The sequence below is a fragment of the Phocoena sinus genome, chromosome 6 (genome assembly GCF_008692025.1).
Source record: "Phocoena sinus isolate mPhoSin1 chromosome 6, mPhoSin1.pri, whole genome shotgun sequence".
Taxonomy (NCBI): domain Eukaryota; kingdom Metazoa; phylum Chordata; class Mammalia; order Artiodactyla; family Phocoenidae; genus Phocoena; species Phocoena sinus.
The window spans coordinates 101,250,104-101,394,282 of NC_045768.1; the positions used below are offsets into that span (position 1 = coordinate 101,250,104).

General features: G+C 44.9%; 1 protein-coding gene and 1 long non-coding RNA gene across 7 annotated transcripts; one reads left to right on the top strand and one right to left on the bottom strand.

Annotated features, from left to right (window-relative positions):
* Positions 1 to 4,910: 4,910 nt before the first annotated feature.
* Positions 4,911 to 43,012, bottom strand: LOC116755378. The gene is made up of 3 exons (XR_004350343.1): positions 42,850 to 43,012; positions 7,371 to 7,469; positions 4,911 to 5,452 (listed from the first exon to the last, which is right to left on the bottom strand). It is a non-coding gene; the product is annotated as an uncharacterized LOC116755378 (long non-coding RNA).
* SLC25A37 (solute carrier family 25 member 37) lies at positions 42,101 to 85,506 on the top strand. Of its 6 annotated transcripts, XM_032634770.1 has the most exons (6): positions 42,310 to 42,440; positions 65,675 to 65,741; positions 76,817 to 76,860; positions 77,590 to 77,818; positions 79,856 to 79,912; positions 81,758 to 85,506. In XM_032634770.1, exons 4-6 carry the CDS (start codon positions 77,596 to 77,598, stop codon positions 82,276 to 82,278), a joined length of 801 nt encoding a protein of 266 aa, XP_032490661.1. In that variant the 5' UTR covers positions 42,310 to 42,440; positions 65,675 to 65,741; positions 76,817 to 76,860; positions 77,590 to 77,595; the 3' UTR covers positions 82,279 to 85,506. The 6 variants fall into 6 exon arrangements, with proteins under 6 accessions (XP_032490659.1, XP_032490665.1, XP_032490664.1 ...); XM_032634774.1 differs by lacking the exon at positions 76,817 to 76,860 and having other exon boundaries at positions 42,146 to 42,440; positions 77,590 to 79,021; XM_032634773.1 differs by lacking the exon at positions 76,817 to 76,860 and having other exon boundaries at positions 42,147 to 42,440; positions 77,590 to 78,322.
* Positions 85,507 to 144,179: the final 58,673 nt, after the last annotated feature.

The following is a 144,179-nucleotide window of genomic DNA, read 5'->3' on the forward strand; positions in this document are numbered from 1 at the left end:
ACTCCCACTGGGATGGGGTCCTTCTCATGAATGTAGTGGCCTTTTAGCATCTGCTTTATTGTCATTTATAACAGTGAAGCATTGGGGGGAAATTCCCAATAGCCACCAATAAAATATAGACTATGATATAGACACAATAGGCTGTTTTGAAAAATGGGCCATTTTGTAGTAATTAAAAATTATGTTTTAGAAGGATTCTTAAAGATGTGAAGAAATAAGTGACAAATGCTATTTATATGTATAAAATGATCCCAGAACAATGTGGAAGGAAGCATATGAAATTGTCAAAAGAGGTTATTTTGGACGTTAGGATTATTAATTATTTTTTCCATTCACTTTACTTAGCTCTACATTTTAACATTTTTATATGAGTATACGTTACATATTCTGGAAGAATAAAACTAGAAAGCGTTTTGAGATACCTAATATATGCATAAAAAGTCATAAATGTTTATGCCCTTTAACGATATGGATTCCATTTTGGGTATTCAGTCTAAGGAAGTAATTTAAATTACAGAATATACTGCATACAAAGATGTTAACGTGATGTTTTTTATAATAGTGTAAAATTGGAAACAGTCTAACAATATAGGAATGATTAGTGAAGAACACATCATCTAACTGAAATCAAAGGCAGACTTTTTAAAATTGTGTGTATAAAGTCTATAATAACAAAAGATTATGAAGTAATGTTCAGCGAGACAGTAGAATAAAATTATATTCTTATTACAACTATATTATTTTTTACAAGGCCAAAAATAATGCACAGATTATCTAGAATACAGGAGGTGATTGTTGCCAGTGGTGAGACTCAGGGTAACTATAAATGTTTTTTTGACTTTTATACGCTTTCCAAATAGAAGCATTTATTATTTGTGTAAATAGTAAAAAAAAAAAAAAAGTATAATTATTTTAAAGTAAAAAGTAGCTGCTCTAGGGCAGGGAGACTGATGAGCTGAGCCTATCTCTTTCTGGGAGGCTCCCAGGGTTGGGTGGAGACAAGAATGATAATCTGCTGTCCTTATTCAAGGGCCCCAGGACTCCACCCCCAGAGCAGGGGCTCCCTGGCCCCAGTCGCTGGTTGTCAGATGGAACACACTCCCTCCCAGCCAGGCACAGCCTGGGCCCTGAAGGTCTAGCCCTGGACGTGGGTCTCTCCTGTGGCTGCTTGAAATGCTCAGAGAGATATGGAGGGGGCCTTCTATCACTCATTACCCGGCCTGCTCCAACCAGAAAAATCCTCACTTCCATCACTGTCACCCTCTCCTACTTCTACTCCATGGGGCACTTTTGGTAACGATGATGATGCTGGTGGATGATAATATCTTACCAAGTCCCTCCGACACACCAGTCCTATTATGTAGAGCCTTTCTGTGAATCCTTGCAATGAGGTCTGTACCACCTTGAGAGATACATACAGTTATCCTCACTTTACAGATCAGGAGATTTGGAGAGATTAAGCCATTTTCTCAAGCTCATACAACTACTAAATGGTAGATCCATTTAGTGTTGACTATTCCCAGTTCGTGCTCTTACCCACCGTCTTGATGTAGGTTGAATGCCCAGCCTGTGCTCTAAGCCATACTGTCTCCCATCCTCCTGCAGGGGCCACCCCACTATTTCAGCTGGCGATGGCTTTCCTTTTTGTGTGTGTTTGTTTTGTCTGACGCTCAATTCTTTTTTGAGTTTTTGGAGTTTCAAAGCAAAACCAAGTTGTACTTATTAAAAAACAAGTTTCCCAAACCACATAAATAAGTGATTCTAAAAGGAAATTTTTCAACCATTTATGACATTTGCCTTTACTCTGATTTTTTTTTTCTTTTGGCTTTCTTTTCTTATGTCCTTCTCCAAGCATCCTTCTTCCCCCAACTTCCTGAGATGTGAGGCAGTAATTTCAGTAACCTGTGTGTGTGTGTATCATAGGTTCCCATTAGTGCCCTCCCCCAGTGGCATTTATATGATGAAATTGAAGCTGTATAGATAAAAGTCATAAGGCTCCAGTGTACAACCAAAATATAAACTCCTGAAGTTGCATAGATTTGTGGTTGCCTATGTAGGTGTCGCATCGTGGGTAAGAATGTGCCTGGCTTTTCTCTGTATCAGCCTACAGTGCCCAGTACAGGGCCTGGCACCTCATGTGGCTCAATAAAAGCTCTCTGAATAAACGAATGAAGGAGAGAACAAATGAATGTTTCCCATTTTTTTTCACGGCTTGAGGGATCGTAGCTCCTGGACCAGGGATAAAACCCGTGCCCCCTACGGTGGAAGTGATGAATGCTAACCACTGGACCTCCAAGGAATTCCCAACAAATGGATGTTTTAATGACAGCACATACGGCTTCAGTTTCTTCATCTGTAAAACAATTACGATTTTATTCTCGTCTATGAGAATGAGAGGTCTGAAGCATGGGGAATAGACTGTATTCTAGCACCCAACAAACACACTGCCCGGCAGACAGGATATACGCAGTAAAGGTGAGTTGTCGGAAGTGAATTCCCCGAGACTCCTAGCAGGGGTGTGAGAATATGGCCGAAGCAAGGCCTAAACGTGCCCTGCCTATTTCTTAGAGAAGGACATTTTGCCGTTAAATGACTGAAATGGATTGTGTTATCCGCCACTTTTGCAGAGTCTGTGTGCAAATTATACGCCTGAGGCTCTAGGAAGTGGTCCCCAAGAGTTGGAAGCATTCGGTGTCCTAGGGTGGCCCCAGGCCAGGCCCTCAGGGAGCTATAAGGGAAACCAGGATCCTCTGCTCCGCCTGGGCTTCAAGACTATAAAACTCGGTCAGACCCAGACCCAGCTTCCTTTGGAGAACTGAGGCTGGAACCACCCTGGGATTCTGCTCCTCTTTACTGAGCACCTGCTAAGGGGGAGGAACTGGAATGGGCTGCTGCTGCTTTTCAGGCAAAAGCCCCTTTAATTGCTGTAAGGAATCCAGGAGGGTAAAAGGACTGGAGGGGTTCTGACACGGTTTCTCATTTCTCTGGGGGAAGACTCGCCTGCCTTCCCACCTGCCTGGAATCTACAGCTCTGAATAGTCTTTCAAAGAGCCTCCCTTTCCAGCGCTTTTCCCTCCTTCCCCTTCTCATTTTCCCTCCTCCTCCCTCTCTCCACAGCCTCCTTATCCACCGCAGAACCTACACAGAGTCCTCTCTCAAACAGCATCTTTGAATCAAAAACTGAATGAGCCCCCTCCTTGCCCTCCCCACCTCTCCCTGCCCCAAAGTCTCTCTCCCTCTCTCTCCTCCACACACACATTTCCCTTCTGCCACCTTCACCACCATCCAACACAGCAGCTTCCGGAAGCTAGTAGAGTCGTTATCTTATTTTGCTCCCATATCTGGGGATCCCTGAATGCTGCGGGCCGCCAGGTGGGAGGAGGGCCCCTGGAAAAAAGATGGGTCCTTGGAATGGGTCCTTCCTCAAAAGTGCCTTGCAACCAATCCATCTCTCTGCCACCGATTTTCCAGAGTGAGAGCGGAATTCCGCCCCCAGCTTTGTCAACATCCCTTCCATGTCCACCTAGTAGAGTGGCCCACCCAGCTGTGCTTGGCCTGTCTTGTTTCCATGGAGCCCAGCTGGGCCTCTGTGTGGCTCCCATTCTCCCAAGCATCTTGGTGGAGTTGGCAGCGAGTGACAGGCTGGGGTGCTGGAGGACCCAGCTGCCAGGGGAACATCCATCTCTAGGAGGGGAAATCCCGTTGAGTGGGACCCCCCTGCCCTGGGTTGCACCCCTCTGTTTGCAGGTGAAGCCAGGTCAACACAGGTCAGAGTTGTCTAGGAGGGTCATGGGCCGCTAAGGATGTGGGTGGAAGCAAGGAGGGGTGGCCCCACCCATTTTAGTGCTGGGGCTGGGGCTGCTCACAGATTAATTACAGGTGTATGAGCCTAAGGTCTTCTGAGCACTGGGACCTGGAGTTCTCTATCTCTCCCCACTCCCCTCCCTTCTCTATCTGACTCACCGGAGCTTTCTACAGTCCTGCCAGGCTCCCCAATCTCAGGAGCTGCAGCAAGGGACTGCTTTCCCTGGGCTTTGCCACGTCTTTCTATTACATTTGCATTGTTTCTGCACCTCCCCCCAGTGACCCTGCCTTTGCCCCTACCTAATTATGATGATAAGAACTGCAACAAAAATAAGCTAGTATCCCATGGCCGTTGAGCCTGCGCGTCCGGAGCCTGTGCTCCGCAACGGGAGAGGCCACAGCAGTGAGAGGCCCGCGTACTGCAAAAAAAAAAAAAAAAAGCTAGTATCTATTGAGTGTATCAAACTTATTAAACCTTATTAACTCTTCCAACCACGTGGAGTAAGAATTATCATCTGTATCTTCTGGTTGGAGGAATGGAGGCTTAGAAAAGTCAAGAAACTTGTCCACACTGTCACCCAGCTGGTGAGTGGCTCCCCAGAACTCGTGCCTCAGCCACTCCTGCCCACGAGGGCCAGCTTAGCAGTCTGGCTCCCTTTTGACAACTTCTCCCCAACCAGCCCTGTGTTCCATCCATCAGTCCTCCCAATCAGCAAGTGTCTACAAACCCCAGTCCGGGCCTGGGTCCCTGGAGGGGCTCAAAAGGCAGGAAAGCCATAGCCCCTGCCCTGGAGTTACTGAGGAGACAGGACAAAAACAGAGAAATTCACACACAACCCCTGGCTGACCCCTGCCAAGCCACTTCCCTTCTCTGAGCCTCGGTCTCCTTATCTGCAGAATGAGCGGGTTGCACCAGAGGGCTGCAAGGACGCAATCCTACTCATCTCTGATCACCTGAGTGCACCCCACTTAATTAGAAGGTGGGAACACTGAGGCCCAGGGATTAGGGCCATCCCAGAAAAAAGCTGGAGCAAAGTCAGAAAAGAAAATCACAAGATTTGACCCTTAGAAGAAAATGGCTTTGTTATTAAGAATAGGAGTAACACTCAAGAATGATCCCAGTGAGGGCCCAGAGAGGGGAGATGGGGGGCGCATCTACTGCTCCATCCTTTTGTATCTGACAAAGCCCGAGAGAGCGTCAGCCTGGTGTGGATTTCCCCTTAGTTCTTGGGCGCTCAAGGAAAAGTAAGCCGGTTGCTTCTGATCCTTTCATTTCCAGGGTACCGCAGGGTGCCCGGAGAGCAGAGAGGCTCCAAATGTGGCATTTCTAAGCCTTTTTCTTAGGAGCAAGAAATGGTGTTTGAGTGTGGAGGAGTGACCGGGATGAGGCACCTCCAGGTTTGGAGATGAGGGGACTGACCCAAACTGGAGGCTGCCTTTCCTTCAGGGCACCTGGGTAGGAACACACGCAGCTCGCAGCGTGGTTGCATCCCCCGCCATCCTACAGCAGCGGTGGCAGAGCGAGATTCAAGCTCATCTTTTCACTGCCGATCCAGCCCCGTCTTCAGTACCAGGGCATGACGCTCAGACTGCAATTATGGCTCCACAGTCAGAAGTCCATCTTTGTTCCACCTCTGAGAGAAGGTCCCTATAAATCACAGTATAGACAAAGTGAGATAAGGACTGTGGTAGGCTGAATAATGGCTCCCCAAAGAGATCCATGCCCTAATCCCTGGAACCTATGGTTGCTACTTTATAGGGGACTAGGGACTTGCAGGTGTGATCAGTGGAGGACCTTGAGATGGGGAGATTAGCCTGGATTATCCAGGTGGCCCTAAATATAATCCCAAGGGTCCTTAAAGACAGAGGCAAGAAGGCAAAAGGGGAAGCAGGAAATATGAGGATGGGAGCAAGAGGGTGTGTGTGTGGCGGGGGGAAGGGGTCAGGAGACGAACATGGGTAGCCTCCAGAAGCTCACCTGGAGGAAACATTCCAAAGCCTCCAGGACTCCTCCAGGTGAACATTTTGATTTTGGTCCAGTGAAACTGACTTGAGACTCCTGGTCTCCAGAACTCCAGTAAGAGAATCAATTTGGGTTGTTTTAAGTCACCAATATGTGGTAATTTGTTATAGCAGCTACAGGAAGCTTATACAAATGCTGTTTACCCACTTATGAGAATAAGCTAAAGCATTTAAAATGTATCTTTTCAGATGTAAATAATTTATGATAATTTATTGTAAGCAGAAACCATGATTGCTTCTCTTGGCTGGTTCTTGGATGTTTGGATTAAAAATCATTTTAAGTTAGTGGTTAAAGCCAAAACTATACCCTACCAGACTTGGCAAGGCCTAATTTTATATCGGTGATATGGAACTTTTGTTTACGTATTTGAAAGTAAGTTTTAAAATCTCTATATCAGACTTCTACTAATGCAGACTGCCCTCACCTCAATGCATCTAGGAAGGAAGTATACTTTAGTATATAGGACACAAAGACTAATATACTAAGCAAGGAGGAAAGAATTAGCAAGTTAATTGCCCTTACTTGTGTGTTCACTTCCATCCTGGTGAAGAATTATTTGTTCAGTTCTGTCTGGAATGGAGGTGTCTACTTAGAAATACGTATCTTTTTGGCAGTAATTTATCATATGCATGATATAACTAGCTGATAATTCTAGATCTTATAACAAGGCAAACGCACAAACCGTTAGCTTTGGGACCAGATGTGTAACTAAAAAGAAAATTCGTGGTTTGCTAATATTATTCTACGAGAAGGAGGTAGCATGTGGATTTCAGCTTTTCAGTATGTCTTGGATGTGTTTGTGCTTTTGTGTAATTGTTATTCACAAAGATGATGTTTATCACACGTATTATACGATTGGAATTATCACCGACTATACAGATTACTCTCTGGAATAATGACTGTGTTGACTGTAATCCTTTTGCTGGTGAACATGGGCTTGAACAAAAAAATACAAAAATCTAATCAACACAGGCTAAGGTGTAAGTCATGCCGTAACAGGGAAGAAATTTTGTATCCTTCTACAAGTTAATCAGTAAAGGAATGTTGCCTATAAGCTTACATTATGCATAATGGCCCGTCTCTGGGAACTCTGTCTCCCAGGTAATGAGCATTAAGCTAAAATACCTTTGTTTAGCTCACAGGAAACATCCTGACCAGACCCATCAGTGAATGACTACAAGAAAGAAGAAACTAGAACATTCCCACCAAAGTCTGGCTGGAACCAGGACTTTACCCCCTCCCCTTTTAGTAGAGAAGAAGCCTGAATTCTACTTCGGAGAAGGTAGTTCTTTGGGACACTAGTCCACCATCTTCTCCGTCTACTGGCTTTCCTAGTAAAGTCGCTATTCCTTGCCTGAACAACTTGTCTCTCAGTTTATTGTCCTATCCTGGAGTGCGTGGCACGAGCTTGGTCTCAGTAACAATGCTATCATTAGGTATTAACCCGCTTGCTTTCCAAAGCAGCTAGTAAGTATTCACTGGTGCTCACTGAATAGTGAGTTAAGGACAGGGACAATCATTAGATACTTAGAATGGTCTTTACCGTTATTTCCTGGTGACAGGATTGTCAGCTTTGTGGAGGCACTATGGTGGGGCTCAAAGAAATAGCATCTGCTCTACCCTCCAGAGCAAACGTAGCAACCTAAATATAAAACATGGAATATAAATCAACGACTCCTGTTCTAATAATTCTGACATGGAATTGGAAGAGCAGTTGGAGACGTCACTGAAGAGTAGATGTGAGGTTTGAACCAGACCTTAAAAGAGAGAAAAAAATGATCAAATGAGAGGTAGACATGTGGGGTGTACCTGAGGCCTGCAGTTGGATCCTGCCATAAACAGCTTGCATGCTGTTGAAGTAAATTTGGGGTCCCATTAAATATCTTCTTTTTTTTAAAATAAAATTTTAATTTTTATTTATTTTTGGCTGCGTTGGGTCTTTGTTGCTGCGTGCAGGCTTTCTCCAGTTGCGATGAGCGGGGGCTACTCTTCGTTGCGGTGCGCGGGCTTCTCATTGTGGTAGCTTCTCTTGTTGCGGAGCACGGGCTCTAGGTGTGCAGGCTTCAGTAGTTGTGGCGCATGGGCTCAGTAGTTGTGGTGCACAGGCTCAGTTGCTCCACAGCATGTGGGATCTTCCCAGACCAGGGCTCGAATCCGTGTCCACTGCATTGGCAGGTGGATTCTTAACCACTGCACCACCAGGAAAGCCCTAAATATCTTCTTTATGTTATCCTCAGGGTAAACTATGTATAAACACTACCAGATACTGTTTTTTAAAGGCCCAGCTGCTATTGCTTGTAGGTGGGCACTGATGTGCACACAGAATGCCCAGGTGTGGTGCTGAGTTGTCATCCCGCAACTCCTGCTTTCCAAGGCAGAGAAGCGCCACTACAGTGTGTTCTGTTACAGCCCAGACTGGTACTAACCTACAGGGGGTACATTTTAGGATTTGGTCTCTGTGTTTTGTTTGGGGTTTGTGGTGATTTGGGATGAGTGTCCTCATGGACTGTTTTACATGATATGGTTCAGAACCTGTTGTCTGACCTATCCTGGTCAGTTTCAGCCCAGGATGTGACTTTTGTCTCCCCCTCTAGATTGTGGACCCCAGGACCACATCTTACTCTTCTGCACATCCTCTTCCACACCTTGCCTGGTGCCAGGCCCAGAGGGATGCACCCTAAACCTGAATCAAATTGCAAAGCCAAACAGATGCCAGTGGAAGGATTTGGTGGGATTTAATAGCAACCTATGAACTTGGGAAGCTAGGGATTAAGGGAGAATGAGTCTTTCCTATTATTCAAATTGTCAGAGTTGCTTTCCTTCCGTATTCTTGTGTTGAAATCCCTGCTAGAAACCTTTCTTGTCTAAAACAGGTAAGTAACCACCTTCAAACAGCCAGGGGGTCTCTTTAAAGCTGCCAGGTCCATATGTAGAGTTTTAATGGCAATAGGCCACTGATACTTTTTTCTTCCATTCCACCTGGGGAAAAATCCCCCAAGCCCACTTTACTCTGAGGCCAATGGACAGAGATGCGAAGGTCCACCTGGCAGTGTGGGCTGCTGGAGGGAGGACGTGGCTACTGAGTGTCTCAGAGCTGACTGCACGGAAGACAGCCCAGGCCTGGCTCTCTCATCACACATAGGACCAGGACAGGTCTGCCCACCCAGCCTGAGCCTCCCTGTGTGGCATCGCCAAGCTGGGGGCTATTTCCTCCCCTGCAGACCTGGAAGCAGTGAGTCTGACAGTGACAGCAATCTGCCCTGACAATCGGGTATGAACACAGGTGGGAAGACCGAAACACTTGCCCCTTCCCGTGAGTACTGGGCCAGACGTGCAGCAGTGACGCCCCTTCCAGAAGCAAGGACACCTTCTCACCCCTTTGGTGACATTTGCCTCTTGTAGAAGGGGCACTGCCCTGGGAAGGGCACATGCCTTAGATCATATAGTCGCAGGCAGTGGGGGACTCTTGGTCTGTGACTCTAACCCACAGCTTTGCCCATTGGGCCACACCACCCCGCTACTGCCTGTCACCTGTGCTATCATCGGCTCCAACTGCTCTATCTAGAAAGTGCTTCTCTCTCATTCTCCCTTTTCTTTTTTTGTTCCCTGGGTCTATCTGTTTTTGTTTTTTTCTTGTTTATGTTGTTCCAGGCACACTTGTTGGGGAAGTAGACCAGGGAGCCCCCAGATACCTGGGCTGGGTGGACTGCTATCTCTGGTTGACACATCTGCCTGCAGGGCTCGCTCCTCCCTCACAGCTGGCAGCTGTCCACCGGGAGATGGCTGCGGCTGGGAATCTGCAGCGGCCCAGCTGAGGGCTGGCTCCCCGCCCCTGCAGATGGTGGAGATGACGCCTCTGGAGTGCCAAGCCTCCCCCGCGTCACCCCAGCACACGCAGGGCCCTACAGCCCATTTCTTCTCTCCTCCTGTGGTTTCTTCTTGCTGCTCTTTGGTCAAGAACAAGAGGAAAGACTCCGGGGCTGCACCCTGTTATTATGCGACAGTCATTTACATCCTCGAGCTCTAAGTCAGGGGTCAGTAATGAACCCAAAAGTAGGCATCGCTGGGGAGAACTGAGCACACCTGCTCTGGTTTGGGCAGGGCAGGCGGAGGTGGACGTGGAGCCCAAGACCCTTCCCGTCTGCCTCCCGTGCCTCAGTTTCCCCATCTGAACCATCTTCTCCAAAACAACTTACTGCTTTCAGAGCAGAAAAATTGGAAGAACCTGAAACATTTAAAGAAAAAAATCACCCACAATTCTGCCATTAGTATCTTGCTGTTTTCATCTATCTTTTTTATATAACTGAATCACCCTGCCTATGCAATTATGGATCCTGTTTTTAAACAACAACCTTTCCATAATGAACAAGTCATACATGTTCATTATAGAACATTCAGAAAATTCAAACACAAAGAAGGAAAATGACTTTTTGTTGCTTCCTTGAGAAATGACAAACAGTAATGTTTTGATGTTGTCTTTCTGGTCTTTTTAATAAGCATGATATACCAAAAGGAAAAATAACGCACAGTATTCATACTTTCCATACTTTGGGGCAACTTTTCCTTTTTCCCTTTATTATTCAGCATGCCTCATTTATGATGACAGAACATACAGATGTGCTATATTTTATTTAACCAATCTCTATTGTTAGTCCTTTGGCTTGGTTCCAATTTTTCCCCATCAATAACAGGGCTAATTGTAGCTAAATCTTTCCCCCAGTTCTGTATTAACACCTCTGGCACCCTCATAGACTATGGGGAGATCGTGCCTGATAACATGTCTGAAATTACTTTGAGAAATAGGTACATTGCTGCACATCTGTGAAGGGTTATTGTTTGTCAGTTGATTCAGGGAGTAGGTGGTGTTGGTGGAAATGGTGCATGTATTAAGCAAAGAATAATCATAAAATCAGACACTTAACATGGTACTTCCCGTGTGCCAGGTACTGTTCCAAGAGCTTCACATTATTTTTAACGTGTTTAATTCTTAAAACAACCCTGTGAGGTGAGTACTATTAATTGACCTACATTTAATTTTTTAATTTATTTTACTGAAGTATAGCTGGTTTACAATGCTGTGTTAATTTCTGCTGTACAGCAAAGTGATTCAGATATATACAGATATAGATATTCTTTTCCATTCTGGTTTATCACAGGATAAACAACTATTGGATATAGTTCCCCGTGCTATACAATAGGACCTTGTTGTTTATCCATCCTATATATAATAGCTTGCATCTGCTAATCCCAAACTCCCACTCCATCCCTCCCCCACCCCCACCCCCACCCCCACCCCCCGGCAACCACAAGTTTGTTCTCTATGTCTGTGAGTCTGTTTCTGTTTCACAGATAAGTTCATTTGTGTCATATTTTAGATTCCACATATAAGTGATATCATATGATATTTGTCTTTCTCTGTCTGACTTACTTTACTTAGTACGATAATCTCTAGGTCCATCCATGTTGCTGCAAATGGCATCATTTCATTCTTTTTATGGCTGAGTAGTATTCCATTGTATATATGTGTCACATCTTTATCCACTCATTGTCGATGGACATTTAGGCTGTTTCCACCTCCTGGCTATTGTGAACAGTGCTGCTACGAACATAGAGGTTCACGTATCTTTTTGAATTATAGTTTTGTCTGGATATATGCCCAGGAGTGGGGTTGTTGGATCATATGGCAACTCTATTTTTAGGTTTTTGTGGAAGCTCCATACTGTTCTCCACGGTGGCTGCATAAATTTACATTCCCACCAACAATGTAGGAAGATTCCTTTTTCTCCACACTCTCCCTAGCGTTTGTTATTCGTATTTTTTCATGATGGCCATTCTGACCAGTGTGGGGTGGTCCCTCATTATAGTTTTATTTTTCAAAATCTCTAATAATTAGAGATGTTGAGTATCTTTTCATGTGCCTGTTGGCCCTCTGTATGTCTTTGGAGAAATGTCTATTTAGGCCTTCTGCCCATTTTTCAATTGGGTTGTTTGTTTCTTTGTTGTTGAGTTGTATGAGCTTAATTAACTTGGCTTTTAGATGAGGAAATTGAGGCACAGAGAGGTTGAGTGTCTTGCCCAAGGTCACAGAACTAGGAAGTGGTGGAGCTGGGATTCTAAGGCAGTCTGGCTTCCAAGTCTCTGCATGTAACCCTCTCTTAAGAAGCCAGTCCCCTTGAGTGTGGGCAACTGGGAAATGGGGGGTAGTGGTAGGGTAGGTATGAACCATGATTTTAGTGCACCCATGGAGTCCCACGTGATGGTAATAGGCACCTGACCCAGCATACCTTAAGGGAGCTCACCAGCCTTCAGGCTCTGCCTCAAAGATCAGAGCACTTGGATAACAGCACAGAAGTGATTATTCAAAACGAGATGTTATCTTTTAAGGGACACTTTATATTTAGGAATAAAATGACGTGATGTGTTTTGTTTGCTTCGAAATAACGCTGGTTGGGGGCAGGGTGGGGGGTGCATAATGAACAGATGGAGTGTAAGTAATGCAAAATCAGCTGTGAGTTGAATTTGTTGATGCTGAGTGGTCTGACTGACTGGTGGATCTATGGGGGCTCTCTCTTCTCTTGTATTTGCCAGAAATTTGCCATGCTAAAACATTTAAAAAACATCTCAAGTCATTAGATAGTTCATGAATGATATTTGAGGGGATATTCCAACCCACAGTGTAAAGGTTCAGAGTAGAACATAAAGACAAAAACACCTCTTTATTGGGTTTCTTATTTATTATTCTTTTAAAATAAGTTTCTTTCTTTCTTTCTTCCTTCCTTCCTTCCTTCCTTCCTTCCTTCCTTCCTTCCTTCCTTCCTTCCTTCCTTTCTTTCTTTCTTTCTTTCTTTCTTTCTTTCTTTCTTTCTTTCTTTCTTTCTTTCTCTCTCTCTTTCTCTCTTTCTTTCTTCCTTTCTTTCCCCCAGTATTGATCAGTTTGCAGAAACATCCCCAAAGGGTCCAGCTCTTCACTGAGAATGTATGGAATGAGAGTTAGAGGTTTGTTCATTCATTCAAGAACTATATCTTCATCTTGAGCACAGGGATGAGCTGTGAGGGATACGACTGAGTTTGGGAGAAAAGATACACAAAGGAAATGTTAACCACACAAGGTAAGCATTCAGCAAATGTCTCAAACCTTAGCGGAGGCTAAGGGGGTAAGGGAGGAGGGTGTGGGTTGTGTCCCCCTGCCCAGGGCTTAGAGTTCCTGAGGGAGGGACAGCTGAGCCCGGATCCTGGAGAGCTCTCTTTTTCCTCACTCCCATCCTTCCCATCTGAGTGCCCTAGGACTCAGGACTGTACAAGGGGTCAGGACTCTACATTTTGCAAAGGGAGATTTAACTTTTCAGCTGGCTGAACCAAAGCAAGAAAGCACCTCTCTTTCAACACCATCTCTTATCCTTATATGGTGGCAAACTTTCTGACAAATCTGGCTGCTGTGTATTTTTTCAGTGACTTAATTTGCCAGGAGGGCTAGCAGTGTATGGTATGTACGTAATCTACTCCAAAATGGATTTTACATTATAAGAGATAGATCAATAGAGAACAAAGCCCCCCAAGAGGTGAGGTGGGCCGGGCCTACGGACAATGAACTAGTGGAAGAAACATCTGTGTGCTCCGGAAGATCCTAGGTCTCTTAGGATCCCATGCTCATCTTCTACCAATGAAAGCTCAATGAGGTTCCACCCTCCCCCACTCCCTCGTCCTGCCTTTCTCCCTTCCTTGAAAGAGAGTGTTTAGTTTCCGAATTAACGCACTATGGACTACGCCAGGATTTAGGGCAAAACAGAAAACTGAGATCCGGAGCTCTGTAATTAGGCCTCCGCGTGGATTTCAAGCAGGGCCGATCTGTGAACATGCCTGAATTTTCCGGTCTGGAGGCAGCAGGAGAGGGCTGATCAGACACGGCTAGTGAGGCCCCCAGTTTTCCTGATCTTCCCCCGCTGTTGCGGCGTATGACCACAGCTCAAGAGCTGGGTCACCGCAGTCTCCTGCCCATGCCTGCGCAGTTGGCCTGGGGGTGCTGACAGCACTGCTCCGTAGGGGAGGGAAAGGGAAAGGTGAGCCGGGAGGAGGGCATGCCAGACGTCAGGCTGTCTGTGGATTAGAGGAGCTGCCAGGAGGGCCCGTTGGAGGCAGAGCCCAAGGGTACTAGGTGCAGAGTAATTGGGGTCCTGCGGTCCTGAGTTAATTTCCATCTTTTCACAGACGGGCACACACGTTGGAATAGACAAGACAGAAATTTAAGCTGTCACTGCTGCCAACCAATCCTAAGAAGCAAGACTGAAAGGGGGCAAAAGCTCAATTTCTCAAAAGCTGTCTACCGGGGCAGAGACCTATGCCTGGAACAAGGCACCCCCCCAAAGTGATGCAGCCTGGGGTTTCTTCACTGATGGGCAGGCACTCACTTTTCCTGGGCACAGAAGTTTTCCTGGCACCCATGATTCCACTACCTGGATTCTTCCAGTTTTTACATGGAAAGGCCTTTTTCCCCCCTTATTCTTGGCTTTAAAGACTCCTCCCAAATTTCACCAGTCTGCTAGGAGTTTTTTTTTTTTTTTTTTTTTTTTTGCAGTACGCGGGCCTCTCACTGTTGTGGCCTCTCCCGTTGAGGAGCACCGGCTCCGGACGCACAGGCTCAGCGGTCATGGCTCACGGGCCCAGCTGCTCCGCGGCATGTGGGATCCTCCCGGACGGGGTCACAAACCCGTGTTCCCTGCATCGGCAGGCGGACTCTCAACCACTGCGCCACCAGGGAAGCCCTAGGAGTTCATTTTTACCGGTGAGATCTGTTCTCTTGCTTGCGTGAAAAGGACCAAAACTATTTCCTGATAACAAGGCCAAATAGCTGTAGCTTGAGTCTGTTATCTCAAACCTGAATGTAACCTGAGGTGCATTCATTTTAAAAAAATGCCAAGTAAGGAATGAGGTTCTCTCAACTTACTGCACTGGTCAGATGCAACCTGGAGAATTATGTTAACTTCTGCATTTCACCTTTAAGAGAAATGCTGGCTATTTTATAATACTTCCAGAGGAGAGATCAAGAACTATGTCCCAAAAGGACTGTTCAGGAATGACAAGTGTGTGGAAGATAAAACTGAAGGGGACAGGAGAACCAGCTCCAAAGCAGTGAAGGCCAGTGTTGGCTCAAAAAAGCAGAACCAGGGCAAAGGGTGGGGGAGGGATATGCTGGGAGACAGATTTTGACTTTATAGCAGCCAGAGCCTTCTAATAATTAGGCTATTTAAACATGGGAAGGGCTCAGGGAGGTAGTGAGTCAAGGCCTAGTCAGACAGTAGCCAAGCAGAGGCTGGACAGCCACTCCTAGGAGAAGTGCTACATGGGGACTCCTGCATTAGGCAGGAAAGGAGCTCTAAGATTCTGTTATTTTGTAACTCTCTGAAATGTAGGTCCTATACATCATAAATTAGATTAGGGGATAGACTACAAAATTTCAGTGGCTTCTTAAAAACATTTAGAGTTTTGTTTATAGAAATGAAGAATGAATGAAAGTAAAAAAATGAAAGCCATGGGTCATATTTGTAGGCTCCTTTCAGCATTTTGATTTCATGTGTCTTTGTGTTCCTCTTAATTTCAAATACTGCTTTCTTTTACTTCTACCTATATGTCCTTTTATTCTCTCTCTCTCTCTCCTTTTACACAGAAGATTTTCATTTATTCCATGGGTGGTGGGTCTTTGGATCATATTGGAGAAATTTAAGGTCTGGTTATTTGGAAATGATTAGAGTAAAAAGTCTATAATATCTTACCTAGCCTGGTGAGTGTTTCTTTGTACTTTTTCTCTCTTCTCCAACCACATTTTTTGGTCAAGACCACGTTTGGGTTTAAGAAAAATCATTAATGCTCATAATATTATGAGTAAAGGAAAATAAAGTAGAATTGCCAGAATGATTCCGGAGGAATACACATGCAAGTACAACCAAACTAATCTTGAAAAAGAAAAGAAAGAAATAATAAGGACTTTCCATGAAACTAGAAGTGCATACACCATAATTACAATAATTGACATAATGCTGGGAAAATGATGCTCATCGATTAAAACTGAAAAGTCCAGAAAGAGACTCAAATCAATATATAATGAAAGCCCCATTTAAAATCTGTAAGAAAAAAGCTGACTTTCATGAAATGATTAACTCTTTGGAAAAGAAGAAGGTCACCCCAAATTTCATAAATAAAACCATGGAAGACACCTGAAACATTGTAAATCAACTATACTTCAATAAAAAAATAATAAAAAATAACAAAACCATGGAAGTACTGGGGAAAAGTATAGGTGAACATTTATATATTCTTTGGGGAAAAGACTCTTAAAAATAAAAAACACCTAAGAAAGTATCTGAAATAAAAAATACTGATACATTTAATTGTAAAATGTCTGTGCATCAAAACCACAATAAACCATATAGGCAAATAGCAAAACAAAACGGAAAGTATTAACAACATACATGAATAAAAGTTAATGTCATAATATATAAAAAGCTCTTACTAATCAATAAGATTAGGAGCATTGTCTCAATGGAGGACAGAGCAAAGCATGAGAATATAAATCAACTCAGAAGAAACACAAGTGTCCGAACTGATGGCAAATTAAAGCTATGAGATGCTATTTTTTTTTTTTTTTTTTGTCTATCCATTGGACAACATACTTTTGTTTAATGTAAACATTTAGCATTGACTTCAGTTTGGGAAACAAGACATTCTCATATACTGATGTGTGTGAATTGATGCAACCTTTTGGGCAGCATACTTGGCAATATATCTCAGAAACCTTGAAGATATTCAGTCCTCTTTGACAAAGGAAGTCCACTTAGAAGAATTTTTTTCTAAAGAAATCACTAGGACTGTATGCTAAGGGTCAGCTGTAGGAATGTTTGTATTGAGCAGAAACTAGAACCAATCTAAATGTCTAATGGTCCAATAGTGACCATTTAATCAATGTTGATATGTCCTATGTAGCCATTAAAAATGTTGTAGAAGACAATAAGTGCTGGAGAGGGTGTGGAGAAAAGGGAACCCTCCTACACTGTTGGTGGTAATGTAAATTGGTGCAGCCACTATGGAGAATGGTATGGGGGTTCCTCAAAAAACTGAAACTAGAGTTGCCCTATGATCCAGCAATCCCAGTCCTGGGCATATATCCTGACAAAACTATAATTCAAAAAGATACATGCACCCTTATGTTCATAGCGGCACTATTCACAATAGCCAAGATATGGAAACAGCCTAAATGTCCAACGACAGATGAATGGATAAAGAAGATGTGGTATATATATACACAAAGGAATACTACTCAGCCATAAAAAAGAATGAAATAATGCCATTCGCAGCAACATGGATGGACCTAGAGATTATCATACTAAGTGAAGTAAGTCAGACAGAGAAAGACAAATATCATATGATATCAGTTATCTGCAGAATCTAAAACACAACACAAATGAATTTATCTATGAAACAGAAACACACAGGCGTAGACAACAAACTTGTGGTGGTCAAGGGGGAGGCGGCTGGGGGAGGGATGGAGTGGGAGTTTGGGATTAGCAGATGCAAACTATTATATATAGGATGGATAAACAACAAGGTCCTATTGTATAGCACGGGGAGCTATATTCAATATACTATGATAAGTCATAATGGGAAATAATATGAAAAAGAATGTATATATATATATATATATGTATAACTGAATCACTTTGCTGTAGAGCAGAAATTAATACAACATTGTAAATTAACTATACTTCAATAAAATTTTTTAAAAGTGCTGTAAAAGAACATGGAAAGATGTCCATAGTGTATGTTTCTGTATATTTCTGTTGCTGTTGTTGAAATAACTGTCATTTATTTATTTTGTTCAAGTTGGTTTGTTTTTTAAAAAATGGTGTACACTTTGAGCAAAAGAAGCGAGATTTAGTCTGGAAGCTTAAAGGACTGGAGCAGAATTGTGGCTGCAGGGTGCCTTGGGTCTCAAACCATCCTCCTGGATACAACCGCAAAGCACTCAGCCTCTGGCCTGGAGAACTTCTGGCCACGCACTGTGTTTTGCAAGCTCTGTGTTGGTGTTACATTGTGCACCAGGGGTGGAAGAATGGACTAAGGGTGAAGCGGAGCAGCTGGCAGCCCCCTTGGGAACTCCTCCCTGTCAGGTGGCTTTTGTTCCATGTCCTCCAAGCCTGGAGCCGTGCAAGGCCCTGGACGGTTAATCAAGTCAAATCCAAGAGCTGTCTCACCCTCTGGCTTATAGTAAACATGCCTTCAGGCACAAGTGCCCAAGAGCTGGACAGTGATGCCGGAGCAGGCACTGGGGAGCCAGCATCTTTTAGGAGAGACTCTTTGTTTTCCCCTCTCTTCCCCTTCCCTCCTCACCCCTCCCCTCCTTAGCCCTTTCCTCTTCTCCCCCTCTTCCCCCTCCCTTCCCATGGCCTTCTATATCCTCCTTTAGGGATAGGCCTGAGGCTAATACAATTTGGGAGAGGAGAACCTCTTTAAGAAAACAAGTACACAATAATGAAATCAAATACAAGTACAGGACCTTGAAAGGGTTCTGTCTAAGTGAGAGGGCTGAACTTAAGCTTCATAGGCTTCATGGTAAATCCACCTTTAATCCTGAATCTGGTTTTTATTGTTTGCATGGACTTCCTTTTAGCTTGTATTATGTATGTTTTCCTAAACTATGTTAAATATTGTTTTACATTTTTTTTTTTTTTTTTTTTGCGGTACGCGGGCCCCACACTGTCGTGGCCTCTCCCGTTGCGGAGCACAGGCTCCGGACGCGCAGGCTCAGCGGCCATGGCTCACGGGCCCAGACGCTCCGCGGCATGTGGAATCTTCCCGGACTGGGGCACGAACCCGCGTCCCCTGCATCGGCAGGCGGACTGTCAACCACTGCTCCACCAGGGAAGCCCTATAAATATTTTTAAAACATCTCAATGTACTAAATCTTATCCTGGTATACAAATGTAATATTCTTTCAATAAAAAGCTGTATATCTAAAACAATTCAAGTGCTCAGAATAAACTGTATGAAAACACGCAAGTTCACTAAAGATGACCCAAACCCTGTTGTACAGGGATAGAGATTTAAAGGTTATTTTATTGTAAAATACATTGAATTTTCTGTATTCCCTGGTTATCATACATTTTCTCCTTTAAAAAAAAATGATGTAAGTCTTAATTTTTATGCCATTTGTTAATTTATCCACTAGTTACCTTGTAAATGAGAAGTCACAATAGCACTGAACTTTAACTAGTTTTGATTTAAAAGTTTGGTACTGTGAGGCAACAACTTAAATTTTTCATTTTAGTCATTTAAAAGGCATTTAGAGCTTCAAGAATAATTTTGTACGCAATGTTGTTTTAAATTCTGACTAATCTCATAGAAATGCAATACTGTCACTATTAGAAATCCTGAAATTCTATTAGATGTTCTTTAAGACCACACACAGACTGGCTATTTGATCCCTTTTCACTTTGACTCTTTTTAAGAATAGGACCTGTTGTTTTGGATTACCACCTCAGAATTTCCTGGATTTACTCCTGGATGCAGGAGATAAGAAAACGTTTAATTCATAACTTTTATATTAACGAATGTAGTGCAAAAAATAAAGCTCACACAGAAACTAAGTTGCCTTTCCTTGAATGAATCCTGCTTGAATAAAACAATGAAAGAAAAAGAAAAAGAAAATGAATGGTATGTAGTCTAATTTGTAAATGAATGATTATTGAAATAATACACACTGTGGATATATTTTAAGACCTTATGTAGTTTTCATTGTTCTGCTTGTCCTGTGGTTATGTCTAAGACTATAGTGTATGATTCTCTTCAAAGTATATCAAGTATTGTGAATGCTTTGGTTCAGATGTGTCAAATTAACAGTAAAACAATAATATGCCACTCAAAAAAAAAAAAAAGAAGAAGAAACCAGTTATTCGTCAAGGATTGCTGGAAGTTCAAAAATTCTTAAAAAGTTAAGAATGTACCCTTATATTCTTTAAATATACCCTCCCTGTCCCACCCCCCAACTTAAATACATAGCACTGTGTTTGGGAAGAGTGGCAGATTTTATTGCAAAATTAGGTAATTCCCCAAAGTCTGGAAGTATAGAAAAAGGTTCTGGGAATCGTTTAGCTTGGTTCAGGGGGTTCTAGGCAAAGGGCTCTTGTTTTTTACTCACCGATGTTCCATTAACCAGGACACTCCAGGGACTTGACTTAAGATTTACTGACAATAAATATTTAACTACAGTTAAACTTAGCTACTTTCTGGGAATGAGTTTTCTCAGCTGGCTGGGAGTTTTCATCTCTTTTACATTTTTACATTGTAATGATTTGGAGTAGAAAAATTTCTAGAATGACTTACGTACTTTTCTGACTTCTTAAACAGAACACAGAGTATCTAGTTTCAGTTTTCCCAACTTTGCTCTTTCTAAAGGTTGCCACATGGCACACTTATCAGGATCTGTCTATAGCAACACCCTCTTTCCTGCTAATGGCTGTAGAAGTTAACTTCTTGGAATTGCTTGTAAAATAATCAGTGTGCGGTGCTCACACTAAGAGGATTCCCTAAGATAAAAGAACACACAAACTTTATGGCATTTGTTTTGGCTGTTTCACACACCCTCTTTTTTTCCCCTCTGCTTTCTGGTTTTCAGTAATGTTCTAAAGTGGTGGCCTCAAGTCTGGAAGGTGGTACAGGTAGAAAAGAAAGAACAGCATGATTTATTGCAAAACTGTGATCTCTATCAATGTCAAAGCTTTTGCTATTGGCACAGAGCTCTTGCCACAGAACTGAGTTGCCAATAGATGAAATGTGTGAATAACCCTAAATTAAGACAGAAACCGTAACCTTATAGCAGTTATACAGTATCTACTAGAAGATTTTGTGGTTTTACACAAGAATTTCCCAAGATACAGAAGGTGACTATTAATGAAGGCTTTGTAAGTAACAGCCTTATACATCTGAGAAAAATAGGGTTAGTATAGAGCTGGGTCTATAATCTCAGGCCTACTCTTTACAAAACCAGAAGGGGGAAGGGAAGGGAGGATATAAAACGTAGCCACATAGAGGGAACTTTCCTCAACATAATAAAGGCCATATATGACAAACCCACAGCCAACATCGTCCTCAATGGTGAAAAACTGAAAGCATTTCCACTAAGATCAGGAACGAGACGAGGTTGCCCACTCTCACCACTCTTATTCAACATAGTTTTGGAAGTTTTAGCCACAGCAATTAGAGAAGAAAAGGAAATAAAAGGAATCCAAATCGGAAAAGAAGAAGTAAAGCTGTCACTGTTTGCAGACGACATGATACTATACAAAGAGAATCCTAAAGATGCTACCAGAAAACTACGAGAGCTAATCAATGAATTTGGTAAAGTAGCAGGATACAAAATTAATGCACAGAAATCTCTGGCATTCCTATACACTAATGATGAAAAATCAGAAAGTGAAATCAAGAAAACACTCCCATTTACCATTGCAACAAAAAGAATAAAATATCTAGGAATAAATCTACCTAAGGAGACAAATGACCTGTATGCAGAAAATTATAAGCCACTGATGAAAGAAATTAAAGATGATACAAAGAGATGGAGAGATATACCATGTTCTTGGATTGGAAGAATCAACATTGTGAAAATGACTCTACTACCCAAAGCCATCTACAGATTCAATGCAATCCCTATCAATCTACCACTGGCATTTTTCACAGAACTAAAACAAAAAATTTCAGAATTTGTATGGAAACACAAAAGACCCCGAATAGCCAAAGCAATCTTGAGAACAAAAAACGGAGCTGGAGGAATCAGACTCCCTGACATCAGACTATACTACAAAGCTACAGTAATCAAGACAGTATGGTACTGGCACAAAAACAGAAAGATAGATCAATGGAACAGGATAGAAAGCCCAGAGATAAACCCACACACATATGGTCATCTTATCTTTGATAAAGGAGGCAGGAATGTACAGTGGAGAAAGGACAGCCTCTTCAATAAGTGGTGCTGGGAAAACTGAACAGATATATGTAAAAGTATGAGATTAGATCACTCCCTAACACCATACACAAAAGCAGGCTCAAAATGAATTAAAGACCTAAGTGTAAGGCCAGAAACTATCAAACTCTTAGAGGAAAACATAGGAAGAACACTCTATGACATAAATCACAGCAAGATCCTTTTTGACCCACCTCCTAGAGAAATGGAAATAAAAACAAAAAGAAACAAATGGGACCTAATGAAACTTCAAAGCTTTTGCAAAGCAAAGGAAACCATAAACAAGACCAAAAGACAACCCTCAGAATGGGAGAAAATATTTGCAAATGAAGCAACTGACAAAGGATTAATCTCCAAAATTTATAAGCAGCTCATGCAGCTCAATAACAAAAAAACAAACAACCCGAACCAAAAATGGGCAGAAGACCTAAATAGACATTTCTCCAAAGAAGATATGCAGATTTCCAACAAACACATGAAAGGATGCTCAACATCACTAATCATTAGAGAAATGCAAATCAAAACTACAATGAGATATCACCTCACACCAGTCAGAATGGCCATCATCAAAAAATCTAGAAACAATAAATGCTGGAGAGGGTGTGGAGAAAAGGGGACACTCTTGCACTGCTGGTGGGAATGTGAATTGGTACAGCCACTATGGAGAACAGTATGGAGGTTCCTTAAAAAACTACAAATAGAACTACCATATGACCCAGCAATACCACTACTGGGCATATACCCTGAGAAAACCATAATTCAAAAAGAGTCATGTACCAAAATGTTCATTGCAGCTCTATTTACAGTAGCCCGGAGTTGGAAACAACCTAAGTGTCCATCATCGGATGAATGGTTAAAGAAGATGTGTCACATATATACAATGGAATATTACTCAGCCATAAAAAGAAACGAAATTGAGCTATTTGTAATGAGGTGGATGGACCTAGAGTCTGTCATACAGAGTGAAGTAAGTCAGAAAGAGAAAGACAAATACCGTATGCTAACACATATATATGGAATTAAAAAAAAAATGTCATGAAGAACCTAGGGGTAAGACAGGAATAAAGACACAGACCTACTAGAGAATGGGCTTGAGGATATGGGGAGGGGGAAGGGTAAGCTGTGACAAAGTGAGAGAGAGGCATGGACATATATACAGTACCAAACGTAAGGTAGATAGCTAGTGGGAAGCAGCCACATAGCACAGGGAGATCAGCTCGGTGCTTTGTGACCACCTAGAGGGGTGGGATAGGGAGGGTGGGAGGGAGACACAAGAGGGAAGAGATATGGGGATATATGTATATGTATAACTGATTCACTTTGTTATAAAGCAGAAACTAACACACCATTGTAAACCAATTATACTCCAATAAAGATGTAAAAAAAACAGACGAAGCTCAAGTATCACAGATAAGGACTTTTCTTATGCATATGTCGCGTTCTTCATTTTTCTTCCTATTGCAATAACCAGGCAGCAACACAGAGCGGTGATGATTCACAACTACATTCCAAGGCTCTGAGTGCAGGAAGTTATGGCTCATTTGATGTTATCAGTTAGCTGGGGTGGGGGGTGAGCAGATCTAATAAAAAGACATAGAACAGAAGTTCTAAATTCCTTCCAGAAGGAGTGCTCTCACTCTAAGCATCGCAGGACCCGTGTGAATTGCTCCCGCAATGTGTCTATGTGAGATCAACTCACAGAAACACTGTAGGAGAGAGATGGCCTGTTCGTAAGTCAGCCGGGGCTACGACGTTCACCTCTAGCAGATGCAGAGCAGATGAGGGCTCCCAGTGAGCTGATGTTGTTGCAATGAAGATGCGAAGAGGATGGCGCCAAAAGCATAGGAGTCAGAGATAGACGGGCTGTCTCTTCGCTTCCCCACCTCTGTGTGCCTCAGTCTGTCTTCAATGAATGGGGAGGATCACCCTTTCCCCTGCCTTACAAAAGTCCAGCCTTAGAAGAGTCTAGCCTTAGAAATGGCAAATATAAATGATGCTCATGGAAATGCTTAGAGTTATTTGGGGAGGAAGGGGGTTGTGTTAGATTGAAGTATGGTATTGTCTCTCCTGAGAGGCCTAATCCTCATAAGGGAACAGGACAAAGCTCTGTGGTTTGTCAACTGATCCTCTTTAGGGTAAAGCTAAGTCTGAGGGTCGGTTCCCATTCTAGGAGATTTGGAACACCCATAGCCTTGGGAGGGCATTGTGAATGTGCCTGAACTCCTAGAATATTGGTCCTGGAAAGGGTCCGAAGATCACTTCCCTCATTCTATAGACACAGAAATGAAGGCCCAGAGAGGTAAAGGGGCTTTTCCGAGGTCACACAGCTACTCCCAAATCCAGGGCTTCAGTTGACAAGCCCAGAGCCCTTTTCACAGACCTTCTCAAAGTGGGGTCCTCTGAGATGGCATGTAGCAAAAGAGGACTGCAGAATCACCTGATGTGTATACAGGGGTGCCAGGGAGGTGGCGGTAGCGGTGAGGAGAGTTGTTCAAATGCAGATTCCTGGGTCCTACCCCAGACCTACTGAATCAGAATCTTTGGGATCAGTACCTGAGAATCTGTATTTTAGCATGAAGCTATTCTTACACAGCCCTGCTTTATTTCAACAACACCTTGAAGTGTTGCTTCTAAATGACCTATGTAGAGTGGCGACCCTTTATAAACAGTCTCCTAGAGAATGTGGAAAGAACATATGCTATTAGTTGCCACCAGACAATGCCATGCCCTCAATTAGCGACAATGTATGACAGTCAACCTCATGTCCTGTAGGCCACAGTCATACCCTTGAATGTTCTGAACAATCAAAACACATTTGGGAAACAAACACAACTCATGTGGTCCAGTCCCTTTAGAGCCTCTCTTCCCCTGGGTTCTGGAATGGGTGTGCTCTCCTCAGCAGGTCACTCCCACTTTATCTTACTGTCCCCGCCACCTCTCTGAGACATCTCCCTTCATACATGTGTCTCTAGCCTGAAAGCAGATGGTTTCTGATACAGGGCTGAACCCACCCCTCCCTTAATCAACCAAAAGTGCTCTGGCAAGTCCATGGGAGATAAATATAGCTGAGATCTTCCCTGTAGGAACCTCTTGGGAGGTTAAATATGGTGTGTGAACAAGTGATGGAATTGCTAGCAGCTTCCACTTAATGCCCATAAAGGGCCCTTTGCACAAAGACATCAGCTGTGCCGGGCACTTCCAAGCAGAGTTAATCTGAAAGGGAAAACCTCTGAACCCAGCTGGATCCCTGGTGACTCCATAACGGGTTGAAGCTTAGGGAGGATTTGTCTCTTGGGTGCCCATGCACCTGATTGCTCCCCGTCTGCCTCCCAACAGGTCCTCACCTGGCTCCAGATGGCTCTGCTGGGGTTAGAGCCTTTGCAGCGTCCTCCTCTGCCCAGGCAGCACCAGCAAAGATGGAGCCAGATTTCAAGAGGAGCCCCATCAGGGAGAACCACTCATTAAAAGACAACCTCCACGTCAGCAAAAACCCAAGGTGGAGCAAAAGAGGACGGCAGAGCTTTCCTTCGGTCTGCATTTATTTTTTTAAAAAGGTATTTTGGGGACTTCCCTGGTGGTGCAGTGGTTAAGAATCCACTTGCCAATGCAGGGGACACGGGTTCCAGCCCTGGTCCAGGAAGATCCCACACGCCTCAGAGCAACTAAGCCCATGCGCCACAACTACTGAGCCCGCGTTCCACAACTACTGAAGCCTGCACACCTAGAACCCGTGCTCCGCAACAAGAGAAGCCACCACAATGAGAAGCCCACGCACCGCAACGAAGCGTAGCCCCTGCTCAACGCAACTAGAGAAAGCCCGCGCGCAGCAACAAAGACCCAACACAGCCAAAAATAAATACATAGATAAATAAATGTAGTTTTTAAAAAAGGTAGTATTTAGGCTTAAAAGGAGAGGTAGGAAAGGACTGTTATTTGAATTTCTCTGAAATTTGCTTTAGAAAACAAAACCAGAGGCTCCAAGGAAGCAGGAGCCAGGTGTCCCCCAAACTCAGCTCAGCATCTAGCAGCTAAGACGGTGCTCAAAAATGATGTGTCAAATGAATAAGCCAGTATCTGGGTGCGACCACTGGCGGTACGGCCACTTCTTGCTGAGTGTCATTCATTGACACCATGGTGACTGTACCATGGTCCGGGGTAGACTTCTAGACTCAGAAACCCGCTTTTGTTGGCGCCTTGAGAGTATTTTGATTTCTCAGGGGCTGATTTGTATTTATCAGACTCCCAAGATTAATATGTGGAACTGGAATGCCAAGTTACCCAGGAATCACAGAGAGAAATAAATGTGCCGGGGCCTCACATGTCCCCTCTCTGTGCGGCAACCCTCCTGGAAACCACAGGTGACCAGATGGTGACCTGGTGGGCAGAGAGCCAGAACCAGGGGAACTAGGAGAATCAGACATTTCATGATATCAAGATAAGTAACAGGGCTTTATACAGCCATTCAGCCAAAGGCACAGAAATACAGCCCTGCCATCAGCACTCAGGGCCCCTCTGTGTCCTGGCATCAGGCAGGCTGTCATAGGAGGGGCCATCGAGGCTTTGCAGACGCTGCATCTTTCTTCATCTCTACACAGACAGGTGTCGCTGAGGTTTCCGTCCGTGACTCTCCTTTTACTTCCAGATTTCAAGACCACTTCTGACCAGCCCATTCTTTTCCCCCATCCCCCAGTTTTATGGAGATAGAATTGACATAAACACTGTATGAGTGTAAGGTGTACGCATAATGACGTACATATGTTGTGAGAAGGTTACCACAATAAGTTTAGTTAACATCCATCACCTCATACGGTTACAAAACTTTTTTTCCTCATGATGGGAACTTTTAGGATCTATCTCTTAGCAACTTTCTGGTTGAGAGTCCGCCTGCCGATGCAGGGGACACGGGTTCGTGCCCCGGTCCAGGAAGATTCTACATGCCGCGGAGCGGCTGGGCCCGTGGGCCATGGCCGCTGGGCCTGCGCGTCCGGAGCCTGTGCTCTGCAACGGGAGAGGCCACAGCAGTGAGAGGCCCACGTAACGAAAAAAAAAAAAAAAAAAAAAAAGCAACTTTCAAGTATACCACACAGCAGTGTGAACTGTCGTCGTCATGTTTTACATCACATACCCAGGACTTATTTATCTCATAACTGGAAGTTTGTACCTTTTGATCCCCTTCCTCCAATTCCCCTCTCCCCCACCTCCAGGAACCACAAATCTGTTCTCTTTTTCTATGAGTTAGGTTTTCTTAGATTCCACATCTAAATGAGATCATACCGCATTTGTCTTTTTCTGTCTATTTCACTTAGCAGAATGCCTTCAATGTCCACTCTTTGTTTTTCTTTAATTGAAATAGTGTTACTTTCAATCCATTATCAGTCAGATTTTAGGAACCTGGACGTCCTCTTCTCTCTTTCAGGTGACAGCCCGCCTCTGATGTACCGTGTGCAGACTTTTGACACACTCAGAAGAAAGCTAAATTTCCCTCATTGCCAAAGTGGTGAGGGTTATCGTTCTGTAGGCCCCCAAGTACTAACTGACAGCAATTATAAATCAGATTTCTAGATAGAAGATCAGTTTAGGGAGTTTTGTTTTACCTTTCTACCCCTACCCTCTCAGTGCCATGGGTATATTACAAAGAGCTTAGATGGATGATGGTGGAAACCTCCAATGTCAGCTAAGAAGGCCATTACTACTGAGGAATTCACTAGTGGGGACTGTCTGCACTGCCTGAGGAGCCTCTGGTTTCATTTAGGAATAGAAATTTTCAGCCTGTGAGATCCAGCACATGGCAACAATCAAAGCACCACCCAGAAGTCAAGAGGAACAGAAAACAGTAGAATCAGAGGGAAGTGACGGGGCTTCCCTGGTAGCGCAGTGCTTGAGAGTCCGCCTGCCGATGCAGGGGACACGGGTTCGTGCCCCGGTCCGGGAAGATCCCACATGCCGCGGAACGGCTGGGCCCGTGAGCCATGGCCGCTGAGCCTGTGCGTCCGGAGCCTGTGCTCCACAATGGGAGAGGCCACAACAGTGAGAGGCCCGCATACAGCAAAAAAAAAAAAAAAAGGAAGAAGGAAGTGACGATCAGAGAGCACATAGGACCATGGCCAGTGCTCACGGGCACTTGATGTTCGTTGACTGACAGCCTGACGGATTGAATGAATACCTAAATAATCCCACCACCTCATTACACAGAGGAGGAACCTGAAGCCACAGGCGAGGTTAATTTGCTGAGTCATACAGCTGAGCAATGGCACCTGGGCTTATAGGGGACCTGAGTCTCAGCTCTGTGCTCGTGTTATCACAATGATGGCAACTGGGTAAATCCAGGAGAGCTGGGGTGGAGAGGAGGAAATAGGGAATCATAAAAGAGTAAAATGATTTAAAATACAGGCATACCTCGCTTTACTGGACTTTGCTTTATTATGTTTCGCAGATAACTGCGTTTTTTACGAATCGAACGTTTGTGGCAACCCTGCATTGTCAGATGATGGTTAGCATGTTTTAGTAATAAAGTATTTTTAAATGAAAGTGTGTACTTTTTTTGGCCTAATACTATTGCGTACTTAATAGACTACAGCATAGTGGAAACATAACTTTTATTTTTTAATTTTTGTTAAATTTTTATTGGAGTCTAGTTGATTTACAATGTTGCGTTAGTTTCAGGTGTACAGCAAAGCGAATCAGTTATACATATACATATATCCACTCTTTTTTAGATTCTTTTCCCAAATAGGCCATTACAGAGTATTGAGTAGAGTTCCCCGTGCTATACAGTAGGTCCTTCTTGGTTATCTATCTTATATATAGTAGTGTGTATATGTTAATCCCAATCTCCCAATTTATCCCTCCCCCTGTGAACGTAACTTTTATATGCACTAGGAAACCAAAAAAATTCATGGGACTCGCTTTATTGCAATACTTGCGGTAATCTGGAACCAAATCTGCAGTATGTCCAAAGTATTCCTGTAATTATGGAAGAGGAACCCAACCAGCATCAACCTCAAAGTTTGCCCCTGTCCTGCCTTCACACTCTTTCCTCCTTCCTCCCTTCCATCCAGCGTCTTCCTGGACGCTTTTAACTTCCTCTTGCTTCCACCTTTAGGCTCTCCCCTCTATATCCCCTGGAGTCGACATGTATGCATCCCATACCAAATAAAACCCTCACTAGATCCAGCCCCCTTCAAAACATGGCCTTGTTTCTCTTTACTTTTTACCATCCAGCTCCTTAAACAAAAGAAACTAGACGTGCATCGTCCAGTGTGGTAGTCACTAGCTTCATGAAGCATTTGAAGCGTGGCTGGTCTAAACTGAGATGTGCCGTGAGTATAAAGCATGCACGGATTTCAAAGACAGTATGAAAGAAGAATGTAAAATATCTCATCATAATTATTTTGAATAAGTTGGAATAAACAAAATATATTATTAACATTAATTTTCCCCGTTTCTTTCAACATTTTTAATGTGGCAACCAGAAAATTGAAAACTACATTTGTGGCGTGGCTTGTATTTCTATTGGGCAGTGCTGGTCTAGACTCTGCTTCAAAGCATTTAAAGACCATCTCGAACACAAAGTGCAATGCTCATAAAATTAAAACGGGTGTTGAGTCTATGGAAGAGGTTGTGTTCTCAAACCATCATTTTCAATAACCTTTTAAGTGAGGAAACGCAGAGGTAGCATGTGACACGGGAAATCACGATGGAATTAACGTGGTGACCCGCTTGTTAATCAGGGAAATTGACCCTGAAAGGATAGTAATGATACAGCTAATGTTGGTTCAGGCTTTATACCTCTCATAGGACATCCTGGCCTTCTTAACATCCTCAGAAGCTGTTTGAGGATGTGCCTTCCTGAGGACAGCTTAGCACCTTCTGGGACCTAACAGGAATGCCCATGGGGGGCATTTGATGCCCCACGGTGGAGGAGGAAGAGTGCAGAGTCAGCATGGAGTTAGTGGAAGACCTGGGCGCAGATGCTAGCTGAGCATGACCTCGTAGAAGTCACCAACACTCTAGGTTTCCTCCTTGGTGCAATCTTTGTGCTGTAGCATAGTGCTTTCTCTGAAGTTCCCATCTTTCTGTTTTACACTTAGAACTGGGGAGGCCTTGAGGAAATGACTGGAGATCTTTAAGCCTCCACGTACTGTTTGTAAGATGGAGACTAGGACAGTGCTGTCTTACAGAGTGATGGAGAGTCAACGAGATAATCCATGCCTAGCGGATGCCCAATAAACGTGAAGAACAAATAAAAGCTTACAAACTGAAAGGGATCTTAAAGGTCACCCAGTTCAACTCCCACCCAAACTCAAGGATGCCCTTATATTTCCCCTGATATCTGGCCTCCCCTTGTTCACTGCCAATGGAGGGAACCTCACTGTCTCACAGGGCAGAACTTGCTTGTTTGTTTTTAAATTTTATTTTATTGTGATAAAATATACATAGCATAAATGTTACCATTTTAACCATTTTTAAGTGTACAGTTCTGTGGCATTAAGTACATTCGCTTGTTGTTGTATAAACTTCCCAGCTCCAGAACTTTTTCATTATCCCAAACAAAAACTGTACCTATTACACAATAACCCCCCATTTCCCTGTCTCCCCAGACCCTGGTAACCACTGTTCTTCCTGTCTCTATGAACTTGACGACTCTAGGTATCTCAAGTAAGTGGAATCCTACAGGATTTGTCCTTTTGTGTCTGGTTTATTTCATTTAGCATGATGTCTTCAGGAGTCATCCATATGGTAGCATGTGTCAGAGCTTCTTTCCTTTTAAAGGCTGTATAATATTCTATTGTACATGCACACAACCTTTTGTTTATCCATTTATCCACTGATGGATGGTTTTGAATGTCTCTAACCATCAGTTCCTCCACCAAGTGAGCTGAATCGTGCCTTCCTGTGACTTAAACCCATCTGCCCAGCTCTGCCCTTGGGCCAGAGCATCAGACTGGTCTCCTTCCCACAAGAATCCCGGGATGTGAACCACCAACTCCTCAAAGGCTAAGCAGTATTTCATAATTTCCAGACCCTTTGCCATTGTGGTTTAAATCTTTAGACCCACTTCAACTTGCTGATCTCCTGTTCAAAAGGAATCATTCTAAACTGAGCTGGTTTGTACTGGACCCTGGGACTAACCTCCCTTATCCTGACCCTACTCACACAGCTTAAGAATGCATTGCCTTTTCTTTTTGGCAGCCATATTTCACTGGTGCCTCTATCGAACACGTTTTATTGGGTGCCTCGTAAAGGTGAGGCAATTCAGCTAGCAGTTTAGGGCTTGAGCTCGGGGGCCAGACCTCCTAGGTCAGAATCTGAGATCCATCCCTTACTGTGTGCCATTGGGCCTCAACTTCTCAGGGCCTTGTTTCCTTATCTATAAAATAATAACAATGGTAGAACCTGCCTCATTGGATGGCTGTGGAGGTTACATGAATTAGTGCCCGTCAAACATGAGAAGAAGGCGTGGCAGTCAACAAATGTGCTATTTCTCTGCGCAGGGCACTGTGCCAGGTGCTGGGGGCAGGCAGGCAGCCAGGAAGACCAGCTATGGCTCTTTGTGGTTCCCAGTCTAGCGAAATGGTTGGACAAGCAAACCATTACATGACAACCAGAATTTATTCATGGGCAAACATGTAATTAAAAGATATGTTTTTAAGTAGAAAGAAACCCCAATTACACTACAGTGTATAAAGTCTTAGGAGGAGAGGATTGCAGAGAGAGATGGGGGCACAGCAGGGGGACACCTAACTTACCCTCACTTACTCACTCAGTCATTCATTAAAAATAAATTCATATTGGTGCAACCACTATGGAGAACAGTATGGAGCTTCCTCAAAAAACTAAAAATAGAGTTGCCATATGATCCAGCAATCCCATTCCTGGGCATTTATCTGGACAAAAGTATAATTTGGAAAGATACGTGCACCCCTCTGTTCATAGCAGCACTATTTACAATAGCCCAGACATGGAAGCAACCTAAATGTCCATTGACAGAGGAATGGATAAAGAAGACATAGTACATATGTACAACGGAATACTACTCAGCCATAGAAAAAGAATGAGATAACGCCATTTGCAGCAACATTGGATGCACCTAGAGATTATCATACTAAGTGAAGTAAGTCAGAAAGAGAAAGACAAATACGGTATGATATCACTTATATGTGGAATCTTAAACATGACACAAATGAACTTATTTACGAAACAGAAACAGACTCACAGACATAGAGAACAGACTGGTGGTTGCCAAGGGGGAGGGAGAGTGGGGGAGGGATGGATTGGGAGTTTGGGATTAGCAGACGCAAACTATTATATATATGTATGACAATCACTTTGCTGTACACCAGGAACTAACACAGCATTGTTGATTTACAGCATTGTAAATCAACTATACATCAATAAAATAAATTGATGGGCTTCCCTGGTGGTGCAGTGGTTGAGAGTCTGCCTGCCGATGCAGGGGACACGGGTTCGTGCCCCGGTCCGGGAAGATCCCACATGTCGCGGAGCGGCTGGGCCCGTGAGCCATGGCCGCTGAGCCTGTGCTCCGCAACGGGAGAGTCCACAGCAGTGAGAGGCTCGCGTACCGCAAAAGATAAATAAATAAAAGTTGTTTTTAAAAAGCAAAAATAAATACTTACTGGGTTCCTACCAGTGTTAGGTACTATTGTTGATTCTGGGAAGTAGCTGTGAACAAGACAAAGATCTCTCTCCTGGGGAGCTTACATTCTACTGGTGGGAGATGGACAAAAACATAATAAATACAAATAAATAATAAAAATTCGATTGTACATTAATAACTACAACTCTACTGTCTATTAGAGGCAGAGCTGGCATGATCCTTGATAGATCATATGTCCTATGTGAGCGACAATTAGCACTTCGGGATGAATCCAGGGGTTTTGGCTTGAACAACTAGAAGCAAACCCGTGAAGTCAGGATGCTTCCCAGAGGAAGTGGCATCTCACTGGGGACTGGAAGGACAAACAGTGGCCGTCCAAGTGAAGAGAGCCAGGAAAAACGTCCTGGGAGCTGGAGCTTGTCCCAAGCTGATGGGCAACTACAGCATCATGCGAAGTCCTACCAGTTCAAGAGGGCCTGTCCTGCCTTGCTTGTCCGTAAGGTTCAGGATTTAAGGGCACAATTTTATCAATATGTTTTTAGAGATTTAAAAAAACAACCTTGACTTTTAGCCTTCTGTAAAGCTACTCCTAGTATTGTGTCTTCCAAGAGGTTGATAAGTTTGCATTCCATGACTTTTTCCAGTCGTTAAAAAAAATAGTTGAATTGAACTTGGTCAAGGACAGGGTACTGTGTGACACCTCCCTTGCTGGTATTGGCCCCATTAATCAACCTCCTTGGGTAGTACAGCTTACAAATCAATCCAACCATAAAATAATATAACATGGCCTGCATTTCTCCATCTAACTCTGTAATAACAGCCCTAAGAATCAAATGAGATAAGATATGAGAAAGTGCTCGAAAACTTTCCAGAGTTCTACAAGTTGCCACTATTTAGTATGACTTGGCCACCAAACTTCTGGGAATGAAGAGACATGGAGATTAAGTTAGGACTCTGCTGTCATAGGACAGGTGATTAAAGGACAGAGCAGCCTCTCTGTATTTCCACCTGTATAAATGTGCTACATTGTAATAACCTCACACCTGGGCAAGTGCACAGCCTTTTAAAAGAAACATGCTTTACTTGCACCAAACTGATCAGTTTTGAGAGATGGCTATAGCTCTTGAAGTGACTTTTGTGAATGTGAAGCAAATGGTGAGAATGTGAATTGGTCCTTTTTATGATAATATGGAAAGGAAATCTGTTAATTGTAGCAAGTAGTGTTCATGTCCTGATTTTATATACTTGCATTTATCAAAACATTTTGATAAAAATGTTACAGACTTGCATTTTTGAAAAATAAAAAGAACACTTAAAAGGCAGAATCAACTGCTGATTAAGAGACAGAAAATCTTTGGTGAATGTCAGCGTGCTATGAAAAATGTCCATGGCTACTGTAAGAGCTAACAAACATTTGTCAAACACTAACGGGGAAATGACATTTCTGAATACATAAATACATATACATATATAGAGTGCTATATATATTTTCTTTTTTAATCCTATAATGTAGGAATTAATGTGCCCGTTTTATAATTGAGAAACTAGACTCAGAGATGCTAAGTAATTTTTCAAAGGACACACAGCTAGATAGTGAGTGGTAAGTCAGGACGTCTGAGTTCAAAGTTCATCTTTTCTGCTATGTTCTGCTTCCTCCTCAATCGATTAAACACATGCCTGTTGCTCTCCTGTTATGTGCAGGAATCTGTGCTAGGTTCTGGGCCTACAAAGGAGCATAAACCAGAGATTCGGCTCTCCCGGGCTTAGGGTCTAGATGGGGGACAAAGGTATGTTCTGAAACAAACTACAGTACAAGGAAGTAAATGGTAAATGTCATGTGGGTGAGGTAGTACACACATCCTAGAGAAGTTCAGTGGAGAAAGATGTGTGTGGGCTGTCTGGGTCAGGGAAGGCTTCCTGGAGGAGGGGACATTTTATTTATTCATTTGCATTTATTCATTCGTAGCCTACTCTGTGCCAGGCACGGTTCTAGGCACAGGGACAGCGCTGTGAAGATGTGACACCCAATGTCTGTTTCCTTGAAACTTACTCTGTGTGATAGCCAGAGACACACACACAGAGAGAGAGAGAGAGAGAGAGAGTGCAAGAGGAAGAACAAACAAACAAAAAAACAAACAAAGATAAATTAAGAAAGTAATGGGTGCTATACATTTTTTAAAAAAGTGATCGTGGTACTGGTTTAATTTGTTCTCTCTGAGGAAGTGACATTAAAGCTGGTACTTGAGAGACAAGAATCTATCCATAGACTTACATATACTACCAAATGTAAAATAGATAGCTAGTGGGAAGCAGCCACATAGCACAGGGAGATCAGCTCGGTGCTGTGTGACCACCTAGAGGGGTGGGATAGGGAGGGTGGGAGGGAGACACAAGAGGGAGGAGATATGGGGATATATGTATATGTATAGCGATTCACTTTGTTATAAAGCAGAAACGAACACACCATTTTAAAGCAATTATACTCCAATAAAGATGTTAAAAAAAAAAAAAAAAAAAGAATCTATCCATGGGAAGAGCGGGCACTGGACATTCCAGGCAGGGGGAGTATCATCTCCATTCTCCTAAAGAGCGCATCTGCTATGCTCAGCAATCTATCGAATGGTTGGAAATATGGCAGCTATGCTGCCTAGAGGATTGTGATCAACACGTTCTTAATGACGGTAAGGCTCAGGGTGAAACTCACCTGCGGAATCTGGCGAATGCGGGCGTGTGCTAATGTGCCATGTCAGGGGAACCCGGCCAGAGCAAGCATTGATGACTATTGGTTTTTACAGAGAAGGCATCTGAGATAAGACTAACGAGCGAGCTTTGATGACTATTGGTTTTTACAGAGAAGGCATCTGAGATAAGACTAACGAGCGAGCATTGATGACTATTGGTTTTTACAGAGAAGGCATCTGAGATAAGACTAACGAGCGCAATAAAGGAGTCTTATCAGCCTCTAGGATTATTTCAAAGGTGGGTGAATTGAAAAAGTACTGAATGGAACACCTGGGTTTTTATCCCAGTTCTTCCACTATCCACTTCTGTGTCTGTGGACAAGTTACTTTACCTCTTGGACCTCTTTGGTCACCTGTGAGATGGGATTATAGACTATATCATATTCTAGGTCTCTTCCACTTCTCAGGCTTTGCAACTCCATGCTCCCAAGAAAAGTAGCACCCCGTTTTAGCGTTTGTGACATGTATCAATACTTTGGAAAAAAAGAAAATGTCCCTTTTTTCTCTCTTCTCCACCGTCTGTGCTCAGAGCCTCAGGAGCTATGGTGCAACATGGTTTAATTTCCTGGAGATCATGAATGTCTGTAGCATTTTAACGTTATTGTATAGGAATATGGAGCTCCTTTGAAGGAAACTCTTACTACTGTGATAAATATTGATCATTTACTCAATTTACATCCTCAAAGAACTTGAGGCAACATAACTATAATAATAAATAGAAGGTTGGGAGAGCCAGGAAGGAGGCGTGAAAGAGTGACAGGGTTCAGTTCACTTCCTGAGGGTCAGAGAAGACTTCCTGGAAGGGGAGCCATCTGAGCTGAGAAATGAGTACCTGTGACAGGTGGGGCATAGAAGGCAAGGGTAGGCTATAAGTAGGACGACCATATCCTAGTTTCCCCAGGACGGTCTCAGTTTCTACCTCTGTCCTGGTGTAATTCTCACCAGTGTCCCTTGTCACTCTCAAAAAGCATCCCAGTTTGGATGACAAATTACACAGTCGCCGTAGCTATAAGTGACACTCTCTCAGAGGCCTGAATCTCCCCATGGCTGACAGGATCTGAGAGAAGAAGAGAGAAGCCAGGAATGACTGTAAACTTGCCAGTCGGTTGCCTGGTAAAACAGAGGTAAGAGACAGGAAAAAGTAGCCTGAGAAGGAGTTGTCAACTAGGAGGAAAGATTATGAATTCAGTTTTAGATTGGACGGATAGAGCTGGAACGGGATTGGCACATCACTGGGTCCAACTCTTCCTTTTGAAGATAAAGGGACGTGGGCAAAGGATATGAGTCAGGACTGGAACCCGGGCTTCTCCCCCGACAGCCGGCAGCTCTAGCCTCTCACCACCACCACCCACCCCCGCCTTGAGCGCAACAGTTTTCCTCCAACATTCATGTCTGCTCGGAACCTGTGCCCTTATTTAGAAATATCTTTGCAAATATAATCAAGCTAAGATGAAGTCATCCTGGCATAATCCAATGACAGGTGCCAAGGAACGTCGAGGATTGCAGGGGAGCCGCCAGAAGCTAGGAAGGGGCAAGGAAGGATCCTCCCTTAGAGCCTTTGGAGGGGGCATGGCCCTGCCAACACCTTGATCTTGAACTTCTAGCCTCCAGAGCCATGAGAGAATATACTGCTGTTGTTTCAAGCTGCCCGTTTGTGGTGTTTTGTGACGGCAGCCCTAGGACACTGATCTACCATCTGAGCTTCACATGAAGCGGTCTGAGAGACATGAGAAAATATGGGGCTGGAGTGCAGAGGAGTGGTCAGGATTGAAAACAGAGCCCGGGCTGGGAACGGGAACGTGGGAATGGAAGCGAGGACCAAAGGGAAGAGAAGAAAGGAGCTCTGAGGACAGGAGGAAGGAGAGGCCGAGGAGGCAGAGGGTGCTGCCTGAAGGGCAGGAAGAGAGCGGAAGTAAGGGAGGAATTCCTGAGGAGGCGGGCTTCAGAGGTTCCCGCCAGGAGAGGCGGGCTGATCCGGCAGTGAGGTCATTGGTGACCTTTTCAAGAGCTCCTTTCGAAAAGTGCGGGAGTGAAGAACCTAGGGGTAAGACGGGAATAAAGACACAGACCTACTAGAGAATGGACTTGAGGACGTGGGGAGGGGGAAGGGTAAGCTGTGACAAAGTGAGAGAGTGGCATGGACATATATACACTACCAAACGTAAAATAAATAGCTAGTGGGAAGCAGCCGCATAGCACAGGGAGATCAGCTAGGTGCTTTGTGACCACATAGAGGGCTGGGATAGGGAGGGTGGGAGGGAGGGAGATGCAAGAGGGAAGAGATATGGGGGTACTTGTACATGTATAGCTGAGTCACTTTGTTATAAAGCAGAAACTAACACACCATTGTAAACCAATTATACTCCAATAAAGATGTTAAAAAAAAAAAGTGCAGGAGTTAGAAACCACGAGGCTTCAGGAGTGAATCAGGAGTGAATGCCTTGTAAGGAAGGATGGCCAGGGGCGATCATTCTTTCTGGGGCTTCAGAATGGAGGAGATAAATAGGGCAATAGCTTAAGGCGTGGAACAGGGAAGAGGGATTTTATTAGGCTATGGAGGATTGAGTATATTTGTGGAAAAAGGTGAGGAAAGGGAAAGATGACAGATGCAAGCTCTTTTGGTGGGTGGCTACGGATGGCCCAAGGTCACCCATGCGAACACACAGATGTGGCACACCCTACCCTACAATTCAGCCACTGCTTGGCCTCCACTGGGGCCTCAGGGCTCCTCTGCTACCCATTCCGTCCACCTCTGGGGCCTTGAGACATCTGCTAGGTGATGGGTTCTTGAGTGAGAGTGGGAATGACTGCAGTGCAGAGACCCTGATGTGAGGAGGGTATGGCTGGCATCGTTGGGTCTCATCTGTGAAAGTGCAGGGGGCAGCTGCCATGGAGGATAGCACACGCATCCGCGGGACAGGAGTCAGGGTGGGGGGGTGGCTGTCGCACAGCAGGGGGGCCCAGCCCTATCACAGGGGACTCCGCCGCAGAGTCTACAGCAGTGTGAGCCCGGCAGGCTTCTGGGAGGCAGAGCTGGGCAACACTCCTCTCTCAACCGGCTGATTAAACTACCAGCTCGGACCCTCTCTTGTCACCACCTTTCATAAAAGGAAGGCCCATAAACTGAGGCAGCTCTGCCTTCTCTATACCTGGTGGCCCACCCCCCCATCCCTTCCTTATTTGATGGGGGGCCCTGGAGGGAGGCTAGCTTTTGGCCTCCATTTCTTCTGTCTCAAGGGGAGACTCATCCCTGAGGATGAATCACAGATAGAGCTTTTAGGGAACACAGTGCTGTCTTTAGGAAAGCAAGAGGTTCTGGGATTATAGGGTCAGATGTGTAAATGAGGGAGACACCCTGCATGTCTAGAGGCCCGCGCAGCCCTTCCAACGTATACACTTGACTTAAAGATAACGGAGATGTGGAGGAGTCCACACTGTGAAAAACAAAGGCAAAATGCACACCCCACCTGGTACCCAGCACATCACACCAGCTGCAGTCCCTCCATGGTCCGGGCCTCCCTTCTGTTAGAGGAATTCTGGGGTTCCAGGGGGAGACACAGCATTGGCTAAATTCTGGGTAGGGTGTTAATATATCTGTGTGTTGCATGGGTGGGCAGGTGGATGCCAGGGTTTAAGTAATTATTGTGAAAAAGGTAGGATTTTGGAGGAAGCCTGGACCTCTTAACTCTATACTCTTAACTCCTTTCTGTCCTCTTTCCTCCCAACACCCCCAAATTATACATACTTCACCACGAGCTTCTATTCTATTTTTTTCTGTATTTCATTCACCATGTGTTAAGTGGCAGTGCCCATGGTAAGCAGGTGAGGAAGCATGCCAACCAAAAGGGCCAGAGCCACATAGCTGCTAAATGGTGGAATCTGGGCTTGAACAGGTCCATGACTCCAACTCAAATGCTCTTCCCCCTACACCCTCTGTAACTTCCCGTTTCTAAGTGGAGCTTGACTCCCAGCTGGGCTAAAGCAGCATGATGGCATCTTCAGAACTTCAACATTCAGGAACTTTATGTAAGACTCGGCTGGTACCAGCAAGTCATTCTGAGTCTCCTGGTTTACCCCACAGGGCAGGATCTCCGCTCCGCTCCTGGGTCCTTCCAGTGCTGCCTCCTTGTTGGCAGTGTGGTCAAAGCACTGGGTTATGGTGTCTGGGATCTCACCCCTCCTTGCAAGCAGGCCTTCCTCAGATCTAAGACCACGTCTGGCTGCTGCATTCTGACATCTAGGGAAGCCTCCTTCATTAGGATGCCCATTTGCTACTATACAGAATATTGTTGGATGGGAAGGAAGAGCTGAAACCTAGGCGGGGACTCCAGAGATGATTCTCAGACCCACACCTCCAAATTGGCTTCCCAAGGGAACCTCCACCACATCCTCAAAGGTGAAGGCCACCTGTGGAAGCTATGGTGCTGCCACCATCCCTGCTGCCACTCCCACTGGCACAATTGCCTCTCAACATTCATGAACTTGGTGTCCAGACCCTGAAATGCTATTGTAACAGGCAAGCCACTGCCCACCCCAACTTCTCCTAACCCAAGAGTCTATGATTTCACTAGGCAGCGTATAACTTCAAAGCAGCAGGAAGGTGGTCTCTATCTGCTTTCCACTTCCCAGATCTCCCTAGTTCAGAATATAAATTATATCTAGACTCCTAGTTGCAAAGGAGTCTGAGAAATGTGGTTTACAATTTTCTGGTCACTACGGTACAAGGAGAAGTTTAAGATGGATGCTGAGGGCCAAACCACCATATATATTGGTGAGAAAAAATATTGAATATTCAAAATAAATATTCCAAAGAGTTTCTAAATGCTTCTGGCTTAACGTTTGTTTAATGAAATTTAAAAAAAATCTTAGGTATCTGAAGATTATGGGCATGTTCACAAGTGCCAAGGGTCCTCTTAACCATCCACAAGCTTACTCTTCTCCACCAATATCACCATTGCAGAGTTCAGGGGGTTTCTCATCCGTTGGGAGATTAGATCCTAAAAAGAATGATCCATTTTCATTCTTTCCATTTTTTCAATTATAGAAACAATACAAGCATTGTTTGTCTGAAAAAAAAGAGTAAAAATACCTCTAATCCTATGTCACTATCACAATGACCACTTCACTCTTTTCCTATGCATATTTACATCTTTGTGAATGTAATGTTCATAGAATTTTGTTTTGTTTTTTCACATAACATTGCATCCTAATTATTTCCCATGTCGTTGCGTAGCCACAATTTTAATGGCCCCATAATATTTCATGAATACAAGTATCATAATTTGCTCAGCCAATGTTCTCTAGTTGAACATTTTGGTTGTTTCCAATTATTTATTACTATGAATAATGCTTTGAAGAGCGTCACGCATATTCAGACAGTTGTGTCACATTCCCTGAAGTGGGACGATGAGTTAATATGTACTGGTTAAAGGGTATCCATTTTTACACGAGTATCAACAGGTTTTGACCAACATTTCTTCAAAATCACCTCTGGCAAAAGCAATTACTAAATTGTTCTCCAGCAATTACTAAATACAGAGCGTGTTTCTACCTAGCCCATCCTTAGCACCCGTCTCGGGAGCAACTTTTGGCAGCTACCAAAATTGGGGAAATGGTGCCCTTGGCCGTGAAGACTCTATTGACATCACTCACATCACTGAATCTCAAATCCCAGAGAGCTGCCTGGGTTGTTATGACCCAAATCTTGGGACCAGGGTGAGGCCAAAGAGGGTGTGCAGCATCTTCAGGGTCTCCTGCACCTTTTCATATCTCAAGGCACAGCTTTTCGGACCAGAGAAGCCTTCTTTGGATAAGGTGCAGTAAAAGTTGATCAGCTCCAGCCAAATCTTAAGCCCAGAACACGCACATTTACATGTGCAGATGCCATGCTTTCAGGGAGCCTTAGATAAACAGGCAGGTTACTCCCCTACTTTTTGATTACTCCCCCTTCTCCCAGATGGAGAAAGACAATATTATTTAGGTTAAAATAAAACAGTCTGGGTTACACTTTAAGAAGATAGCTTGGGATGAGTTTAAGATCTAGAAGACCAGAGTCTTTAAAGATAGGCAGATGCAATACTGCACGATTTCACTCTCTTGGCCACTTTGCACCCTACTGTGAGACCAGGCTTCTAAAGCCCCTCCAGCCCCAGGAAAACGTGCTGAAGGCGCCTACTCGGAAGGGCTCCATCCTGGTGACTACTTATTGCTCAGTCCCCGGCAGGGTGGATTTAGCCTCTTGGTGAGAATAAGGAGGCACAAGTTTTGCTCTATGTATTATGTGTTTTCAGTGAGACAGAAAAATTCGAGTAAGTGGCCGTTCTCCTCAACGAAGCAGCCTGGCACAGCATCTTGACTTTTCACTTTGTTCCCTCCATGGGACGTGCTCTCGAGCTGCACAAAAGGAGGTGCACCCCTCATATCGCGCAGTGGGTCCTCAATTCTAGAACTCCACTCCACCTCCACGTGTGCCTCCACCCCTCCCCTCCTCCAGCCACCATAACTGCTCCATAAATGACGTTCGCAGCAACTTCCCCCCTCCAGGCCTGAGGAATGCCAAAGCTTGCTGAGCAATACTGTTTGCAAAATCCCCGGCTCTGGGGGCAGATTTTCCGCTGCTCCGAGTCTCCCTCCAGCCTCAAGCATTGCCCAACCCCTACGGTCCGTCTGACCCTCCCCCGCGACTACCCCCTGGTCTGCCCCAAACCAGGCAGCACCACCCCAACAGGAGGTAAGACAACTTCCCGGGACACCCCAACGCCTCCTTTCGCCCCCATCCGGTAGCTTGGAAATTTGCACTGGGCAGTGACGTCACACTGGGAGGCGGGTCCCCACTGTCCCGCACACCAATGGTGCGGCCGCGGCCGGCCTCTCCTTTCCCAGTGATTGGTGCCCCTCTGCTCCACCCCAGCCCGCCATGGCGTCAGGCGCCGCAGCACCCGGGAGGTGGTTCCCACTTTAAAGAAGTGAAGTTTTTCGCCCCCTCCCCCTCCCCGCCCGCCTCCTGCAGCCTCCCGCGCCCAGCGGAGCCGGCGGATGGAGCTACGCTGCGGCGGCGTAGGGACCCAGGCTGGAGGGCGCAGGATGGATGGGGACAGCCGAGATGGCGGCGGCGGCGGCTGCAAGGACGCCGGGTCGGAGGACTATGAGAACCTGCCGACCAGCGTCTCCTTATCCATCCACATGACAGCCGGAGCGATGGCCGGGATCCTGGAGCACTCGGTCATGTACCCGGTAGACTCAGTGAAGGTGAGGCGCGAGGGGACTTTAGGGACGGAGCGAGCGGAGAGGAGAGCGCGCGCGCGTGCGTTTGCATCCCGCGCAGGAGCAGCCTGGATGCAGCTCTCCGAAACCGCGCTCTCCTCGGGGCCGCGGCGCCCCGGGTCTCCTGGGTCTCACCGGGAGTTGGCGCGCGTAGCCGGGGCGCCGAGGAGCGCGCTGCGCAGCTCCTTCCGCTGTGCGCCTGGGCCCTGGGGGCACCCCCCGCGCCCACGAGGGTGCCCCAGCCGGCGCCCCGCTCCGCCGCTCCCGCCGAGTTCCCGGCCCGGGCTGCTGGCGGCGCTGCGGCCGGCGAGGAGGAGTGGCGAGCGCCGCTGGCCTCGGTGGTGGCGGCGGGGTTCCCGAGGGAGGCGGCCAGTGCACCTTTGCACAGTCTTACCACTGTCTGGCCACGCTGTCGGAGAGTTTGCGGTCCCGGGTCGTTGCGGCTCCAGCTGGCGCTCCCGGTGTCCGAGCCGTGGCGAGCGGTGTCCGCCGGCCGGTGCCGGGTGGCCGAGGCTGCCCACACGTGCGCTGTCCCGGAGGGACCCGCCGCCGGGAGCGCTAACCACGCTCGCGCCGAGGAACGTGTCCCCGGTCCGGCCGGCCCGGCCACCCGCCCTCCGGCTGTCGAGCCGCTGAGAGGCAGTAAGACTTGCAATGACATTTGCCTTCTCATTTTGTTGCAGGGAGGCGGGCAGGTAGGGAGAGCGTGTGCTATACAGCCGTTCTTACGGTTTGTGTAATAGACGTTCAGTTGGCCCGGTACTTCCCGGGTGGTTTTAAATGCATTTCTGTAAGGAGGCAGTTTTAGCCAGGCGGATTTTGCCTGAGTTGCCCTCAGTCAGCCTGTTCAGGATACCGAATGGCTAGGGGATAGAGTGCTGAGGGGGAGTAATACTAGTACTGACACATCGCACTTTTGTGGGCAGAACTCATCTAAAACATACAGCAACCCTGGGGATTAACCGATGAAGAAACCGTGGCACAGAGAGGTGAACAGATTAGCCTGCCCGGGCTCATGAGCCACCTGTATCCTCCGACTCCAGCCTCAGTGTGCTTTGGGAGATTTGGGGACCTCTCCGGGTGGCAGTTATCTTGGAAGGCAGGCCCAGCAGAGTTCCCCAGTTAGCATCTGTATCTTGTTGCTGATGCTGGCCCCATGTGAGTGGCGTGAAGGCCAGGATGTCTAATGCGGAGGGTTTTCCCTGCCCTGGGCAGCTCTCAGAGCTGGCAGTCGGTGGCTGGACAGACACGGGTCCAGAGAGAAGACCATGGGCATTGGCAGTAAGGTGAGCCCAAGTCTATATCATGCTGCTGGGACTGAGCCATCACCCCTTCTCTCCCTCTGGCATCCCAGTGGGGAATTAAGGGAATGGTCCTTGCCTGCCAGGGTTACAGAGGCCACAGGGAGATCTTGTCTTTTAGGTTTCCAAAGCTGCTCCAGGAGAGACCCTGGACAGATACCAGGTGGCATTTGTGTAGGAAAGAATCCTTCACATGTAATAAAATTCCCCATGTTTGAAGTTGTTGTCTCAGGTGCCTTGGACAGAGTGTGGGAACGTTGGGAGCAGGGAGATGTTATTTGAGCAGGCACCAGACCCACTGGGTTGTGGAGATGAATGTTCCATCAAGGACCTGTACCACTTCTGAGGCCCTTGGCCTCTGCTGTGAGTTTGGTTCAGGGCATCATTTTAGCTTATCTTTAGGATTAGGAATAGTCAGTCATGCCTTTTGAGCTCCACGTGACACTCTGAAGAGGCATTAATCTCACGTGTTTAAATTTTGTGATCTGTGTTTAGTTTCCTCCCTGCCCCTCCTTCTGCCCCATGGATGCTGGTCTGTTTTGATCCATTTGTCACTGTGTACTTAGTATTACTTTCCGTAGCGGTTTTCACCTGTGACCAGGTTAACGTGGTGTGTATGATCGAAGGAGCTGGTCTTACCATCCTAGGCAAGTCATTCTGTGGGGCTTGACTGTAAGATGAAGGCTTGGGTTAACTAACCAGGAAGGTTTTCTAGGTTCTGCGATTATAATCCTAGCTCTGAATAACGACCCTTAGGGGTTCTTCTGGTTTTGAGCATGCAGGTTTGGCTTTAAAGCCCCTCTTGTTTTTTGGCTACAACTTTCTTGGATTACTCTTTTCACTTTGCAGCAGGGATGAAAGGCACAGAGTTAAGTGGTATGAGCCCCGCTGTGTGACCCCAGTGAGGCTGTGGCAGAGTGCCAACGTGTGCCAAGACCAGCATGGTTGTCACGTGTCCAACATGAGATATGCTTCAGTCACGGAAATGCTCTACTTGGGGAGACCTTCACTGTGTTCTTCTTAAATATTTGGGAAGATGAAGACTGTGAGTAATTGAATCAGGAGCCCTGGGCTGGGGTTCAAGCCCGGCCCCTAACTTGTTTCATGCCTTAGGCAGTGTTCTGTGTCTTAGTTTTGTCACTAGTAAAACGGAGGCTGTGGACCAGTTCAGTATTTCCCATTTTTAACCTGTCCCCCTTTCTATGAACACAGAACACTCGTCCTCTTTTTTTTTTTTTTTTTTGTGGGCCTCTCACTGTTGTGGCCTCTCCCATTGCGGAGCACAGGCTCCGGACGCACAGCCTCAGCGGCCACGGCTCACGGACCCAGCCGCTCCACGGCATGTGGGATCTTCCAACACTTGGGCACGAACCCGCGTCCCCTGCATCGGCAGACGGACTCTCAACCACTGCATCACCAGCGAAGCCCCCACTCGTCCTCTTTATGTTCTTGAAATTTCAAAAAGTTATTACACCTGAAGCCAAATCAATGTAAGTTGTATCTTGAAAGGGAAAAAAAAAGTTTTCTTTAATTTTATAAGGCACACAGTTTTAACCTGTTCTTATAAAGTTCAGTGAGAGTGTTGGATGGGCCTGCTTTTTCCAGTTTTTCTCTCCTAGATAGTGTGAACCATGGTGCTCAGGGGTGGTCACTTTCATTTCTGAGCCCAGCGAGCTGTTAGGTTGGGTCATTGAGTGCAAATAGGTCAGCCTTGCTAATGCTTCCCACTGTAACATTACATACATTTTCCCATAAAGTCCCATCCCCCCCACCATGTCACCTTAATGATCTGCATTTTTCAAACTGGGTGGTGACCCATCAGTGGGAGCAACATTTTTTAAAAATTAATTAATTAATTAATTTTGGGCTGTATTGGGTCTTCGTTGCTGCGTGTGGGCTTTCTCTAGTTGCTGTGAGCGGGGGCTACTCTTCGTTGAGGTACGCAGGCTCCTCGTTGCGGTGGCTTCTCTTGTTGCAGAGCGTGGGCTCTAGGCGTGCGGGCTTCAGTCGTTGCGGCACATGGGCTTCAGTAGTTGTGGCTCGCGGGCTCAGTAGTTGTGGCTCGCGGGCTCTAGAGCGCAGGCTCAGTAGTTGTGGCGCACGGGCTTAGTTGCTCTGAGGCATGTGGGATCTTCGCCGACCAGGGCTCCAACCGGTGTCCCGTGCATTGGCAGGCGGATTCTTAACCACTGCACCACCAGGGAAGTCCTGGGAGCAACATTTTTAAAAAGCCAGATTGGTGCGAGTACAAAACACGGGCACGTGTGGCATGCTGTAAGGAGCAGCGTCGCTCCATGAAATTCTGCTTGGGTGTGTGTGTGTGTGTGTGTGTTCCCTGAGCGGCTGTGTAAAGTGCACTTCTGGCTGGGGATTATGGACAAAAACGTCTGAAAAACACTGAACCTCATAATCACTAGTGCCTCTTGAGCTCCAGCAGTCAACAGCCTGTGATTATTAAGTGGGTATTTGGAAGACTTTGGGCAACTTTTCTCCTCTTTCCTGTGTCTTCCCCTGTCACTTGTCCTCGCGCTGGTGGCATATGAGTACTCGCTCATCCATAAAGGGCCAGGCTGCTGGGACCCCGTAGTTGTCCCAGGGGAGCGAGCGAGGGGGCTCCATAGGGCTCTCGCCAAAGGGTAGCCACGACTTGCTCCTTTCCAACTGGGGCTTTGCAGCCCCTCTACCGTGAGCCTCTCCCTGGTGCTCCAGAGGGGCCAGTGGCGTGGTCGCCTAGACCAGCACTTGGGGTGGATGTGAGAACCCCTGATCGGGAGCGCTCGGGGCTGTGGGGAGAATGCCAGGTGGGTGGAGGAGGAAATTCCAACCAGATTAGGTACACCGCTCGCAGACCATGCTGAGTCCTGTGGTGGCGAAAGCCGGGGCAGAAGGAAACAGGAAAGATTTGAAGCGAGGGAACTTCCGCTGACCCTTTCACAGCCCTTCTCTTGTTTTGCTTGTCAGGGAAACTCAGTCCTCAAGCTCTGCTGGGGGAAGCCCTCCTTCCCCGCCAGGGTGCAGCCCGATGGCAGGGCACTGACTGCCGGCCGAGTGGGTTAAGGCTCAGCCTTCTCTCTAGGAGCTGGTGGCTGCCGAGCCAGTTAGAAACCTCGCTTGGCCTTGGGGGTTTCTGTCGCCGGCTCTGCTGAGCTCCCAGCAGCAGCAGTGAGCCAGGCAGGTGCCAGGAGGCTCTGCATTCCTCCACTTCTGACTTTTCTCATCCTTCCTGGTCCCAGCAGTGCAAGCTGACTGCTAGGGTCCTCTGGGGAGGTGGGGGGCAGGGGGCGAAGGCAGCTGCCAGTGTCACTCCCACCCACTCCAGTGCTTTCGAAACCAAGTACCGTCCAGTAGATGCCATTCTGCTTTGGAAGGGCGTGAAATCCCAAATTGCTCTCGTTCTTTCAACAAAATTATAGTGATCTTTCCTGTCTCCTAGAGATCCCGCCCCTCCCTTCTTTTCTATCCTCCTTCAGCGAGAGGCGCTTTTCTAAAAGGTGGATTTCCGAATGGCGTGGAGTCCAGCGAGGAGTCCTCTCGAACTTCTGTCCGGTTGTCTGTGTCATGAACACCCAGGCCGTGTGCTGATGCCCAGGGCTGGGGTCTGCTGGAGGAGTGGGAAAAGGGATCTCAGGCGGTCCCAGATCATCACTTGGCCCCCATGTGGCCACTTTCTGGCCGACTGCTGGCCCCCTCTGCCCAGAAGTGGGGGAGAGGGAGGCTGGAGCAAAGGGCTTGGAGGGGAGCCCCTAGGATTATAGTTGGCAGCCAAGGCGGCCTCACTCAGCTCTTTAACAGCGGGAGGCACTTGGGGCTAATTGGGGGGATTCAATTACATTGTTTAAGCCATACAGGGGTGTGCACATGGGGTAGGGGGGTGTGCACATGAAGTGGGGGGGCGTGTCATGTGGAAGGGAGGGCGTGGCTCTGTGGAGTAGGCCTTCCATAGTTTCCTGGTTTCCGTTGGGCACCTTTTAGCCATCTGTGACCCTGTCATTGAAGAGGGCTTTTGTCCCACCGCTCTTTGGGGCGGTGACCAAATCTCCAGACTTGAGTCCCACTTTTCTTCTTTTACAGGCTTGGGTTCTGGACACCTTCTGACTTTCCCTGACCCACTGGATGAACTGGTTTGCTTGTGTTCAAGGAAGCCTTTGGTAGTCCCTCTTGAACCCCAGAACTGGCTCTTTTCATATCTCCCCTGGTACCCAAGGGGTACTTGGGTACTTTTCATATCTCCCCTGGTACCCAAGGGGTACTATCCTTCTCAGAGAGTTTTCTTTTTGTTTTTAATCTTCATTGAGTTCTGCTTCTCCGAAAGTCTGCCCTCCCCTCCCAGCCTCCACCTGGAATGTTTGCTGCCATCATTTTTCATAGGAGCCTTGCATCCGATCACTGTCTCTTTAACTGCAAACTTGCCCTCTAGCTCCTTCTGAGCCGCAGTTTCTCACCCTCAGAGAACTATCTTGGGGCAATTCAGGTCCCAGTCTTGGACTTAACCGGTTGGGCAGGACACTTAGCTTTTCTGAGGTCTAGTTCTCTTATCTGTGAAATGCAGACACAAATTTTCTTCCTGCTTTTTCTCACCTGAACCAACTTTCCATTGCTTCCTTCTTCCCTTGTTTTCCCGTCGGAACCCATGGAAGTTCCGTGTAACAGGCTCCCTTACATCTTCACTGAGTTTTCCTTCCTCCTGCCGGTGCTCTTCTCCTGAGACGCCCACTTCCCCGAAGCCTCTCAAGAAAAGATGGTTCCCATCACCTCAAACCACATGCCTTGGGGCTGCTGCCCTCTGGCTGTTAATCACCCACCTTATCAACTGCTCCTTCCCCTTCGAGGCTCCCGCCATCCACTTCCACCAGTGTCCATCCCTCTTCTCTCTCTGTCCCCACTCACCTCCTGCTCTACTGGGATGGCAGGATGGGTAGGGGCAGGGGCCCCTGAGCCAGACTGCATGGACTAGGTCCTGCTTCCCACTTGGGTGTGACCTGGGGCCAGTTTCTTCATCCACCTCTGTGCCCAGTTTCCCCACCTGTAAAAAAAAGGACAAGATGGTACTGATGTCCCAGGTGGCTGTGAGGGTTGAGTCCTTACAGCGCTTATCAGAGCCTGCTGTGTATGAGTGGCCCCTGGGTGGGAGCTCTCAGCTTCATCATGGTCATCGTCAATGACGTGATCCAGTCACTTTCCCTCGTTCTCTGAATGTTGGCGTCTGGCTCATAGACCGCTCCTCTACCCTGAATCCCGTCGTCATCCTGAGACTGTCCCCTCTTGGCCACCACCCAACGAACACCCAAATCCCTCCATTCTTTACGTTGCTCAGATCGAGGGCTGTTACCTCCACGGGACCTTGTCCTGACCCAGAACCTTTCCGCCTCTGAAATCGTGCGTTCAGACGTGTCATAACCTGGCCACAGCTTTCTCACGGTCACACCGTGCTAGGGCTCCTGTCTCTTCTCTCTATCCTCTCAGCGCATCCCTGGCTTCCTCAGTCCGCCACTGCAGCCACTCCCGGGCCCGCAGTTTCTCTGCCTTTGGTTCTTCCAGCGCTGGCCTGCCCACACCTAATCCCTAACAACCCACCACCCGCTGGGCAGCCGAGCCCTTCGGGAGGAACCCACACTGCTGCCCCGTGTGCCAGGCCTCTGGGGCCCCCAGCAGACCCCAGCCCTGGACATCAGCACGTGGCCTGGGTGTTCATGACACAGACAACCGGACAGAAGTTCCAGAGGACTCCTCGCTGGACTCCACGCCACTCGGAAATCCACCTTTTAGAAAAGCGCCTCCCGCTGAAGGAGGACGGAAAAGAAGGGAGGGGCGGGATCTCTAGGAGACAGGAAAGATCACTCTAATTTTGTTGCAAGAACGAGAGCAATTTGGGATTTCACGCCCTTTCGAAGCAGAATGGCATCTACTGTCCTTTCCCGTGTTCTGGCCAGTCTGCTTTTGTCCTCCTCAGCAGCTGCTTCAGAGCATCTGTTTATAGAGGAACCAGGCCCCCAGTCAGGCTCTCCCGTGACTGTCCTTCCAACTAGCCCGCCGTCTCCCGCCCCTCCCTCCTCCTATCTTAAGGTAAGAGGGTCCTTCCTTCCTCTAAGGGGAATCAGCGGGGGAAGGGTGACGTGTGGGGACCACCCCATACGCCTGGATTTGAATCCTGGCTCTCCACCTGGGCCACCTTACTTGGCCTCTCTAAGCTCAGTGTCCTTGTCTGCAGAGTGGATGTGAATCCCAAGACCTGCCTTACAGGGTTGTTGAAAGAATTAAGTGGGGTGACATACGTGAAGCTCTCGCTTATTGAAGTTCTCAATAAAGGTCATGGGAGTAGTTAGTCTGGTCAGCTCTCTCATGAGTAACCCGGTTCCAGTATCCTTAGCACACCCCCACCCAGCCCCACCCCACCATTGGTTCCTTCTTAGAAGCATTTCTACGTCCAGTCCGTACTTCTCCCATCTTAAATAACGAACCAACCCCAGGCAGCTCACCTTGAGCCCACGTGCCCTTAAAATAACAAATGTTAGAGAAGGATGGTTGACGTTCAGTCTCTCCCTCCTCCCCTTGTCACCCCCCAGGCCTCTCTGGGTTTTTGTGCCCGTCGCTCTGCTGGCACTAGGGTGCCAGCGATCTCCTGGCTAATAAATGCAGCCATCGTTTTCCTGGCCCCTCTGACGACAGGCAGCCTGCTGGTCTTCCTCAGAATTCTGCCCTCTGCCTTCTTTTCGTTCCTCGGGACACGTCTCCATTTCTGCCTGGGTCCTGATAACTCGCAGGTGGCATCTCTGTGTCTCTGGTCCAGACTCTCTAGGAGCTAGATAAACAGTTGTCTTGAAGACATGTCCATTTGGCTGTCTTGGTGTCCATCATGGACGTCCTGCCCTCCCCTCTGGCCTGCCCTTTGGCCTGGGCCCCCTCCCTCAGAAAATTGGGGATGGTCTTCAGCTTTTCCCCCACCTCTGCCCCCCTTCCCCTTCTCCCCGTATGCTTCCAAGACCTGTCCACTCCTGCATCTGTAATACCTCTTAATTTGTTTTCTTCTCCCTCCTACTGCTTCTACCTTGGTTCAGGGGACTCAGCAGCTGTCGCCTTTACATGGCAGACTTCCCTGATCACGGAGTCACAGTTGAACAAACCCTCCCCTCCACTCACCCACACTTCCCTATTGCCCGGCCCTGCTTTTTCTCCACAGCATGTGTTACCTTATAACACACAATACTGTTAATTCATACTTATTTATTTATTTATTTTCCTGGCCATGCCACCCAGCCTGTGGAATCTTAGTTCCCTGACCAGGGATCGAACCTGTGCCCCCTGCAATGGAAGTGCAGAGTCTTAACCACTGGACTGCCAAGGAATTCCCTCATATTTATTATTTATACTGTTTACTATTTTCTTCATATTTGTAATGTTATTTACATTGTTTATGGTCTCCCTCCATTGGAATGTCAGCTCCCAGTGGGCAGGAACGTTTTACTCCTTCGTTCTCTGGTGTGTTCCTATTGCCAGAAGCAGTACCCGGCACACAGTAGGTGCTCAGTTAAGTACTGATATTTGTTGAATGAATTCCCACAAATCCTTCCTGGCTAGTCCTGCACACTCCCAGTTTTCTCTCCTTAAATAGGGAAGAGTAGCAGTACCCATCCTGCCCACCTTTCGGATCTACTTACTGGATCTTGGAAGAAAGTGCAGCCAGGTTTGCAGTGAACACAGTTTAAAGAGCATAACGCTCTCTGCAGGTGCCAGGCCATGGTATTTATTATCAAACCAGGATCGTGTTAAAGGGGTAAGGTTAGCCGATTGGAATGGAAAGTCCAGCCTGTTCTCCATGGTGCTGTAGAGCCTGCAAGGGGCCTGAGGGGGGTAGAGGGGCAGCCCATTGTCTCAGTTCACATCCATTGGTGTCTCCCCCCACCTGACACTCCCCTAGCTGTCCCCGTTGCCTTCAGAATAAAACCTGGACTACCTCGCATGGCATGCAAAGACCTAGACCTTCTCCCCCTCTGACTTAGCCACCGGGGATACGTAAAGGTTTTCCGTGACTCTTGGTTGAATGAATCAGTTGTTTTAAAGATGTGGGGGAAAAAGTGCTTTAAAACCTGCTATGAAACAAATGCTAGTTTTTGTTTTGCTGAGCGTTGTTTGGAATCTCTACTGTATCTTGGTCACAAAGAGACTTTCTCAGCCCTTTTGCCTGTCCCTTTCTTGTGGTAGAACCCATAAGCCTCAGTGAAACCCTGATGAGGCTATGAATTCATCTGGCCAGCCACTTCATTCATTCCACACTTAAGTGAGGCCCCTCCTACCCCGGGCAACAAAAATAAGTCCTGGCCCCTATTTCCAGAGCCCGCTCCCTATAATTAGACCCTGAGCTTAGGTGATGGGACCGGCTGGCTCCCTTTGAGGAGATGAATGGCCCAACTTGATATCTGCTTTCAGATGGGCATGATGGCTGGGGTGTGGAGTCTGGAGGGCCCAGGCTGCCATCTTGAAGGTCTGGAGTCAGATTGGGAGTGTCACTGGGATGTCTTTGCCTGGCATTCTTGCATCGGCTCCTGTCCCCATGGGAGACACTGGCCCTCAGTTGTACTGTTCCTCCGTGCCCCCCCCCCACCCCCCTTCTTCCTCACCCCTGCGGTTGTTAGTCATTCTGGAAGCTGAAATTGGCTCACAGAAGGTACTTTGAGAATCCCCTCACTGTACCCTCTCAGTAATCCCAGACTGCCGGGAAGGGCCGTTGTCTGGTCACTAAGAGGTGTTTTGGTTTCACATTCGTGCTTTCTCTCTGAAGAGAAAACAAAACATGTTGAAATAGAGAGAAATCCCAGCAGCAGCTTGGTTGAAGCAAGAGTTGCATAACAGGTTTAGGAAATGTCTGGCCACCGTGGGTCAGGTGAAGGGACTGCCGCTTCGTGTCATGGAGAGGACGTCCTCTGAGGCCAGCAGCCTCCAGATTCATCACACACATCCTGCGAGAGACTCAGAAAGCCACGGTACCCTGAGGTCCGGTGACAAAAGCCCCGGATGGATCTCTCATTGTAGCCTTTGTTCCCTGGAGATGCTGCCGCGGGCAGGGGCTGGGAAGGGGGGCATGTCTGTCAGACTGGTGCTGGTGTTGAAGCCCCCAGAAAGGGCACTGAACTAGGAGGGGTTGGGGCTGGCCCCATGAATTTAAGTCCCAGTCCTGCCATGCGCCAGCTTTGAAACCTGGACGAGTCATTTCTCTGGGCCAGTGTCTCCTTGTCTCATGGACTACTATTAGTCACCTAGACTAACATCATCTGTTTACCTACTTGACAGGGCTGTTGAGAAGCTCAGGTGGGATCATGTTTGCGGGTGGCTTTTGTAAACCTTGACAGGCCCAGCTAATGACAGATCATATCAGAGGCAATATGCTTAATGATTAAGAGCCCTTCAAGTTAACAGCACGGGCTCTGGGGCTAGACTCCCTAGGCTGGTGCCTGGACAAGTTACTGAAAACTCTCTGTGCCTTATTTTTCTCATCTGTGAAATGGGGATAAAATAGTACTCACCTCAGCGTGTTGCTATGAGAATTAATTATGATACACCTAGAGTGTTACGAAGAGCGTCAGAGACGTAGAAAGCACTCCTTTAATATTAGCTCGTAATATCATTTCTGAAAGGGTTATTTCTTGAATGCCTGGTTATGCTTGTATGTTGCTATTGTAATTGTATATTACAGTATTTTTGTATCATTTCAACCTATATTCTGTCCCTTGATCCTCCTAGATCTCCTTTTTTTTTTTTTTTTTTTTTTTTTTGCGGTACGCGGGCCTCTTACGGTTGTGGCCTCTCCCGTTGCGGAGCACAGGCTCCGGACGCACAGCCTCAGCGGCCATGGCTCATGGGCCCAGCCGCTCCGCAGCATGTGGGATCTTCCCGGACCGGGGCACGAACCCGTGTCCCCTGCATCGGCAGGTGGACTCTCAACCGCTGCGCCACCAGGGAAGCCCTTAGCTCTCCTTTGAAGATAGGAAAAGGCATGTGCAGTTTCTCATTTCATAGATGAGAAAACTGAGCTTCAGAACAATAACATGCCCTGAAACTTGGGCCTCTTTCTGCTGTACCAGAGTTGAGGAAAGGAATCAGGTAGGAACAAGCAAGTGAGGTGCTGGGGTGCAGACTCAGATGTTAATGATGGCAGAGCCCTTGAGCTGGGTTCTGAGAGGAGATGATGGGGCCTCAGCTGCATTCTTGGGAGGGAGGCATTGGAGTTGAGGGAACACCAGCAGGAAATCAAAGTGTGGCATGGAACACGGGGCTCTAACGTATAGGTAGGAGTTCCTGGGTCAAGTACTCTAGTATGCAGGGCAAGCGGATGATGACAAATGGTTATTGCCATAGGATATTTTTGGCTCTGTCTGGCTTCTCTCTCTGGAGCAAGTTGCAGCTCTCGTTTCAGCAGTGTGTCAACGTTGGACTCAGTATAGTAATTTGAATTTGGACTGGCCTGAGGATTCCTTTGCAGAACACAGCTGGAAAATGACCTGTTGGGAAGGGCATTACCTCATAGTTCCTTGGTCTGCTAGGGCTGCAGTTTCCTCATCTTAAATAGGGCAGAGTAACAATGCCTGTCGTGCCTCCGTTTCAGGTCTACTTAATACATCTAGTAAGAAAATACAGCCCGGTTTGCAGTGAACAAACCTTTATACCATTTAAAAAGTATAAAGCTCTCTGCAGGTGCCAGGTTGTGGTATTTATTATCAAACTGGGATCCTGTTAAAGGGGTAGGGTTAGCTCGTTGGAATGGAAAATACAGGCTCTGGTTCCAGCCACTGCAGGATTTGCTACAGCTGCATGGCCTTGGGCACTTAACCTCTCTCCTTACACACAGTGTCTCCCATCTGTTGAATAAAGACCAGGGTGGCCGGCTGCTGCCGCCTCTTTAGCTGGGTAATGACGAAGAGCCAATAATACTCTGGGGCGTGCTCAGAAATACATTTAAAATTGATGATGTAGGACCAGTGACGAGCGGGGCCGCACACGGCCGGCTACGGTGATTAAAGCCAGTGATTAAGGCCGACTTCAGGGAGTGAGGGCCCCGTTCATCTCCGTGGGGTTATCACCTTAGAGGCTCCATTTCACTTTTCAGGTGAGTCTGCCTCTTTGAGTGGCAGGCATGTGAGGCTGGGGACCAGGGAAGGTGGCTGATCACCCTGAAGCGTGTCTCTGTGTATCTGTTGATGCTCTTACCTACCTTGGTCCCTCCCATCTATCTCTGTTTGCCTTTGTTGTTCATGGCCACTGCCCATGAACAGTAAGAGGGGAAGGAGGTAGGACACAGATGCCTTTGTTTCGGGGTCCCTGGTCCTCCTTTCCTCGCTCTGCCGACACGGAGGGTTTTGCTTGCTCATTGCTTTGCCCTGGGCCTGACAGCCAGTGTGGAGGGTGGAGGTGGAGAGTGGGCGCTGGCAGCCCGCAGGAAGCTTGCTGGCTGGCTTGCAGGGCCCTGCCTCTGGCTTGCAGTGGGGTACTCTGCTCCCCTGGAATAGAGGTGGTCCCATGGGTGTCCTGGGGCTGTCTCCAGCCTGGATTAAAGGAGTGGGTGGTTGGCAGATGATCAGATCTAAGAAGTCAGAGTGGAGAAACGGGGGGAAGCCTTTCTTTTTTTAAAGTATTTATTTATTTATTTATTCATTCATTCATTCCTGCTGCACCGGCTCTTCCTTGCGGCACACAGGATCTTCCTTGCGGCCTGCGGGATCTTTTAGTTGCAGCATGCAGACTCTTAGTTGTGGCATTCATGCAGGATCTAGTTCCCCGACCAGGGATCGAACCCAGGCCTCCTGCACTGGGAGTGCAGAGTCTTACCCACTGGGCTGCTGGGGAAGTCCCGGGAAGCCTTTCTAAAGGAAAGAGGATGCTGGTGTGTGTGTACTTGAGTGTGAGAGTGGAAGGACGAACCTGGGGTGTGTCGCTGACTCTAGAACCAAGTCTCCTTCCTTAGTCACTCTTTCCACGGCTTGTTTGCTAAATGTTGTCTTGCATTAGCATGATTCATAGAAACATCTCTACCGAGAAAGAGTTAGAAGGCATTTGTAAAAGTGCAGCTTCATTCCCTGGACTTCACTGAATAACTAAATTAATCCAGGCGTGGGAGCATGTAGGTGTGACCACATGTGCTGGGCACTGGGAGCTGGGGGGCTCGACACCTCCGAGGTCACCCCACAGCAGTCCCCCGTCTGCCAGGAGGACAGAGCTATCAATGAATCACTTCCGGAGGGGGCGATGAGCCTCTTCTCATGGAAACCGAACCTCAGGAGCAGTCAGGAAAGGGCCCCTCGAAGAAATAATGTCTCAGCATATCTGTATCTAGACTGAAGGAGAAGCAGACGTTAGAACAGGGCTGTACGATTCCCTGTCCCCTAGAATGTCATGGCCTGTCCCCAAGGTACCCCTCCCCTGACACTCTGATTTTGGGCTTCTCCTCTGAGCCGTCTGATCACGGAATCAGCTGAGAAAGTTTTTGTGGTTTGGGGTCACACTGGGGCCTCCACGTGGGACCTGCCCCGCATTCTGAAATTCTTCTTCTCTCCCCACCCTGTTCTGAAATTTTAACTCACTGTTTCGCCTCCGAGTGACTGCCCGGTGGCATCCAGGAGGCCCAGCCTCTTCCCTGGATGAGAACTTTCACTGCAGAGCTGAGGACCAGAGGAGGGTGAAAACAGAAGAAGGGAGGAAAGCTGTCATGTCAAAGGCATTTCTGCTCATAATTGGTTCGTAATTGATGGGTGACGTGACTGGCAAACGCCAGCTGCAGCAGCCGCCAGACAAGTGGCTAAAAATTAAATGGTCACGTGACTTGTCGAGGTTTAGGGTTTGCCTGAGTAACCTTTTCGGCCCAGGTCACTGTTCGTAGGGTGACCTGAGAGACATGACACACAGTGTAGGTGACCACTTCGCTTTCTGAAGGACGGAGGTTGACCTGGAGCCCCATACAGGGCCCTGTTCTTGACACTCAGATTCCTATCTCATTCCTTGTCACTTTTTTTTTTTTTTTTTTTGCGGTACGCGGGCCTCTCACTGTTGTGGCCTCTCCCGTTGCGGAGCACAGGCTCCAGACGCGCAGGCTCAGTGGCCACGGCTCACGGGCCCAGCCGCTCCGCGGCATGTGGGATCTTCCCGGACCGGGGCACGAACCCGTGTCTCCTGCATTGGCAGGCGGACTCTCAACCACTGCGCCACCAGGGAAGCCCTCCTTGTCACTTTTTAAAGGCAGCTGAATAGCTGGACATGCTTTTCCTGCCCTCTCTTTCCTTTGAGCCCTTCTCTCTCCGGTGGATCCTCCTATAAATGCAGAGGGTTCAGTTCCTGGGGCTTATCCGTCAACCTCCAGTGATTCTGATAAAGGCTGGAAGCTGGACTCTTGAGGCTTTTCCTCCTGGTGCCTGTACTAGTCCAGGTTTAGACAGAAGCTCCTGGATCTCACAGCTTCTAAAATCTGAGTCCTGTTTCTCCAAAACACTGGTCCAGTGACATGGGCAAGAGCCAGCCGACCCCAAGGCCAGCCCTCCCTTTCTGTGTCTGCGGATTCCCGTGACACAGGAGGTCTTTGTTACTAAATCTTCTGGGTGTTTTGAAGGAGGACGTGTGTGGGCCTTTTTCAGTGTCAACAGACAATGCTGAGCTGTTCTCCAGGAGAAACAGTCGAGATAGAAGCAAAGGATTGATCTGGTGGACGTTACGCCATAGAAAATGCCCCGTTGGGATAGGAGTTGTCAGTGAAAGGGTTAAAAATCTAAAATATGAAAGAGAGACTAGAGAGTTCTCTTTTTCACTAAAAATTGTTTTTCCTTAAATCTTGGCTTCTCAGGCAATCGTTGAATTAATGAACGTGTATTTATGCCAGGAAGCGTGAAGCATTAAATTTATTTCAAAAATGACTAAAGATTTATAGTTAGTCCTTAGAGTACTGAGAATATCACCATCATTAACTCAGACAGAGAAAGACATATATCATATGATGTCACTGACATGTGGAATCTAAAAAAATAACACAAATGAACTTATTTACAAAACAGAAACAGACTCATAGACTTAGAAAACAGATTTACAGTTACCAAAGGGGAAAGGGGGTGGGGGAGGGATAAATTAGGGTTAGGGATTAACAGCTGCACACTGCTGTATATAAAACAGATAAACAACAAGGACCTACTATAGCACAGGGAACTATATTCAAGATCTTGTAATAACCTATAATGGAAAAGAATCTGAAAAAGAATTGTGTGTGTGTGTGTATGTATGTGTGTGTGTATCTATCTGAATCACTTTGCTGTACACCTGAAACTAACACAAGGTTGTAAATCAACTATAGTTCAATTCTTTTTAATACATAAAGCAAGGCCTTCCCTGGTGGCGCAGTGGTTGAGAGTCCGCCTGCCAATGCAGGGGACACGGGTTCGTGCCCCGGTCCGGGAAGATCCCACATGCCGCGGAGCGGCTGGGCCCGTGAGCCATGGCCACTGAGCCTGCGTGTCCGGAGCCTGTGCTCCGCAACGGGAGAGGCCACAAGAGTGAGAGGCCCGCGTACAGCAAAAAAAAAAAAAAAAAAAAAATACATAAAGCAAGATGATTTAAATCAGCTTTAGAAATGACTTTTCATTGTAAAAACAATAGAATAACAATGAGGAATACATGGACAAGTTGGAGTGACTCCTAGTTCCTTCTTTGCCTCCAAAAACGTCTTTCAAGTTTCAGAAGGAGGTAGAGAAGGAGTTAACACTGCAGTTTGTCACAATGGGGTCTGTGTGGGTACAGTTTTAGGTGGTTCTGTTTATCCTTGGAATTAGCACTGTTCCCTCCACAGGCTCCTGAGATTGGGCCGGACAGTGATGCTTCCCCTGACCTGGGGTAAGAATTCTCATTTTAACCTTCCCGTGAATGTCTCTTCCAAGGTTCTTTTGAATTTTCTGATAACCTAATCACAAGAAAGTTTCTGAAATTCTCTTTCAGACCCTAAAAAATGAAAGTTAACTACAAAGCTGGGCTTTTACTAGAAGTTGCTTTTAAGTTGGAAACAGATTTCTGATCCTCTCTGAGTTTAAGGGACAGGAAGAAGCTTTGTCAGCCCAGAACTTGAACGCGGAGGGCAGGGGATGACATGAGGAGAATCAAGGCGAAACGGATTCTTTCTCTGGATACACACACAGAACATTTAGTTTCCATTTTAGGGTGAGTTACAATTAGCTCCTGATGACCAAAAGCCCACCAACTGAGTGACCCTGGGAAAACACTTAATCTGAGTCTCAGTTTCTTCATCTGTGGAATGGGAAGATGGAACTAAAACTATATGGTTTCTTAGGAAGCTTCTGGTTCTAAAATTTCCACTCCTTATTTGCATGGGCTGTATAACTCTGGGCACTGTCTTTTGACTTGGAATGTAACATATAGAATTGCAAGCACTTCTGCTTGAAGGAGGAAGCTAGGAAGACCACCCCTGCCCACGGCCCCCAGCTCTGGAATTCTCCCAGGGCTAGAATGCCCAAGGAGGAAAAGAGCTAGATGCCCAGCTCCCATTTGGGGCCCCTGTTTCCCAGAGTACCTGCCGAGAAATGATCATTTATTTAAATTACTTGGAACCTCCAACTACAGCACTGAAAGACTGCAAACGATTCGTTCACACTATTCTAGTCCAGAAATGCTGAATGGCCACAGCCCCACCCTAGAGGCAAGGAGAGCCTTGTAGCAGATGCTTCTGGAAGGCTCTGTTTATAGCTCTCTGAGTCCTTCCTGCCGAGGACCTTTCATGAGCTCACTACCAGGAAGCTGAGTCATCGAGGGGTCAGCCGGCATGGCCACGGTCACCCAGCATTGCCACATTGAGAGGCTTGCTGCAGCCATTCCCCGCACGGTGATGGGAACCCCATCACTCCCCACGGCTTGTGAGGTCGGGACCAAAGAGACTGAAACATCCCACGGAGGGTCAAAGGACTGTCCTCTTTTCAGGGCTCCACATGGGCTCTGTGCTGTGCTCCTGGTACCCAGCTGGCTGCAATGACAACACCTTTCTTGGTGCCCCTGTTCACATCCCACCTGCCACTACCCGTGCCCCCAGGTGGCCCCCTTCTCCCATACTTCACCTGCGTGGCTCCCCCCAGGCTTCCGGTCCCTGCTTCGAAGTCACTTCCAGAACCCCGCCCCAAATCTAAACTAGGATCCCTGCCTTTACTGTCTCAGCACCTTCACCTTCTCCCTTGCTTCAGGACATTTAGAGTTTGAAAGTTTTTATTTGTATGACTTAAAAAAAAAAAACATATTTATTTATTTGGCTGCACCGGGTCTTTAGTTGCAACACGTGGGATCTTCATTGAGGCATGCGGGATCTTTTTTTTGTTTTTTAGTTGCAACATGCAGGATCTTTAGTTGCGGCATGTGGGCTCTTAGTTGCGGCATGTGGGATCTAGTTCCCTGATCAGGGATCGAACCCAGGCCCCCTGCGTTGGAAGCGCGGAGTTTTCACCGCTGGACCACCAGGGAAGTCCCTATTTGTATGAGTTTTGGTTTGCTCTTCCCCTTGCCTACTAGACTCTAACCTCCTTGAAGGCAAGGACTCGCTGCCTGCCCCATCATCCCCAGCACCCCTAGCAGCGCCCTGTTTATGTGGTAGGGAGAATTTGTTGGTCGAATGACCCAGTTTTACCAACGTGAGACTCCTGCGGTCTGGCCACTCACTCTCATCCCTGGCACCCATCTCCTTCTCTCCCCCTGGAAACCCTTCTCATCAGTTGACTTTGGTTTAAATCATACACTTGAGCTCTGTTTCCAGGATGAGGGTTTTCAACCGCATGAAATCTCACCCAGGATTGAAGGTTCCTGCCATTCTCTTAGGCATCCAGGGAAACTTACAAATAGCACCCCCAAAACTTAGGAAATAATTTGTACGTGCAAAAAGTTGTGTTATACGTGCAAGTGGATTTTGGAGGCTGAGAGGTGAGTCTTCAGGATGCTACCTTTGGTGTCTTTCCCCTGAGACCCTTAGAACATCGAGCCTGGTGTTTCTGGTGTTTTGTCATCTTTCTCTGTTATTGTCTGGTATATGAAGGAAACAGAAGAACATCCCCTCCAGCTGTGACCTGGTCCCGCCTACACATAAATCACCCAGCATTTTGGAGATGATCTGACAGCAGCATTTGTGGGAAATCTGGCTTCGGGAACATCTGGGAAATTTACCCAGGGCCCATGCTTAGCCCTCTAGTGTTCCCTGAACCCTGGAGCCTGGCTCTCCTAGGGCTTATATCCTGGGCTCTTATCCTGTGTGTTAGATCCCTGAAAATGTGACATGCATCCCACTGTGGGACATAGATCCTCAGTAAGCAGATAGATAGCTGTTTGGGGAGGAGAGTATATCTGGGGCTTAACGTGCCTGCTTTGTGTACGTCTGTGGATGAAATGCAGCGTACCTCTGAGTCCTTGACTATCGTTGTGGAGTGTCAAAGCACAGTGCCGGGGCGCTGAGATCACAACAGATGAGGCTGCCCCTTCCTTCGTGTTTCTGTCAGACTTTAATGGGAGACAGGCATGCAGACACATCACCGGATATAATTATAAGTAGAGGAATGAGCAAGAGAAGACTGGTGACAGGGCAGCTTTGAAAAGGCTTTTTTTTCCTGTGGACAACAGGCTAATAGTGGGGCTTGCTTTAGAAGGTATGGCTTCTCTGGCGGGCGTGGAAGCCAGTCTTGCAGAAGCTGGCAGGACCGCACTTGACTTGGGAACCGTGCACGGAACTCGCGAGGTGCCTGGCTCCCTGAGCCTGTCCAGGGTGGATCCAGGAGGGCTGTCACCCACAGCTCCCTGGCTCTGATGGCAAGGTAGGGCCTTGGAAACACTGGCATTGTCACCCAGTCTCTCACATACAAACGTTTGGCTGGTTTTTGACAGCTACCTCCATGCCTGAGCAGGTGGGGTACTGCTTCCTGGCATGATATCTTTTGGGCTGACACAGGCCAAGGGTGTATTAGACAGGGACACACTGCATCATTGGGGCCGGGGGCCAGCATGTGGAAAAGGGTGAGTATCCCAGCTCTGCATCTTAAGCCTTTCTGCCTTACGTCAAAGCTTTGCCTTCCGTCCAAGAGCCCCTGGGCTGAACTTCCAGGTACTTCCTTCCAAGGCAGGCCCTGGAGCCAGGGATGTTGCTGTGTCCAGGCGATTATGCTGTGCATTTGAGCCTCTGGTCGCCTTCGCCAAAAACAGACAAGAAAAACAAAAATTGCTCTCCCAGCTGTGCAAAGAAACCTCAGGGAACCATTGGATTGTGACAGGATTTCAGACTATGATTTCAGAGATGCATACGGAGTGAGCTGTCGATTAGATTGAGGATTGTTTAAGAATTGTGGTTAAAATACACATAACATAAAACTCGCCATCTTACCCTTTTTTCAGAGTACACTTCAGTAGTGTGGTATATCCACATTATTGTATAATACAACCATCACCACCATCCATCTCCAAAACTTTTCTCATCTTTGCCAACTGAAACTCTGTCCCCATTAAACAGCATCTCCCCATTGTCCCCGGTCCCCTAGCAACCACCATTCTACTTTCTGTCACTTTGCATTTGACTGTTTCAGATAGTAAGTGGAATCATACAGTATTTGTCTTTTTTTTTTTTTTTTTTTTTTTTTTGTGGTACGCGGGCCTCTCACCGTTGTGGCCTCTCCCGTTGTGGAGCACAGGCTCCGGACGCGCAGGCTCAGCGGCCACGGCTCACGGGCCCAGCCGCTCCGCGGCACGTGGGATCCTCCCGGACCGGGGCACGAACCCGCGTCCCCTGCATCGGCAGGCGGACTCTCAACCACTGCGCCACCAGGGAAGCCCCCAGTATTTGTCTTTTTGTGATCGGCTTATTTCACTTAGCTTGATGTCTTCAAGGTTCGTCCATGTTGTAGCATGTGTCAGAATTTCCTTCCTTGTTGAGGCTGAATAATATTCCGTTGCATGGATAATGGCACCTTTTGTTTATTCATTCATCCGTGGATGGACACTTGGGTTGCTTCCACCCCTTGGCTATTGTGACGAATGCTGCTGTGAACATGGGTGTACAGCTATCTCTTTGGGACTCTGCTTTCAATTCTTTTGGATGTATACCCAGCAGTGGGATTGCTGGATCGTGTAATGATTATATTTAAAATTTTTTTTGGAACTTCCATACTGTTTTTCATAGGGGCTGCACCATTTTACACGCACACCAGCAGCACACAAGGGTTCTAACCTCTGCTGGAATTCTTTTTTTTTTTTTTTAATACAGGTGTTTTTAAGCTGCGGGTAGTCCTAAGGTTTAGTAATGTAGATTTACCTCCCCCCCCCATAAAACACTCCCCTCCCACACGTTTTGTTTTTTAAGACTCTTTACTGGTTTTATAGATTTAGAATGTTAGAGGCCAAAAAGGACGTCCTTAGAGATAATCTATTAACTCCACTTATTCATTGGACAGATATTTGCAATTGTAATAGATGGGTGAACAAAACGCAGGAAGTCTTCCACCTCTCGGTTTACCTGCTGGTGGAAGTTCATGTTGATGCCCAGCTAGGCGAACCGATTGCTAGGAGTTCCTCAGGGATTTGGTAGCCAGGCTGGATGGGAGTTGAGGTCTTGTGACGCTTGGAACAGGGCTCTCTCTGTTCTGTCATGCTCACGTTTAGGTGCACATCTTGGGGGGATCCCCCGGATCCCCCGTTCGGGAAAGTGAGACACACTTGGATTTATCCCCAGAATCCGAGGGACCTGAGAGCCGGCCCACACCCACAGGTGGAACGCGGCAGAGGGAGCAGACCCCAAGCAGGGCGCCCTGTGCCCGGGCCTGTAGCTCAGTTTGGCCCCAGCTGGCTGTCTCCCTGCAGTTCCGAGGGTGGTGGGTCCCTGAGAGCTGGGGAGGGCCTTCACTCCCACTGTGGTGACTGCACGGGAGTGGGTGCCAATCAGCCGTTTCAGGGAACCTTGGCACTTAAGGGCTCTGCCTGGCCCTAGCCCTGGACTTAAGCACCAGGTAAAGGTCTCCAGAACTGCCCTGAGCTCTTAGTGAACTTTCTGCAGCGCTTTCCTCTGGACCCTTTGCACCAGTGTAAATTGACACTAGATTTTCCCCTCCACCTCTCTAGCTCCCCTGATTGTTACATAATCAGGAATCATGTAAGCAGCCGGCTCCATTCATTTAGAAATGGGGAGCAGAGAAAGGTGACTGTGCAAGTGGGGTGGGTGGGAGGGATGGAGACCCTTAGGGGCTGTTTTGTGCAGATCCCTCACCTCCCTGGGCCTCAGTTTCTCTTCTGTTCGGAGGGTCAGCGAACTAAAAGGCTGCTGGGAAGTCCTGACAATCAGTCAGGTCGTCTAGTCCAAATATGCAGTGATTGCAGGGGCCTTGCTTCCAACCAGGGTGGATCCCGGGGGCATCCTCCCCAAGGAAATGAGCATCTTATGAAGGAATCAGAATAAAAATGACATGACATCTTCCTAGGAATTTGCTATTTATCTCCCCTTAACCCCCATAAAAAGGATTAATAGAAGCACCAGCAGCTGGATGCTTCTGGTAGGGAAGCATCTGGGAGAGATTAAGTAATTCGCAGAAGGTGCAGAGGAGCAAAGGTGCAAGAGAGGAAGCGGCAGAGCTGGGATTTACGTCAGGTGAGGCCCCAGAGCCTGTTCAGATGACTGTCGTGGGTCTGGACTCCACTGGAAGCTGGAGGGCTGCTCCAGGTTTGTCCAGCCTCTTTTGGTCAGAGGGGATTGGAGTAGGGGTTCCATTCCTGTCCCTTTATTATGAGATTGTAGGAATTGTGGCCTGGAGTCCCCAGTGCCCTGTGGCTGGTAGCTTCCTTCCAGGACCCTGAGCTCTGTTGTGTGGTTTATGGCCTATCCTATTCTGTAGTCTAATGATTCCGTTCAAACCTGTAATGATATCCTTTGTGCCAAACAGCCATTTATGAGCAAGCAGGGAAAAATACCCTCACCTTCTAGGCAAGATTAAGCTTGTTTTGGTGGTAGTTTTTAATGATATTTCAAAGCCATTTGTATTAACACAGGTGGTAGTTTAGGGATCACACTTGCTGGAGCCCTTCTACAAAAAGTTGCAGTGATGCTAACATTTACTACTTCCTCTACGGTGCGAGGTGGTCGATGTGCTCGCTTTTTCTCACTTATTCATCGCAGGAAGCACGTGAGGTAGGGGTTTTCACTGATGAGGGAACTGAAGGGCAGAGAATTTTAGTAACTTAATGTGTACAGCTCAAAAATAGTGACGTGGTTGAGGACGGGGCCATCTTTGTGTCCCCAGGTCCTAATAATGGCGTCTGGCATGTTGTAGGAGCTCAGTATGTGATGGTGGAGTGAATGGATGAACTTCAAACCCCAGGAACTGTCTGAGCATTGGGTGGGTGGGTGATCGAACGAGGTTTCTTTGAGATTCCATGATTGGGATTTTTAGCAAAGTACTGTTGAAGGATGGTCAAGTGGGCGGGGTCCGGGAGTCGGAGTGCTGTCCAGTCTTAGTGCGGTGGTGACTTAACTCTGGGAGCTTGGGCAAGTCATCCAACCGTTTCCTCATCAGCCAAGCAGAGTTGGGGGAGGGCTGGATGGGTGGGAAAACTCTGAAATCAAACAGAAGCCCAGAGGGAGGAGCCCCTCCACCCCATGCAAAACAAAACAGATGTTGCTGGAGCTTGGGGGGGGCTGAAGTAGGTAGCAGGGCTGTACGGACTCTGCTTCTCCTGCATGCAGGAGATGCGCTGGTGCTCTGGGGTGGGGGACCTCGTGTGTTCCCTGGGCGCTTCCACGTGGATCCTTGTATTAAGCTTGCTCTTCAGTGCGGTTCTGTGATGCTTCAGCGAGTTTCCCCAGATGCCAGGAAAACAGAACACTTTGGAGAGTGAGGTGTTTCTCCAGTGCTGCCTCTGACGCCTTTTCCTTACTTGTAGGTGGGGTGTTTTTAAGCCAGTGACATAGACAAAGCTGCTGAGTCAGGGGAGGCCCCGGGGAGGCCAGGTGAGTGAAATTCTTCATTGAAAGCAGCCTGACCATTGGAGTATTCAGTCTCAGCCTTTGCATACTGATGGAGTGCCGGGGGTGTTCGTGGGTCAGGATGCCCTTCCTGCCCACAACCTGAGTGGGCAAGCTCTTTTCCAGGACAGAGGTGGGTTGGTATCGAACGGGGTTCTATTACCCAGCTCTGTTTGAGCCCAGTGTCCAGGCTGACAGCCAGAGTTGGGAAACAGTGATGCTGTATGACCTCCAGGGGACTGGTCTCTAGGGCTGACTCTAAGTACCACCTGGACATAGACACCCCCCCCCCCTCCCCAGGACCTGCATGGACTTAAGCAGCAAGGATTTAGGTGACTTTGACGCATCAGGGCTACTCCCTCTTTAAAAGGTCCGGCACGTGAGGTGGTGTACGCATGACTTAGCACGGTCATAGAGGCAGGGCACATCAGAGACCAGGGAGAAGCTGGAGGTCATAGGTGACCCTTCCAGTCTACCTTTCCATGAGAGGTCCTGTAGCCTGGTGCAGGCTAATGGTGCAGTCCTGGAGCCAGACCGTGTGGCTTCCGGTCCTGTCTGTACTCTGTGACCTTGGGGCAAGTCGCTTATCCCCCTGTGCCTCAGTTTCCTTGTTTGTAAAACAGGGATAGTTAGCGGCTATCTAACTTTATTATAATTATTTTATTTATTATATTATATATAATACCTTATTATTATAAATATTTTATTATATTTATTATTATTATTATTTTGCGGTACGCGGGCCTCTCACTGTTGTGGCCTCTCCCGTTGCGGAGCACAGGCTCCGGACGCGCAGGCTCAGCGGCCATGGCTCACGGGCCCAGCCGCTCCATGGCGTGTGGGATCTTCCCGGACCGGGGCACGAACCCGTGTCCCCTGCATCGGCAGGCGGACTCTCAATCACTGCACCACCAGGGAAGCCCTATTTATTTATTGTATTTATTTTGTGAGTATTGGCATTGGGGCTCAGAGAAGTAAGGCAGTTTGCCTCAGGCCACATAGTCCTTCATGCTAGATGTGGGACTTGAACAGAGGAGTCCAGCCCTGGCTCGTCTTACTGGAGCCAAGCAAGGTGGGTCAGAGTGACCAGTGGTCCAGGCTTCCCCTCCACCCAGTGCTCTCCCGCCCTCTCTGTCTCCCAATGAGGTCTCCAATCCCACCCATGAAATTCCAACTCTGTTACCTGGAATCTTGGGAATTTGCCCACCTGTAGAGCAGAGATCATTTAATCCTTTGGGCGGGCCACCAACTAGGTACTCTGAGTGTGTCCTAGGTACCTGGGGCCTGAGCCAGGTACGGATTCTTTCATCCCTCCCTCCTGCTATAGAATTTTCTAGAGAAGGGGAGGAGTGAGCAGGTTTGGCTCCTATGATGAAGCAATGTGGGAATGGCATCCTTGGAGCCACAGGCGACGAGGCTGTGAGCTGCTGCCTGTGGGTGGGAAGGCAGACTCCGTGGCTGTGCTGTTACAGTGACCTTGCAGTTTGGGAGCCAGCCGCTGGCCCGTAATGGGACCCCATGGGGAGGGCTTCTGTTGCACAGGCCTGGTCCCTCCTCCCAGATGCAGGAGATCCCAGCCTTCTTGCTTACCGTGCTGCTCTTTGTAGCTGCTTTGTCAGGTGTGGGGCGTAACCATGGAGAACACTTGACTGTAAAGTAAATTCCAAACACCTTAGCAACCTATTCAGACTGAGCCTCCTGGAGTTCAGCCGCCCTCCCTCTCCATGCACACCTTACCGCTGCATCCCCTGCACATACGCACTCCAGCCAGAACCTCCTCCGTTTCCCAGACCCACCAGCACATTCACATCCCCCTCAGCCCGAATGTTCTCTTCCTTTCTCTGCTCTGTTTGCTTTTTTTTAATCAAAGTCACACGTGCACCTAGTCAAAAAGGCAAATAGTGTGGAAGGGACTGTAATGACAGCTCCATTTCTTGCCGGTTGAAATACCATCCCCCTTTCCAGGTGCAGCTCAAATGGCCCTTTTCTGCCACCCTTTCTGGGTTGGATATGCTCTGGGGTCTGTGGCCTGTTCCCAGGAGAAGTGGTGTTTGGTGCTGTGGCTTTTTCCCTGGGAGGCTGAGGAACTTGGTTTGGGTTGTCTTGGTGGAATATGTGTTTTCTACTGACTGCATCGTGGAAGCTCTTCACTTAGTCCTTTTTGAAAAAAAAAAAAAAAAAAAATTGAAGTATAGTTGATTTACAATATTGTGTTAGTTTCAGGTGTACAGCAATATATATATTTTTATATATTTTTTTCAGATTCTTTTCCATTATACAGGTTATTACATGATATTGAATATAGTTCCCTGTCCTTGTTGTTTATCTATTTGATATATAGTAGTGTGTATCTGTTAATCCCATACTGCTATTTATCCCTCTTTTCCCCTTTCCCCTTTGGTAACCATAAGTTTGTTTTCTATGTCTGTGAGTCAGTTTCTGTTTTGCAAATAAATTCACTTGTACTATTTCTTAGATTCCACATATAAGTGATGTCATCACTTAGTCCTTTTGTCCCTAGAAATAGCAATGCCCCCTAAGCACACCCTTAATGGGCCTGAAGGTTTCAGGGTTGCATCCGGAGAGCATGAATGACAGATGGCAGGGATCCTTTGCAGTCCAGGCCCAGCACCACCGAGGCAGCAGGGAATCAGGAACGTCTGACGGTGGCTGGTCTGATGAGAAGAGCAAATGTGACTTTTGTGAACATTGGACCCCATGGGAAATAAGTGAAAAGGCAGAGCAGGCTTGAAGGTTTGCTCTCCCATGTGTGAACCCACTTCCTCCCACCCTCCCCCAACATCGGGGCCACCTGAAAACCCTGGGAGGTCTGGGGCTTCTGTATGGCTCACGGGCCCAGCCGCTCCGTGGCATGTGGGATCTTCCCGGACCGGGGCACGACCCCGTGTCCCCTGCATCGGCAGGCGGACTCTCAACCGCTGTGCCACCAGGGAAGCCCCCCTCTCATCTCTTTTCTGTTCACCTTTTCTGCCTGGTTCTCCAAGAGCTGGCCCTTTGGCTGCTTTCATATAGGGGTTCTCAACAGGGGCTTTCGGAATGCAAAGGCCTGGTCCTCCTGTGCAGCACCCGTCTTCCTGCTCCAACGTACAGCCATTCTCCCAACAGACCCCCCTTTTTTGCGGGTGGGGAGAGGCAAGGACTGCTTTTGAGGACACATTTTCTCTTGCTGGCTCCTAAATTTTCCTTCTGATTAAAAATCAGAGACACAGTATATTCTCCTTATGCATATACTTTTGCCAGCTTGGGAGATGTAAAAAGACACGATTTGGAATTTTGAACCTGGGAATACACTTCGATGTGCCTCAGAGTACTGCGAACGGCATGGTTCCCCTTGAGGATTTTCTGCATTGCTCCGTTCCTGGTTAACGTGGTGCGGAGGTGATGCTAGACGCTGTCCTCGTGCCTCCTTTTTTATGATTTCCGCACGTGCTTTCAAAGGGCCAGGGCGTGATCGTTGGAAGCACCACCAGGAGTCCATCCCCTGTCGTGAGCACGATGAGTTTGTGAGTTCTGTCTGAGTCAAGATGCTGGCCGTTTTGAACTCAGAGCGCTGAAAGGTTTACTGTGCGTTGGCTCCCTTGATGTGGTTTGGGTTTCTTCGTCTGTTGTATGTCCCTCCTAAGGCTTCTGGAAGGTGCGATGAGGGCTTTCCAAGCCCTCGATGAGGTCTGTGGCTTTGCTCCGGAAGGCAGTCCTTTCCCCACAAAGCGCTGTGCCAAAAAAAGCCTCTCCCTCCTGGCCTGCGTGTGAACCGGTTCTTGGGCGGCCGTCTCTCCTCTGGGCGGCTGTGCACGGGACCTGTAGCGTGAGCAGCAGACAGACCCCGGTGCAGCTGCATACAGTGTCGGGGATGGGCTGCGGGTGGAAATGCGCTGCCAGGGAGGCCTTGCACCCATGGGTGCGTGGCTGTGGGGTTTGGAAAATAGGGAGGGGGCTGGGGGCAGGCCCTGCGGTCCAGCCTAGGCGTTTTACTGTGGTTCGACTTAGTGATGTCAGTGTTACTTGGAAGCAGTTGGCAGATGGAAGGGAATTAAACGCACCAACTTGACTTCTGATTCTGAAGCAGCCCCTGGCGGCAGAGGCTAACATCGTTTGGCATTTTCCTAGCACTTTCTCGGTGCTTGAACCTTATTTCCTTTCTCTGGGAGGAAGTCTGGAGCTGAGATTCCTGGGCGACCTTCTGGAGCGCAGCCTTGTTCCCTCCGTGGGAGCTGTGGCTGCCCGTGTGATGTTTGTTCATTCACACCCTGAACTGGGAGCCCCGTGCACGCCCCTCCCTGTCTCCCTCCCCATCACACCTGCCTCAGGGGAGGATCGTGGCAAATGCATTTGAATGGATGGATGAGTAGATTTCACATTATCTTTTTCTGGTCTTGAAAGTGCCACTTGTCATGGGAAGTTTTTTTTTTTTTTAATCTTATTACTTGGTTTTTATTTTTGAGAAATTCGGAAAGATTGGGAATCCCCAGCCGTGTCCAGGTCAGGAGGGAGGACAGTGGCCAAGTGACGCCGCAGCGGCTGGGGCCAGGCTGGCTTGGCCTCTGCAGGACCCCTGGGGAGGTCTGAGGACTCCCTGCCAGACTCAGCTTGCCCTCTTCTTTCTGGTGGGCCCAGATCCGTGACTGCTTATCCATGTGCCCTTGGGCAAGTCCCTTTTCCATTCTGGGCTCCAGTTTCCCAGCAGAAAAGGCAGGTGCTAATAAGCTAGATGTGCTCTCTGCCCAGCCCTGGCAGCTCCTGTTACACGATCCTTCGAGCTTACCTGGGGCGGAACACACATTTTCCACTCCCTCCCCGCCCTCTCAGTTCGAGAACAGGCCAGGACTTCCCTGGTGGTCTAGTGGTTGAGACTCTGTGCTTCCACTGCAGGTGTGGTTAAAAAAAAAAGAAAAGAAAAGAAAAAAGAAAAAACAGAAAGAGAGAGTACAGACCTACAAGGTAGGCTTGTCCTGTTTTGTCTTCTTAGGGGAGAATTTGAGGAAGGGGCTTGACCCCTCCATTCCGGTCTTGCCGGCAGCTGATGGAGTTGGTTTAAAATTTGGATCCCTCCTGTAGAATTACTGTTCTAGAGCTGGGGGAGGGGGGTAGGTGGGGTGGGGGGGGATTGCTTATGTGATGCAGTGAGTGGCAGAACCAGGCCAGAGACCCAGGTCTCCTGATCTCGGGGCCCATGCACTATCCTCCATCCCATCCCTTTGAGAGCAACGGCAGTTATGCGAGTTGATGTGGAGTAAAAGGCTCCATCACGTGCCACACGGGGCTTGTCCTGCTCATTTGTGCCTCGCACGCACGGCCCCCCACCAGGCCTGGTCTTCCAGGCTGTTCCCTGCAGCCCATGCTCTGCAGGGGCTGCTCCGGGGGTCCCTCTGACTCCTAGAGCTGAGCTCTGCACTTCCTGCTTCCAGGGTCTGTGCCGTTGGCAGCTGTGTCTTCTCAGGTGAGTTCTGCAAGGTGTAACTCATTATTCAGTGAGACGAGGCTTCCATTGCCAAAGACAAACCTTGAAGAAGTGCCTTGAAACAAAGTTCAACAGTCTGCTTTCCTGAAGGACTTCCCAGAGTCTTTATTGTGCTAATGTACATTATGAATTTCCAAGAGGGGAGAATTAAAGTGGAAAGAATGGGAATTTATTATAAACAGGAGAGCTGGACAGCTAGGTAGGAACTGAAACTCAGGACATGAATGGCAGTTGGTGAAATTCTGTCTCCATTTTCTTGTTTTTTTATTTTATTTATTTTAATTTCTGCTTTTTCTCTGTGCATCTTCATTCATTCATTTTCTTTTTCCTTCTCTCCACCCTCACACCTTTTTTTTTTTAATTGTGGTAAAATACACATAACATCAAATGTACCATCTTAACCATTTTTAAATGTCCTGTTAAGCGGCGTTAAGTATGTTTATACTGTTGTGCTACCATCACCATCATCCATCCACAAAACTCTGCATCTTTTTTTTTTTTTTAATTAAAAAAATTTTTTGTGGCCGCGTTGGCTTGCAGCATTTTAGTTCCCTGACCAGGCCCAGGGATTGTGCCCCCTGCAATGGAAGCACAGAGTCTTAACCACTGGACCGCCAGGGAAGTCCCAGAACTCTACATCTTGCAAACCCCAAATCCTACCCTTTAAACAGTAACTCCCCGTATCCGCTCCCCCCACAACTCCTGGCAACCATCATTCTACTTTCTGTCTCTATGAATTAGAGGTCTCTAGGACCTCTTATAAGTGGAATCATACACTATGCGTCTTTCTGTGATTGGCTTATTTCACTTAGCATCGCGTCCTCAGGGTTCACCCACGTCATAGCACAAGTCAGAATTTCCTTCACTTTTAAGGTGAATAATAATACTCCACTGTGCGGGTAGACCGCATTCTGCTTATCCATTCATCTATCGATGGACACTTGGGTGGTTCCCACTCACCCCTAACTTTTTCTTCTTCTCTAGTCCACAGGTAGGTAGAAAATGCCCAGCCCTCGGTTGTACATTTTATGGGCAGTGTCACAGAAAAAGAAAAAAAAGAGACTCTATTGATTATCTCCTCTCCAACCCTGGTCCCTGCAGCCTCACTCTCACCTGCCCACCTTCAGCTTCTCTCAGGCTCCCTTCTGAGGATGCTTTCATGACCTTACGTAACGGTACAGATGGGTCAGTCCTGCCCCCTTTTCTGAGCTCTTTCTGACAGTCCGTATCATTCTCCTCTTCACACTTTCCTTGTTTATTTCCCCTTCGTCTCCTGGCTCCCGACCCCGAGTGGGTGCCCCCTGCAGGCAGATTGGAGAAATGAAGGTGCTGCAGGACCAAGGAGGTGCTGGCCCCAAGCCTGGCCGTGGTGGTTGACATGGGCTGAGAGGGGGCTTCCTGGGTCCTCAGCGCTCATGGACCACTTGCTTCTGTTCTGGGCGGGGGTCATTGAATATGGCCTGCCCACCTGGGTAGCCCACCTCCCCGAGAACAGAGAAGTCCACTGAAGTCCAGCTGTCCTTTTCCATAGGATGATATGTTTTGGTTCAAAATTTATTTACTCCAACTTCCTCACCCCTCCTATAAAGAGGGGGGAGGTGAGAACTCAACCCCAAATTTCCCTTGTAAGTCTCCGTGAGCCGGCTGACATGAGCAGCTTTGTAAGAAAGAGACCGCCCGTGCCCTCCGCCCCCTGCCCGCCGTGCCTTCCCATCTATAGGGGGCAGGTAGGAGGGGGGACAATTATCGTTGACTGCACTCCAAGCCAGGTGTTTCCTGAGGTTACCTCACAGTCTGCCAACAGCTCTCTGGGGGATTTTTCCATACCCCAAGATTAAGGAACCTGCTTGAGGTCCCAGAGCGGGGATGGTGCAAACCAGCGATGTCGGCTTGGCCGGCTTTAAAGCCCTGCCACCGTGCGCCCACTACTCCCTGCCTTCGTCTCTCCACATACACCACCCTCCCAGACAGCCCTCACCGCTCCTCAAGCGACCAAAGCTGTGTTGATTACTGCCGGGGCCGGGTGAAGGACGTCATTAGAAAGCATTGGGGCCTAGAAGGGGCCTTTATTTTTTATTTTTTTTAATTTCTTATTTTTTTTTTTTGCGGTACGCGGGCCTCTCACTGTTGTGGCCTCTCCCGTTGCAGAGCACAGGCTCCGGACGCGCAGGCTCAGCGGCCATGGCTCACGGGCCCAGCCGCTCCGCGGCATGTGGGATCTTCCTGGACTGGGGCACGAACCCGTGTGCCCTGCATCGGCAGGCGGACTCTCGACCACTGCGCCACCAGGGAAGCCCTAGAAGGGGCCTTTATTTAGCAGTTCTCCGAAAGTGTGAGTGAGGATCAGGGTCATCTGGGGAATTAAAAAAAAAAACTAAGCCAGACAGAGGAAGACAAATAATCATATGATATCACTTATATGTGAAATCTAAAAATTTTTAACAAAAGATACCAGTGAACTTATTTACAAGACAGTAATAGACCCACAGACATAGCAAAGTTATGGTTACCAAAGGGGAAAGGTGGGGTAAATTAGGAATTTGGGAGTAACATATGCACATTACCATGTATAAAATAGATGACCAACAGGGACCTCCTGTAAAACACAGGGAACTATACCCAATATTTTGTAATAAGGAAAATAAAATTCTGTTCCCTGTAAGGGAAAAGAATCTGAAAAAGAATATATATATAGATAGATAGATAGATACACACATATATATACATGTATATACATATATGTGTGTGTGTATATATATATAGAGAGAGAGAGAGAGAACTGAATCACCTTGCTGTACACCTGAAACTAACATGACACTGTAAATCAACTATACTTCAATTAAAAAAAAAGTTTTAAATCAATATGTGTTGGGGTGGTGCCCAGACAGGTATTTTTAGACATTTCCCAAGTGATGCTGATAATTAGCCGCTGTTTTGATCCTCCCCTTTGCTTTACAGTTGAGGGCACTGGGGACCAGAGAAGTGAGATGCCACGGCCAAGGCCACTTGGCCCTGTCAGAGCCAGTGAGGGCCAGGATCCAGTGTCTCACTCCAGTCCTGTGTGTTTTCTTGCACTGCCACACCCCTGCTTGCGAGGGGCTGCTGGGACCGAGGAAGGCTGACCTCCATAGGCTGGTCTTGCCACCGCAGGCCAGAAACCGGGAGGAGGCGGCACAGGTAGCTGCTGCAGACCTTCCCCAAGGCGGGTCTCTCCTCTGGGAATGGGCCTGGCAGGAGCCACTTCTTAGTGACAGGCCCCAGCTAGGCCCCCAGGGACAGGCTGCCTCTGGTCCTCTTGTGGCTCAGAGACTCACACTCTGGGCTTGAGAAATGCAGCCAAATGTGAACTTTTCATCAATAAGGAGCGCTCTAGATATAAAGGGTGATGGAGGGACAGGTAATTACAGGAAAGCATGCTTATACTTAGGGGAGGTGAATAAGGGACATAGCACGGCTTCACCCTCGTTGGTACCCTAAGTTGCATGTGTGTGTGTTTGCGTATCCGTTCATTCAACAAACATTTATTGGTCCCCCACTGTGAGTTAGACACTGTAATAGGCATTGGAGATGTGCTGTGACTCAGACAGACACAACAACCCCTGCTCCACGGAGCTTAGAACGGTCTGGAAGGCCAGGTACTAGAACCATATTACTTGGCCTCTTGATGAATCCTTTATTGTTATTAACCGTAAGGATAGTAATAGACATTTAATTTTCTCACTTCTTCTCTCAAAAGAGGAAGCTGAAACTTAGGTTAACTGCCTTGTCCAGGGTCACACCATAAGTGATGGAATCAGTTCTGTCGGATAGCAGAACTTGCCTTCTCGGCCACCTGGTTGTACCACCTCCTGCGTCAGGCTCCTGATTTTTATCGGGGGCAGTGATAAGAGAAAGCCAGGCGAAATATGAAGCTTCATTTGCTCTAAAGCTTGAGCAACTTCAAATATCCATTAGAATTTAGTGCTAGAGAACCTCTGCCGTCCCTGGAGCACCAGTTTTGTCTCTTCCAAAGGGAGCACTTTGCGTTTCGTGTACTTTATTTTCTCTGGCCAGCAGTGCCCTTAGGAACAAAGCACAGGTTTTGTAGCCACGAGTCAGCGACCCTTCTGGTTGGCACACTCACCCACTTCTTCCTTTGGTCTTGTTTGCTTATAATGTGTCCTCTATTATCAAGTTGCCTAAAATCCTTTTGAAACGGGTTAGAATAGAAAGCACTTAAACAAAAAGGTACAGGGACACTGACCCTGTCCATTCCCCCCCTGGGAATGTGGGACCCAGGTGTCTGGCGGCTTCACCAGTCTGTGGTAGAAGAAGAGAGGGGAAAGTAGTATTTAATAAAGCTAAATTGAACTTAAAGACCAATTTTATAGTCAGAAGTAGTCTTTACTTTTTTTTTTTTTTTAAAGCATTAAAGGTGTCCTGGGACTTCCCTGGTGGTCCAGTGGTTAAGGCTCCACGTTTCCAGTTCAGGAGGCATGGGTTCGATCCCTGGTCAAGGAACTAAGATTCCGCGTGCTGCGCCGCAGGGCCAAAAAATAAAACCACCACTAATTTGGTTTTCATGCTGTTCCTCTGAGCCCTGGGGTTCCTGGTCGGGGGGATTTCTGCCTTGAGGAGTGAGAGGAGGGCCAGAACTTTTTGTCCCATTTCCAGTCAGAGAAGCTCTTTTATTTTATATGTTAGTATCTTTTATGACTTTGTTTAGAGGTAAAAGGGTATTTCTACAAAAGTTTGGAGACCCTCTGCTCTAGACTGTGTGTGTTGGGTGGAGGGGAGTGGAGGAGGCAATGCTGCTTTTGCAGGACTGAGCCAGTGCGGTACATTTACCCACAAATATTTCTTATTTACTGTACTGGTCAGGGCTCTTCAGAGAAACAGAGCCAATAATGTGTGTGTGTGTGTGTGTGTGTGTGAGAGAGAGAGAGAGAGAGAATTGGTTCACATGATTGTGGAGACCGGCAAGTCCAAAATCTTCAGGCCAGGCCAGCTGGAGACCCAGGGAAGAGTGAGTTCAACCAAAGACTGAGGAGAATTCTTTCTTCTTTGGGGGACATTAGTTTCTTTTCTCTTCATGCCTTCACCTGATTGGATGAGGCCCACCCACACAATGGAGGGTAATCTGCTTAACTCAAAGTCTACTGACTTTAAATGGTAATCTCATCTATAAAATGCATTCACAGCAACATGTAGACTAGTGTTTGGGCCATAATTGGAGCCAGAATGGGTACCAGTGGCCTCGCCGGGTTGTTGGCATATAAGATTCACCATTACACCTACTCAAGTGCCTGGGAGTGTGATGGGGATGACGAGATGGGGAAAGTTGATCTTTGCCTCCGGGGGCAAGACCATACATAGGAAGAAATTGAGAACAAGACCATAGTATTTCGGTGCTAACTTGTATAGGCGAAATGTAAAATGTATTTAGAGGAGATGAGGGGGTGGGTGATGGAGGATTCCAGGGAGATTTATGGTTGGGGCTGAATGGAGCTTCCACAACACAGAGGTCTCAGATAAGTGAGGGCACAGAAGACTTTAGAACCGGAGTGGGAACCCCTGGATAATAATGATACTTCTATTTCAGGGGTCCCCACCCCCTGGGCCAACACAGCAGGAGGTGAGCAGCAGGTGAGTGAGAGAAGCTCCATCTGTATTACAGCCACTTCCCATCGCTCGCAATTACCTGCCTGAGCTCCACCTCCTGTCAGATCAGCAGCGGCATTAGAATTCTCATAGGAGCGCGACCCCTACGTGTGAACTGCACGTGCGAGGGACCTTAGGTTGCGCGCTCCTTATGAGGATCTAATGCCTGATGATGTGAGGTGGGGCTGAGGCGGTCCTCATCACCCCAGATGGGACCATCTAGTTACAGGAAACGAGCTCAGGGCTCCCACTGGTTCTGCATTACGGTGAGTTGTAGAATTATTTTTTACAATGTAAAATAATTTAAACATAATTACAATGTAATTACAATAATTACATGTAATAATAATAGAAATGAGGAAACTGTCTCTGGTGCCAAATCCTGAGGCCCAGAGAGGTTAAGGGATTCATCAGAAGTCACACAGCTTCCCAGTGGCCGGGCAGGTGTTCCTACTCCAAATCCTGCCCCTCATTTTTCCCGCCTTGCTGGGCATAATGAAATCCATGTGAACGTGTGTGTGTTGTGTGTGTGTGTGTATGTATGTAGGGGTGGGGGATTACTCCAGAAAGGAGAAGAATAAAAGTTTTCTTCACCCAGAAATCCTATGAATCTAGAAAAATGGCCTGTTATGTTCTCACTCTCTCCCTGGGTCTTCCTTTCGCTCCTGACCAGCCTCATTAACCCCACTCTTTTCTTTTCTCGCCCTCCCCCAGACACGAATGCAGAGTTTGAATCCAGATCCCAAGGCCCATTACACAAGTGTCTACGGAGCCCTCAAGAAAATCATACGGACTGAAGGCTTCTGGAGACCCTTGCGAGGCCTCAACGTGATGGTGATGGGCGCAGGGCCGGCCCACGCCCTGTATTTTGCCTGCTACGAAAACATGAAAAGGACTTTAAATGCCGTTTTCCACCACCAAGGGAACAGCCACCTAGCCAACGGTATTTGCAAGCATTTGTCTGGAGTTAGAAAGGTCTCTCCTTCAACAGACCCTTCCCCAGGGTTCTCCTCCCTGTGACCCAGCAGCCTGATGCCTCATCTCCGCCACGCTTTGCTCATGAATCAAGGACTCTAGATCTGTGTGTGCACGCACACCCAAACACACGCACGCACACACGCGCACGCGCTTTTTTTCATTCCCCTCCTTCGCCCTCTGAAGCCCAGGGAGAATCAGTGACAGAGGTGTTTCATTGTTGAGTGGGTTTTGCCTTTTTGCTTTTTTTTAAAAAAAAAAATTCAAAAGCAATTAATGATCAGATCTAGGGGAGAGAAAAAGAAACAAAAAAACAAACAACCCTGAATAGAAACAAAACTTTTGAATGCTGGATTCCAAAAAAAAAAAAAAAAAAAAAAAAAAAAAGGTTATCTGGACAGCTTCTTTGAGACTATTTAAAAACTGGCCCAACAGGTCTCTACAACGTCAAGATCTAACTAAGCTTTAAAAGGTCAAGAAGTTTTATGGCTGACAAAGGATTTGCTCCTGCACAGAGGACCTTTCCCACCTAAGCTTCTGGGGATTTGGGAATTTCGCCCCCATTCTCTTCCGTCTGTTGCATCTCTCTGCAAGCAAGGCTGAAATCGTTTCCTTTTGTTGTTTCGAGGGAACCAGGAGGGTGGGGGGGGTGGCCCTGAGCTGGCCGCAGGCAACTGTTTTATAGGCTTGTCTTACTGGGCCCTGCCAAGTGGTTATTTTCGCCTCCTGTGGGTTTGGCTTTTGTTGGTTTTCTGTTTGGGTTTGGAGTGAGACTCTGGCTAGTGGCATAAGGAGAACTTACTTTAACAAATTTATTTTTCAGCAACAGAGAGGTAGATGTGACTGGCAACAACTTTCTACCCCTTCTCTTTTTTGTTCTACTCAGAACCAGAAAGCATCCCTCCCATCAGCAAACCCTGGTAATAATGACTCCAACCTGGCTGGTTTGCAGACATTGGTTTTGCTTTTTCAAAATCGGCCCCTAGTTGCATTTGTCCGGACCGTCACCAAGATCTGCACTCTTGATGCTGTCCTCAAGTTCGTGGCCTCAGGGCCCTCCTTTTGCTGAAACTGCCTTTTTAGCTCCTTGGTCTCTGAGCCCCTTGAAGGCGGTTTGAACGGAGCCCAGTTTATGTCAAGTTCTACCCAGCACTGTTATTGCTTCACTGTGGTGTGTGCTTTGGTCGCGTTTTGACCTTTCTGGGGATGATCCTAAGCGTGTGGGAGGGAGGGAGGGAGGGGGGATATATATGCATTTGTGAAGCCTTAGCCTGTGTCCCTCATTCTTCCCACCTTTTAGCAGTTATCTTAATTACTGGGCAGTGTCACCCACAGAGGGAGGAAACCCAGAGCCAAAAGCAAAATTCCAGGCTGGAATCTGGCTTTCGAAGTTCCTGGTTCTTGAAGCCAGGCCAGAGGAGACCCTCAGATGGGCTCGGCCATTTCTGAGACACGTCATCACTTTGCAGACTCACCCTGGAAACCTGCCATATGCAGATCTCCCTGACGGCCCTTTGCCCTTGGCCATTTGCTTTAAAAAATGCCTGGATTTTATTAAGGAATTTTCTTAAAGATTCCACCACCACCACCACCACCACCCCCGTCTCTGCTGTATACATGGTATCATCCCCTTCCATTGCCCCCAGCGTAAGGGCAGAGTGGGTTAATCTGTAACAAAGGCCAGAGATGAGAGAGAATTAAAATCTCTGTGGTGGAAAAAAGCCACCAAGTGTGTTTTCTGTAGCATCCAGTGGTTGGCGGGTCTAGCCTTTTCCTACGGAAAATGAGGTTCTGCAGTATTGAAATGTGAGTAACGGTGCCTGTGTTACCTTCCTCATTTTTATCCAGTATTTTCCATGATCACTTTAGGGTTTTAAGAGTCAGTGCTCACCTGGGTGGAGTTGGTAGTGAGGTTTTGCTTCTTAGAATGCAGGTCCATGAGTTCCAGGAACTTCCTCAGAACCCCTGGTCCCAGAGGGTAATTTTCTGGAGTTTGGTTTTGCAGGGATAGCTGGGAGTATGGCCACCCTGCTCCACGATGCGGTAATGAATCCAGCAGAAGGTAATGTTTCATGGTCCCAGGGAGTGGCAGTAGGGGATGCGCAGAGGGGCCGGAGCAAAGTTGGGGGGTGGGGACAGAAGGTCTGGCAAGGGAACTCCTGGTCCCCAGTCGGAATAAGCAGGAGAATTTGTACCATGTTCTCAAAGGCCTCGAGAAGGCACGTGAGCATTTGAGCTCTGGGATTCCTGTTCGCTTAAACAGAGCTACACAGGCCAGTAGCATCAGTGTCTCCTGGGAGCATGTTAAGCATGGTGATTCTCAGGTTCCACCCCAGACCTACTAAACCAGAATCTCTGGGGGTAAAGACAGGATATCTGCTTAACAGGCCCTCCTGCCAGTTCTTTTGTGTGCTTTTGCACTACTCTGAAACTATGTGTGCACACAACACACCCCACTGGGCCCTTGTTAACCATTATCAACCATAGACGAATTTAGAAGGAACCTGTCAGAGGCCATTCATTAGGGCTTATGGGCTTATGTTCAATTTGCTTTTTTAAAAGAAATTGGAAATTATTATGGAAATTCTCAAACAGGCGAATGTAGGGAGAAGAGTGTGGTGAACCCCCATGTGTGTATCGCTCTACTTCGTAAATTAATATTTGGCCGTTTTGTTGTAACTGTCTTCTCCCACATTACCTTCTTTTTTTTTTCCTTTGGAATTTTGGGAGCATTATAAAGCAATTCTTAGCTGTACAGACGAGTTTCTGTCAGCTTTTCAGTATCCTCGCGTCCTCAGCCAACTTGGGTCTGAATGGTGAGGAGGTTTTGGACCCGGTGCTGGTCATACCTTCAGCTGGGTTATTCTCTGTGTGAGATGTAGGACTCTCTCCCTTTTCCTCCTCTATCGGAAAATGGTCCCTTGCCAGAAGGGAGAATCAGAGGTTAAAAATGCAGCATTTAAATCTTGCATTATAAGTTTGTCTGGTTTTGTCTTCTAAGGTTACAATTTATTTGCTGTCAGCTGCCTCCCATGCCTTAGCAGATAGGAAACTTGTTCTGACTTTCAGGGATGTATGGGTCAGATTGGGAGGTGGGCTGCTTTTTCTGTGTGTTTAAGGCAATTCATATCAATGAGCAGTAAGTTAGCCCGTGTCAACCAGGCAAGAATTTTATTTCTACTTTTTTTGAAGGAGAGAAAAATGAGGTTCAACTCACCCTTCTCTCCTTGACATTATATCATTTTAAGGAACTTTATTTCTTTAAAAGTAAAGCACACTGTATGTGTTTATCTTGCAATGCATGGGGACAATTAAAATTCTAAGTATTTGCCCCATGTCCTTTGACCCACCAGTTACTTTTGCATTAATAAAGCCAGGGTCCTCACTGGAGTTTGCCATTGAGCTTGGGCTGATATCATTCTAGTGTCTCTTCCAAGAGCACTGAGACCCAGAAGCTAAAAACACTGTCAGAGGTACAGACCACTGAGAATAAAAGACGGGACACGTGTCCAATAGACGTACTGGGACGGAGGGCCGAGGAGCCAGGAGCAGGGTTTAGATTTCTCAGCGTGTGTGAAGCCCGAGGCAGCTAGGGCCTGGGGGCTCCGCTCGGGGAGTCTCGTCTGAAGTGGCTGCCTGGTTTGGGGGCCACGTCAACCAAGAGGCAGGCAGGAGAAACGTCAGGAAACAGCCACCTCCTGGCCCTGGATCCCGGAGGCAAGTGTTTAAACGGGATGCCCTGGAGCTGGCCCTCGGTGGTTTCTCGGGCTGGGGCTGGGTGTGTGCTAGCTCTCTGTGCCCTGTTACCCATGTGTCTAAACTTGCTTGTTTCTCTTTATGGCTTGGCTTCCCATCTCACTCCGACCTGGGGTGGGGCTAAACCCAACCACCCGGGACCCGCCCACAGTTGTGAAGCAGCGCTTGCAGATGTACGACTCGCCGCACCGGTCGGCCCTCAGCTGCATCCGGACCGTGTGGGGGACGGAGGGCTTGGGGGCCTTCTACCGGAGTTACACCACGCAGCTGACCATGAACGTTCCCTTCCAGTCCATCCACTTCATCACCTATGAGTTCCTGCAGGAGCAGATCAACCCGTACCGGGGCTACAACCCGCAGTCCCACATCATCTCAGGCGGGCTGGCCGGGGCCCTGGCTGCAGCCGCTACCACCCCTCTGGACGTTTGTAAAACCCTCCTCAACACTCAGGAGAACATGGCCCTCAACCTGGCCAACGTCAGCGGCCGGCTGTCGGGCATGGCCAATGCCTTCCGGACGGTGTACCAGCTCAACGGCCTGCCGGGCTACTTCAAGGGCGTGCAGGCCCGCGTCATCTACCAGATGCCGTCCACTGCCATCTCCTGGTCCGTCTACGAGTTCTTCAAGTACTTCCTCACCAAGCACAAGCTAGAGAATCGAACTCCGTACTAAAGGAACGGGCTGTGGGAAGTGATGCCAGAATCTTCGATGGTGCAAAGACTTTCCCTGACTGCTGCCCTTCCCCTGCCCTCACACCAAGATTCCTGGGGCAGGGTGTTGGCAGGATCTGCTCTTTGACGCCTTAGAGAGAGGAGAGGACGGGACAGCCGCTCACACGACGGCCGTCCGTCCGCAGGGACATCCCAGGTGGTAGAACGTGTCGAAAGACAGACAGGGGAGCGAGAAAGTGCTTTTTCTCTTCCTCCCCCACCCTGCCCCCAAGAGCGATGTAGCCTTTCTGCTTCAGTATAGCATCTCCTCCCCTAGAATCGTACGTAGATCACCCAGGAGGGAAGAAAATGTGCAGTGACTGAAAACATTAAAGAGGAAAAAAAAATTATGTATATAGAAGTTCCAGTACACAGTATCACATAGATGGATAATGTTTATCCTTTATTTTTCTATGTAGAAGTTTTGGGATTTGCGTGTGTGCCTGTGTGTATGTACAAGCAAGTGTTACAGCTGGGAATATAAAGCTGTTTAAAAAAAAAAAAAACAGCTGAATTCTTCCATCGGGTTAAGTCAAAAGGCACCAAAGTAATACGTTGCTCCACGTGGCCTAAAATTGTGTTGAGCCCCCCCAGATGGAAGTTCCACTTGAATGTAAAATAATAAATATAAGGTTTATATTTTGAATTTTCTTTTCATAGGGGAAAATGGTACGTTGAAAAACAAGTCAAAATAATGATATAATACTTTTAGCTACTATTTTTTTTTTTTTTTCTTAATCAGTTACCTTCATGTGCCTTTTCCCTTGGTCTTTTCCTAGAAATTCCAGGACCAAAGATCTGGCCCTGGGGCTTTTCCTCTTGCTGTGTGCTCGCCCGCACGCACACGTACTGGGCAGCAGCACGGCTCACACTGGAGCACAGCGGCCCCAGTGGAATTAGGGTGGCTGGTCTTACACTTACTGAAACCATTTCCTTCCCTTGTGGGTGACGTGAATGTATGCCTCGCAGGGCCAGCACTTAAAAGCCCTTGAAATGCCAACGCTTGGCCACTTGTTGGGCGGGCATGTGTGATAAATCCTACCTTGATCCTAGGACTTAATTCTCCAACAGTCTTTTAACCCAGGCACTTCAGGTATTCTTGTCTGTGTGTGTGTTTGACTCAATCTCCCGATCTCCTGTGTTTCCCTGTGCGGTTTTAGGGGTTTTAAAAAACACAGCAAGCATATCCATGGCATTTGTCTGTACACCTGCCCATCACAGATTTCCACCTTAAGAGCCTCTCACCATGCAGGGACAGGCCAGGCTCCCCAGCCCCGCTGCGCAAGGGACCCGGGCCCTCGTGCTCAGTCAGGACGCCTCTCGAGCCATCTTCAGCCTTGCTTGGTCCACGCCAGCTGGGAACACGATGCCTTGTTTCCTGAAATGGCCTGTCTGAGCCAGATTATCCCTGAGAGCAAACGCAAGCCTGTTTCCTCCAGCCAAGCCTTCCCAGGCCTCTCTCCGAGGGAAGACCCAGTGGCTTCACAGTTTCCTTTAGAGCTGTCTTTCAAAATGAACAGGAAGTACGTGTGTGTCTTCATTATGGTCGGCCTGGTCCTGACCTTGACCCTTTGCCCTTCGCCTTTCGCCCTTCACCTCAGGCACGGTCCATGTCTTGCATTCTCACCGAGGCTCAGACCTGGGCTCCTTCGGATGCCGTGACTCCTGGGATGAACTCAGGTGGTGCTGGGACTTTTGCATCTCAGAACTTCGTGTGCTGTGCCTCTGGGAGTAGTTTGCAGGTCAAGGACAGCAGAAACCCACGTCAGGCAGCTCCCACACGTGCCCCGATGAGCAGGGTCTTCTCCTGGGCTGGGGCGCCTGCCTGCTGACCTGTCCCACCTCGGAGTTAGCCCACCCCCATCCCCCGGTGGAAATCAGTTGCAGCGAGCTTCCCCACTCCGTTCCAGTTGCATCCCCACTCAGGGATGCCAAAAGCCCACGGAGACCAAACTGCTGGGGGAAGTGTTGACATCTCTCTAAACATATACGCCATCAGAGTTACATTTTGCAAATGGAAGAAAATCTAGATCGAATTCTAAAATAATGATCCAACCACCCCTTTTTGTCCACTTCAGATACACCACACTGCTGCAAAATATTCCTTATTTCTTATGGGATTTTGTTTTCGATGGTATTGAGGAAAGAAACGGCTCACTTCTCTGGGAGAACTCCTTTGGGTCAGGAGAGATAGAGTCTCCAGATTTCAGAGTCGGAAGGTCTGATCCTGGCTTTCCTTTCCCAGCGTGTAGGGATCGGCTGGGAAATGGGGGTGATGCCGCCTGTCCTGCCTTCCCCACTGGGTCTTCCAGAGGCGGAACGAGCGACGTATCTGAGAAAGCTTTGAAAGTTGTGAAGCGCTAAACAAATAGAAGTGGTCATGAATTTGGGGGGAGGTAACCACCGCCCCCCGCCTCACCCTGAGCTCCAAAGCTTGTCTTGCTGCCCCGTGCAGACCGCGGCCCAGTTGACTGTGACTTTGACTTGGCCAAGAACGAAATAGGAACATGTTCTGCCCATGCCCCAGCCCTGGCGATGACCAACCTGATGTGGTCAGTCACGGCACAAACTTGGTCACTGGTGTCTTTGGTGTCACTGGGGTGCCATCTGCCGCCCAGCAATGCCACTTGAGTACAATACTCAATAACAGTGACTTCTGTCCAGACCATGATTTGTGATCCAACCCCTCATACATCTGAGTTTTACTTTTTAGAATTAAAAAATGGATTTTTTTCCAAATGGGATAAATCTTCAATCCATGACTTTTTTTTTTTCTTAACTTTGAATCGAAACTCGCTAGATACTGGCCTGCATCCTTTTGTGGGGTTCCTTTTGTTTTTAAATGCTGATGTCTTGTTCCAAGAGCTGTCCTCCAAAGTCCCCTCCTGAGGCTGCACTGGCGACACGTTGTTATACCATTAAGGTTTTATTTCACTTTATTTAAGGATGATGTGCTTGTTCATTACAAATGTACTGCTGCTTCCCACCTGCAAGACGCACGATGTATGTTGCTAGGGTGGGCCAGTGTCCTTTCTTAAATTCCTGTCGTAAATATCATGGTTTCTGCCTCTTGATTGTCACCAGTTCCTGGAAGAAGGGGAGAAATGTGTGTTTCTGTGTGGGGATATTTCTGATATGCTGCTACAGTTGTGACACTGGAGCTACAGAGAATAAAGCCTTGATCTTTGAAGTGTTGTGGGCTCTTTGGTGGGAATGTTGGAATAAGAGGGAAGTGGATGGAGAAAAGGAACCTAGTTCATGGGGCTTGTGCCTCCTGCAGTCTGGTGCACTAAGGACCAGGATCTATGGCTTCGATGGAAAGTGCCCCTCAGCCCTCTTATCAAAATGGAAGCAGGTGGCCGGGAATGGTCACGAGAGATGATGGGGCAGGGCTGGGAGCCTCCATGGCTCTGCTCGCTCTGCTGGGGAGGGTGGCAGCTCTTCTATCCTTGTGGGATCATGAGTGTGAGAGGCTGCCAGCACCTGGGATGCCCAGCCCTGGTGCCTGGCACGCTCATGCCTGTTCTCCCTCTCTCATCCCTTTATGGAGGCTTAATCAGGGTTCCTCTACACGGAAGACCCCGAGGGGGACCAGAATCCACACATACTTCCTAAAGAGCACAGCTTAAACCAGGAACTAGACCTATTCTGGAGTTGAGAATGGGGCTGGGGGATCTCGGACCCCTTTGAAAAGCCAGGGACAGCTCTTGACTCATCACAGTTTGGGAGGCCAGAGCGCCTGCTTTCAGCATAACCACCAAAGACTTTAGTGAGGGTGGGGAGTCAGGGTTGAGGTCAGGCTTGAGAACCAGCCATGGGCAGTGGTGCCAGGAGGTGGGCAGTGGTGCTGATCAGAGAGTGGAGAAGGCTGTAGGTAAACTTCCTGCTTTGCACTTTTACCAAAGGCCAACAGTGTGCTTCTCAAAGCTGCCTTGTGGCTTGTTGATTGCCTCCACGCCGGGCTGGAGGGCATCCAGTGCGTATGTACCCATTCAGCAGATTTCTCTCCCTGCCCCATGGAGTCCACCTGCCGGCAAGTCCAGAGCGCCTCCCACGAGCAGAGCACCGTGCCTGGCGCCCTGGGGACACGAGCCAAGTGTCAGTGGTGTTCCCACCCTTTCAGGCCCTACAGTCTAATAGAAGAATATAAGGGAAGACATCAAATCAAGACCCACCAAGATGGTAGTGGAGGCAGCCGTGGATGTAAAACAGTAACTTGATAACCTTTAGACCAGGCTCCATGAGACACTTACTAGTCCATCCAATCCCCAGCTCTGTCCCCGCTGTTGGTGTGCCGTCTTGTCCTGCACCAGCTCCCCGGAGGTGACAGGGCGCATTTTTTCCCCGCTTCGAATTCGGTAATGTCACGCTGGTAGCTTGAAATCAGCAATGGTAGGAATGTTTACACCACAGAAATGGGCCGGTGCTATAAATCAGGGCTCTTTCTTTTTGAAGAGCCAGCTCACCTGTCCACCACTATTGGCACATAGCACGGGGCTTGGTGTGTGATATTTGCTGAAGTTTCACTGAGTGAAAGAGATGCTGGCTGCACTTTTTGTCTTCGACCCGGGGTCCCCTCTAGTGCTGGAGCTCCTGGTTCGTCCTACGACAGAGACCGTCTTCATCACTTAGGAGTCCTTTCCAGCCCATCCACACTCTTTAAATTCCAGCCCAGAAAATCCATGAAGGGAAGGGCTTCCCTTTCCTCCCCGGCCAAGCGCTCCATTCTGTTCCAGTTCCCACCTCTTCGGGGAGAGACTCCACTTCTGCCCGCTCGAGTGACCTAAATGCAACAGACACCTCCGAGAAGCATATAAGAAGCCCAGGGTTGTCCAAGAGACAGACACGGCCCCTGGGAGGGGTGGAGGGGGGCTAGTACTGCTTACAGAGAAATGAAGGCTTGGCTCTGGTCTAAGGCAGAATGCATGCATGGCCTAAGAGTTCGGGAGAACAGCTGGGTTGAGCCGTAGAGGCCTTGTAGGAGAAACCTCGGTGCCGAGCTGCAAATGTGAGTTTTGACTGTCATCTGACCTTGAATCAGTGGGTGATGGGGAGTCATTAAGGGTCTCTGAGTGGAGGACTCCACGACTGGAGCTCAGCTTTAGGAAGAGTCATCTGGCGAAAGTAACAGGATGGAGTGGAGGTGGGATACCAAGGAGGCCCCCTCCTCCCTGGGCGTGCTCGACATGAGCTGAGCTCTTGGCCAGAGCTTCCTCTTCACCCCCCACCTCCCCCCGCTTGGTGATGGTTCCTTGCCCTTCTTCAGGCCACACCCTGACTACCTTCTTTGTTGCTTTCCGGGCCTCCTAAGGATGGCTGCTTGGGAAGGTTTTGCCTTTGGAACTCCTGGCTCTCCACCCCTCTTGGTGCTGATCTGCCCTCACAGCTTCACCTGGCCCCCCTGGAAAGATGATTCCCAGATGTGGGAGATAGCGCTCCCACCTCTCTCCTGAGCTCCAGATCTAGGTGTTCAGGTGCTGGCTGGAGATCTCCCAGATCTCAGCTACTGTTCTCCTAACCCCAAGAGACTTTGGCCCCTCCTACCGGAGGCTTACCATGTTACTTACATTATTACTCCCTTACTGTGCTACTCCCTTACCCTGCTACTCCCTTACCGTGCTACTCCCTTACCGTGCTACTCCCTTACCATGCTACTCCCTTACCATGCTACTCACCATGTTACTCACTTGCTCAAAATCTTCCAGGGCTCCCCAGTGCTTATTGACTTTAAGAATAGGCTAACCTGCATATGGCAGTGCCAGATTCAGGGAGTAAAGAGAAAGAGAACAGCTAATGGACATATGAGACCCTGAGGTCTTGATCTCATGAACAGGGCAGGACAAGAACCATGTGCAGTGCTTACATTTAACAGTGAGGAGAGAAATGGGGACCAGGAGAGACTGGAGTGGTCAGAAAACTATGAAGGTAGCCAAGAGGTGAGGCTTTTTCACTGGAGGAGGAGTCATCCATTCGACTTGGGTACGTGTGATGTAAAAGCAGTGACAGTCATTTACAAATTCCGAGATTGTCTCTCCTTGCTCTTGCCCTCTTTGTCCCTGGTTTGTCTCCCCTCCCCTTTACCCTTGCCTCTTCTGATTCCTTGTTAAACCCCACCTCCCCCAGGTTCAGCTGCTTGCCCTCCAAGCGCCATTCCTAATATACCTGACAAAATATCCCAGTAGCCACCTAAGACAATAATCAGGCAAGTAATCAGAAATGCCCATCCCAGGCTTGTTCACAAAAGTCAAATCTGGAAGCAAACTGGATATCTATCAAGAAGTTAAATGATTTATAGAGCATCTGAGCTACCCTGGTGTTCTAGTGGGAACCAAGGAAGTTTCATCAGGAGTCCCGGGTCAGATACATTGTTTAAAAGGTGGACTCCCCAATACATTTATAAAATTCGAGAATACTTCCAAGCTTACTCATTTCTCTAGCCTTTCCTCCTAAAAGTAACCTTACTTTGGGGAACACGTAAGCCCCCTTTTGTGAAGGGGTGGATATGCGATGGCATATCCACGGTTTAGAATTCCACTTTAGTTTCCTGTTGACATGGCTTCTTTAAGAAAACCTTTGCTCATGTTTTTGTTTACACGTGGCAGCCGTGATCTTTCACTTTCTATAGCAGGTGGGACAGCTGGGGAGAACCACCAGCAGCACCACTGCTGAGAGGACACAAGTGCCACCTGAGGAAGGATAACCCAGCCTGTGTCTGCTGTCATCTGAAAGTCCTATGTGAGAAGAAAAACTATAACATCAAGATCATACTGGAGATGTTTGGGTCTCTGACCCAAGGCAGTTGAAGTCCAGGCATTGCCTTAAGAGTTCTCGTGAATTTCTGTTATCAAGGACTTACTACTGAAATCACTTACCACAAAGCAGAACCCACGTGAAACCCAGAGCGACAGAGGCATTGTGGACACCTGGGTTCTTTGTCATTGTCACCCTGGCTTTTGGTGGCTTCCTTTAAGAGAACAGGTGGTTTAAAAAGAATAAACGAAGGAGTTCAGTCCTGGAGTCTGCCCAGCATCCTGCTTTCAGCCTTAGGTGTTGCTCTGGCCCGGGGTGGGTGGAGCGGGGCATGGGGGAAGCGGAGAAGTTTCACTGCGTGTACCGTCGTGACCTGGACATCAGTGTGCAGTTTAACACAGGAAGTTTGGAAGGGAAGAGAGAACAAAAGAGTTATAAAGCTGTTCTAGAACACCCAGTGTGGAAGTTTTCAGGACTGTACCAAAAAACATGTTCTGACCTCTACGTTACTTGCCAAGTTTTTGCAGAAGGGAAGCCTCTGGCCTTGCCAGTGAGACCCTCCTACAAGGCATTTAGTATGAGATGGAACTGGAATGAATGGCTAAATCTGCCTGTGAAATACCCTGACTGGCCCAGGAATGCCCAAGTGGCCCTGACTATTTGGGATGTGTTGGGCCAGGAAAGGCAGTGTCTGTGGGAGGACCAACCGTTTCACGGTTTGGAAAATACGGCATGTTTTGCCAGGGGATGCATGACTTGAAAGTCTGGCCTAACGTGGAAGCAGATGGATCAGAACCCACAAAAACTGCTGGCAGAACAAGCAGTGCTCTCTCAGAACATCAGGTCAGCAGCCTTGCCAAGTTACCTCTAACATCAGCAGCAGATAAGCAAATAATGTTGGGTTTGATTTCTGGTTTCTGCAATGTGGAAGACTAAGATAAACTGAAAATCCTCCCACAACAAACAGCTAAAAGTATGAAGTAGCAGTAAAATAGGTAAAACAATTTAGGAAGGTAAGCCTTGCCAAAGATGAGTTTGCAATCTACAATTACAAACCAATGAAAGCTAAAGTCAATAATCATGACAAACAACTGGAATATATCCACCAGAAATTCAGATAATGGGATATTGAAAATAAAAAAAAACTATTTAAAAATAAAACAATAATATGAAAACATAAATCAAAGAATAAAACCCAAAAAAGAGAAAGGTTATTTACTACTATAGCTATATAATGAAACTTAATACTGGTTAGAGTAATTCTTCATCTTTTTTTCTCCTTTCTTCAAACTCAAGTGTTTGTTTTTTTAAATAAATCTATTTATTTATTTTTGGCTGTGTTGGGTCTTCGATGCTGTGCACAGGCTTTCTCTAGCTGCGGCGAGCGGGAGCTACTCTAGGTTGCGGTGCGCGGGCTTCTCATTGCTGTGGCTTCTCTTGTTGCAGAGCACAGGCTCTAGGCGTGCAGGCTCAGTAGTTGTGGCACGTGGGCTCAGTAGTTGTGGCACGTGGGCTCAGTAGTTGTGGCTTGCGGGCTTTAGGGCACAGGCTCAGTAGTTGTGGTGCACAGGCTTAGTTGCTCTGCGGCATGTGGGGTCTTCCCGGACCAGGGCTCGAACCCGCGTCCCCTGCATTGCCAGGTAGATTCTTAACCACTGTGCAACTAGGGAAGTCCAAACTCAAGTGGTTTTATAAGCCGGATTTACAAAGCTGCTGAGATCAATATGACCATGACAGAAAAACCAGAGAAGGAAAGTGAAAGAAAGGAATATTACAGACGGTTCTCACTTATAAATACAGATGCAAAATTTCAGTTGAAAATTAGCAAACTGAACCAAGCAATTAAAAAATACATCATGCCCAGGGACTTCCCTGGTGGTCCAGTGGTTAAGAATCCACTTTTCAATGCAGGGGATGCAGGTTTGATTGCTGGTGGGGGAACTAAGATCCCACGTGCGGCGGGGCAACTAAGCCTGGGCGCAGCAACTAGAGAGAAGCCTGCGCACTGCAATGAAGAGCCCGCATGCCCCAACGAAAGATCCTGCGTGACGCAACTAAGACCCAATGCAGCCAAAACTTAAATAAATAAATAGATATAAAAAAAAATACGTCATGCCGAAACAGGATTTATTCCAAGAATGTAAGAACAGTTTAACACAGAATATCTATCAGTGTACATTATTACTGCATTATTGAGTGTTTCAGGGGTCCCCCAAGATGAGATGATGGAATCACAGGGCTCAGAGGCAGTTGTAATCACAGCTAAGATTTATTATAAACAACACAGTAAGAATATACAACTAGATGGTTCAGTAAGGGAAAAAGATATAGGTGAGGTCTGGAGAAATCAATACACAGGCTTCCTATGCTTCCCCTTCCCAGCCCAGGAAGAGACACACTTGAGTGTGCTTCTTTCTCCAGGAAGAAAAATGAAGGCTTTTGGAAAAGCCCATTTGAGACTCAGAAATTAGGGGTTTTGCTGGGGGTCTGGTCACACAGGCATTCTCTGCCCTCAAGTACCAAAATTCTAGCCTCCGAGAAAGAAATCAGGTGCTCACCATAAATCACAATATACAAACAACCTAGCCACAGTGAAACATCTATACCAGTTAGAGAATGTTTCAGCAGTCAAGTTCTCACACCTTAGCGGGAGCCCATCGTTGCAAGCAGGTCCTTCTAAAGATAGCAGCTTCAAGCCTGCTATGTTAACTATCTCCTGCACATTAAATTAAAGGAGAAAAGTAACATATGGTCAAAAGAATCCCCAATCTTACCAACTTTTTGGTAAGTTTCAACAAACATTCATCATACAAAGTTTTGGTAAAATAATATAGGACTGTCTTAACCCGATATAAGAAATATACCAAGAAACATCTTACCAAATGGTTAAATGTAAGAAACATTCTCATAAAGTCAGGAACAAAACAAGAATGTTTCTACTACTGCTCCGATTAGACACTGTACCAGAGTTTCTTGCACTAGCCAGTACAAGAAAACAGTATATGTAGAGCTAAGAAATAAAAATTATTTACAGATGAAAATCACATAGAAAAGTCAGAACTATTAGATAAACTGTTAAAATAATGAGTTGAGGGCTTCTCTGGTGACGCAGTGGTTGAAAGTCCACCTGCCGATGCAGGGGACGTGGGTTCGTGCCCCGGTCCGGGAAGATCCCACATGCCGCGGAGCGGCTGGGCCCGTAAGCCATGGCCGCTGAGCCCGCGCGTCCGGAGCCTGCGCTCCGCAACGTGAGAGGCCACAACAGTGAAAGGCCCGCGTACCGCCAAAAAAAAAAAAAAAAAAAAATAATAATAATAGTAATAATAATAATGAGTTGAGAAATGTTGTTAGATACAAGATTAATAAACAGAAATCAGTTATTATTCCAACATTCCTATTATTCCCTTTTTACCAATCTAAAAATACAAGATATTAAAAGATATTTGCACTAGCAACAAAGACTACATGAAATTTAGAAATAAACCAAACAGAAAAGGTATAGATCTTCATCTTGGAAATCCAACAATATCCCGCCTAGAATTCTGCACTAAAGAAACTCACTTTGGGCATAAGGCGATACATACAAGTATATTCACTTCAGCCTTGATAATAGCACAAAAAATTGAGCTTGTTGGGAGAATAAATAATAAACTGATTTACTCATACACTGGGATACTATACAACAGTTTAAATGAAAGCATTTGAGCCATGTAGATTAACATGGATAATCTCAGAGACAGAATTAAGTTTAAAAAAGCAAATTGAAATGAAGGAATGGGGGAAGTCTTTCCAAATATTTGTGACATTTTTCATCTTTTAAAAAAAGTGTGAAACAAATAAGGCAAACTGTTAACATATGTTCAGTTTCGACAGTGAATACATGGATGTCTATTACATTATTCTGTATAATTTTGTTTTGGTTCAAAATAATAAAAATTTACATACATACATGCATAATTTTAAAACTCAGACATTTAACTTGCCAGGACTTGGAATACAATAAATCTATAGTCAATGAAGGAAAAAAAAAAGAATAAATGAAGAGTGGTCTTGGGAGCCTTTGCTCCTATTGTTTGTGGGGGTGTAGATATAGATTCTGGCTTCTGCTGGATAGTGAGAATATTCTTTTAGAGGATGCCTCTGGTTGGGTTGACAGGTGACAAATATATATCTCAACATTCATATTTTGAGCTTCATGCAATCAGGTGAGTGAAATACTGCAGCAAATCTTCTCCCTTTGCCTGATTGTATCTGTGTAAAGTTTGGAATAGAATAATGTACAAATTTTAATGAAAATAATTATGGATACCACCCATATGCCATTTTTTTTCTGTAGTGCTGGGCTTCACAAAGTTTTAATGGGTGTTGCTTTATAGAAACCACTTTTATAAATTGGAGTCTAGTTGCTTTACAATGTGTTAGTTTCTGCTGCAGAGCAAAGTGAATCAGTTATACGTATACATATATCCACTCTTTTTTAGATTTCCTTCCCATTTGGTCACCACAGATCATTGAGTAGAGTTCCCTATGCTAAACAGTAAGTTCTCATTAGTTATCTATTTTATATATAGTAGTGTATATACGTCAATCCCAATCTCCCAGTTCGTCCCACCCCCCCTTCCCCCCTTGGTAACCATAAGTTTGTTCTCTACATCTATGACTCTATTTCTGCTTTGCCAGTAAGTTCATCTGTACCATTTTTCTAGATTTCACATATAAGCAATACTATACGATATTTCTTTTTCTACTTCTGACTTACTTCACTCTGAATGACAATCTCTAGGTCCACCCACGTCTCTGCAAATGACACTATTTTGTTCATTTTTATGGCTGAGTAATATTCCACTGTATATATGTACCACATCTTCTTTATCCATTACTCTGTTGATGGACATTTAGGTTGCTTCCATGTCCTGGTTATTGTAAATAGCACTGCAATGAACATCGGGGTGCATGCATCCTTTCGAATTATGGTTTTCTCTGGAAATATGCCTAGGAGTGGGATTGCTGGGTCATATGGTAGGTCCATTTTTAGTTTTTTAAGGAACCTTCATATTGTTCTCCATAGTGGCTGTACCAGTTTACATTCCCACCAACAGTGTAGGAGGGTTACGTTTTCTCCACACCCTCTCCAGCATTTATAATTTGTAGACTTTTTTGGTGATGGCTGTTCTGACTGGTGTGAGGTGATAATCTCATTGTAGTTTTGATTTGCATTTCTCTAATAATTAACAATGTTGAGCATCTTTTCATGTTCCTCTTGGCTATCTGTATGTTTTCTTTGGAGAAATGTCTATTTATATCTTCCTCCCATTTTTTGATTGGGTTATTTGGTTTTTTTGTTATTGAGCTGCATGAGCTGTTTGTATATTTTGGAGATTAATCCCTTGTCAGTTGCTTCATTTGCTAATATTTTCTCCCATTCTGAGGGCTGCCTTTTTGTTTTGTTTATGGTTTCCTTTGCTGTGCAAAAGCTTTTAAGTTTAATTAGATCCCATTTGTTTATTTTTGGTTTTATTTTCATTACTCTGGGAGGTGGATCAGAAAAGATCTTGCTGTGGTTTATGTCAAAGAGTGTTCTGCCTATGTTTTCCTCTAAGAGTTTTATAGTGTCTGGCCTTACATTTAGGTCTTTAATCCATTTTGAGTTTATTTTTGTGTATGGTGTTAGGTAGTGTTCTAATTTCATTCTTTTCCATGTAGCTGGCCAGTTTTCCCAGCACCACTTATTGAAGAGACTGTTTTTTCTCCATTGTATATTCATGCCCCCTTTGTCATGTATTACGTGACCATAGGTGTGTGGGTTTATCTCTGGGCTTTCTATCCTGTTCCATTGATCTATATTTCTGTTTTTGTGCCAGTACCATACTGTCTTCATTACTGTAGCTTTGTAGTATAGTCTGAAATCAGGGAACCTGATTCCTCCAGCTCCGTTTTTCTTTCTCAAGATTGCTTTGGCTATTTGGGGTCTTTTGTGTTTCCATATAAATTGTAAAATTTTTTGTTCTAATTATGTGAGAAATGCCATTGATAATTTGATAGGGATTGCATTGCATCTGTAGATTGCTTTTGGTAGAAACCACTTTCAGTAGAGAAAGTCCTTGACAACAGAAGTATCTGTGGACTCAAAGCAGTGCCCAAATTTCAACTGCCTTGGCCCAGGACTAAAAGAACTTCACCAGCCTGGAAGCTGATAAGACCCAAGTGTTAGCAGCTTCCTTTGGTTCTCGCTTATTTTCTAGCACTTCCAGTGGTCTTATCTATGGATTACTTTATGTCCATAATAATGAACCTCTATGGTCAGTTCACAGTCTTTAGGCAGGGGCCACGGGCTGAGGGCCTATTGTATGTCTCCCTCTCATGTTTCCCCTCAGACTCATGATATGAATGAGATCTGGGTAAATTACACATTAAGAAGATTATGATTAATGACACTGAGATGATAACTGTACTGGGAAGAACAGCTGGGATGTTCCAGATGGTAATACTGGACCAAACCCTGATCCTGTTATTCATCATAGAAAAACTCCCTTCACACAGCATGGAACATGGGGTTCTAAGACTCTTGGTGTTCCAGTGAGCTAGGGTTGCCAAGAGCACTCACTTGCAAATGTTCTTAGATTCCTACTGTCATGCTTCCTTTGATCCCACTTCCTATTCTGAAGAGATTATTTTTGATGATTTGACTTAGGTCGAAAACCTTTGTTTATTGATGCTATCTTGTATTTCAACCTTGGCCTCTATAATTCTTTTGTTTCTAAGACCAGCAAGTTTCTAAAAGCCAAATTTGAAAAGTGTATAATTACCTTATAGTGAATACTAATATGAGAATAATTTTTTATTCTTGATATAATGAAGTAATTTATTTTGCTCTGGTTAATTTTAACCATTAAACCATATCAGATGGGTGCAGTCCAAAGGCTTGGACACTAGTCCTGGTGGTCACTAACTAGTGGGGTAAATTTGAGTGACCTTGGACATATCATTTAATCTCTCTGGTCTAGTTTCCTCATCTGGAAAATGAAAGGGTTGGGTCAGATGACCTGTAATAGTTACTCCAACTGCAATAGTCTATGTTTGTTTAATACAGGCTCTATCCAGTCTCCAAGTCTGTAATTAAAGTATGATTACATGCTTTTATATGAGATGAGAAGGAGAATCTTCACAGGCCTTTTAGCATACCTGCCAGAAGGAATCATTCATTATCATTTTGCTTTACTGATATTTACTTCTCACTTCCTAAACTACTCTACAAATAAAATATAAAAATCCAGGGGCTTCCCTGGTAGCGCAGTGGTTGAGAGTACGCCTGCCGATGCAGGGGACGCGGGTTCGTTCCCCGGTCCGGGAGGATCCCACATGCCGCGGAGCGGCTGGTCCTGTGAGCCATGGCCGCTGAGCCTGCGCATCCGGAGCCTGTGCTCCGCAACGGGAGAGGCCACAACAGTGAGAGGCCCGCGTACCGCAAAAAAAAAAAAAAAAAAAAAAAAAAATCCAGGAACTCAGTATAGGAAAATGATGCATGTAAATGTATTTCACATCCTTGTCTTTAACATGTTTTTAATTGCTGCATCTTTATGCAATGGTCATTAAATAATTTGCCTATGTCATTCTAAATTCTGAGTGACGACTGTTGTCTGTGTTGAACTCCAGGTCCAGTGCCTGAAACAAAATAGGTCACATTGAGAGCTTGCAGTTTGGGGAACGTGATAACAGCAAGGCCCTCATTTTCACATTGTACATAATTATAGGAAGACACAATGAGGTTTTTCTGTGGCATTTAAAAAAATTGTAGGGTCTGTATGTCTGAACTTTTAAAAAATACATACTTCAATTTTTAGAACAGTTTTTGGTTCACAGTAAAATTGAGGTACAGGGAGTTCCCATATACCTTCTGACCCTACACATGCATAGCCTCCTCCATTATCAACATCCCTGACCAGGGTGGTACATTTGTTACTATTGCTAAACCTACATTGACACATCATAATCACTCAAAGATCATAGTTTACCTTGGGGTTCACTCTTGATGTACATTTTATGGGTTTGAACAAACATGTAATGACATGTGTCCACCATTATAGCGTCATACAGGGTCATTTCACTGCTCTAAAAATCCTATGTGCTCTGCTATTCATCCCTACTTCCTCCTAACCCCTGCAACCATTGATCGATTTGCTCTCTCCATAGTTCTGACTTTTCCAGAATGTCATATATTTGGAATCATACAGTATTTCATCTTTTCAGAGTGGCTTCTTTCACATAGTAATATGCATTTTAAGTTTCCTCTATGTCTTTTCATGGCTTGATGGTTCATTTCTTTTTTTTTTTTTTAAGATTATTTATTTATTTTTGGCTGTGTTGGGTCTTCGTTTCTGTGCGAGAGCTTTCTCTAGTTGCGGTGAGGGGCCACTCTTCATCGCGGTGCACGGGCCTCTCACTGTCGCGGCCTCTCTTGTTGCGGACCACAGGCTCCAGATGCGTAGGCTCAGTAGTTGTGGCTCAGGGGCCCAGTCTCTCTGTGGCATGTGGGATCTTCCCAGACCAGGGCTCGAACCCGTGTCCCCTGCATTGGCAGGCAGATTCTCAACCACTGTGCCACCAGGGAAGCCCCAATGGCTCATTTCTTTTTAGCACTGAATTATATTCCATTGCCGGGTTGTACCACAGTTTTTTGTTTTGTTTTGTTTTGTTTTGTTTTGGTCCAGTCACTTACTGAAGGACATCTTGGTTGCTTCCAAGTTTTGACAATTATGAATAAAGCTGTTGTAAACATCTACGTGCAGGTTTTTGTGCGGACATAGTTTTCAACTCCTTTGGGTTGAACGAAAAGTGATTACTGAATTATATGGTAAGATTATTTTAGTTTTGTAAGAAACCACCAAACTGTTTTCCAAAGTGGCTGTCCCATTTTGCATTCCTACTAGTTTTGCATTCCCATCTCAAGCAACAATCACTGTTAATTGTTTTTAAGCAAACTTCCGGAGTCCCACTGAGTTTGGAATGCCTTAGGGGTTAATCAGCCCTGGATTTAGGGAGGTGACAACCAGCCCTGTAGATTAGAGTGGAGGAGGGAGGTGTGCAGGAGGCTTGTAAATGTCCTCTGTGTGTGTGTGTGTGTGTGTGTGTTAAGAATTATGTCTGTAAGGATGTCATAGATTAGAGAAAAAAAGTGTTTTGAGGATGAATGTGTGAATACACTGTCTCCACTTGGATGGACTGTGTTACTTATGGACACAATTCTATAGTAGTATTTGATTCTCAATCAAATTCTTTTTTTTTTTTTTTTTTTTGCTGAATTTCTATTTCTTGCCACAGGGTGGCATCTGATTTTCATTAATATCCGAGACACGCTTCATCTCTCACCACTCAGACTGGAAGCCCACATCTGTCTCAGCCTCTGGATGCTTAGAGTACCACAATTTTTTCAAATGGCAGCATTTCCAAAGGATATTGCATTACCTTGGGTTCCTCTAGGAGTCTTGAACTAAATCTTTGTATCCGTAACTCAGATCTGTATCAAGGCATCCTCATGCATTTTACATTTTTTTTTTTTTTTTTTTTTTTTTTTTTTTTTTGCGGTACGCGGGCCTCTCACTGTTGCGGAGCACAGGCTCCGGACGCGCAGGCTCAGCCGCTCCGCGGTATGTGGGATCTTCCCAGACCGGGGCACGAACCCGTGTCCCCAGCATCGGCAGGCACTCTCAACCACTGTGCCACCAGGGAAGCCCAGCATTTTACATTTTTTTAATTGATCATTGCTTTGCAGATCCTTCATAGTTTGGGAACTTTTCCCTTGTGTTTCTTTGCCTTACACCCAAGAGTGGAGGCATGAATTATTTTGACATATGCTCATTATATGCCACGTGCTATTTTGCTTGGGAGTGAGAGCGTACAGAGAAGCCTTTACTCAAAGATCTAGGTTTCAAGCTGGGTCTATACAAGATATATGCATGAAACAACCCTGAAGGAAAATTTCCCAAGGCAAATTGGCTAAGTTGAAGACCACTTGTATGAGTAAGGTCTCTAGATCATTAAGGGAAGGGATCAAGTCTGATTGGGTTCACTATTGTGTTTCTAGCACCTTGCACAGTACCTGCAGGGGTCATGACTCAGCTGAAAACTGTGGACTTTGGGGCCCTGAGACCTGGGTTCAAAAGCCCGCTTGCTAGCAGTAGGACCTTGAACAAGTCACTAAGATGGTTTGCGCTCTATTTTTCCTCTCTGTTATGTGAGGATGATAATTAAAACCTCAAAAGACTGTTGTAAAGACTGAGTGAATAATATAAATGAAACCAACTGCCAGTGGGTATTAGGGCCCTGTGTTTCTTCTCTTTTCAAACATGTAAAATTATCTTGAGCTGGATGTCGCAAGGATTTGGCCCAGAGACACCATTCCCGCGTTCCTGTGTGCAAAACTGTTGTGTCCATCAAGCCCTATAGATTCAGTGCCTTAGGAGTACCAGCTGTACAGGGAACCGTGGGAATGTTTGGAAACCAAAAAGAAATGTACTGATTTCAAAATATGAAAAGAAAACTGAAAAATCAAAGTTAATGAACCTTTAATTAAATGTCTATTAAACATTATATCAGTTAGTTAACTGCTTCTAGCTCTTATATAGCCACATAGAAATTATATTTAACGTGGGATGTGAGTAAATTAAAGCTTTTTGATTTGATGTGGGATGAAGACTTAGGGACACAGGCCTATAAAGTTCTTAAAACAGTTCCACTCCTATGGCTGGTGCAGTCATGGAATCCTTAAGGATGAACTGGCTTGCCATGCCAAATGAGGCAGGGCCTGGGGGCTTATCAGTCCTCCCGACCTGTTACTTTCCTTCAACAGCTAGATCAGTAGTTGTGGTGAGCTGACAGAGGGTGAGCCTGACAGAGGATGAAGAATGGATTGGAAACAGGGTTCTGTGGATTCTTTCTCATTAGTGGATACTCTTTGGCTTCTCAGTAATAAGGAAATAAACAATTTAAATTTGACTTATACTTTATTTTAAAAATCTAGCCATATCCATTGATCTTTTCAAGTTGCAGTGAGAGCCCCAGAAAAAGAAAAAAACTCTTGGTGTATGTTGGTAATACGAGAGGACACTCATATTACAATCTATTTCTTCTTATTTACTAAATGCACGCTTCATGTAAGAACATCCTCCCCTTGGGTTGAGCTATGGCACTACCTTCTCCTTCTGTAAAGGTGGGGAGTGCTGGATGAAGCTGGGAGATGAGCAGAAGCATCTGTATGCTATAGAAAGAGGAGGCAATGGTTCGTCAGGAGCTTGGAGCTCCCAGGACTGGTTTTGATGCCCAGCAATTAAGTTCAAGCTTACGTCTCCCAGAGTCACTGCATTAAAGCACAGGGAATTTTAGGAACCCAGGAGAGTGACTGCTAGACTGCCTAGACTGCTCACCTGACAGAACCTCCACTACATGCCAATAAGGATTTAGTTGCCAGAGAAATTGGTGTGTGGCAAGAGGGGTGGATTAGCTTCTTTGCAAAAGGAGACTTCAGTTTGTAGAAGAAGCCACACTGGTTTGCGTTATAGAGGATGCCTATATTCCCAGGCATCTGTTATGCTCTGTGATTGATAAGATTTGCATCCATTGTTTTTCCAGAAAGTTACTGAGCAAAGTGAGGAACTCCATCCTAGAAGGGCAAAGGCAGAGTTGTCTGTGATTTTTTGAAAGACTACTGAACCTGAAACACAGCTCGGGAAAGTGGGGCCTGAGGAAATGTGACCAGGATGTGCAAACTGACGGGCAGAGCACCTGAGCTAACTGTGGAGGAGGAGGGAGCCAGAACAGGGTGCACAAAGTTTACCTGGTGTGTTGAACAGGTGTCATCTCTGTCATACATCACTAAGCACCAGGCTGAGACAAAGACGACTTCTTCCTTCTCATGGTGTTGCTGTTTGCACTTGACATTAGGACTGGCAAGATGAGAGGAGGGATGTGGCCGTGATCCAGCTCAAAGGGGCTCAGGACCCAGTGACTTTTAGCTGTGAGCACAGTCTAAGAAAGGGCAAGTCCTGGTGCAACCAGGCACCCGAGCCCTGTCTCCTGGTGTCCTCTTCATTAAGGCAGAGAATGTGGGTTTCTCCAGTGGCTAGTCCTGGGGACTTGAACTGCCTAGGAACTGCTCTGACTCTTTTTTTTTTTTTCTTCCTGTCGTGGTATTGGAAAGCCTGTGAGAATAACTTAACCAACATGTTCTTGATTAGAACTGCAGAGAAAATAAGAATATCCTGGGAGAGCATCACAGTTGCAGGTTCACCTCACTTTAAGCAGATGATGAAATTCAAAACTCCAGTTTACGTAGATAATAGTGCATATCGGATGCACTAAGTTTACCTCACGAAAGAATACACACTAAGATTCTTTTTAAAAGTAAGCCTGCTTGGTGAATTTGTAAATATTGAAATACGCAAGAATCCCATTTGCGTTCAGCTTTTAGAAATATGTATGTTTACCTAAGGAAGGGACATGTGGAATTGAAGAAATTAACAGACTGCTAAATTAAAAAAAAATATTTACGAATTTACATCGAGAATAATGAACTTGTTTGGTGTTCAGTTCTGAGTTTTGAGAAATGTATAAAGTCATGTAATCACCACCATGATCAAGGTACAGAATATTTCTATCACTCCCCCAAATTCCCTTGAGCTGCCCTTTTATAGTCAAATTTTTTCTCAACCCCTGACCCTTGACAAACCGTTCTCCATCTGTATAGTTTTGCCTTTTGCAGAAGGTCATACAAATCATAGACTATCTTCTATTGTGTGGATGTAACTCAGTTTGTTTATCCATTCACTAACTGAAGGATATTTGGATTGTTTCTAGTTTGGTGATTATGAATAAAACTGCTCTAAACATCTGCATACAAGTTTTTGTATAAACATAAGTTTTCATTTCTCTAAGGTAAATATTTAGGAACGGGATTGCTGGGTTATATGGTAAGTGTATGTTTATCTTTATAAGGAACTGCGAAATAGCCTTCTAAAATGGCTGTATTGTTCATATCCTTACCAGCAATGTGTGAGAATTCCAGGGGCACTAAACAATATGACATAATTTTTGCTCTTAATGATAACACATATTTTCAAGAACTTAAGACAAGAAAAATAGCCCATGATTTTTATCCGGAGTTTTAGAATTTCTGTTGTTCTTTATCTTTCCTCATTCCTGAAGTTCTAAGTTTCCCTTTGGTATCATTTCCTTTTAGGCTGAAAAACATCCTTCAGCATTTCTTTTAGAGCAGATCCTCTGCTAACAAATTCTTACTTTTCCTTAAGCTGAAAATGTCTTTTATTTGCCTTGAAGGTTATAGTCAATGGGTTTAAAGGGTGAGTTGACAACTCTTTCAGATTGTTAGAGGTTCTGTTCCATTGTCTTCTGGCCTCCATGGTGCCTGATGAGAAATCTGTAGTTATTTGACTAACGTCTCTTGTATGTAATATGTCATTTTTCTCTGGCTGTTTTCAAGATTTTTTTCTTACCATGTGTTTTTCATCAATTTGGTTATGATTTGCTGGTTTTCATTGAGTTTCTCTTGATTGAGGTTCACTGATAATTTTGATTTATAAATCTATATCTTCCACAAAATTTGGAAAGTTTTCACCCTTATTTCTTCAAATATTGTTTCTGTATCAATATGTCTCTTCTCATTTTGGGGCTCCAGTGACATGAATGTTAAACTTTTGATATCATCTCACAAGTTCCTAAAGCTAAATTTATTTGTTTGAAAATTTGTTTTTTCTCTCTTCTTCAGATTGGAAAATCACTATTGATCTACCTTCAGATTCACTCACTTTTTCCTTTGTCATCTTCACTCTGCTATTGAGTGAATTCTTTATTTCAGATATCATATCTTTTAGTTGTACACTAAAAAGTAGTTTATTTTTCTCTGATGAGAATGTCTGTCTTTATATTCTTGTCAAAAGTATATATCCATATCTCATGGAGTGTGGTTATAATCTTGCTTTAATGTTTCTGTCTGATCATCCCAATATCTAGGTATTCCCAGGGTTGGCATATGCAAATTGTCTTTTCTTGAGCCTTGGCCATATTTTCCTCATTGTTGGCATGTTGAGTAATTTTAGATTGTATCCTGAACACATTGAATAATATGTTGTGAAAGTCTGAGTCCTGTTAAAATCCTCTGGAGAATATTTATTTATTTTTTGTTTTAACAGGCAATCAACCTGATTATGTTCAGACTGCAGGTTCAGTTTTACCTACTTAGCGGTGGTAGATCCAACATCAGTTTGATGAACCTATGCAGGCATATACCACTCAGAGTTTAGTCTGGGACTTAGTCTTTATATCATAGTTCATTTCTCAAAGTCTTCACTATACTTCTTTGGATCTGTTCCACATGTGTGCCGTTCAAAAGTGAGCTTAGGGTTTGTATTGGTTCCTACACAGAATTATGGTGGCTGTTCCTCCAGCTCTCTTCTCTATAAAATTACCCCAGCCCCCAATTTGATGCGCTTCTTGTCTTGTTTCCTTTGACAAGAAATATAGGTTTTCTAAGAGTTTTCATATACCCCCATGTTGTCACACAGTTCCATGTGATGGGGCCTCCCTAGGGGCAAAGTGGCAAGAGAAAAAATACTGAGAATTGTCCGCACCATTTTTGTGCTGATTTTAGGATCACAGGAGCTTTTTCCTCCAGTTTTATGTGTCCATACCACTGCTGTCACTGCAGCAGTGGTATGAAAAGAGAGAAAAAATAGAGAAAACAATGAAGTTTCTTCCACACTTTCTGGCTCATAAGGGCACTTTTACCTAGTCTTATGGCCAGAAAAAGGGTGTTTTGCTCAGAATTTTTGCTGACTGTACCTGCTGTGTAGTTCAGCAACTCAGCCTCTCCCCCTCAGGTCAAAGCCAGGAGATAAAGAAGAAAAACAAACAAAAAAAGACAAACAAAAAACTAAGAAATTCACTGTGATACTTGTCATTTAAGTCTGGGCTTCCCTTCCCAATCTACCTGTTATTCTTCATTTTCACAGAGCCCTAAGGTATCTGCTTTTTCTATTTTGTCTAGAATTTTTGTTGAAATCTGTGGAAGAGATAGGCTATAGTGAGCACACTCCATTTTGACTAGCAATGGAAATCTTCAGCTAAATTTTAACATGTGATGAAGAGCTTGTTCCTTGTCTGCTCCCTTGGATTGGGACCTACTTAGAAGAATAATCAATTCCCATTGTAGCAACTTCTCCCCAGCTTCACACCTGCCTGTGCACCATGGATTCTGACACTGATCCTTTCAGATACTTTGTACCCACGAATATGTCCATGCCTCACAGCCCTGTCATCCTTGGTCAGGTCCCAAATGTAAGCTTCCATGACCACCTGTCCTCACGAATTCTCTCATGCCCATAATGCTTGGAGCCTTCTCTGCATGACCCAAACTTCTGCTGCTCCTTTCACTCCTAAACATTTCCATGTGCCCTTTAAAACACACTCCCATCAGTTCCCAGCCTCTCTCACAATGTTCCTTTTACCTTCCCATATTAACTAAAACTTGGTTCGTATCCTGAGGACACTTATTCCACTGTAGCTCTCCCCAGAGGAAGTAGCTCATTCATTTATTCATTTCCCTCCTCCACTTCACTATCCACACTCTTTAAGAAGACAACCCTGGGGGGAGATCAGGAGAGTCTTGGGAGGGGCGGGAGGGGCCCTCCCAGACCCCAGACCAGAGGAGCAGGAGAGGAGAGGAGGGTGTTTGCCCTGCTGACTGGAGCCCAGAAAGCCTGCTAGGCTCCCAGGTGAGGTCCCCTGCCCTCTGTGACCGGGGGTGGGAGGCACGCCTGGGCCCCTCCTCTTCCTTGAGCCTAAATCCCACCCCCACAGCCTCCAGGGCCTTTTCCAGCCCTGTGGGTCCTGAGCATTAGCCCCGCCCACCACCCAAATTTCACCGTTGCTTAGGCCCTGCTCTCCACAGCCAAGACAGTCCCCCACAACTTTTTCTTTTTTTCCCTTTCCTTCTCCTCTTTTTTACTATTGTGGTACTGATGTACCTTCCAGTTGTTGATTCATCTATATTTTTATTTTTACATTCTTTCTAACATATCTGTTAGTTTCCTAGTCTAATTTTATTTTTTACTTTTTCTCTTTCTTTTTTTTTTTTTTTTGCCACCCCATGAGGCTTGTGGGATCTTTAGCCCAGAGTTGGGGGGAAGCTCCAGCAGTGGGAGCTCTGAGTCCGAACCACTGAACTAACAGAGAACCTCAGACCTCAGGGAATATTCATTGGAGTGAGGTCTCACAGAGTTCCTCATCTTAGCACCAAGACCCAGCTCAACCCAATAGCTTATAAACTCCAGTGTTGGAAGCTTCAGGCCAAACAACCAGTAAAACAGGAGCACAATCCTACTCATAAAAAAAAAAAAAATGAGATGGCAAAAAAATAAGTCACAGATGAAAGAGCAAGGTAAACACCTACAAGGCCAAATAAATGAAGAGGAAATAGGCTTTCTACCTGAAAAAGAATTCAGAGTAATGATAGTAAAGATGATCCAGAATCTTGGAAATAGAATGGAAGCATGGATTGAGAAAACACGAGAAATGTTTAACAAAGATCTAGAAGAACTAAAGAACAAACAAACGGAGATGAACAACACAATAACTGAAATGAAAAATACACTAGAAGGAATCAATAACAGAATAACGGAGGCAGAAGAACGAATAAGTGAGCTGGAAGATAAAATGGTGTAAATAACTTCCGAAGAGCAGAATAAAGAAAAAAGAATGAAAAGAATTGAAGGCAATCTCAGAGACCTGTGGGACAACACTAAATGCACCAACATTCGAATTATAGGGGTCCCAGAAGAAGTAGAGAAAAAGAAAGGGTCTGAGAAAATATTTGAAGAGATTATAGTGGAAAACGTCCCTAACATGGGAAAGGAAATGGTCACCCAAGTCCAGGAAGCACAGAGAGCAAGATGCAGGATAAACCCTAGGAAAAACACACCAAGACACATATTAATCAAAATAACAAAAATTAAATTCAAAGAAAAAAATGTTAAAAGCAGCAAGGGAAAAACAAAAAAATAACGTTCAAAGGAATCCCCATAAGGTTATCAGCTGATTTTTCAGTGGAAACTCTGCAGACCAGAAGAGAGTGGCAGGATATACTTAAAGAAATGAAAAATCTACAATTGAGATTACTCTACCCAGCAAGGATCTCATTCAGATTTGATGGAGAAGTCAAAAGCTTTTCAGAAAAACAAAATCTAAGAGAATTCAGCACCATCAAACCAGCTTTACAACAAATGCTAAAGAAACTTCTCTAAGCAGGAAACACAAGAGAAGAAAACGACTCACAAAAACAAACCCAAAGCAATTAAGAAAATGGTAATAGGAACATACATATCGATAATAACCTTGAATGTAAATGGTTTAAATGCCCCAACCAAAAGACACAGACTGGCTGAATGGATAAAAAAACAAGACCTATATATATGCTGTCTACAAGAGACCCTCTTCAGACCTAGGGACACATACAGACTGAAAGCGAAGGGATGGAGAAAGATATTCCATGCAAATGGAAATCAAAAGAAAGCTGGAGTAGCAATACACATATTAGATAAAATAGACTTTAAAATAAAGACTGTTACAAGAGATAAGGAAGACACTACATAATGATCAAGGGATCAATCCAAGAAGAAGATATAAAACAATTATAAATGTTTATGCACCCAACATAGGAGCACCCCAACATATAAGGCAAATGCTAACAACCATGAAAGGAGAAATCAACAGTAACACAATAATAGTAGGGGATTTTAACACCCCACTTACACCAATGGACAGATCATCTAAACAGAAAATACATAAGGAAACACAAGCTTTAAATGACACAATAGACCAGATAGATCTACTAGATATTTACAGAACATTCCACCCAGAAGTGGCAGAATCCACTTTCTTCTCAAGTGCACATGGAACATTCTCCAGGATAGATCACATCTTGGGTCACAAATCAAGCCTCAGAAAATTTAAGAAAATTGAAATTGTATCAAGCCTCTTTTCTGACCACAACGCTATGAGATTGGAAATTAATTACAGGGAAAAAACTGTAAAAAACACAAATACACGGAGGCTAAACAGTGCACTATTGAATAACCAAAAGATCACTGAAGAACTCAAAGAAGAAATAAAAAATACCTAGAAACAAATGACAATGAAAACAAGACGACCCAAAACCTATGGGATACAGCAAAAGCAGTTCTAAGAGGGAAGTTTATAGCAATTCAATCTCACCTCAAGAAACAGGAAAAATCTCAAATAAGCAATCTAACCCTACACTTAAAACAACTAGAGAAAGAAGAACAAAGAAAACCCAAAGTCAGTAGAAGGAAAGAAATCATAAAGGTCAGAGCAGCAATAAATGAAATAGAAATGAAGAAAACAATAGCTAAGATCAATAAAACTAAAAGCTGGTTCTTTGAGAAGATAAACAAAATTGATAAACCTTTAGCCAGACTCATCAAGAAAAAAAGGGAGAGGATGCAAATCAGTAAAATTAGGAATGATAAAGGAGAAATCACAACTGACACTGCAGAAATACAAAGGATTATAAGAGACTACTACAAACAACTCTATGCCAATAAAATGCACAACCATGAAGAAATGGACAAATTCTTGGAAAGGTACAATTTTCCAAGACTGAACCAGGGAGAATTAGAAAATATAAACAGACCTATCACAAGTAATGATATTGAAACCATAATTAAAAATCTTCCAACGAACAGAAGTCCAGGACCAGATGGCTTCACAGGCGAATTCTATCAAACATTTAGAGAAGAGCTAAGACCAATCCTTCTCAAACTCTTCCCAAAAATTGCAGAGGGAGAAACACTCCCAAATTCATTCTATGAAGCCACCATCACCCTGATACCAAAACCAGAAAAAGATATTACAAAAAGGAAAATTATAGACCAATATCACTGATGAACATAGATGCAAAAATCCTCAACAAAATACTAGAAAACAGAATCCAACAACACATTAAAAGGATCATACACCATGATCAAGTGGGATTTATCCCAGGGATGCAAGGATTCTTCAATATACACAAATCAATCAATGTTATACACCATATTAACAAACTGAAGGAATAAAAACCATCAACTCAATAGATGCAGAAAAAGCTTTTGACAAAATCCAACACAGATTTATGGTAAAAAATTCTCCAGAAAATGTTCAGAGGGAACTTACCTCAACGTAATAAAGGCCATATATGACAAACCCACAACAAGCATCATACTCAATGGTGAAAAACTGAAAGCATTTCTACTAGGATCAGGAACAAGACAAGGATGTCCACTCTCACCACTCTTATTCAACATAGTTTGGGAAGTCCTAGCCATGGCAATCAGAGAAGAAAAAGAAATAAAACGAATACAAATTGGAAAAGAAGAAGTAAAACTGTCACTCTTTGTAGACGACATGATCTTATACATAGAAAATCCTAAAGATGCCACCAGAAAACTACTAGAACTAATCAATGAATTTGGTAAGGTTGCAGGATACAAAATTAATGCACAGAAATCTCTGGTATTCCTATACACCAACGAAAAATCAGAAAGAGAAATTAAGGAAATGCTCCCATTTACCACTGCAACAGAAAAGAATAAAATACCTAGGAATAAACCTGCCTAAGGAGGAGAAAGATGTACTTAGAAAACTATAAAACACTGATGAAAGAAATCAAAGATGACATAAACAGATGGAGAAATACACCATGTTCTTGGATTGGAAGAATCAGTATTGTGAAAATGACTATAGTACCCAAAGCAATCTACAGATTCAATGCAATCCCTATCAATCTACCAATGGCATTCTTCACAGAATTAGAACAAAAAATATTACAATTTATATGGAAGCACAAAAGACCCCAAATAGCCAACGCAATCTTGAGAAAGAAAATCGGAGTTGGAGGAGTCAGGTTCCCTGACTTCAAACTATACAACAGGGATACAGTAATCAAGACAGTATGGTACTGGCACAAAAACAGACATATAGATCAGTGGTACAGGATAGAATGCCCAGATAAACCCATGCACATATGCGCACCTAATTTAGGACAAAGGAAGCAAGAACATACAATAGAGAAAAGACAGCCTCTTCAACAAGTGGTGCTGGGAAAACTGGACAGCTGCATGTAAAAGAAGAAATTAGAACACTACCTAACACCATACACAAAAATAAACTCCAAATGGATTAAAGACTTAAATTTAAGACCAAACACTATAAAACATTTAGAAGAAAACATAGGAAAAACACTCCTTGACATAAACCACAGCAAAATCTTTTTAACCCACCTCCTAGAGTAACAAAAATAAAAACAAAAATAAACAAATGGGACTTAATTAAACTTAAAAGCTTTTGCACAGCAAAGGAAACCATAAACAAGACAAAACGACAACCCTCAGAATGGGAGAAAATATTTGCAAATGAAACAACAGACAAAGAGTTAATCTCCAAAATATACAAACAGCTCGTGGAACTCAATATCAAAAAAACAAACAATCCAGTTAAAAAATGGGCAGAAGACCTAAATAGACATTTCACCGAGGAAGACATACAGATGGCCAAGAGACACATGAAAAGATGCTCAGCATCACCAATTATTAGAGAAATGCACATCAGAACTACAATGAGGTATCACCTCATGCCAGTCAGAATGGCCATTATCAAAAAAGCTAGAAACAATAAATGCTGGAAAGGGTGTGGTGAAATGGGAACCCTCCTACACTGTTGGTGGGAATGTAAATTGATACAGCCACTATGGAAAACAGTATGGAGGTTCCTTAAAAAACTAAAAATAGAACTACCATGTGACCCAGCAATCCCACTGCGGGGTATATACCCTGAGAAAACCATAATTCAAAAAGAGACACGCACCACAATGTTCACTGCAGCTCTATTTACAATAGCCAGGACACGGAACCAACCTAGATGTCCATCAACAGATGAATGGATGAAGAAGATTTGCCACATATATACAATGGAATATTACTCAGCCATAAAAAAGAAATTGAGTTATTTGTAGTGAGGTGGATGGACCTAGAATCTGTCATACAGAGTGAAGTAAGTCAGAAAGAGAAAAACAAATACCGTATGCTAACGCATATATGTGGAATCTAAAAAAAAAACAAAAAGAATGGCACTGATGAACCTAGTTGCAGGGCAGGAATAAAGAGGTAGACATAGAGAATGGACTTGAGGACATGGGTTGGGAGGGTGAAGTAAGAGTAGCGTCGACATACATACACTACTGAATATAAAATAGTTGGCTGGTGGGAAGAAGCAGCATAGCACAGGGAAATCAGCTCGGTGCTTCGCGTTGACCTACAGGTGTGATAGGGATCGTGGGAGGGAGGTTTAAGAGGGAGGGGATATGGGGACATGTGTGTGCATATGGCTGATTCGCTTTTTTGTGCAACAGAAACTACCATGGTACTGTGAAGCAATTATACTCCGATAAAGATCTATTAAAAATAATTTTTAAAAAAGAAGACAACTCTGCCTCCTAATCCACAGAGATATCATCTGTCAGAAGAGAAGGCCTTCAACTCCCTACCTTCCCATTTCCCACTTTTCTTAGCCGGTTTGTCCTTCCCTCTTGCCCCAGTGGAAACAGGGGTTCCTCTCCCCTCCTGAGGGGAGAGGAACGAAACTGCCCCTTGGTTTGTGCACTAGACCTCATCTTTTTCCTCCTCAGTTCTAGCCAATGAAATAAAACAAAGAACAAAAGCAAGAGCAATAAATATTCTTTGAAAAGGAAACAAAATTACCACTATTAACAAAAATAATGTAAATATAGTGGCTTACCTATCAAATCAGCTAAAAAGCCAAGAGAAAAAATGAGTTCATTAAAATATGAAATTGTCCCCAAAGCACCAGTACTTAAAAGCCAGATCAATGTTAACAGAATAGAGAATCCACAAATAAACCCAAGTGTGAATAAAAACTTCATATATAATAAAGGCAGAAATTGCATACCAGAAGATAAGGGAAGAATCAGTCAATGAAAGGTCTTAGGCTACCCTGAAATTTTCATTTAAAAAGGAAAAAATTAAATCATATCCCTACCTCCCGCTCCATATGGTATACCAAAATAAATTCAGATGAATTAAATAATTCAATGTAAAAGAAGAAACCAAAAAATAACCTTAAAAAATCAGGGACTATTTTTCTGCAAAAGTTGAAAATACAAAGCAAAAGATGGATAGAGTTGACCACATAAAAATTTTTAATGCATGTATAAAAAACATACAGTATTGTTAGGCGTAAATGGGAACTCAGTGTTACCTTTGCAACTTTTCTGTAAACCTAAAATGATTCCAAAATAAGTAACAAAGAAGTCACACACACACACACACTCAGACACACAATATCTATCATACTTAGGAATCTATATATCCTTTTCCACCTCTGGGAATTTATTTTCCAGATATACTTACACATGTACAGAGTGAACTTTGTGAGAAGTTTCTCCTGGTTCAATTCTTGCCAAGTTATTTGCAATAGCAAAATATTCTGTACAACCTAAATTACAGTGATAAGGAACTACTTTAAAAATGATGGTATATGCATACAATCAAATACCATCCAATTGTTTAAATAATAAGAAAACTTCTGATATGGAAGGGTGTCAAAGACAATCTTTTTTTTTTTTTTTTTTTTTTTAACCGGTACGCGGAGCCTCTCACTGTTGTGGCCTCTCCCGTTAAGGAGCACAGGCTCCAGATGCGCAGGCTCCGGACGCGCAGGCTCAGCAGCCGTGGCTCACGGGCCCAGCCGCTCTGCAGCATGTGGGATCTTCCCGGACCAGGGCATGAACCCGTGTCCCTTGCATCGGCAGGCAGACTCTCAACCACTGCGCCACCAGGGAAGCCCGACAATCATTTTTTAAGTAAAAAATTTTTAACTTAAAAACAACACACAAAAATAAAACAAAAAATTAAACAAACAAAACCCCCAAAAGAAGACAAAGCAAAGTTTTATAATATGTTACTTTTGGGTGAAAAGGGGAGGTGAGAATATTTATTTATCAATATATTGCTCATCTGTGCAAAAAGAAACTCTAGAAGGATACACAGAACACTAATAACATGGTGGTACAAGGATATAGGCAGCAACTGAACGATGAAGGACAGGAGTAGGAGGGTGACATTTTATGTACATAACCGAACTAAAAAGTTATGTATTTAATGTCTGCACCATGTGGTTGCAGTATCTATTTTAATAGTTAAATGGAAAAATAAGCTCAAGTGTATCTAGAAGCAACCCTTCACCCAGAAAAATACGCCAGTGTGCCACCAACAACGTTAAAGACCAACAGAGCATGGCTCTAATGGCAGGTTCTCAGCTATCTGGCACAGGCTCACGTGGAAAAAATGTTTTTATGTCCTGGGACTTTCCCTTAATCCACAGAATCTCTGATCACATCAACACCCATTTACTCTGCCTTCCTGAAGGTTCTACTTTCACTTCCGCATCAGGTCAGTTATTCCAGATGCCATCAGGACCAGAAACCCCAGGATGGGAAAAGCAACGAAATGCCTCTCCAAGCCTTGCTGATGAGCAGACCCACAACGAGCCAGCCGTCTACTTCTCTCTAAGAAGCCCCTCAAGACATGAGCAGTCATCTGGGATTTCCAGCTGTGCAGATACGAATGTGTCCTCCTTGTAAGCTCAGTAGGTCCAGTCATGTACACACACCTGTGTTTCCCAAGAACCACCATCTGGTGTTGCATGTGTACAGTAGAGTCATCTTATTTGAAACAAAGCAGTATTTCTCTTTGGTTTTTTTTTGCTACTTTGGATCTTCATTGCTGCGCGTGGGCTTTCTCTAGTTGCGGCGAGCGGGAGCTACTCTTCGTTGCGGTGCGCGGGCTTCTCGTTGCGGTGGCTTCTCTTGTTGAGGAGCACGGGCTCTAGGCACGCAGGCTTCAGTAGTTGCAGCACGCAGGCTCAGTAGTTGCGTCATGTGGGCCCTAGAGTGCACGGGCTTCAGTAGCTGTGGTGCACAGGCTTAACTGCTCCGTGGTATGTGGGATCTTCCCGGACCAGGGCTGGAACCCGTGTCCGCTGCATTGGCAGGCGGATTCTTAACCACTGCACCACCAGTGAAGCCCCAAAGCAGTATTTCTTTGACTTAATCTTCTCCTCAAAACTTTGGGTATTCCAACCCCTCACACCTTCCTTCCGTCCTTTGGAGCTCCTGGGGTCTCATATGAGCTCAATAATGTCCATCTGGATTTGCCCATCTTGTTCTCGTCCTCAGTGGCCCTGACCTCATCAAGCAGTTTTATTGTCTCTGTGATAATCCTGTCCCCAGAGTCCTGTGGTGACACTGGGGCTCTGGGTCACAAGGAGCTACCTATGACCTCTGCGTTCTTGTGGCCTCGTTACACTTTCATTCTGTGCTCCAGCAGGTGGCAAGAGTGGAAACTGCCTTCTACCTTTACAACCTTGAACTAAGGGGACTGAAAAGCTCTGTGCTCTATGTGAGCACTGAGACTCGAGCAACCCCAGGCCACCAGCATCAGCCTCTAGAGACTAGTCAAGAGAACAATCCCAGCGCATGTCTTGCTGTATTTAAAACTACCCATCCCCCATTGTCAGCCATTTCCCCTCACCTAAACACGTCCCTGCCCTGATGATTTCCATTTTTATCCATTTGCCTGCCAGGTGAGTCAAAGGGAGACTTTCATTTATTATTTTTATTTAAAAATTTTATTGGAGTCTAGTTGATTTACAATGTTGGGTGAGTTTCAGGTGTACAACAAAGTGAATCAGTTATACATATACATACATTCACTCTTTTTTAGATTCTTTTCCCATACAGGCCATTACAGAGTATTGAGTAGAGTGCCCTGTGCTATACAGTAGGTCCTTATTAGTTATCTATTTTAGTTATAGTGGTGTGTACATGTCAATCCCAATCCCCCAATTTATCCCTCCTCCCCTTACCCCCTGGTAACCATAAGTTTGTTTTCTACATCTGTAACTCTATTTCTGTTTTGTAGATAAGTTCATTTGTACCCATTGTTTAGATTCCACATATAAACGATATCATATGATATTTGTCTTTCTCTTTCTGACTTACTTCACTTAGTATGATAATCTCTAGGTCCATCCATGTCACTGCAAATGTCATTATTTCGTTCTTTTTTATGGCTGTGTAATATTCCATTGTATATATGTACTGCATCTTCTTTATCCATTCTTCTAGAAGGTTTAAGAGTCTTGCTCCTGAGGGCTAGAAGCCAGGCTCAGGGGTCGTTGACCTGCTTCCCATGGTGTCTCAACATCACTGGATTTACAGTGAGAGCCTTCCCTCTGTCTCTCCAGCACAGGCACACACACACACAACCCCACAAACACACACACTCACACACACATCTGCAGCAGTTGTACACTTACGGAACTTGCAAAAATGCAAATAGCTTCTAATAGCATTTAGATACATTAACGGGTGCCATCACAAAAACCTGGAATATCTTTCTCTTTTTTTCCTCCTTACTGCTTATCTCTAGATGCAGGGCTGAGCTGAGACATGTCGGTTCCCAGAGCAGGCCCATTAATTGACATCCTGTTACACCATTATTCTTGAAATGTTTGTTTAACATTTATATTTATGGGAGAGGCTGACGGCTGACTGGGGGAAGACCAGAGAAGAGGAACACGGGGGGTGCCCCCATCCTCTTTTAACATCTTTAACATCAGCAGTTCCATTCACACCGCAAACCTGTGCTCACCCAGCCCTGCCTTCTCAGAAGGAAGTTAGGTGGCCATGTGTTTTTATTTGAGTGCACGTTTGGGGTTTCCTCCTCATAATTCATAAGAGTTTTGCTTCCAATCACATCTAATACTACCCTGGAGAGAAGTATGGACGTGCACAGCTGGTTATATCTCTGATGATATTATAGTGCCTCTTATAATAGGCAATCCAGGCAGCCACCCAGATTTTCTTCTTCTTAATCTGGTCTTGATTCTATGTTATCTCTCTCCTGGGTATCAGGTTGTGTTTCTGTCTCCCTGCCGTGTATCAATACCTTACTTATGTGGCACTTCCTTAGTGAAGACTTTCCCAGGAACCAAACTCCACAGCGACCTGTGCTCCTCTGAACTCACAGACTTTCACATGTATGGTAATTATGTTTTTCATTTGCCATCCAGCCATCTGTCTATCTGTTCAGCAAACAGCAATTGGATCCATGACTGCTGCTGGGCATTGGACATAAGAATGGGACACTGTGTTTACCTTGAAGGGTCTTATAATCTACAATCTGTCTTAAACTGTTATTCATTTCTGTGGGTATATTTGATCGTTTTGGCTAAATGGTGTATTGAAATCACGGATCTTGTCTTTTGTTTATTTGACCAGTGTTGTAAGTTGGGTTCCTTGGAAGCAGGTGCTGAAATGGTTAGTGTGAAGGAGATTTATTAGGCAGTGCTTTGGAGGGAAGGAAGCATGAGATTAGGCAGGGGGAGACAGCCAGTGGTGATGCAGTCCTAACAGAAGCCGTTGCCAACGCTGTGGAAAGTTCTGAAGCTGGGATGACCCTTCAGAGCTATTCTAAGTTGGAAATAACTGGTTTGGGGACATTTCAGACTTAACTTTTCAAATACCCATACCAAATGGACATCTGGTCCAACGATGCTCACTTCCTGATGGATTTAGTGTGGGATAAGAGTAGTCTGGAAGTGCTGTTTCATAGCCTCGGATTCACCGAGTCTACTTAACTTTACAGGCGCACCCTTGGGTAAATCTGCATGCATACCACTCAGCCTCCTCTCTGGGGATGTTCAGCTCTTAGGAGCAGCTGCAGCCACAGCCCTGCGTTCACATTTGAAAACTTGCCATGAATTCTGTGTTCAGCAGCTCAGAAAATCCACCTGTCAAATATGGGATGGGCTTGGAATTAACTAATATTTTCTGCAATGGAATCTCTTAACATTATCCCTAATATCACTATAATCGTCTTAAAAATGTCTCTACTCTCTGCCTTTTCAAAGCATACTCATCCTTTGAGGCAGAACTAAAATGCACTTTAAATAAATAATATTGAGCATCTTCTACGTGATAAGCACTGCTGGACCCTGGGGAAAGGCAACTTTGAGAGAGGTGCCATCCCTGACTTCAGACCTAAAGACAAGGAGGGAGGGACATAAATGAGTAAATAAGTAATGAGAACACAAGGTTTTAGAATACAAGAATTATATACGTGGAATGACTGCATAATTTATTGTCCTAATCTGGACATTTTTGAGAGCAAAATGAGGGAACCATTAATATACAAGCAGGAACATCAGGTATAAACTGGGACCATCCCAAGCAAACTGGAATATAGGGTCATCCTATTAATTAATAAAATGTCACAGGATCTTGGAAAACAGAGTATGAATTCAGATTGAGAAGATGGTGGAAAGGCTAACGAGAAGGTGTAGCTTTTGAACCGGAATTTAGATAAATACGTTCATAGTTGTAAGATTGAACTTTCCCAGGAGAGGGAACCCTGCAGGGACATACGTGGTGAATTCCAGAATACATACAATGAATATTTCCGTGAGATCTGAATGCAAGGTGTAAGGTTGAGTGCAGTGACCGGTGACTCAGGAAAGTTGGGTCGGGTCCTGATGGTGTGGTGTCTTAAGTGTCTTACTAAGATGTTTGGGCTTAAAACGGTTGATAACAGGGAACCACCAAAAATTGTTGAGCATGGGGAGGAACTGATAAATAAGGTAGAAGACAAATTAGTGATGCTAAAGGCTGGAGTCAGAGAGGACAGTTAGAATATAGACCAATAATCTAATTAAGGCCAGTGAGAATGGAAAGAGGGTGGAAATTCGACCTACGATAGAATAGAAGTCTTGGTTCAGTTGAATATGAAGGAAGAGAGGAGAGGTCTCTGGACCAGCTGCTGGCTTAGTGCTGCCATTACTTGAAGCAGTGAGCACTGGAGGAGCTTGCTGAACCGGATGGAGGGATGAGCTAGTGAATTGTGCTTGGTGCTGGTGGGAGACTGAAGGTGACAGCCCAGCTGCCTCCATGGAGTTTCCGTGGGGACCCCACTGGCAGCTACCCATTGGTGACATGCTAAGAGCTTCAGTGAAGCCCAGTTCCAAGACATTGAAGTGGTTCCAGGGACCAGAGGCATGAGGATGAATAGGACAGGACTCTCGGGAGAACAGACCTCATTGCCAGGAGTTGCTGCCAGCTCTTGGGCACTGCAGCTGAGGACAGCTGCACACAGGAGAATGGAGGAACCACTGTGATGGGCCGCAGCTGACAGAGCTCCATGAAAAACAGCCAACAGGGACTGTTGGGGAAACATTCTTCATCCACCCCATCTGGGATCCTTCTGTCACCATGGCAGAGTTACCGAGGACATTCTCATTAAGGGCAGAAATGGTTGGATTTTTCTCATGCTCCGTGCTGATGAGCAAGTAGATCTGGTGGATCAGAGGGCTAGGTACTGTGGGGGCCTGAGCCAGGCCTAATAGCCTAAGGATGCCCTCACTCTCCCCAGCGAGTCTCTAAAATGACTGAAGGTGAGACTATGGCTATTCTATTTCTATATTACCGAGGGCAGAGCAGAGGCCTTGATATTTTTTGTTTAGACTGACTGCCACTCTATTAGTCCAAGAGCTATTGGGCCGACCAAAGTAACAACTAGTGGTCGCTAGAGCCGAGGGCACAGCCCAGAGGTGATGCAATGGATGCTTTGCTCTCTGAGATGATGAAGAGCCGACCTGCTCTTGTCCTTCTGGATGAGACAGGACATCTCTAGCCTCTTGGTTCCAGACACTGATATCTTCTTCATGTCAACATAAGAAGAAATCGTGGCCTACTGGCAAAGTGCCCATTAAGAACCAAAACTTGATTTGGAGACCTTGTGTCTTAGTCAGCTCAGGCTGCCATAACAAAATACCATAGACTGGATGGCTTAAAGAGAAAACATCTCTTTTCTTACAGTTCTGGAGGCTGGGAAGTCCAAGATCAAGGCAGATTCAGTTCCTGGTCAAGGTCCACTTTCTGGCTTTCAGATGGCCACCTTCTTGCTGTGTCCTCACATGGCAGGGAGAGAGGTGGCAGGGTGGAGGGGGAGAGAGAGAGAGAGAGTGTGTGTGCCAGTGCACCAGAGTACCAGTCTCTCTTCCTCTTCTTTTAAGGACACTGACCACATCATGCGGGCCCCATCCTCATGACCTCATCTAAATCTAATTACCTCCCAAAGGCCCCACCTCCAGGTACAATCTCACTGGAGGATAGGACTTCAGGATATGAATTTTTGGAGGACACAAACATTCGGTCCATCGCATATTGGAACTCCTTTTAGCCTTACATTATCACTTGCTGGAAGGAGCGAGGCAGTGGGGGTGATGGTGCTGGGGAGCATTATGGCTTCTTCTGTGTACTCTCTTTAAAAAAGAACTCTAAACTGAATCATCAGGATTAATCCCTATCTTAAGTGTGTCTCTTAATTGCACCAGAAAACACTTGAAAATGGGCAAGACTTATCCCTGGAATGTACATTTTGGATTAAGATGAATTTTAGACATGTCATTTCTTTAGCTAAAGTGAAGGGAAAACAAGTTTTTTTTGATCTTCCGTAAGATCTTTCCTCAGTGTCTTACCTCTTCTCCTGCCATCAAATTCTTACCTTGACTGAAAAGCCACGTTAAGTGCAAGGCAAATTCCTTACCTCTTTGTGTAGAGATTAGCAGTCTCTGGGGGATGGAAGACTCAAGTGCCTAAGTGCTGCCAGTTCTAGATGCTATGCTTTCTGGGTTTCAGTCCTTCATCTCTACAATTATAGGTTATCTTTACTGTTGAAAATCATGGGTACAAAATCTACTTGAAATTGGGAACAAATGTCCGAATTAAAGAGTGTTAGGGACTACATCTTGAAGAATCAAACTAAAAATAAGTTTATATTATTTTGTATGTAAAATATATATTTAAATTGAAACTGTGTTTTATTCTTAGAATGCACCAAGAGTGACATAAATAGTCATTCTTTTTTGGAGTTTGTGATTTTTCTGTCAAAAGTATATACTGGCATGATACAATGGCCTCCATTTCTTGTTTGAGTTTAATCCTACAATTACAAAGAGAATCATCTTTGGAAAAATATTCAAGAACTTCATTAATTTGTTCAAGGGCTTCTCTTAATTCAAGGATACTCAAACCATTCTTTATGGAGGTAACTTTTATGTCGCCGTCCTTGCAATGTTCTCTTCTTCCATTAACCATGGTATTTCTAGTTGCTCTTCATTTATCAACAGTTTTGCATGTGACTGAGCCATTCAATATCAACTTGATTGACTTTATCAATTTTTTCAGTAAGATTTTTGATTTTATTTTGCAACCAGTTGGCATTGTGTTGGTGTTTATAATGATCAGGGAAAGATTGGCTAACAAAGATGTTGACCCAAAGGGTGAAACTAAACACCAGCACTGAGGGAGGAGGGATGTTTGAGAGGGCACTAATTTTTAAGTGGAAAATCATTTAGTGAGCATTTTCTGATTAAAACCACTTTTGCTTCTTTAGCCTACAGCGTAGTCCCCTGGATGATACATATTGGTATAATGAGGATCCACTATACGTCTTAGGATTTGAAACACATTATGGCCATACTTCTTACCTTGACATGGTTAAGACAAAGTGGGAGTTGTGTGAATAGCAGATTTTGTTTGTTTTTTTAACCAAAAAAAGGATTAAATAATAAATATCATATGATATCGCTTATATGTGGAATCTTAAAAAAGGGTACAAATGAACTTATCTACAAAACAGAAATAGAGTTACAGATGTAGAAAATAAACTTATGGTTGCCAGGGGGCAAAGAGGGGGGAGGGATAAACTGGGAGATTGGGATTGACATATACATAAGGCTATATATAAAATAGATAACTGATAAGGACCTACCATATAGCACAGGGCGCTCTACTCAATACTCTCTAATGACCTATGTTGGGAAAAAAGTCTACAAAAAGTGGATACATGTATATGTATAACTGATTCAGTTTGCTGTACAGCAGAAACTAACACAACATTGTAGATCAACTATACTCCAATAAAATCTTTTTGAAAATAAATATTTAACATTTCTCTAAGATCTAACTATGAGCAATCTGCACCTACTTGAATGTAAACTCCCTGAGGTTTCCCCATCTTGATAAATCCAGAGTCAAGAACATGAAAGTTCTTGACATAGGCAAGACATCCAACAAATGTTAGGTGAGTGTTCACTAAGGTGGAAGCAGGAGGGAGGGATTCTTCCACTAAATAGATATGTTATCTTGATAATCTTTTAATATCCCAAAATCTCAACTATAATATGAAGAAAAAGAATGGAAAAATCTCAAAACCTTATGTACAGTTCTAAAATTCTGTGATTCCAGTTTATTCTAGGTATTTAGAGAAGATCACTTTTTACCAAATTTTCTAGAATCTCAGGGTAAGTCATAATTGTGATTTGGAAAAATATCTTAGTGATATTAGTAGGCCAGTGAAGTAGGCAACATTTGAGTGGAAATATGTTCATCTGTTTCTTTTTTTTTCTTTTTTTTTTTTTTTTTTGCGGTAGGCGGGCCTCTCACTGTTGTGGCCTCTCCCACTGCGGAGCACAGGCTCCGGACGCTCAGGCTCAGCGGCCATGGCTCACGGGCTTAGCCGCTCTGCGGCATGTGGGATCTTCCCGGACCGGGGCACGAACCCGTGTCCCCTGCATCGGCAGGCGGACTCTCAACCACTGCGCCACCAGGGAAGCCCTGTTTATTAATTTTTAAAACTTGAGTGATGAAAATAATTTTTAAGCTTCGTGGAATTTGATTTTCAAACTAGAACTGCGGGTGTAAATTAGAAGATCCTGATTCTTGTGCCTGGAGTGAAAAGCAGCCCCCTCCCCACTTCACAAAAAGAGAAGGCCACCTGGCATCGAGGTAGCAGCGCTTTTCATTGAGTGGGGAGATTTGATACGTATCCTGCCAAATAAAGTGCACATTTCCCTGCACAGATATGCATGACTGCTTGCTTTTCTCAGACTGCCGTTCGTTCTGGGAGAAAAGCGAGGACTTAACATCCTCAAGGCTGGGGTGTGTTTTAGCATCTGCCCAAATGTTCAGGCCTAAAATAGAGTTTGTTTTGGCCATGACTCCTCAGAGGTGTCAAGCCATTTCTAAGCACGGGATAAATGGCAAGAAAGCTTTGCAAAACCTCTCATAACCCAGCTTGTCTGAAGGTTTGGTTGCATCACAGTTGATGGGCTAAGAATCCTTGTCTTCCACCTGGGTCAGTGGGTTTTACTGGTACCGAGAACATTTCCTCAATGCTGTTGTTCAACCAGCAGGTCGCTGGAATAAGGAGTTTTATTTTTTGGACATTTTCTCATGCTTTGGTTATAGTATCTTGAAGCATGTTTGGAGGTAAAGATTCTATAGGCTCTACCTTCCCTCCTTTGTAAATGCTCCATTTAGCACTTGTTACACAGGGTTTCATAGCTACTTCAGCTGTGTAGCTCTTGTCTCCTCCCACCGAGATTTATAACACCTCCAGGGCAGGGACTGGGTTTTCTATGTATGTACTGTACCCAAGTAGTATTTCTAAAGCATAAAGAAATAGTCTTGTCAGGGTGGGGGGAACATGGGTCATTTAAAGTTTTTCTTTAATTTTTCAAGATTAAAAATGTGCTTTATTATTATATTTATACAAAGACAAATTAAATATATTAAATACTCTCATTGCACCATAATGTTGGGTTCGATCACTTTGGCACCCTCTACCTCACTAGCCCTACATTAGTTATGTAAGAGGTACACAACAGACTTGTTGAATTATCCCAGAATTTTACAGAAGAGTCAACCACAAATTAATTCTTTCCTTTTTCCATTCTAAAATGTTTTGATGTCAGACAGCATCCAACGAAAATATTTTTTGGAAGTGCTTGAATCCTTAATTCCCTAATTTATATTTCTTAAGGTATTTTTAAGCACCCAACTGCCTACAGGAAAACAAAAATCATTACAAAGATAGGTTCCACCATGACCGTAAGAACATGCGATCTAAGACAACCGCGTGATGTGAACATGAAAAGAGAAAAGAGAAAATAAAATATAAATGCTAAACCCAATCTGCAAACTCTTCATGTCAAATATGAGGCAGAGATGAGAGAAATGTTTAGCGTAGGGGGCAGAAGCATTTTGAGAAGAGCATAAGGAAAAAAGTCATGGGAGTTCGCAATTCACTCTTCATGGGACTCAAGAGAAGCCATCAGACCGATAATCTTTGGGAATTTGTGTGATTTTAGAGATCATTTTAGTTGTGTAAGGAGGAGGATTGGTAAGTTTTTTGGAGAAAAGGATGATAGTCCAAGCATAAAATGAAGCTCTTTAAACAAATATTTTATTGAAGTATAATTGATTTACAATGCTGTGTTAATTTCTGCTGCACAGCAAAACGATTTGGTTATACATATATAGATCCCTAAAATCAATAATAATTTAAGTGCTTCTTGAACTGCACAAAACACTAACATCATTCATTTGGCCGACATTAGTTGAGCACCAGCTATGTGTCAGGCTCTGTTTAGATGTTTGGCTCCTTTACCTAAGCTACATCCATGTGAACGTGGTGCCATTAATCTCATGATACATATGAAGGTAGCTGTATGAGAGGCAAAGAAGTATACGACTAGGCCTTCCCCTTGAGAAGCTTCAGTCTAGTTGAGAACACAGTACATATGAAACAGCTGCTAAATGAAATATACTATAGTAAACATCAGCTTTCCAGAACTGTCGAAGGTTGAGTCATCCTGGAGAATCCATCCAGTTTTCCAGATATCTGAGAGGTTGTCCCTTAAAACATAAGACAGTAACATTAAAGAAAATTAGTAGTTGTACTTAGTTCCAATACAGTAGCTCCCTCAGGACCTATTGAAGTGTGTGTATAAGACAAGAGTAGTTGTGTGGAAGTCTTTCCTCTGGAAGGTAAGGAATCATATTTATTTGTAATCATTTTAGGAGTTATCGATCCTCATTTGTTGAAGGATAAGATTGAAGCCAAGAGAAGTTAAGCGATTTGTTCACTTCAAGTTCACACAGAACCAGTTGTAAGAAATCTGGTCGTTTGATCTTCCTCTTTCTTTTTTTTTCCTTTTTTTTTCGGCCGTGCTGCACAGCTTGTGGGATCTTAATTCCCCGACTAGGGATCAAACCGATGGCCCCTGCAGCGGAAGCGTGGAGTCCTAACCACCGGACTGCCAGGGAATTCTCCTGATCGTTTGATCTTAAGTCCAGTTTTTGACATATTAATTGTCACAACAAATGAATAAACGTTTCTGAGTTGAACCAAAGAAAGTATATCCGGGGGCCCAGCCTCAAACATTTACTTACATGACAAAAGAAGGAAAGGAAAGAGAGAAACCCCATGACCCAAAACCCCATTCCTCCCACTCTACTGAGGAGTCCATGCTTCACCTTCTCTTACGGACTCTCCAAGAAAATCAATGACCGACTCCCATTTCTGGTGGTGGCAGGCCAGGGCCTTTGGACCAACAATCCACAGCTGACGCTGTACTAAGAAATCACTAGGCTAAAGAAGGAACGGAATGAGGGGGCTTAGAGAAACAAGGGGATTATGGAAGCTGCTTTTGCTATGAGGGCATTTGCTAATTTGAGCCAAAACAATTTAAATATCAGCTTTATTAAGGTATAATATACATATATTTTAAGTGTATAGTTTGATAAATTTTGACAAATGTCACATAGCCACTTCCACCATCAAGAAATGTATGAGCTTCCCTGGTGGCGCAGTGGTTGAGAGTCTGCCTGCCGGTGCAGGGGACGCAGGTTCGTGCCCCGGTCCGGGAGGATCCCACATGCCGCGTAGTGGCTGGGCCCGTGAGCCATGGCCGCTGAGCCTGCGCGTCCGGAGCCTGTGCTCCGCAACGGGAGAGACCACAACAGTGAGAGGCCCGCGTACTGCAAAAAAAATAAAAAATAAAAATAAAGTAACATTTCCATTACACCCCAGAGTTTCCTCATACCCTTTGCAGTTCATTCTCTTCTTCCATCCCAGGCCTGGGTAGTCACTGATCTGCTTCTTGCCACTGTAGTTTTGCCTTTTCTAGAATTTTATATAAATGGAATCATGCAGAATAGAGTCTTAGGTCTGACTTCTTTCATTAATGTGTTAATATGGTGAAATATATGGATTGATGTTCAAATGTTAAACCAACATCGCATTCCTGGGATGAACTACACTTGGTCCTTGTATATTTTTATCCTTATATTGATGGATTCAATTTGTTAATACTGATATTTTGTGAAGGACTTTGTATCTATGTCAATGAGGGATATTGGTATGCAGTTTCCTTCTAATGTACTGTCTTGTAATGTTCTTGTCTGGTTTTGACAACAAGCTAATGCTCACCTCATAACATTTTGAATTAGGAAGTATTTTCTCTTCTATTTTCTGGAAAAGTTTGTGTAGAATTGATTTTATTTCTTCCTTAAATTTTTGTAGAATTCAGTGAAATCCTCTGGGCTTGGAGTTTTCTTTGGGAAAAGGTTTTTGATAATGAATTACATTTATTTTAATAGAATCAAAGTTATTCATATTGTTATGAATGTTATTGTGTTAAGAGCTGGATTTTGTTATATTACTTTCAAGAGTATTGGACCTTAATTGAGCTTAACTTGAGGTTAAGTTACTTGTAGACTACCTTGATCTATTTGAGGCTTGCCCCCCTTCTTTTTTTTTTTTTTTTGAGGGTAGATTTTGTTCTAGGACAAAACTACTAAACTGTTGAAGCATGGTTCTTCTAAAGACCCTACCCCGTGCTCAGTAATGTGCTGGTAAATGTTTAACAACTGTTCTGCGAGAAAAAAATACAAACCTGAGTTGTAGTGTTTGTTTACTTCTATTACAGCCAATTTCAATCTAGCAATGTAACATCACACAGCTCTTAAAATTCCTGAAAACTTAACAAGCAGACATCTCAAGCTAGTACAAGCCAGCTCCAGCACACCACCACCAATGAATGTCCCATATATTAGAAAGTCTCTCCACCCTGACTGGTCAAAATAAGAACTATTCTTAGCTTTGGGTAAGTTCCAGAAATTGCTTCACCTACTGCTTTCTGGTTGTCCTTTCTTCAACTTCATGGAATTTCACTTCATACCTGTGCAGGTAAGCATTCAGCCAAAGACTCAAGTAGACCCCTCTGCATAACCCCAGAGCAGTTTTGCTCTCTCTGTCTCTCTCTCTACAGCTCCCTTCTCTCCTGCACTCTTCCTCACAAATTCTGGTCACCTCACATTCCCCAAACTCCTAAACTTGATGAGAGCACCAGGCTCTGTTTGGGTTCCCTCTTCTTTTGCTGTAGCTTGAAAACTGTCTACAGGCAGCAGGTTGGGGCAATCGTAGGGCTCACCTGGTTTATTTTGCCTCTCTTGGGGAATCAGTCCTAAGCTGACTGTCATCCAGTAACTGAACACAATTGCTTCATATGTTTTGTCCAGTTTCCTAATTATTTTTGGTTGGAAGGCAATTTCTATAGCAGTTAATCCTCAATTGGGATAAATTTAAACTTGTTATTGGCAGCCTCACTTAGGTAAGTAGTGAATTGATTACAGGTTACCAGGGAAGCATTACTATCTAGTTTTCTATTTTCCATTCATCTTCTTTCCTTCTGTCTCTGTCAGAGAAAATGATCTTCCTACATAAACTGTAACAGGGATTAAAATTGAATTAGATGAGAAATATGAGGTATTGCAAGTCAATGATTGCAAATCTTTTGGCCCTAAAAAAATTTCATCGTGTGCCATGTAGAGCGTTATGCCTGAGATTTCCCAGCTGTTGTTACCAGTGATGTTTGAAGGGTTACAGACAATGAGAGTTGGTATCGGAAGTTTGGAGATGGACAACTGTGGTTCTAAATTTGAAATGGTGAGCAAAGTATGTTGATCAAGTTCTAGACCAATGAGCTTGATCTTGGGAAAAGTTCTCGAATGAACTATTAGAGGAAGCATGTCTGAGAACCTCGAAAAGGAGTTAGTCATACTAGGCATCAGCTTGGATTCCAAAGAAAGTCATATCAAGCTGCACACGTGCACAGTGTCTGGCACCAGGTAGAAAATCAGAAGATATTAATTAAATGAGTGAATAGATTACGGACTGAGTAAGCAAAGTCTTTTCTTTTGACACACGACAAAACTAGCAGTTCAGGAACACACAGCAGAGAGTACAGCTGACTTGCAGCAAAACATAGGATAAAGTCTGCACAGTTCAGCTCAACTTGTGTTTATTGAGTGTCTACTGTGGGCCAGACATTCTGCCAGTTATCGGAGGTGCAAACATGACTAGTGCATGGTTCCTACAATTTAGATTTAGACTTAGACCTATAAATAGATAGTATCAATATGATGTGACAAGTGATATGAGAGAAGGATGCAGAGGCTGCATTGGGAACTCAGACAATGGATGAAGAAGCACACGGCTCAGCTTAGGGGAGGTTACAGGAAGCTTCCTAGTCTTGAAGGATGATGACACCGTCTGTGGCACCAACAGCATCAACGCTGTGAATACTCCCTCCAGCGTGGGTTCACTTTGGGCACTTTGCATTTTAAGTTCTGTCATCCTGGGTAGGTTTCTCCTCCTATTTCGCCGCATTTGCCTTATCTAGTGGAGACTCCTCCCAGATTTTGGTATGGGACTGTCAGTCAGCGTTCATTTTCATTTTTGTATTCTCCTGAATCTCCTTGGATATTTAAAGTGAAACCTAAGGAGCCATAATTAGAGACTGTGTCCAAATGCTAAGTGAAAATTATTATTATATTAGGATGATAGTGCTTTCAAGAACTGTGTTCTCTGAGTGGGTGCTCCCTTTATGGTTTTGGATGCTGTGTCAATACAGCATAAACAAGAGAAGCTTACAAAAACCAAAACACAGTGACGAAAATATTTTTACTACCAATGACCCCTTGAATTTTTTTCTCCCTCTACAAGCCAAGTTTGAAGAGATATCTTATACATAAATTCTTTTTAATTAATAAAAATTAATTTGAGACATTGCCAAGGAGACTTTCTGACTAGCATAAACTATCTGGTTCGAATTCATATAGTTTAACTAAAAGCAAAAAGTCATAATAAGCATTTATCAAAACTGACTGTGTGCCAGGGGCTAAGAGCCCTCCTTGCGTCAAATCAGGTAAGCCTCACAGCCGTCATACGAAGTACACACTGTTGTCACCATTATTTCACTCATGAGGAAACTGGGGGTCAGAGAGACTGAGTACACAAGACAAGGCTCCACAGCTATGAGTTGTGGTGCTGCACTGACTTTCAGGCAGTCGGGCTTCAGACTCTAAACTCTTAAACCTTTATAAAGCAGAGTTGACTCTTGAATTGGATCATGTGGTTCCTAAGTATAAATGAACGATCTCCGTTAGACTTTCTGAAATAATGAAAATAGCCCATAGACATCCATTACTACCTTTGGGGACACCTAAACAGAAGCCTCCGCTCTGAAATTTAGATACTGGTTAGTATCCTAAACCTTGCCTTGAATGAATGGTGCATGCTCCACGTCATCTTTAGAATGGATCCTTACCATCCAAAGAATGCTAAGATACAACCCTGATGTGGTAACCGGCAATACACAGAAACAGGGGCAGCCTTCCCCACTGCGCTCATAACCTAACCAGAGTTTTGTTTTAAAGCAACTGGGCTTATTTAAAAGAGAAACACCTCACCCAATGGTCTATTAATCTGCAAATATGTATTTAATAGGGACATTTGAAGTTGTTCTATTTACCTAATCATCACTAATGGCTACTTTGGATCTATGACAGCTGAATGTGTAAATATGGCTCTTAGACCTTTCTCAAGGTATGATACTGGCCCAATAGACCATAACAGCTTCTTAAGAGAACAGGATTTCCTTGAAGCAAAATCTGAATATCAAACAGAGCTCAGAGTGCTTTAGGAGTTTCTTAGTAGGTCATTTTGAACTGCTCTCCTCAGAGCTAAATGTCAAAATTTACCAGGAAATTTGGGTCCCACTAAGACCTGAACATCAATAAACATGAAAGCCAAACACTGATTTTTAAATAATGAGAACAGGGTCAGCACGATTCTTCATAGGCAATAAATAGATAATAAGCAAGGAGACGTAATTTTATTTTATTTTAATTTTATTTTTATTTTTATTTTGCGTTATGCAGGCCTCTTACTGTTGTGGCCTCTCCCGTTGCGGAGCACAGGCTCTGGACGTGCAGGGTCAGCGGCCATGGCTCACAGGCCCAGCCGCTCCGCGGCATGTGGGATCTTCCCGGACTGGGGCATGAACCTGCATCCCCTGCATCGGCAGGCGGACTCTCAACCACTGCGCCACCAGGGAAGCCCAAGGAGACGTAATTTTAAAAGAGTTTGTGCAGCCAAACTAAATAAACTAGGTAGCAAAGTTAAGATAGTATTGATTACTAAATAATACACTAGAAATTACCGATCTTATCCAGAGGAAACCCAGACATTATTCCAATATGTTATAGAAAATTGAGAAATGATGAACTTCACAGGTGATGCTCCCCTCCTACACACCAGGGGAGCATCGGACCTAACAACCTCCGAAGAATTGCTTTTTCTTCTCTGCTGTGCCTCTAGGAATGCAGCACAGCTTACGAGGCCCCACTCAGATTCCGTATTAGTTGGACCTGCTTCAACCAAGTACCGCAAACTGGGAGGCTTAAAACAACAGAAATTTATTCTCTCACAGTTCTGGAGGCTGGAAGTGAGAAATCAAAGAGCAGGGCTGTGCTCCCTCTGAAATCTGCAGGGGAGGAGACTTCCTTGCCTCTTCCAGCTCCTGGTGTTGCCAGCAATCCTTGGCTTGCAGCTGCATCAGTCCAATCTCTGCCTCTGTTGTCACATGGCCTTCTCTCCTTGTGTGTGTGCGTGTGCGGGTGTGCGTCTGCGTGTGCGTGTGTGCTCACATGGCCTTCCCCTGCCTGTGTCTCCCTCTGCCCTTCTTATGAGGACACCAGTCACGTTGGATTACGGACCCACCCTAATCCAGTATGACCTTAACTAATTACATCTGCCAAATATTTCCAAATAAGGTCACATGTGAGGTCCTGGAGGATGGGACATCAACGTATCTTTTTGGGGGACACAATTCAAAATAGCCCCCATGTCTTCAATGAGACCGTCCCAAATCACTCTCTGCTCTATGTTTGTACAGCTTGTGGGTCTATGGCTACTCATTTGTACCTGTACCACTCATCTGTTCCCATTATTATGTTACTATATGCTGCATGTCTTGTCTCCCTAATTTTTTTTTTTTTTTTTTTTTTTTTTTTTTGGTGGTACGCGGGCCTCTCACTGTTGTGGCCTCTCCCGTTGCGGAGCACAGGCTCCGGACGCGCAGGCTCAGCGGCCATGGCTCACGGGCCTAGCTGCTCCGTGGCATGTGGGATCTTCCCGGACCGGGGCACGAACCCGCGTCCCCTGCATCGGCAGGCGGACTCTCAACCACTGCGCCACCAGGGAAGCCCTTGTCTCCCTAATTTTATTGTAAACTCTTTGATTGGTAAATTATTCTTACTCAATATTCTACCCACAAAGCACTTAAAACAGTGATTTCATAGCAGTAGCTATCTAATCTTAGAGCAACTTTATACTTTTTAAAACTCTTTCCCATACATTGTCTAACATGGTTCTGCCAATATCCCTGTGCTGTGGATTGGATCGCTGCGTTATCCTAAGTTTATGTCCAAGGGAATTAAGACACAGAGAGGGGAGGTGAGTCACGTGGCTTGAGCTATTCCCAGCAGCCTTTTATTGAAAAATGTCTCCTCCTTCCCTTCATTCCCTGTCAATTGATTATTAATGAGTCAAGTGTCTCTCTGGGAAAAAAATCCCTCCTTACTCTGAAGGCAAAGTGAGTGAGAGGAGAGGGAGGAAACGCGTATGAATACAAAGTCTGCTTTTTCCACTTGCACAAGCAGTTGGAAGAAAGTCACAAAGTCACCCAACCCTTCTGTTTTCATGAGCACTTCTCACCCTTTTTCTCTAGCATAACAGTGGAAAACCTCAACTTTTCTTAAACTTCTGACCCTATCCCTTTATTCTCTCAGTTTAAGAAGATAGCTGCTCCCCCTTTGTTTTTCCTTTTAATAAAAAAATCCAACGGTAACTCCTTCAGCATCTTTCCACCTACCTTACAAATGGCTAGAGGGGGGAGGGGAGAAGAAAGGAGGTGGATGTGAGCATGAACAGGAGTCAGTGGCCTCCTGACCAAGGGCCAGCTGGCCAGGGGTGCCACAGAGCTCCGCATGCCCAAGTACCGCATGTCCCCAGCCTCCAGACCCAGGGAGTGTGAGGGATGGAGATAGCTCCCCTCAGAGCAAAAGGAGGGCAGACAGAGGAGCCCCGGTTCAGGAGGGGGCTCTCATACTGTGAAAGCCTGCTGTGGACATCTGTTTTCATTGTCCTTCTCTCTTTCCTGGGACTCACAAAGGAGAGCTTGGAAAATCGTAATCAGCTTGGAGAAGACAAAAGAGGTCCTCTCCGGTGGGAGGGCGAGGGTAGAGGAAGAGGGGAGACACACACACACACACACACACACACAGAATAGAAAACAAGAGATAATGAGAAAATTCTAGGTAAAAAAAGGAAACAGATTTCTCGAAGTGGTAAGCTGATAGCTCAAATGTGAAATGCTCGCTACTCCAAATGGATGCAGCATAACTAGGCTTTTGGACTCTGAGTTCTCTCTTTGATACTTTGGCCTCAAGACTTTCTATTTTAGGCTGGGCATCATCAGGCAGTAACCAGTAAGGAAGGTGATTTAATTTAAAAGAGAGAGAGAGACTGAGAGAGAAGTTAGATCAACAATGGAGCAATTTAAGTTTAACGGTACTCCAAGTTTAGAAGTGCATTCTGTTTGCACAGATGAAGAGTGCAAGGAAAATTGGGTGGCAGTCTCTTTGGGACTGGGTGACGAAGTAAGTGGGTGGCTGAGGCCCTTAGAGGAAGGATAAAACCCTAAATAAGAAGACAAGTAGAAGAGTAAGATTTCATGCAGTGCAATTCTCTCCGCCCTGCGCACCCACCCCCTGCGCATGTGTGTGCTCTGCGACACCCTCACGTAAACACACATGCACGCCAAGCTTCTCCAGCATTCCTAGACCTGGGATCTAGCTGGAATCTAAGCACTGGAGCTCTGAGCAGGATTTGGGTGGGGGCAACTCCACTGGTCTGGGTCAGTTAAAAATCCCGGGATCCCCATTCAGAAGTGAACACAAAGTCTTTAAAAAGGTGCCACAGGTCTTGAGGATACTAGGAGCCTTAAAACTCTAAAATTAATGAGGGATTCAGGCCATGGGTTCTTGTGCTGTGTTATGACGATAAAATAGATCCGAGATAATAAAAGGTTATTAGTCTGGAAAAACCAGTAAAGGGCTGGAACCTAGGGGACCAAAGTACAACCCCACTTTTTCTCTGAGTAAAGCGCTTTCCTCTGCATCTGTTTCCTCTTCTGAAAGTGAAATGTGTTCTCCTGTGCTTTTAGGTCAGTGCTTCTCGAGTTCTAACGAGTATACACATCACCTGGGACGTTGTTACTAGGAAGATTCTGACTGAATAGTTCTGGGGCAGGCCTTGAGATTCTGCACTTATAAAAAAAGATCCCAGGCAGCCAGTAGTCTACATGATACTTTTGCACAAATTAGAATAATGTACCCTTCTCTGGGCAGCCCTGTAAGTGCCTTTGCAAAAAGAATCCTTTTCCCACATGGTTTGGCTAGGGATAGGTAGGCTGGATTTCAGCCCGTGCACTCCTTTGGACAGTGCCTTTGAGCAGTGCACAAGCTGCCCAACTGTGCAGGGCAGTCCTGACCTCGTAGGCAGCTGCCTCCTGGACTACGGCTAAGATAGCCCTGCTCATGATCCATCAGAGATGGCCTGCTACTCTCTCTCTCCTTAATGGCACAACTCAGCAAGCTCAACAAGTCATACTTGCTAGCTCTCATTCTTGCATTGGAATACCTGTTTTTCTTCAGAGACTGCCAGAATGACAAGTGGGAATGAACTGATTCCTTTTCTACTTAAAAAAGAGACTTTGGCTCCTGGTTCCTCACCCTCCAGTGCACCCTTACTCAGCCTAGAGCTCTAAGTATGGGTCATATCATGGCTCCCCATCCACTGCTTCTGCTGCAGTACTTGCATTTGGAATTTTATACCTCACGTCATGTATTAATCCAGGATTTAAACAATTAAGCTCCTATGCCTATTCTCATACGTGATTATTATCTGATTTGCTCAAATCTTTTGTTTCTCATCAAATATTACTCCTCCTTTATAGGGGATCAGACATAAAGGCAAAGACCCAAGAACCTGAAATTTCACTAAGCTGTCTGTCTGCCTTGGATGGCCGGATCCAGTACAGCGCCGGACTCGGAAAAGTTTTCCTAGCTCCACCTCTGCCCAGGCTGCCTTGTTCTGTCCTATTACTGGAGAGAAATTCAAAATATTTGTTTGTCTACCAGTGTTGCTGAATTCTCTTCTCTATAGGTGCTTAAGGTCAGGTGGGGAGAGCAATGGAACCAGTTAGGAGAGGCACCCCTGCAAAACTAAGCTCAGCTGTCCTGGGCTTTCTTCGAAGCATTTGGTGTTCGCTAGTCACGTATCTCCTGAAAAGAAACTTTTGGCCAAGGACAGAAAATTCTGGTTTCTCTAAGTAGCAGGTAAAGGGAGCAACAAAGTAGAATATAAAGATCTCTGAGCTAGTAATCTGGAGGTTCTGTTTCTGTTACCCAAGGCAGCCTGCCTGCCTTGATTTCTCTTGGTTAAATCTATACAATGAGGCAATAGAACTACATAATGTGGAAGATTCCTTCTAGTTTTTAAATTGTAAGCGCCTATGAAGTTTGGTGGCCTTTGCCTTTTTTTCTGTTAAGCTAAATTTCCATTAAGTTAAATTTATGAACTTAAAATAAGTCCTGCATGTTAAAAGGTAATGGAATTAATTTGTAATTCCTAGGTGTAGTTTCCCTAGGTCCCTCTCTGCCAGGTGGCCGTATCCCTTTACCGAAGGCATCACTCTGTTAGAGCACCTCTCCATTCAGCTCCCCTGGCTTCCAACACCTGCTCCCTCCATATTCTTTTTAGGTTTATACTTGGGAAGAGCCACCCTGGTTGCTTCTGTTCCTTTACTAAACTTCAAATTACCCATCTTGAGAGTGCCACGGGCTTCCTGCCAGGACCATGACTTATACAGACCCCATTTATAAGACAAAGAGTCATTGAGAGCTGCCAACATTTGTAAGAGTCTTGGTGCAAACAATTTTCTTAAAGCCAAATCTATTGTATTACCCGCACTGGATAGAGTTGGGTAAAATATTTTATTTTCGCCTGGCATCTGTGAGGTAGAGTTTAGACAAGTTCAATGCCATTTATTCACACATTTGTTCTGCAAAGCACTTGCTTGGTCAACTGTAAGCTCTGGTTAGACTTCAGTGGTCTAATACAAAAGGAGTAACATACAGGATCTCTGCCCACAATGTGTTTTCAAACTAGTGGAATCAAGACACTCACAAAAGAAAGAAAACGCAAGGTGATACATGAGCTGTGGTTACAAAGCTGACTTGTTAAAAATTCTAGCACATAAAAGCTAGAAGAGTCGTCCAGTTTGGTTTTCCTGTCTATGGATGGAGTCCCAGAGCTTAACTAGTCTAGGGTTTGAATCAGAGGTAATAGCTGAACCCATGTCTCCACCTTGCCGGGGTGGATCTGCTTCTCCACCTCACACTGCTTCCCCTTTAACAAATATCCCACTTACACTGGTGGTCTCATATCCCATGAGGTTTATCTAAGGAAGGATTATGGCTGATTGAAATTTTTAAGAAATATACAAAAACTCATACAATCAGGTCAGCTTCGTATGTTATTTGAGAAAAATAGCAGTTGCCGTTACTTTGTACTCATAGGTGTGATGTATAATGTAACCAGGTGGATCAGAAACTAGAGAGAGAGGGTTGACTGTCTGCTGTCATGGGGGAATCACGTTGCCATAGCTCCTTGCCTGGAGGAAGCCTTTTTCTGGCTCCAGGGGCCATCCCCGTGGAGTGCTGGTGGTTATATGTCTCGGCGTGGCCTTAGAACCGCAGCCAAGCTGTGTGGATGCACCGTCAAGGGAGATCTTCCTGTCCCCCATTGGTGGCTTCAGAAATCAATGTGTCCCTCAGGACCAGCTGAGAGAGCTAGAGGGCAGAAGCAAAGACAAATGCCTTCCTGAAGGAAACACTCACAGCCAGGTTTCCATCCTATTTTGGGGTGTTTTTTTCCTAATTAACATCTCATTTTCTTCTGACACAGTCCTTCTCGGATCTTCAGAGAACTCCTGTTATGTCCTGGGAGAGTTTCCAAGACTCTGGGCCTTTCGGATGAACAACCCCAAAGACAACATCCAAGATCAAAGTGGCATTCAGAGATCTCAGATGGCTCCGGGTGTGACCGGCACCGGCTGAGATGATGGCGCTCAGCTCTTGGAGGACATTCTTTGACTGTGGCACTTCCCTGCGTTCACAGGTGGACAGCTTCTGCTGACCTCCAACACCTCAGCAAGACACCTCAGGGCTTTGCTCACGGGATCTAACTGTGAGACAAAACATCAAAAAACAGTTGCTGGGTCCTTCTGAAAGAGGGGCTATCTCTTCTTTTCCTATCATTCATAAAATTGTGGGATTTTACAGCAATATGATCATGCAGGGGTTGAAATCTCCTTCTACAGAAAATTTAGCTGGGATAGGCTGGGATAGGCTAAGTGGTGCACACAACTCACCTGTGTCTCTTGTTAAAATGCAGGTTCTGATTCATTGAATCTGGGTCAGGGCCTGAGATTCTTCACTTCTAACAAGTTCCCAGATAAAGCCCAGGTTGCTGGTCAAGGACCAGAGTCTAAGTAGCAAGGGGCTGTATTTCCTGCCTAAAGGCAAAGAAGTGGACAGAATTAGGACCAAAACCACATTTCCTGACTCTTATTCTATGTGGTTTTTCCCCTCATGTAGTGAAACTTGGAGCTGTCCCTGCCCACACTTCACCCCTCCTGCAAACAGGTACCTGAATATAAAAAGGAGGGCAGTGGAAGGAGTAGAGAGAGAGAGAGAGAGAGAGAGAACAGCCTTGCAATAACAGGAATGGCAGATAAGAACTCTCTATAAGGGAGTTTGAATAGGGAGGGGAAAAGAGAATACAAAGAGATAAGTATAGAATTATTGAGGTTAGCGTCCTGGATTCAATGCCCATAAAGCCCAGCTAAGCTTACTCTGGTTCTGGCCCAGAAAATGATGCCTCCAACATAACCAATCATCTTGAGATTGTGTGATGCTTACCCCAAATCGGAGGATAAATCTAGATTCCCATGTAATTTTTTAAAAAAATGGAATCACTGTTTTAAAGTTTAGGATAAGTATCTTAGAAAGGTAAACCTGTGTTTATCTGTTTATCTGTTGGTCACAAATACGCACACAAAGTCCTATCAGAAAATATATATATATTCTTTACCCATTCATCTGTCGACGGACACTTAGGTTGCTTCCATGTCCTGGCTATTGTAAATAGAGCTGCAATGAACATTGTGGTACATGACTCTTTCTGAATTATGGGTTTCTCAGGGTATATGCCCAGTAGTGGGATTGCTGGGTCATATGGTAGTTCTATTTTTAGTTTTCTAAGGAATCTCCTTACTGTTCTCCATAGTGGCTGTATCAATTTACATTCCCACCAACAGTGCAAGAGGGTTCCCTTTTCCTCCACACCCTCTCCAGCATTTATTGTTTGAAGATTTTTTGATGATGGCCAGTTAAAAAAAAAAAAAAATATATATATATATATATAAAGTAGAAAATGATGCAGAAATTTTTACTTGAAGTAGAATCTTGGAACTATCAGTGATTAATCATGATGCATATCCATAAAGTGTGCTATGAAAATTGGAAAATTATAACAAGAACATGCCCTTAGGAATTAAAAAATATTCAGTGGAAAGAGATAGAAAAAAACATAGAGGATCAAGTCAGTGTCCAACATCAGGCTGATAGGAATTTGAGAAAGTAAATAGGGCTTCCCTGGTGGCGCAGTGGTTGAGAGTCTGCCTGCCGGTGCAGGGGACGCGGGTTCGTGCCCCGGCCCGAGAGGATCCCACGTGCCGCAGAGCGGCCGGGCCCGTGAGCCATGGCCGCTGAGCCTGCGCGTCCGGAGCCTGTGCTCCGCAACGGGAGAGGCCGCAACAGTGAGAGGCCCGCGTACCGCAAAAAATATATAATAATAATTTAAAAAAAATTTTAAAAAGAAAGTAAATTGAAAATAGAGGGAAGGACATAATCAAATTATTAAGGGAAGAAAAATTACCAGAGCGAAAATGAAGTATGAGCCTTCAAAATGAAAAAAATTCAGTATGTCCCCAGAGCTAAAGAGGACATCTGATTAGAGACTGTCACCTGATGCACCACTGGACAATTTCAGAGCAAAATGGATGACGGAAAGATGGTGATAAATGGCTCATGACGAAAAATTGAGTGAAAAATCAGACTGTTATCAAAATTCTTATCTGCAATTTCTTGAAACCAATAATAATAGATGTTAGAAGACAATGGGCCAAAGTACTTAAAGTTCTGGGGAAAAATATAATTGCTGTTAGGATTGTACACCTAGTCACACTATCAGTAAATGCAGGTGAAAAATTAAAATTATTTTCAGATGTAAGAAGACTTTCTGAGATAATTTCAACAGCAAAGGTCAGAGACAATTGATTAATAAATCAAAGTGCTAAAGAAGAATAACCATGAACATGTAGAATTCTACATTCAAACTACCACAAAGGGTCAGAGTAAAATATATTTTCAGAAAAACAAAGTGAGAGTGATTACCCCTCACAGAACCCTCTGAAAGAATTATTGAAAAGTGAACTTAGGAAAAATTAAAATTAATTGAGAAATAGGAAGTGTGTTTTAAGAAGAAATGATGAAAAAATGGTGTCATATGCATACATATATAAGAATTGACTTCATTAGGATAATGGTGATTAATACAGGGGCTATAAAAGCAATCTGAAAATAAATAGACAATAGTAACTTGTAAAATAGGGTGACAGTGTGTGGAATTAAATCACCCTAAAGTCCATGATCCTGTAATATATTAAAAAATGGCCTTGGGTCTCTGGCCAGTGCCAGACCCTATGGGTCTTAACCAATCAGGTGCCAGAGGACAGGGGAATCCATTGGCCCAGCCTATATAGGTGAGGTCTTTTCATATCACCACATGGGGCAGCATTCTCTTCCCCACTACAGTCTTGTGTTATTTGAAGAATGAGGCAATTTTCATTTACTACTTTGCATGGTTATCCATCTCTTTAGTAGATAATTATGTCTTGAAAAATACAGTTGTATTTCTGCTATCTAACTGAAGAGTGATGAAAACAGATGAAAAAAAATTGATTTGTGACTATTTAGATTTTCCTTAACATGGAACAATGACAAAATATGTGATTATAACATTGTAATCCAAAATGTGATAAATAAGATAAGAAGAGCAAAATTCACAACCAAATATGGTTTATCATAGAAGTGCTTGGATTGTTTAAGAAGTTTTTCAGTGAAACTGACCATATTAGCATTTTTTTTTTTTTTTAAGTATGCTTCGCTTCATAGATTCTGAAAAAGCCTTTGGTTAAAATTTCACATCCCAGGACTTCACTGGTGGCACAGTGGTTAAGAATCCGCCTGCCAATGCAGGGGACACGGGTTCAAGCCCTGGTCTGGGAAGATCCCACATGCCGTGGAGCAACTATGCCACTGCACCACAACTACTGAGCCCGTGTGCCACAACTACTGAAGCCCGCGTGCCTAGAGCATGTGCTCCGCATCAAGAGAAGCCACCACAATGAGAAGCCCGCGCACCGCAATGAAGGGTAGCCCCCACTTGCCGCAACTAGAGAAACGCTGCAAGCAGCAATGAAGATCCAATGCAGCCAAAAAAATATATAAATAAATAAATTTATTTTTAAAAAAATTTCACATCCCACGTGATGAAAACAAACACAAAATCAAAATAGTTTTTAACAAGCTATGATTAGAAAGTAATTTGATAAAAATATATTTAACAAAATGCCAAAGCAAACATTATAGCTAATGACGAGAAACAATAAAATATTTTTGTATAATAAGTCATGAATATACTCAGTTATTGCTATCATTAACCATTTTACTGGAGGTTCTATCCAACTTAATAAGACAAGGAAAAAAAAAGAGAAAATAGACTGTAAACAAAAAAAACAAAATTTTCAATACAGACAGTATAATTGTCTACATAAAAAACTCAAGAGACTCCTATAAACTGTAGGAATTAATAATAATTAATTATTAATTTTTTTGTTATTTCCATAACTTTATTAAAACCAGAAAATTAAATATATATGAAAAAATAGTGGAAAACAAGGACCTCTATCAGCTTTAGTTACTGCAATATGCATTATTTGTAATTATAAATTATATAAATTATGAATTACATGTAACAAAATTATAACAAAAACTTTAAGTTTTGAAACACATTTCATTCAAGAATTACATAATTTCAAATATCTTCCAAAATACAGTTTCCTAGATTGCTACAAAAAGAAAGCAAACTCAACAAGAAATTTAAATCATTAAATATGTTTCACTAGTATATACATGCAGAATGCCAAGCAATTAATATTTAGCCCTGGAATGCGTTCGATGTCTTTCATTTTTCCTTATTAAAGGCTCAATCCACCACTTTGTATAGGCTGTGTACAACAGGCAAAGTTCAGTGTTCATAGGAGTTTGACATTAGCTGCCTCAATTTATAGCTCTGGTAGTTTGTCCACAGGGGTGTCAAATTTGGAGTTTGTAGGAAACAAATCTAGGGTCCGAGGATAGTTTAGTTTGTAGGACTGTCTGACTTTAACATCAGCAACACCAGCAATATCTCCAATTTGTTTTTGGGTCCTTTTCTCAGCTGATGCCTCTTAGTCCATGTAAATGGTGGCTGCTGCCACAGATATCGGGCTCCTTCCAGGAACCAAGTCCAGCTCCACAGCTTTACAGGTTATATGTGTAGCTGCCATCTGTACTTGTTTAGGAAGACAAAGGTTGGAAAAAAAGCTGGACATGAAGTCTGCAGTTGTAATCAAATCCACACTGGTTTCTAAAGCTTTCAAAATAAGGTATTATTAATTATATGAAAATGAACAGCATTCTATATATCAGAAATATAGAGGTAGAAAACGCAATTTGAAAAAAGATACCAAACACAACTGTAGCAAAACTAATAAGGTATCTGGAAATAAATTTAACAAAAGATGCTTAAAAATCTTATGCAAAAATGTATAAAATGTTATTGTAAGAGATAAGTAAAACTCAAGAAATTAAAAAAAAAAAAGGTAATTCTCTCCCAAATGCAGTACAATTTTAACCAAAGGTTCTGCTGTGTCCCTCAGAAAGATATGTTGAAATCCTAGCTTCCAAAACTTGTGAACATGACTTTATTTGGAAACAGGGTCTTTGCAGATGTAATCAAGTTAAAATGAGGTCATACTGGGTTATGGCAGGCCCTAAATCCAATGATGGTAGTGATGGAAGCAAAGATTTGAGTGATATATGTGTGAGCCAAAGGATGCCAAGCACTGCTGGAAACCACAAGAAACTAGGAGAGAGGCATGGAACAGATTCTCCTCCCAGTCCCCCAGAGGGAACCAACTCTGTTGACATCCTAGTTGTTTAAGCCACCTAGTCTGTCAGGCTTTTTTTTTTTTAACCACAGACCTAAGAAACTGTTACAGATTCCAACTCAGTTTTCTGCAAACTTGACAAACTGATCTTAAAATTCTACTGATGAATAAAGGACCAAAAATAAATAAGAAGGAGGGAGAGGAGGAGTGTTTGTTCCATCAAATACAAGACTCATTGTAAAGCTATGGTCATTGAGACAGTTTTGATAGTGACACAGGGACATAGGTGTTGGCACAGTTTCTAGGATGGATGGCCTGGAAACAACCCATGAGTATGGGATTTGAAATATGACAGAGGCAGCATTACAAACCAGCAGAAAGCAATGAACTACTCAATAAATGGGGCTGAAACATTAGTTATAAGTGGAACCAAGACAAAATTAGCTCCTCATATCATGCACAGAGGGAAACTCTGTATGGATTAAATATTTAAATGTGGAAAAGCAAAACTGTGAACCACATAGAAGCAAATAAAGAATACCTTTGACTTCAGATAGGTAAAGAGATTCTTTAAACAAGAAACCCAAACACATACTCATAATGAAAAAATTAATAAATGAGGTGCTATAGACTGAATATGTTCCCCATAAATTTGTATGTTAAAATCTAATCCCCAGTGGTGTGGTATTTGGAGGTGGGGCCTTTGGGGTGATTAGATCATAAGGGTGGAGCTCTCATGAATGGGGTTAGTGCCCTTATAAAAGAGGCCCCAGAGATTCCTTATCCCTCCCACCATGTGAAATTATAACAAAAAGACAGCTATGAACTAGGAAGTGGGCTCTCACCAGACCCTAAATCTTCCAGTGACTTGATCTTGGGCTTCCCAACCCCCAGAACCATAAGAAATAAATTTCTGTTGTTTATAAGCCACCCAGTCTATGGTATTCTGTTATAGCAGCTCGAATAGGCTATAACATTAGACTATATTAAAATGTAAAACTTCTTTTCAACAAAAGACAACATAGATAAGGTATAAAGAAAACTCACAGATTAGGAGTAGAAATTTGTAATCCACATTACTAGGAACTAAAGAGAACTTCTTAAAAAAATGATTAAGGCAAAGAAAATAATCTAATAGAAAAATGGATAAATGATATTAGAAGGCGTTTTTCAGAAGAAGACACTCTAATGGCTCATACACGTACACAATTATTCTCAACCTCACAATAGTCTGGAAAAAGAAAATTAAAACAACAGTGAGATCCATTTTATTCCTATAAAAGTGGAAAAATTTGAAAGTCTGATAACACAAAGTGCTGAGGAGGATGTATGGAAAAAGGAACTTTTATCCATTTCTGGTGGGTGGGTAAATCGGAAGAATGACCTTGAAGAACAGTTTGGTAATATCTAATAAAGCTGAATAATGAGCATACTCTCTGATTCAACAATCACATTTCTTGGTATCTATCTTAAGAAACTCATACACACATGCACAAAGAGATGTATGTGAGGATGTTCAAACTTTTAGTAAGGGAATGAATATGCAGTATAATGGGATTCTACAGGGTAGTTAAAAATCACTGAAGCATGGGCTTCCCTGGTGGCGCAGTGGTTGAGAGTCCACCTGCCGATGCAGGGGACACGGGTTCGTGCCCCGGTCCGGGAAGATCCCACATGCTGCAGAGCGGCTGGGCCCGTGAGCCATGGCCGCTGGGCCTGCGTGTCCGGAGCCTGTGCTCCGCAACGGGAGAGGCCACAACAGTGAGAGGCCCGCGTACCGCAAAAAAAAAAAAAAAAAAAAAAACCCACAAAAAATCACTGAAGCATATCTCATTTATCTACAGATACATCTTTAAAATATAATATTGAACAAGAAAAAAAGAGGTTGCCAAAGGAGATGGACAGTATGAGACTACTGGAAACTCAAGTGAGGCTGGGATGGTCTAAAATGGCTCATTCACATATGTGGTACTTGGTGCTGGTTGATCTGGAGGGCCTCACTGAGATGATTGTCTCTGCTCCACTTGGTCTCTCATCCTCAAGTAGGCTGGACCAGGCTTCTTCACATGGCAGTCTCAAGGCAGCTTTCCAAGGGAGTGGGAGTTGCAAGGCCTCTTAAGGCTTAAGCTTGGAAGTCACATGGTATCACCTCTGGCACATTTTATGGGTCATAGCAAGTCACAAAGCCATTGCAGATTCAAGGAATAGAGAAGTAGCCTTCACCTCTTGATAGCAGGAGTAGCAGAGTCACATTGCAAAGAGTCATTGTATATAAGAATGAAAGGAAATTGTACCCTTCTTGTGTAATCTCCCCAAATGTACATACTGAACTGATCTTCCCCTTAAAAATGTACACAGTCCATGGTTTTCTCCATCTAAATTGATGACACTTTGAGCTTCCTGGTTGTTCAAGTAGAAAACCTTGGATTCATCCTTGACTTCTCCTTTTCTCTCATATCCCACATCCTATCCATTATGAGATAATGTTGGCAGAATATTAGAAATCATCCAGTATCTGACAGCCCCCTGTTACCAGTCTGGTTGAGCCACCATTAACTCATTGAATGACTGGAATAACTTCTTAACGGCTTACGTCTACTCTTGCAAATTCCCTTAAAATACATTCAATCATGTTGCTTGTGGTAGGCTGAGTAATGCCTCCCCAAAGATGTCCACATGCTAATCCCTGAAACTGTAAATATATTATCTTATATGGCAAAAGAGACTTTGCAGATGTGATTAAAGATGCTGAGATGGGGCTTCCCTGGTGGCGCAGTGGTTGAGAGTCCGCCTGCCGATGCAGGGGACACGGGTTCATGCCTCGGTCCGGGAAGATCCCACATGCCGCGGAGCGGCTGGGCCCGTAAGCCATGGCCGCTGAGCCTGCGCGTCTGGAGCCTGTGCTCCGCAACGGGAGAGGCCACAACAGTGAGAGGCCCATGTACCACACACACACACACACACACACACACACACACACAAAAAAAAAAAGATGCTGAAATGGATGATCCAGGTGGGCCCAATATAATCACAAGGGTACTTATAAGAGGGAGACAGTAGAATGAGAGCAAGAGAGAAGGCAACTTGATGATGGAAGCAGAGAGAAGTGTGAGGATGCTACACCACTGGCTTTGAAGATGGAGGAAGCGGTCAAGGGATGATGACTGCCTCTAGAAGCTGAAAAAGGCAAAGAAACAGATTTTCCCTTCCAACCTCCAGAAGAAACCAACCCTGACCGCTTGGCTTTACCCGAGAGAAATTAAACTCAGAGGACTTCTGATCTCCAGAAATGTAGGATAACAAGTATGAATTTTTTAAAGCCACTAACTTTGTGGTAATTTGTTACAGCAGCAATAGGAAACTAATATACATCACTCTTTGACTCAAAACCCTGACATACTCTGTAGTCATTCTCCACTCCTCAACCCTGTCCCAACATGCCATCCAGTACCTCCCTGGTCACACACTCTACTATTTTGCCTCTTTGTCACTTTACTTCAGCCCCAGGAGCCTCCTAGCTGTTCCACGAACTGCTAGACATTTTCCTGTTCAGAGTCTCATTTGATTCTTCCTTCTACCTGGATCACTCTTCTCCAACACGGTGTCCTGGCAAAACTGCCCATCCTACCCCAACATTCTCATTTATCTTGTTCAACATTTTCTTTTTTTCTGTACCACCTATCTTCGAACATTCTATATGGTTTATTTTTATATAATGTTTACTGTTTATTATTGGTACCACCACCACTGCCTCGCCCAAGGCTAGTAGGTAAGGAGGGGACTGTGTTTTAGTCACTGATGTACCTAAACATCTAGAGCAGTGTCTGAGACATAGTCATGGCTCAGTATATATTTGTTCATTGAACGAATACTTATTTTTAAAATTATTGTAATTAAACATAAAGTAGATGCAAAATAATATATAGGTATAAATAGGTACATTGAATACCAGTGTATCCACAATCCAGCTCAAGAAAAAAATTACATAACCTTTGAAGTTCTGTGCACCTCCCTGAATCATTTCCTATTTTCTCACCACTCAGAGAGGACTACTGCCATTTTCATTTTATCATTCCTTTGCTTGTCCTCACAGTTTTACCAAATATGTTAGCATCCCTAATCAATATATTGTGCAGATTTATGTTCATTTGATGTATATGTATTATATATGCATATCATTACATAATACTGTAGGCATTGTTTTTTGGCTTTTTTTCATTAATGTTAATTTCTCTTTTTTTTTTAATTGTGGTAAGAACACTTAACTTGAAATCTATCCTCTTAATAGATTTTTTTTTTTTTTTTTTTTGCTGTACGCGGGCCTCT

Bases quoted from the DNA above. Each gene is read 5' to 3' on its own strand.
- SLC25A37 (XM_032634768.1), top strand. From the start codon at position 42,228: ATGGAGCTACGCTGCGGCGGCGTAGGGACCCAGGCTGGAGGGCGCAGG. The intron at 77,819-79,855 runs GTATTTGCAAGC...TTGGTTTTGCAG, and splicing joins GAACAGCCACCTAGCCAACG to GGATAGCTGGGAGTATGGCC. The intron at 79,913-81,757 runs GTAATGTTTCAT...ACCCGCCCACAG, and splicing joins GGTAATGAATCCAGCAGAAG to TTGTGAAGCAGCGCTTGCAG.